Raw genomic sequence first — 139,172 nt, forward strand, 5'->3', positions numbered from 1 at the left:
AAAGGAAAGAAGAGATCCAAAGAAAGAAAGATCTGACCAAAGATATAAAGTCACGACCTTAGCAGCCGTTCAAAGAGATCAGAGCCAATGCCCATCTGCGATCGCTCACAAATGCCCACAATGTTCAGGACCTCACGGAGTTTGGAGATGCTGGAAATTCAAAAGTTCTTCTCTAAAAGATCGTCTTAAGACGGTGAAGCAACACGGTCTTTGCAGAGCCTGCCTTGAAGAAGGACACTGCGCCAAGTCGTGTACAAAGGGATTCAAGTGTAGAATCTCAGGATGCGGTAAGGAGCATCACTACTTGATTCACATCGAAGACAGCGAAGGAGATCGCGTGAAAGACAACAGCAATTCAACTCGGAAGAGCGTCGAAAGAAATGTACAAGTAAGAGAGGCGACATCAGGGAGTCAGGAAAGAACAAACTCAGTAAAGACAACTAGTCAGTCAACGCCTTCGACCGTCTGCCCAAATGCTATAGCAGTAGAGCCAAGTGATCCCGTCACAGTCAGCGCACTAGAAGTTTGCAGACCGAAAGTATGCTTCAAGGTTGTACCTGTCAAGGTCAGCACCCCTCAGAGTGACAAGCAGATCATCACATATGCATTCTTTGACAGTGGTTCGGACGCAACCCTCTGTATGGAGAGCTTAATAGACGAATTAGAGATCAAAACCAAGAGGCAAGCAAGATTTACGATGTCTACCGTCAATTCGCAGGAAAGGAAATGCGGATATGAAATAGACTTAAGAGTAGAATCTTTGGCTGGAGACGCACACTTCCGTTTAGAGAACGTACTGACCACGAGACATCTTCCTGTTCTGCCGAAGCATGTGGCGACCAATGAAGAAATAAAGAAATGGCCGCACCTTAAAGATCTTACCCTAAGAGAAATCGACAGAAGAAGGGTAACCATCCTCATCGGTAGCGACCGTCCAGATATTATAGAGAAAGAACTGGATAGAAGAGAAGGTGGTAAGGGAGAGCCTTTTGCGGTGAAAACCCCCTTCGGTTGGACTGTCTATGGACCTATAGTAGAATCTACAGAAAGTCAAGTGAATGTGAGTCTTACTAGCACCGAACACGAGAAGCTAAACCTTCAAATAGAACGCATGTATAACGACGAGTTCGGGAACTCTTATAATGACGCAGATGAAGGTATGTCCATCGAAGACCACAGAGCGAAAGATATTATGGACAAATCAGTAAAGTTAATTGACGGACATTATCAATTAAGACTTCCATTTCGTCAAGATCGCCCGATTCTTCCAGATAGCCGAGCGACCGCGGAAAGGAGATTAGAATGGTTGAAGAAAAGGATGCAGAAAGATGAAAAATTTAAAGAGAAGTACAATCAAGTCATGGAAAAGTACAAAAGTGAAGGTTCTTCGAGGGAAGTGCTGGAAGAGGAACTCCATAACCTGAAACCAGTATGGTACTTGCCTCACCATGCAGTTTGGCATCCGAGGAAACCAGAGGAACCGCGAGTAGTGTTCGATTGCGCCGCCAAGAGTGGAGGTACTTCGTTGAATGAACAGTTACTTCAAGGACAAGAGAATACAAGTCCGTTGATTGAAGTAATCCTAAGATTCAGAGTGAACGAAGTTGCTGTGGCAGCAGATATTAAGAGAATGTTTCATCAAGTCCACGTAGTGCCAGAGGACCGCGGCGCATTGTGTTACCTATGGTGGCCAAACGGAGATTTAACTAAAGAACCCAAAGTTCACCAAATGCTCGTACATATATTTGGTGCAACATCATCGCCGAGCATCGCTGGATATGCACTGAGAAGAACCGCAAAGGACAACGAGCACGACTTCATGCCAGCGACCATCGATGCTGTGTATAAAGATTTTTACGTTGACGACTTGTTGAAATCGTTTGCTGATGTTGATCGAGCTATACGAGTGAGCAAGCAGTTACAGACCTTGCTAGCTAGAGGAGGATTCAAGTTAACAAAGTGGATGTCCAGTCATCGCCAAGTTTTGTCAGAATTTCCAGTAGAGGAACGCGCACCAGCGATCAAGGACTTAGATTTAGCGTCAGAAAGTCTACCTGTAGATAGAGCCCTGGGAATCCACTGGGACGTAGAACAAGATACCTTTAACTTAGTTACGAGTAGCAAGGCACATCCGGAGAATCGAAAGGGCGTCCTGTCATCAGTTGCAACTGTTTATGATCCCCTCGGGTTTGCAAGCCCTCTTCTCCTACCTGGTAGAGAAATAAATCAAGAACTTTGCCATAGGAGATATGACTGGGACGAGAATCTCCCACCAGATATACTTGCCAGTTGGATAGAATGGAAAAAAGGACTTGCAAGTTTGAAAGATCTAAGTATTCCACGTTGCTTCAAACCAAAGAACTTTGGTACTGTAGTGAGGGCGGAGCTCCACCATTTTGCTGACGCTTCACAAGAACATGGTTACGGAACGGTTTCCTACCTGAGACTGATAAACGAAAGAGGTCAGATTCATTGTAGCTTTGTGATGGGAAAGTCTCGTGTTAGACCTTTGAAGAGCACAAGGACCGTACCCAAGCTGGAACTTACAGCCGCAACCCTGCTTGTTCAGATGAATAAGTTGATTGTCAGAGCGTTGCAAAGAAGACTCAGGATTGACAACGTCAGTTATTGGACAGATTCTATTATCGTTCTTAGATACATCTTCAACGAAGTGAGAAGATTTACCACCTTCGTCGCAAATCGTGTTGCCATTATTCGACAAGAATCGGTTCCAGAACAGTGGAAACACGTAAGATCCGAGCTTAATCCAGCTGATTATGCTTCAAGAGGGATCAAGGCAACAGAATCAAGAAAGCTGCAGATATGGAGACAAGGACCAGAGTTTTTGTGGACGGAAGAAGAAGAATGGCCTCCACAGCCACCAGAGATATCGGCAACATTGTCAGAAACGGATGAAGGAGTTAAGAAGGAGAAAGTGACAGTCGGAGCAACGACGCTGCAGAAGGACTTTTGGGACTCACTGTTTCGCAAGTACTCGACCTGGAACAGGCTAAGAAGAGCAGTTGCATGGCTCATCAGAGCTGTTCGTAAGTTGATTGAAGCTTGGCCGCGTAAAGCTGAGCGCGACAGCGCCAAGAGCTTGCGACCCAGTCAGGAGACCTTGTCAGTTTCGGAAGCTGAAACAGCGGAGAGAAGAATCGCGAGATTCATCCAGAAGGAGTCGTTCTTAAACACTCAAGACAGTGAAGTAGGAATCTTGAGCAAGGAAGTTAAAGAACGATTCATCCACCTGAAGCCAATTTTAGAAGACGGAGTGATTCGGGTAGGAGGGAGATTGGATCGTTCACATCTGTCCTATGATGCGAAGCATCCCATCATCTTGCCTGGAAAACATCCAGTAACAGAGCTGATAATACGTCATTATCACTATCGCAATGGTCACGTTGGAACCAATCAAGTATTAGCCGAGATACGACAACGTTTTTGGATAATAAGTGGAGTGTCGTCGGTTGGAAGAGTCTTACGCAAGTGCCACGAATGCAGGCGTCAGAATGCTAGGATGGGAGAACAGATTACAGCTCCACTACCTGAAGTGAGATCGTCTTCGGACGGACAAGAACTAGTCTATCCGTTTGCCGCAGTCGGCTTAGACTACTTTGGACCGCTGTACGTCAAAATTGGACCAAATACAAGATCCAAGAGAGATCCTGCCTTGAACAAGCGATACGGTTGCATATTCACGTGCCTAAGGTACAGAGCAGTCCACATCGAGGTGGCACAAGACTTATCTACTGATAGTTTTATCAATGCAGTGATACGTTTCGTTAGTAGACGTGGACCCCCAAGAATCATATACAGTGATAACGGCACTAATTTCAAGGGAGCAGAGTTAGACGTCATCAAAGCAATGAAGACGTGGAACCAAGATCGGATACAGAACGAGCTGAATCAAAGAGATGTACAGTGGAAGTTCAATCCTCCCGCAGCGAGTCACCAAGGTGGCGTTTGGGAACGTCTTATCCGATCAGTCAGAACAATTCTACACTCCATGTTAGGAGAGCGTCTTGTAAATAATGAAACGCTTCACACATTCTTAACAGAAGTAGAGAAGATCATGAATGACAGACCCATAACGAACGTCTCAAGTGATCCCCGAGATTTAGAGGCACTCACACCAAACCACATATTGCTACTCCGCAAGAACACATCCCTACCCCCAGACGAGATAAAGGATGTCGACAAATATAAAGCAAGATGGAAGCACGCCCACCTGTTAGCAAACGAGTTTTGGCAGCGATGGACAAAAGAATACCTGCCGATGCTGCAAGAGCGACAGAAATGGCTACGAGAAAAAGCTAATTTCAAGGTTGGCGACTTAGTCCTCTTAGCAGACAAGAATACCCCAAGAGGTCAATGGCCAAAGGCATTGATTCAACAGACAATGCCGGATAACGACGGAGTTGTAAGACAAGTGATCGTGAGGACGGCCGATGGAGAGTACCGCCGAGACGTGCGAAAGCTTTGTATGCTAGAAGAAGAATTATTGAAGACCAAGACTGAAGCCGAGGACCAAGCAAGAAGCAGTCCGCAGAAGAAAGAGTAGCCACAAAAGTGAACACGAAGGAATGAAAGCATTCAAGACTTGAACTGTTTATAATTAAGTTACAAGAGACGTTAAAAAGTGTTAAGTAATTTAGTAAATGATTGTGTTTAGATGGGCAGAAAAGACCCAGAATAGTCTTTGGCGGGGGAGCGTGTAAGATTAAGAATTTCCGCAGACTAGAGGCCCCGCAGGCGCCATAAATATTTAACATCAAGAATCAGTCGAGCGTGCATCATTAACTTGTAAGTAGTTTTCTTTTTTTTTCTTTTTCCTTTTTAATTTGCCCCTTTTTGTAAAGCTTATTAATTATAAGTTGTTTGTTGTAGCGAATCGTACAATCTTCCGTGTAATTGTCGAACAATTGTCAAGCTGGAGCTAATAAATACGTATGTTGGAGTCAATGTGTACGAAGGCTCGACTATTTATGTAGTTGGAGACTACAAATACAAATTTAAATAAGAAAGAAAATTCGCGGAGCATTTTGGAAGTGGTGGTAAATTGCACGCCATCATGCAAACGGCCTATTAAATTCTTTGTTTGAGTTGCATTAACATTCATATGTTTTCTCATCGGCGTAACACTTAAACAAAGAGATGATACTCTAACGAAAGACACAGAAATAAGAAAACATTGCACTAAAGAAGCCTATTTTGATGCCCAACGAAAAGCGCGACTTTACTTACAGCAACAATCCTTGTATGTCATGCTGGTGACTTTTTTTTCAGATGGCAACAAGTGCTTCACCCCACCCCCCTTGGGGATAACAGTCAAATGGATATTTTGGTTCAAACTCTTCCAAATGTAGCAGAGGTATGTCTACATAAAGACGTACTAAAGACGTACTAATTGACATGTTGTTGATATTTTTTGCACCGTATATTTTGACCCTGTTGACTGCCATCATGGCCGAATGCTACTTCTACAAACAATATTCCAGTTTCGAGTTCTCATTTGCTCAGGGCTAGCCTTGATTTTGTGTAGAATATTCATGTGTTTCAGTGATAAACGTTGAATTTCAAAGTCTTTGTATTGTTGAAGTGTGTATTCTTTACTTTACTGTTGGTATTTGTGAATAATCTGACGCTGAATGAGGGTAACCCTGAGTAAATGAGTCTGTAATCAAGGAACACATCTTTGATGTACAGATTTCAAAATGGTGAACGTAGATGAAGCTAATTGTTCATTTTAACTTTAAGTTTATAACAAATCCCTAAGGGCCAGCAGCCTTTGATAACCCTTATGGATGTAATAGATAACCAGTACTTTATCGTTTTATCTTAAAATATATTACAGCGATTTCTTGATCGATGTATCGAGACAGAAGGCAATTTATCTGATAAAGACTACAAGGTGGGTAAAAATCTTTTTTTTGTTCCGTCCGTCCGTCCGTCCGTCCGTCCGTCCGTCCGTCCGTCCGTCCGTCCGTCCGTCCGTCCGTCCATCCCATCCATCCATCCGTCCGTCCGTCCGTCCGTCCGTCCGTCCGTCCGTCCGTCCGTCCATCCCATCCATCCATCCATCCATCCGTCCGTCCGTCCGTCCGTCCATCCATCCATATCCATCCATCCATTCATCCATCCATTCATCCATCCATCCATCCATCCATCCGTTCTCATGTTGAGCACATTAAAAAGAAGATTGCATGTAACCTAAGCACGTTAAAGAAAATTAAGCCAATTTTAAGTAGGCCCTATCTAATCAAAATCTATAAGAACATAATTGAGCCTTACTTTAACTATTGCTGTTTAGTTTGGGACAGTATCGACGAAACTTTAACTAGCAAGTTACAAAAACTACAAAACCGTGCAGCCCGTATAATTACTGGCGCACCGTATTTAAGTGTACGAACGAGTCAAATTTTTAATGAACTCAAATGGATACCTTTAAATGAACAAAGACTGCAACGAAAGGCCATTATGATGTTCAAAATCGTCAATGATATCGTCCCATCTTATTTAAAAGATATGTTTTCCAGCCAGATTGGTACTCAATCTTACAACTTAAGGCGTTCTTCTAAAAATTTACAAATTCCAAAAGCCAGAACTGACTATTTCAGAAATAGTTTTGCTTTTACTGGAGCCTGGCTTTGGAATTCTCTGCCTCAGTCATTAAAAGAAGAACGATCCTTAAAAGTATTTAAAAAGAAAATAAAAAGCTATAGGTTTTGCACTGATGACAACTAATATTTAATCGTTTTAGTTCTACGAAATATATCTAATTAACCTATTATCTTATTTCAATTGTATATTTATTGTATCAGTGTAGCATTTGTATATTTTACATAATTATCATTTGTTAATATAGTTTTTACGGCCTCTAGGTAGAGCAACATTAAGTTTTTTATCTTGATATTGATAGAGTTACCGTGCTTAAATAAAGATTATTATTATTATTATTATCCATCCATCCATCCATCCATCCATCCATCCATCCACCCACCCACCCACCCACCCGTCCGTCCGTCCGTCCATTCCTAGTTCATCAAAAGCTTATGTAACAATAATAAGATGGTATTTTTACGCAGGTAACCTACGATCTTCGTCTCATCCAAGGAATGAGCCTCCCTGGAGGTTCGGAGAAAGGCTACTCTCTAAAATTCCTCAAGGTACTGCCACTTTTCTCTTTCTTTCCTCGATTTCTCGTACCAGCCAGCAAACCGCGAAGCGCAATAGACGGTTTGCAGGATAGTTCCATGTTACTACCACTATAAAAATGGCTGGCAATTGTTTTCTCTTTTTATTCGATTTTGGATTTCCTCATGAGAATAGTAAGACAATTGGTGCTAATTCACTAAATTAAAGAAAGTGCACAAGAGATTTTGGTATAGTGGCAATACATAGTATAACACAAGGAATCAAAATATGGCTGTTCTGTACTGACAAGCGACTGAATAGCCTCGTGGTCACATGGAAACATAAAAGCGTTTTCACATGAATGAAAGGCTAGTCCAGTCGTTAGTCAGTGCAGAACAATTGAAGTAGCGTGTTTCGTTCGAAATAATTATGTCGATTTGGCTCTACACGGGCATAGTTTAAAGGCTAAACTTTATTTGCACAAACCAGTCCAATACCACGAAAAAACAGGCTAGGGAAAGGGCCCGGTGAAACCTAAAATTCCCAAGCTAAAATTACAACTTATAAAGGGAAATGAAAGAAGGAAAACAGTACAAAAAACTCACCGAATTGACACCATGGTATACAAGTACGGCACACTACTTCAAGCACAGGTAAAACATATACCGCGCAAAGGATTGCGGGACATTTATGCAGAAAATGTAGAATAGAAACATAGGAACGCGGGAACTCCGGAATACCCTTGTTGAGGATTAGCCTAAACATCAATAGTTATTCAAATTGGTCGCCATATTTCGATTCCGTGTATAACGCAAATGACTCATTCAATAGCAACTTGTTGCGAGTGTTTCAGTTCTCTGTAGTCAGCGGTTTGCAAACACACAAACAAACAAACCAAAACAAATCCAATACCAAAAGCCTTTCAAAAATTAACTAGAATTCAAACCCACTCTCTTCCACTTTTTAATCTTCAGACAATGGCTGCATACAGGAGAGAGAACTGCCTTGGTCACCCTGTGTGCTACCTGCTGATGAGTCTTAAATGGTAACTATAGCGACCATTTCCATAGTAACCATTTTCAGTTGGTCACCACAGGTAGCCCAGTTCTATTATTTTTTATGTTCGTCTTTATTTCAGGCGTAAGTTCGGATGGTTCACGTTTATCGCAAATATCATCATTTACCTAATTTTCTTGCTGTCGATAACAACTATTGTGCTGCAAACCCAAACAATCTGTAAAGACAAAATCGGAAATACGAATTCTTCAGAAGAGAATGCTATGGAGGTGAGATTCATTAATCTACTTGTTGATAAATACACCTTTTTAGCTTAGATGCAACGTTGTCCCATTTCAGGCATAGTATCCATAGAGTATCATTACTTTGTTTAACGGTTGTACAACTCAAGCAAAGAATCTTATCAAAATCTAAAATCTATAAAATCTATCAGTTTTCTCTGTAATCACAGAGTGGGACAATCACGAACGGAACCCACAAATCCATGCTAGGTGAAAGCCCAAGATCGAATTGGAATTTAGAAGTTGGTTTTTGCGGGGGGAGGAAAACCGGAGAACCCGGAAAACCCTCGAAGCACAGGAGAGAACCAACAAACAAACTCAACTCACATACAACACCAAGCTCGTAGGGACTCGAACCCGGGTCGCATTGGTGAGAGGCGAGCACTCTCACCGCTACGCCACCCATGCTTCACAAGAGAATGACACGAGGTCTGAAATGAAAAAAACATTACACCCAAAGTGAAAAGGTCTATTAACGGTTCGCAAATTAGTTTCTTGGTGTCTAGTAAAACCTTTAAATGGTCTCCCTGTGGTACGATTGACGAGGGGGGACTAAGCGCGTCGGCGGACGGTAAACCAATAAATCAATCAATCAATCAATCAATCAATCACACCTGGGCGAGAACTCTTTTCATCCAATCACAATGTCTCTGTCACGGCACGTCACGCCCTACTGCGATCAGAACAAATTTATTCTAATTATGTATTTTATTTTTCATCATCAGACGAACCATGAATGGTGGACATGTGGACAAAACCAGAAGGTGATCAACATATTGGTTTAGAGAACTGAGGGGAAGGGGGAGGGGGGCTGTGCGCTTCAGAAACATTTAGAGGGGAAGCAACTGCATAAATGGACAAGCTCTTAGTTTCACATATCCCCCGGAGGGGAAGGGATGGAAAGGAAAGCTGAGTCACGAAAAAAGAGAAAAATCATCATCTCATCTCATCTCATCTCATCTTCTTTTCTTTTCTTTTCTTTTCTTTTCTTTTAATAGATAGATCTACATATATATTTAACTGCCAATGTATTTTCTACTGATGATTTTACCGTGTTTAAATTCAAAAAAAAACATGGGGAAGGGGCAAATTTGCAACACTCTTTCCCATCTCTTTACATAATGACCATTCCCAGAAGATATATGTTTTTAAATGTTTGTTTTACTGTATTTTCTTTTTTCAGTTTAAAGGCCTGATAATCCCCCAGTTCCTAGTGATCGCGCTTTCCTTTCTTCTCGTTACTAAGGAATTAGCACAAATCATCAAACTGGTATGTTGTAAGAAGCTCTAAGGTTCGGCGAAATTCGAAAACGGTATTTGGATATTCTCGACTAAATCCCCTATCAGAATTAAGATTATTTGATGTGTTGTTCTCTCCCTTGCCTTAAGAACATTCAACATGTGAGATGAGTGTGCTGTGGTGTAAACTGTAAACATAGAGGAACCTTAGGCCCCGTCCACACGTATCCGGAAATTTTCGTATCCGCAAATTATTTTTTGCGGATACGGGTTGCGTCCACACGTGTCCGGAAATTTTTGTATCCGTATCCGCAAATTTTACGAAAACGGATACTTGTGGACGGTGAAAACGATTCGAATAGGCTGCGTGTGGACGCAAACATTTTCGTATCCGCAAAAAATAACTTTAGTGTGTGTGAAGCGAAACTCACGGAAGAGCCTGTGTTACAGGGAGATTTGAATTTGAATACACTAGTTACTAGAAACTCGTTGTATGATTCCAGCGAAGAAAATACTTCGACGACATCACCAACTTCATTGAGTTACCCATCTACGCAGCAGCTCTATTTTACTTGATTCCAGTTTGCACGTGCAAGAAGATATTTCAGGTCGAGGCTGGAGCTTTGTGTTTGTTCCTGGCTTGGATCAACCTAGCTTTGTACATGAGAAGGTAAGATATTGGATGCCATTTCAAGTCAAACTCAAGCGTTATATTCATTGCCCCTATGGCTTCATTTTCATCGGCACCACAAACTAGGCAAAGGTAAGATATTGCATGCCATTTCAAGTCAAACTTAAACGTTATATACATTGCCCCTATGGCTTCATTTTCATCGGCACCACAAACTAGGCAAAGGTAAGATATTGGATGCCATTTCAAGTCAAACTCAAGTGTTATATTCATTGCCCCTATGGCTTCATTTTCATCGGCACCACAAACTAGGCAAAGGTAAGATATTGGATGTCATTTCAAGTCAAACTCAAGTGTTATATTCATTGCCCCTATGGCTTCATTTTCATCGGCACCACAAACTAGGCAAAGGTAAGATATTGGATGTCATTTCAAGTCAAACTCAAGTGTTATATACATTGCCCCTATGGCTTCATTTTCATCGGCACCACAAACTAGGCAAAGGTAAGATATTGGATGTCATTTCAAGTCAAACTCAAGTGTTATATTCATTGCCCCTATGGCTTCATTTTCATCGGCACCACAAACTAGGCAAAGGTAAGATATTGGATGTCATTTCAAGTCAAACTCAAGTGTTATATTCATTGCCCCTATGGCTTCATTTTCATCGGCACCACAAACTAGGCAAAGGTAAGATATTGGATGTCATTTCAAGCCAAACTCAAGTGTTATATTCATTGCCCCTATGGCTTCATTTTCATCGGCACCACAAACTAGGCAAAGGTAAGATATTGGATGACATTTTGAGTCAAACTCAAGCGTTATATTCATTGCCCCTATGGCTTCATTTTCATCGGCACCACAAACTAGGCAAAGGTAAGATATTGCATGCCATTTCAAGTCAAACTTAAACGTTATATACATTGTCCCTATGGCTTCATTTTCATCGGCACCACAAACTAGGCAAAGGTAAGATATTGGATGTGCATTTCAAGTCAAACTCAAGTGTTATATTCATTGCCCCTATGGCTTCATTTTCATCGGCACCACAAACTAGGCAAAGGTAAGATATTGGATGTCATTTCAAGTCAAACTCAAGTGTTATATTCATTGCCCCTATGGCTTCATTTTCATCGGCACCACAAACTAGGCAAAGGTAAGATATTGGATGACATTTTGAGTCAAACTCAAGTGTTATATACATTGCCCCTATGGCTTCATTTTCATCGGCACCACAAACTAGGCAAAGGTAAGATATTGGATGTCATTTTGAGTCAAACTCAAGCGTTATATTCATTGCCCCTATGGCTTCATTTTCATCGGCACCACAAACTAGGCAAAGGTAAGATATTGGATGTCATTTCAAGTCAAACTCAAGTGTTATATTCATTGCCCCTATGGCTTCATTTTCATCGGCACCACAAACTAGGCAAAGGTAAGATATTGGATGACATTTTGAGTCAAACTTAAACGTTATATACATTGCCCCTATGGCTTCATTTTCATCGGCACCACAAACTAGGCAAAAACAACTGAGACTTTAATGGGGATACAGAAAATCTTTCCAACTTCTCCCTCATATATAACTGTATCAAAGCTTTAAATATCTATTGTAGGATACATTGTAATTGGGGAAAACCTGTAGTAGATTCCTAGCCTCTCTTATTTGATCTCTATTATTCAGCGATACATTTTGTAGTCTCTTTTCTTTAACCCGCTAGCTATTGATAGCCTAAGAGTTGGCTATAAGTAAAATGAAATGAAATAAAATAAAATCTATAAAACGGAGCACTGATGGAGAGAGGAGGGAAAGTGCGCACGGAGTACGCCCCTTCGGCTATGCCATTGATAGCAGTTGAGCTTCATCTGTAGGACGATCTCTGAACGTTAGGCATATTACTTAACTTTGTATATCACTAGGTCAGCTGTGTATGGACGTTACGTAGTCATGGTACTTTCTATGTTGAAGACAGTTCTTGAGGTAAGATGTGTCTATAACAATGAAATTTCGCGTTTTAAGTGACTCTGTCTTGAAAGCTTAGTTTGTTTGGAATTAGCTCTTACAGCAATATCCGTGAATGCAATGCATCGTATAGGCTAGATTAATAGCGTTGCAGATAGAGCAAAAGATTAGCGTTGGGTAGAACATTATCCTGCCCAATCTCCATTAAGGTGGTTAATATGGATAAAATGCAAGTCATTAAATATATTATTCCTGAAAAAATATTATCTACTTATTTATAATTATTCCATAGACACGTATTACAATTTTTTTTGTAATTGAAAGTGTGAATTTTCACAGCTAAGGGGTCAAAAAAAAAAACACAGGAAAGCCAGGGCATAAAAACGAATTTCTTCAATATATCTCGCCAGGAAAGTAATATTTCTGGAATCAAATAATGTATACATAAACTTTATACAAGAAACAAACTTTTCGCTGCAGCCCTGATAGAAAAAACGAAGGTTTTATGGTGAGGCTATGTACATATTGCCGTCAGATGCGAAGTCAATACGACGCCTCAGCTCTATAGATGTATCGGGGGTATATTTGTCTAATTTACTGGTCCTACGTAACGTGAATAAGCCCTAACAATATTTCATGTACAATTTAGGTTGCAGTACTGTTCAGTTTATTCATTGTTGCATTTGGAATGGCCTTCTTCATATTGCTCGACAATATCCAAGTTGTAAGTATATCGTCTCAAGATGTCTCGCGGTTTAAAACAATACGCCCAAAAAACTACTTTATTTGTCGTCGAAGAGAAGGGTTTGATTACTCAGATCCTCCGTAGAAGTCGGTTTTTGCGGAGGGAGAAAAACCGGAGAACCCGAAAAAAACCCTTCGAGTACGGTCGTGACACCACAAGGGATCGGCTACTCCAGACAAATCACATTGCTCGAGAATTTACTCTACTTCCAATCAAATGCCCGAAACACGGCATAAACACGGAACGGACAGGGTCACGCCAAGGTCACGGCACTGTCAGACCAATCACATAGCGCGAGAAAAAAATCAGCCAATTAAAATTCTAGAAAACCCCACGGCACGGCACGCTTACGGCACTAAGCTTTTCACAGTCATACGAAAACTGCTCAATGTACAGAAATGAAAGGCACGATCCCAGCTTAGAGAGGCAGCACCTTCCTTTCTTAATACGCATGAGCTTAGAAGATACGAGCCTGCGCAGAAGTATATTTTAATTTTGTTCATGATGATTGCAGACTCAGTTTAAGTTTCATTACGTCAGAAATGATATATTTGTTTTATTTTTATAGTCTGCGTTTTCAACCGTCGGTAAATCTTTTGCCAAGACGTTTGTCATGACTCTGGGAGAAGTGTCCTATGACAGCACCTACAACCAAACCGAACTCAAACATAGCTTCCTCAACTATTTTATCTTTGTGATTTTCTGCTTCTTGATGCCTATCATCCTGATGAACATGTTGGTAAGGAAATGGTTATAAACTAGCAGAGGGAAAACAGGAAAAGGGAGTGGGGGCAGGGGAGAGAGGAGAAGGGGGCAGGGGATAGAGTAGAGTGGGCAGGGGTAGAGAGGAAGAGGCAGGGGATAGATAGAGAAAGGGCAGGAGAAAGAGGAGAAGGATGAGGTATAAGGGGAGAGTTGGAGAGGAGAAAGTGGGGAGGCGGAGAAAGAGGAGAAGGGAGGGGGTAGGGAAGAGAGGAGAAGGGAGAGGGATAAAGAATGGAGGGGCAAAGAAGAGGAGGAAGGGGTAGGGGAGAGAGAAGGGGGGGCAGAGAAAGGGAACGGAGGGTAGGGGAGAGGATGGCAGGGAAGGGAGGGTAGGGGAGTGAGGAGGGGGCAGGGGAAAGAGGAGAAATTCTTGACTAGGTAGCGCCTTCCTTCCGCTCTTGTATTCGTATGGTTTTATCAAGGATAACAGCTTCTGTGTCGCCTCTTCGTATAGACATTGATACTGACTTACCTCTGTATAACAGATTGGTTTAGCTGTTGGTGACATCGATAATATTCGTCAGCATGCAGTAGTGGAGCGTTATATCATGCAGGTAAGTATTTGAAACGCACTGACGTCATTGGTATCTATGGTTACCGTTTGCCGTCCAGTCCTGCCCCAAATATGACAAGGGCAAAGGGACTGGTATCTATGTTTATCGTTTGCCATCCACTCATGCACCAAATATGACAAGAACAAAGGGATTGGTATCTATGTTTACCGTTTGCTGTCGAGTCCCGCCCCAAACATGAGAAGGATAAAGGCAATGGGTGTTGCACAGGAGCTCTTAAGGTTTGTTAGGTTTTGCGGGGGGGGATAGGGGGGAAGGGGGGAGGGAGAAAGCAGAGGAAAGACCTAACGAATGTTACTCACATGTGATGCCGAGTACACGAATGGTACCTTAGACCTTTGATAGGTGAGAATCGAGTGCACTACTCCTACACCTCCCTTGATCGTTCTGTGATAATCCAGGGTATATTTTTGTCAAATAGTTATTAATTACAAATGACAATTTCTTGCAGATTGAACACCTGATAGAGTTGGAGGAGTCTCTCCCCATGTGGATTCTTCGTCGATTGAGGATTAAAGAACACGTGGAATACCCCAACCAACCTAAGGGACTCGTTACCAAGGTAACATGGAAGGGAGGGGAGGGGAGGGCAGACATTTAACCTTGTCTTCTGAAAATTTCAATGTTTTTGACTGCAAGGTTGAACATGATCATAATCTGTCTCTTAGATGTCTATCATCAGTTATTGATGGACCTACAACAGATCCCAGGAAGGTTTAAATAATATAGTGACACTATTTAACTGTTTGCTTTGCTTTGTAGCTTTGGGATGCTTTTTGTAGTCTTGGTATCCCTAAGGAGGACTCTTCAGATTACCACCACAGGATTCCCATGATGCTAACACAGATCAACGACAAGATTACCACTAACGAAAACAGGTTAGTAACCGGTATGTGACACCCTATATTGTGCTCACGTTGCTAGTGCATGCCGCTTCCAAGACCACTGGGTTTAGATAAACACTAACCTTCTAATTCGAGGCAGTGTGCTGAACGTAATGCTTTCAACTAATAATTGTTTAAATGAATAAATAAATAGATTAATAAACTAATAAATGAAGGAAGGAAGGAAGCAGGGAAAGAAGGAAGGAAGGAAGGAAGGGGGAAGGAAGGAAGGATGGAAGGAAGGAAGCAGGGAAGGAAGAAAGGAAGCAGGGAAGGAAGAGGGAAGGAAGAAAGGAAGCAGGGAAGGAAGGAAGGAAGGAAGGAAGCAGGGAAGGAAGGAAGGAAGGAAGAAAGGAAGGAAGGAAGGAAGGAAAGAAGGAAGGTATATGCATGAATGAATGAATGTATGAATGAATGAGTGAGTACATAAAATAAAATAAAAAACTGAAAAAGAACTTTAATGGCGGACCGTTATCACGTGATCATTTACAATGAATCAAATTCTCCTTCCACAATTGCTTGAATTAATCACGTGATTTCACTTGCACCATTTCTATAAAACTATAGAATATTGGATAAATAGTATTTTAATAACTAATTAAAATAGATGAAACTTTGTTTAGCAACTCAAGAAGAGAGTTTCTAAGCCTCTGAATCTTTTTTCTCCAGGATTAAAGAATTGAATAACGCTATCATAAGACAAAATCAAATCTTGCGAGACATTAACCGTCGTCTGACCGGAAGTACAGAAAGCACCGGAACTAGAATTATGAACTGGTTCTCTTCCGGTGTTGGAGATTGGAAAACTCCAAACTTCAGTAGTTGGTATCAGTATAAGTAGTAAAAGTCGTCTTGAAGTTCTTGAGCGCTTTCTTAAGGCTTTATAATATTTTAAATATATCTTAAGAGTGCGATAAAAAATATTTGCTACACAGCTCTAGTCTAGTCAAAGTCTAGTCTGTGGCGGGGCGAATGAATTAGGGACTAGGAGAGAAGGGAACCGAGGGGGGAGGGGGGGTGGGGAGGGAAAGGTAAAGCGCCCCCTTATTCCCCTCATCCTCATCTTCTTCGACGTCCTTTCTCCCTCAGACCTCAAACCATTCGTGCCACTACGGTTTCTAAAATTCATGCCATATTGAAAGCATTTATAAGTCTTTGTAGTATTTTACTAAACTATCCACATCGACTAGCATTTTATTCCTTGGCACTTATATAACCGCTTTACTTTAAAACTGTGGTAAACTCGTTCACTCGGGCACCTTTGAGTTGCGCAACTTGAAGATAAATGGTTCAGTTGAACTAAAACAACACTTATAAAACATAAAAAAGATAAAAAAAGAAAACTTTAACTCGTACTTAATTACTTTAAATTATAAAACGTAAGTAACACCAAATAAAATAACTTTTACATCGGAAATTAAAAATGAAGACCCAAAAATAAAAGATATATCGAGTCTTTATTGTGCGTTGCTAGAATTCCAGACAAGCGTTCTAGAGTTGCTATCCCAGCTAAAAAAGCAAATTTTGTTTATCAAATTAACAGCTCTTTGGTGTGCATTTCCAACTTATACGATCTCGATAACCATTCTTATGGGAAGCCATTTTAATGTTACGATAGGTCGTACCCTGTACACGCTGCAAGTCAGCCTGTACGTTTCCTCCTCATACGATTACCCTACGATAACCATCTTAATGGGAAGCCATTTCAATGTTACGGCGTCTTAACGTGTATATGCTGTAAGTCAGTACCGTATGTTTCCAACTCGTACGATAACCATTCTTATGGGAAGCCATTTCAGTGCCACGCTATGTCGTACCGTGTACGCGCTGCAAGTCAGTACCGTATCCCGCATACGATGATTCTTATGGGAAGCCATTTCAATGTTACGGCATTTCATACCGTGTAAGGCAGTTACTTACGTTACTCACTCTTACGATAACCATTTTTGTTAGGGTATGTCGTACAGTGTACTTGCTGAACTTAATAAAGTATGTTTCCCATTCATAAGATAATCATTCTTATGTGAAGCCCTTGTTTTATATGAGAATGTTACGGCATGTCATACCGTGTAAGTCAGTTACGTACGTTATACTCACTCTTACGATAATCATTCTTATGGGAAGCCATTTCAATGCTTTACGGTATGCCGTACCGTGTGCGTGCCGTGTTAGTACCGTATGTTTCCCATTCATAAGATAATCATTCTTATGGGAAGCCATTTCAATGTTACGGTATGCCGTGCCGTGTGCGTGCCGTGTTAGTACCGTATGTTTCCCATTTATAAGATAATCATTCTTATGGGAAGCCATTTCAATGTTACGGTATGTCGTACCGTGTACGTGCCGTGTTAGTACCGTATATTTCCCATTTATAAAATAATCATTCTTATGGGAAGCCATTTCAATGTTACTGTATGTCGTACCGTGTACGCGCCGTGTTAGTACCGTATGTTTCCCGCTCATACGATGAACCATTCATATAGAATGCCATGTTATGACATCTCGTACCGTGGACGTGCTGTCAGTCAGTACCGTCCGATTCCGAACCGCTCTCGGTATTTATTTCTACAAAAGAATTTGCACAAATAACGTAATTGCAAACAGATTAAGGTCATGTAGTGTCATTATTGTCTTGTTTTAATTTCCGTCGGTGAATTTAGTGGGTTTCCTGTGGTTTTACATTCCATTGTGTTCACGTGGGAACGCGAAATGCCGCCCAACAAACCTTTCTTTGGACGGAAACTTTTGTCTTGTACATATTCGATTTTAAGACAACAGTCGTCACGCAAAGCCAGTTAAATTTAAAATCATTGATGCTTTTCATACTCCTTAACCTCCAAGCCAAGTTGCCAACATTGTCTCTCGAGGCCCTTTCGAGCTGCAAGACCATAGACCCTCAAAACCACTCCAATTCTAATTCGCATGCAAGCACGGTTTATTTGTGGTTCCCATGTGTTTGTCACTTAAACTTTTCCTTTGGTTTTCCTCATCTTTAAACAATGAACACACATTCCAATCTCGGAAAATATGTCGCACTTTATTTTATGCTTTGGTATACACCAGTTTGTATTCAATGAATACCGCTGTTATAAATGACTCATTTTTTACAAGTTTAGTCTCGTTTATAAGTTAGTAAGCTAATTTATTAGAAGTTCGTGAGATTTGGAAACATTTGGTATTGTTCAACTTGCACATTCTTTACATGTTGACTTTTGTAAATGATTTGCTCTTAAACAAGGCTAAGCCTGTACCAATTTGCTGAATAAAAAAATACTATTGCATCTACTCCTAAAATTTAGCGTTAAGAAGGAAGTGAGAATCATGAAAGGTAAACAGCTATGTTCAACATGTGTCAAATAATTACCATGACAACCATCAATATGACACTCAATACCATTACCATAGCAACCATCCATCATAGTAACCAAAACAAGCCTTTTGTTGTTTCAATAAACAAGATGCATTGTGGTATAGCTTGAGTACAAACAGCACCATATATATAAGGCATGAGGGACAAAATATGTTTGAACCTAAGCTAGACCCCAATGCATCATGTTGGCTATTTCAAAAAAAGATCTACAGTAAGCCTAACCGCTACTATGGCAACCACATGAGGGCTGTATGGATGCTGCCATGGTTATCCTATACTACCATATATAGGCAACACGTCTATCACTATGACAACCACTAGCGAGCTCTTGTTCGTGAAAACATATTTAACAGATAGCTTAATGATAGTCTATTAACCATCATATCATTATTAAAACATACCATACTTTTTCAGTTTATCCACTTTTTTAAAAAATGGAAAAAAAAAAACATGGTTTTTTAAAAAACGTTTGCACATTGGGAAGCATTTGAAATCTTCCATACTTAGTATAATGCTTTTCCTACCTCCGACATATAACGAAAGAATCAGTACTTAAGGGAATGACACGCCATGGGGAAATATGAAACACTAATTCGATCAAGGTGAAACTATATAACTTTACAGAAGAGAAAAGTAAGCGAATCTGCATGCCCTTCTGGCTAAGGGTAAGTACAATGACCAAGATGAATCCCTAAAAGACAAAAGTGCCAAATAAGATGCACTTATTAGGCATCACTGCCAAGGTATTTTATTATACGCACATCTGAAACCCAAATAACGAAGCTAATGAGACTTCCAAAATGAATTGTTATCTTACTTAAAGTCTTCCACGTGTTGACCCTCAAGATGTTTCGTAAATCGGTGCCCATCAGAAGTATGGAAATTACCAACACGTCAATCATTACTCGATAACCAATCAAAAACAGCCCTAGGTGAATTACCCAGGGTTCTTCAGGGTCACGTTTCCTATTGTTTTGGGGCCAAATTTAAGCATGACCTTCAAGGTTTTTATCAAAATGACACGATATTAACGAAACGTTTCAATCAAGGCTTGATAAGTTGTCTAATATTGCCCCAGGGATTTGATTTGTGGGATGTATGAAAGAGGGTCATAGATCGTGATTTCGCTTGTCAAGAAAATGCAGAGCGTCAAGGAGAAGCGAAGATTATATAAAGGGAACGAGATACCATCTTCTTGGGTTTAACTTCTGAAGCAGATTAAAGGTTTTTTCTACACTTAAAATGCCTTCAATCATCCAAAGAGTTTTACATTCCACTTTAAGCTCGTACGGGCGTCACTTACAGGATCCATCATAAGCAACACTCATTCTACTCCACCGCAACGGCCATTATCCCATCTAAGGATAATTTAATTTTTCCCCTATACCTCTGTGGTATATTGAGTCATTCGGTTTTCCTTTGTGGGAGCCTCGCATGGGATTGCTTAGTCTAGGTGGGGATTAATTCCGTCCTCATTGCAGGAAGTCAACAAGGGTTTAAACCAGCTAAAAGTAGTTCTATCGTTGATTGACAATAAACTCTCGACTAAGTATCCTTTTTCTCACACTGACAAAAATTCGAATTCTTGGTATCTTTCCCTCTCCTTCTGTCGACGTCAGAAACGCATTTTGAATTCCTGGAAAGCATGTAACAGTAGTGACGTCGTTTCGTGCAGCGAGATTAAGTTCTCACTGAGATATATTTGGAAATAATTCGAATTGTTATTTCCCGTTCGCTAATGAAAGAAATATTCCGTTTGCAAGACCTCAAGTTGAGCATATCTTTTAACAGCTTGAAGCGAGTGCCTCACTCGAATTTCTTTGAGCCACTGAATAGAACTTTTGTCCCTTCCTAAAGCAATAATCATGTCTTGTATGAGATTATATTCAGCTCATTTCAAGGATTTATATGAACAACTGTTTTAATAACGATTCCGTTATGTGTTTTGTAATAACAATACCTAAGTACTTAAGTGATTGTTTATAAAGCTAGTCATTAAGTAGCGTTCAAATTTCTCCAGTTACGAAAACAATGGCTTATGGCTAATATATCTTAATAACCATTTGAAGTTGGATATCAGGGCGGTATATTGAATAACTTCTTAAGAAAAAAAATCCAATTTGATTGCGAAATTCATCTCGATATATTCTAGTACTCGAAGACTTGCAATACTAGTAAATCATTTTCATAAAAATTCAAGAATGATTTCAATACAAGAGGACTAACTAAGATTTTATTTCTATATGTTAAAAAAGTACTCGTATTAAAAGCGAGTAACTAAAAATAATAATAAACTAGAAGGTGATATCTTTATCGGAAATCGAAGCTCTACGAATGTTGTACAAATGTACATAAAGTATTTACTCAAACAATGGAGAAATCAAAAACAAGTTCACATGGTTATAGTCGCTCGTCGCGTGAAGAGTATGGTATTTCATGCTGTCTTTTTCCTTAAAGCCTGCCAACAATTCTCCAGCATGACCCCAGATATCTAATATCCCTAAAACCAGAATACGACGTCAAACAAGCACAATTTTTACATCTGGCAATCTTTAAGGTCCCGCCAGCTTTTGCACACTCGAGGGACCCGCGGACCGAGCTTATATAATCTGTATCATCATTGGTTCTCTTATTGACCGAAGTGGATTTGAAGTTCCGTTGTAATTCCTGTGAAGTCGCTCAACAGACGGTCTAACAAATAGCAGTGGGTGATTTAGACAGTAGTGATATATGCAAAACAGAAGTGTCAAAATTTGGTGGCACTCAGAAGTAAATTACTAAGGGTTTGCTTGTGACGATGGACGAGTCGATGTAGAAGCATTCTTATCTTGAAGCGAAGCACACGGTTTTTGACCAAGTTCCAACTAGCGAAGCGGGATTTTCCTTTTTCAAGGCGAAGACTGACTTATTGTATTAATCATTATCAAAAAGGAACCTATCTTAGAATTCTAGGCAAAAGACGTAAGGTAAGCAAGGCTTGCGTTAAATTTTGAAAGGTTTTCGGGGTTGTTTAGGGATCGTTTTGTGTTTATATTTACTCCTAAGAATTGGTGAACAGTCGCTGATCCCAAGTCCTATGAGAACGTAATTTGAAAATCTGTCACTTTGTGTTTGTGTTGTATGTTAGTATTTGTTTGTGGTCGCTGATTGCAATCCCAGATCAAGGCCGAGAATGTCACACTACTTCAGCAAGGCTAACACAACCGACGTTCAAACTACCTCTAAAATAGCACAAAAACTTCCAAATCATTGCATCCTTCAGATTCCATTCTATTGAATCAAGCGGATCAGAGCTAATTTAATTATATATTGAACAAAGTAATTAAATAATTTAAGTCATTAATTTTAGATAATAATTACCCAAAGCCAACCGCTTTGGACTCCTAATGACGTCACACTAAGCAATGCTCTCTTCTCGAATTCATTCTTATAGGAGTGTGGAAAAGAGCGGAGGATAGCCATGAATTAGGTGTCTGTTGTCCTTGCGATCGCTACCACCAGCAAGATGAAGGCCGTTTTAGGCAAAGTATACCTCGCTTTTGTCCTTCTATGCCTCTGGTCTGAAGGTAAGGAGATTTTGGAGAGTTTCGAGTTTGAATTTACGTTTTTTTAGCCCGTCTAAGGCCGTGTGTTTATCAAATGTATACGTATTCATGGTTATTGACTGAACGTGTGACACCAAAACAACAAAGATTTGGGACTCTTTTTCAATCTGTCGTGCTGTAGCGCTCTTCGCTTGTACATTTGAAAGTACTTGTATGCTCAAAGATGGAGGATTCGCAGTGAATCGACAAGCGCCTTAATGATTTTAGTGGAATTTCTGAGATTCACGGGTGGCATTTCAGATAAAGTGACTCGATGTCAAAAATCAATGTCACACTGTTGTATCAATATGTTCGAGTGATTTTTAGAGTTAGAGTTTTCATCTTTAATCAAATCCCACGCTTCTGTTAGAGGCTAGAGGTTTTTGTAGGTTCATCTAGAAATGTTGCGAGCACGTTTGACGGTGATTATGAAGACTCGTGGCCATCATGAGTATTACTTTATAGATCAAACGATTTCACTTATCGAAAATTTACCCTTTAAATTTGCAGTCGATGGCGGCAGAAGTAATAGGAAAAACGGAGGGAGACTGTAAGTATTCTAAGATGTACTGAATAACGTATTCATTAGATAGTTTTATGGTAAGAATGTGAGAATTATCCCTAATGAACAAAATCGACCATCATTGAAGCGATTTGCTGTAATTTAAAACCAATGTAGTCAATCGTTGTAAGCAATCTTGTAGCCTTCTTTTTACCACATTATCAAGCGTTTCTTCGCGTTTTCTTGTTGTTTTTGAATCTACGACATAGCCTAACCAAACGGGTAATATTTAATGGTACTGGAATGGCAAGGGTCGAACGCTAAATGTCAAGACTAACTAAGCATTCAACAACAAAATGTCGACCAAGTGGTTCAGTAAGAAAGCGAGCAGTTTTAATAACATCGCTTGTCACTCGGTTTTCGTTCTAAAGTCGAGGATGGACGCTTGGATAGATAGACTTCGCGCTAATGAGCATTTTTAAGGCCCTTCGCTTGTCACTGAGGGGAAGGCATTACATAAAATATGCCGCGTTTTAGGACATGTAGCTGGTCATTTGTTCAGATTGATGGATTGGAGATCGAGTTACTTTGCACTGTTTGTTGTTCTAGTAATATCGAGGGTTTATTTATAGCAGGTCGATCCGTGTGTTCTTTATTATGTGCTGGTTTTTAAGCTAACTTTTAAAGCTGGTTTAGCAGCTTTGTATTCTACGTAAGGGTTTATATCTACATTGCGTGGATGCAAACATCCTTTTCTAATTACGTACACACTGTACTATTTTCTCTCCCCCTTTATCCTGCACGCGCTTGACCTTCCTCGATGTTATTGGAATTCACTGACATGAAATTACGCCAAGGAGGCTAATAACTCAGCACATGCAGAGAAAAGGCTTGAAAATGACTCTCTTCTCAACTGAAATACATTAAACATCTGTTAGAAGTGTACCGTTAAGCAAGCAAACAGCTCATTTTTCACAAGACTTAAGTCAATATAAGTGAGAGCCCTTTAGACGGTCTTAATGAGCTTGGTCCTTTGTCTTTGGAGTCTTTTTCCTAAGGTATTCTCGCAATTACAAAGTAAACCGTTCAAAAACAACCAAAACACGAGATGAATAGGCGTTCTAGGGGGTGAAATCTCAACTTTGCCTGGGGACATTTCAATCTGCTTAAAATAAAGACACCCCTGTCAAATCTGATACGTCAGAGGGCCCTGCAATCGTTATTGGCAGAGCTTCTATAGTTGAAAACACACGTCGCCCTGGGCTAACCAACCTTCTACTTGTCTGGTTTTCTTTAATCATTCGCTTTTATTAATACTATCTTAAATACTGCAAGAATATTGAGGAATTTGGCCTTTTGGGGCATTTGTAGGGCTGTATCCCTCGAGATATGAGTTTGGGATTTCGAGCTAAAAGTGCATTTCTTATCTCTGCGTGCATACAAAATCTCATGTGTTCAATTAAGATGTTTAAAAACCTTATGATCCAATACGCGTGTAATAAAGACTGCTGTCGCCTGTGTTATCCTATTGTCCTGGCTTCATTTTCCCTTGTTGGGATGTCAGAACCGATTTGTTTTTAGTCGAAAATTGATTAAAAAAGTTTGGCATTGTTTTGTCTGAATGGATAGTAAATTGGTTGTGAAGCCAAGCTCTTCAAGTGAACATTCAAAGACACTGTTCAAAACCATGATGGCTCATTAATCCGATTCATTATTCCCGCCTGGTTGCATATCGAGATAACATCAAAGAACGCGCTCACAATGTTAATTATATAGAATTAAAAACAAAAAGCGCTGCTCCCAGATAGCCATAGCAATTAAATTTCGGCAGAATATTTTATACTCCATTCAATGAAGTCGCCATTAACTCAAATTTGTTCATCAAGTCAAAATGTTATCTACGGTGCCTCACTGGAGCCATAAAAAAATCTGAGTTTAATGGATTGAAATACTCTTTTGAGTCTTCAGATATTGTCACTATGATAATCATATTTTACTGTTTTTGCCTTGAACATCATCATTACCGTGTTTTCTGTCAACCAGGTTAAGGAGTATGGTCAGTGCAAATGTGATAACAAAAGTATTTCAAATACCGTTCCAATATGTCTAATTACGCTGGTTGTGTGCAGAAACACACGAATCATCTGCGATATACATCTTAGTGTTTTATGAGATTTTGGATAACTAAAAGAGAATTGAATCTAAGTGTTTTGGCGTCGAAATGTCTGCTTTTTTATGCTCCTCTTAAAACAGGGGTAAAACTAGCGCTCGCGTATTTTTCAGTGAATGTTTAGTAGTTTGGTGATCCTAAAAAGTATGTGGCTCTTAAATCTCCGCGGTACAAAGTGCATTATCCTCTTTTATTTATTTTTATAAGACTAAAACTATACATGTATGTAAAGGGCCCAAGACAAAATGGAAAAGGATAGAGAAAACGAAAAAAAAAATGGGCTTAATCCAAGAGACCCAAGTAAAGAAGGAAAGATTCGGGACATAGTACAACCACGTTTTCTATAAGTTGCGTGAAGCGATTTTTAGATTAGAATGTTGTATAGTTTGAATTAGGGAAGGATTCCAGCCATAACAATGTTATTTTAATGGAATATTAAATAGTGAATTGGGCCCGTTAGCTTAAATAAGAATCCGCCCAAACAAAGTTCTCTTAACTCTTGAGGCCTAACATCTAACGCGATAACTATTTACCGTATTAAATTGAGTATTTACAATAAAATATTTCCTAAAATTGCTGCCGATATATCGGGCTGCGAACAAATGTAAGTTATTCAGCTCGCTGCGTGAAACAACTTTAAACAACAATGCGGCTTGATGTTCTCTAACAGCAAGACGCCTAAACATAAAACCAAGCTCACTACAAGCTCCGCAACTTCTCAATCCTCGGGAACTCAGGGGTAAACCTCTGTCGCTCGTAGCGAGAAACGAGCGACAGAATTTTACCGCTGAGTTCCCGAGGATGCGACTTCTCCGAACATTACTGATTTTTACGGATCGACCGACAAAAAAGAATAATAATTAATACTCTCTCAAGGTTATTCTTTCTACGTCTGAAAAAAATCAAAAGTTATCCTTGAAGTTATGGTTTATTTCTCTGTATTTTTCAATAATTTTACAAAAAGAGGTTTAACCAAATGATAGAAACAGGAGAAAATACTCGAAATGACATGAAGTTCTAATAACCCAGGTATTTAGATTTACTTGACTCTTTGAGCTTACGGCTAAACAAACATTTTAATTGGTTTTCGATTGCTTCAATATTGACAAAGAAAATAAAATAAACTGTCTGAAAAGTGGTTTGAAAAACGAGGTCGCTGATAGACAATTTTATTGTAAATCTTGAGACAAACTAGAATTTAGAGTCAGCGAGAAATCGTGTAAATATTCTGTGCATTTTAGTGGCTTTTATAAGCCGAACACTTTATTGGCTTTCATAAGCCGAACACTTTGGTGGCTTTCACAGCTGAATTATAGATTTGAATTTCCATGGCTGTAGAATCGATTGACACTTTACAGGACTCCACAGACTGGAATATTACGTTTTTACTACTTTCCTTTTAGTCTACTTGAAGCGCGGGTTCAAGGTTTCAGACACTTCAATGGCTTTCATATAAATCAACATTTTATTGGCTTCCAGATATTTTCGTTATAAATCGACATTTACTTCGCTTCCCTTAGCATTTTCGCCAACATTTTATTGGCTTTCAAATAGCAACCCTTAGTTTTTATATCTCGGTTACATTTTTACACACATTCCTATACGATTCGATTAGAATTTTTTAATGGTCATTTGATGTACAAATAATCATTCCTGGGAGTACATTGAGGTATTAATTCTCTTTGGAATGTTTGATAATTGATGAGAGAATCGCTGGATTGTCTCTCGCAGAGAAAATCCTTATTTAGTCGGAAATCTCTCCCTATCCTCTTGAGTGTTTCCTTGCAAAATGTTAGCTTTTGCTATTCGAGAAAGAACACTCCCGAAAACCTGTCTTAGAACTGTTCTCAAAAATAGTTGATTTTTGTTCAAATTGTTATAATTAACAAATTCTACTAAATCCATCTGGAAAAGCTCTTGAAAATCAATTATTTCACGCTCCCAAGCGTGTCGATTCATGTTGTTTTTCAAAATTAAGTAATTGAACTAACTCTTTGATTTCTTCTTCTCGTTTTTCGTTAAAGATATTCGCTATTTTCCCCGATCGTATTTAGTAGCTTCCTTTCTACCAGATCAAAAAGTCAACAAAGTAATATTTTTCTCTTCCTCGTCTAAATATTGAAATGACCTTTTATTGCACAATCTTCTATCTAATCAGTTCTGTTTAGTGAAACTTTGCACTAAAATTTTACTTCCAAAAATCCTAGAAAACTTTCGTAAGACTATTAGAATATTAGTGGTAGCTTTTTATAGAATAAATTTATTGAAAACAACTTCATATATGGTTAAATTGATGTTTCTTCAACGAAAGACAATTTTATTTCCTAGCTTTCAGGCATGCTGATTAGCGTCCATCTTACAGCTTAGCTCGCGCAATTTTTATAAAGCAGTGAGATAAGATAGTGGTCGTTCAGCCAAGGGTTAGTCGTTTAGTACATAATCAGTTTTCTAGATGTCTTTCTTCCTATACCAAACTCTTTCCAAGGTAAATGGATTCCGGTCCTATTCTTCCCTAAATAAACAATCAATAATCAATATTTCTGTCAACTTGAATTACACAATTCTAAGTTGTTTACACTTCTCTTTCAACCCACGCAATAAGCACTCAAAGTTTATCGCACAGACCACTTCATTTGAGAGCCATCTTCGTTGCCAAAAGGTCTTGGAATCATTGACTTCTAGAAGTTAGTGAGGTTAACATTTGATGCCGTCGATTTTATCTCGCGGAATTATAAATATATCTCTTGTTTTATCGGTGTTTAAACTCTGTTGTATCAAAAAAGATATTAGAAAAAAGATTGCACTTCATAGGAGCCTAATCCCACTTCTGATATCGAGTGGCTCGCACGTCGCAGAGTCGTTCTGCATACCATCAAAGTTTCTCCGACAATTTTTTTTGTTTTTAAAGATTTATCATTGGAATTGCACTCCATCAAGAAACTGAAAGGTCGTCATTTGACTCAGTTTTGGGGGAAAAGTTTTGAAAAAATCCTTATTTTATGATGATGATTCTGCATGCTTAAACTGATCTCCATGCAAAGTCCTCTGCTCGCTCGCGTAGAAGTGCGAACTAGCAAATCACCATGGAATAAAACAATAGAATCAAAAGAACAAACTAAAAAGCTACTTCAACGTCGTTAGAAGTTCCTGAAGACGAAAAAATTGGAAAACTGAAATTGGCGTCGCGCCCACATTTCAACACGCTTAAGGAGGACCTCTACGAGAGCTACTATCGAAGCCGAAACATTAGCTCTCATATCATGCAAAATAGTTTCGAATTCCATCTGCTTTAGGACTGAAGAGTTAAAGAGACAGGAGAATTTCCCTGATTCTTTGTACAGTGCGCCCGTCTTTATCGGGTTCATCCTCAAGGAATCAAGTGTTAAAATGATAAACTTAAAAAACGGGATTGTCGCAATCTTAAGAATGATTATAGTTGATGGTCGAGGATTAAGTGCGGTTATCAGCGCTCTAAATATATATTGTTTGCCTTAAGACATTTTATTCCTGTAGTGTTGGTAGTTGTTCTTAGGGACGGATCATTTGATAATTGATGGGGGAGGGGTGGGGGGGGGGTGGGTTCAGGTTGTGTAAATCCTCACAATATCGAGCAAGCACTTCACTGCCAGAAAAATTTTGGAAAACTCTTCCTTTCAGTAAAGAAATATCGAGCAAGCACAAACAAAGTACATGCAGGGGTTACCAAATAATAAATCTCGTGAAGCATAAATTCTTGCAACTTCCCCCTCAATCATCTAAGGGTCCATCCCTTGAGCTGTAAGTCTGTGCGCGCGGAGCTTTGCTTTTCTAATTAGATCATGCAAGTTGGACACTCAGGACGTGGAAATCGCAAGCTATTTCTTTCATTCTTTCCTAAAACTACTGCCTATCTAAAATAAGAATTCTCCCTCTTGGATATTGTATATTTGAAATATAATTTACAAGATATATAAGGAAAAAGAAAAATATATAATGTATCGTGATGAGCTTGGGAATAGAAAGGAAAGTTTACAAAAAGTATGCAGTGTTGCCTTATCTTACAAGGCACACATTTGCAGACCATACGATGACACAAATGTCGGTGAATAGTAGAAATATGATAAGAAATTACCCTAATGATGCATGGTTTTCAGAGAGAACTCTGAAAGCGTCCCAGACACTTCGGTGTAATGGATTTTTTTTGCCCCACAACACTTTATTCTCGTCAAATCATTTGGCATGCTAGAGTCTTCCTTTAGAAATGCAATGGCATCGTGAACAGATAATATTAATAATATCTAGATTAATATAAGGTCATAGCTTGGAGAATTTCACAGATGATTTATTATAAAATCGCCAGGCCAGTTGTTGTGGTATGAATGTACTGATGCATGCTTAAAGTGTATTCTTGCAAACAGTATCACTACTTGTGGAGCATTCGTTTCCAAGGTGATTTAAGGTAGCGCAATACCCATTCCAGGAAATACGGTGGTTTTTAAGATAGACGTCTTTCTTAAAATCATATGCTCCAATTATAGCCATCATCAAATCTTATGGAGAATTCTAGCACGTTAACGCGATTTGATCTGCCACGGATCAAAAGCAAGGGCCATGCAGTCAACAAGCTCGGGGCCTGCCTGTAATGATATCGATTGTCGAGTCTTGTGTTTATCACAAAATAATCCGTCTCTGGAACTCGAGATCTGATTGTATTCGATAGATCGTTTTGTACATTTGGTGACATTGGCTGCTCAACAAGTCCTCCAGATATTATAGGTTGCTATCAATAGACTTCACTTTGGGTCATAGCTGCGTTTTTAATGGCTTCAAGGAGGTTGTTTTGATCTCTTGTTTTTTGGTTTCATGTCGTAGAAATAGTCATATTTTGACTTTACATATCCCTCAGTCAACCGCTTGTTTGCCCCCCAGTCAACTTCAAAACCTCAGGTGATTGATAGTTAGCAATACACCATGCCTGCCCTGACGTGACTCTAGTTTTATCTTTTCTCCTTTTTTAGGCGAGAAGGAGTATGCCAAGTATACCGGGGCTCCTTCTGCTCAGCTTATCTGGGCGGCCAGAAAGTATTTCTCAGAATAAATCAAGCTTGGGTTGAGTCAAGGATTAGCAGCATCTATGCTATGATATCAAGCTATGTCCAAGGCCGTTGCCAAAGATATGTCAAGCCCACTCTTTGTTACTATCATTTTCCGCCTTGCGATTCGTCCTCGAAGAAGCCGAAGCCAAGGAAGTTCTGTCAAGACGACTGTTCTGTGTTGCAGTATGATGTATGCCGGGCGGAATTCAAGATGGGAAAGCAGAACCAGTTTTCAAGTAGATATCTGCCCGATTGCAATACACTGCCTTCGCGGGGGCATCCTGATTACAAGAGCTGTGTAAGGGTAACCATGAAAGGTAAGGACGCATTTTTTTTTTTCGTTGAAAAGTAGATGCAATATAAGGTAGTTTACCTTTATTGGACCTCATTAGTTTTGATGAAATGCATGCTCATTTCAGACCACGTGTCATTCCCTAGAGTATCATATAAGAATCTTATTCTCAAGAGAATGACAGGTGGTCTGAAATGGGACAACAATCCACACAAGCTAAAGCTTTATTCATCGAACTTCATATTTATAATATTATTTACTATGAATAATTCCTTTGCAGAAATTCCTTTCAGTGCAACGCTTCAGAACATCACCATGTATGAAGGAAAATCAGTTACACTCAAATGCCGTCTCAACACCAAGAAATTCCCCTTTAATGTCACGTGGATGAAGGACGGAGCTCCTATTGGCTCGCGATACAAAACAAAAAAATTCCTCTGGGGATCCCGGTTGAAAATTCGACGTTCTCGTGCAAAGGATGCTGGGAAATTTGAATGCATTATTTCATCAATTTTGAAATCTGTTCGCGCGGCTGGTTGTCTGAAGATACTGGGTCGAGATCTGCCTTCTGGTAAGTTTAGAGAGTTCAGTAAGTCTATAAATTGCATGCATTAGTGCAGTGGATGTTAGTGGAAGCCGTCAGTAATTTGGTTTTTAAGAGCGCAAAGAATGCTCGTTGATTTTTGAACCGCAAAAAAATACTGGTAGTTCTTTGCAGCGCAAAGAATGCTGGTCGTCCTTAGGAGCGCAAGAATTGAACATTATACTAAAGAGAAATATTAATATATATGGTAGTTCCTGTGTGTTTTAAAACATTTCTGGTCGTTGAATCCGCAGCTAAGCCGCCAGGCAATGAAGTCATCCGACCAACACTCCCAAGAGAGAGAATTGAACATTCAAAGTGGTCCATAGGTAAGTTTACTTTAAAAGTACGGACATACGGTGCGACATTGCACGCAACAGAACTGGTGCAGCGTGTGTCTACCCCTGAAACTTGTTGCATGCAACAAATCTGAAGTTGAATCGCGCTCTACTCTTGCAACATTGCGAGCAACAAATTCCATCGTATGAACAGGGCTGCAACATATCTTAGCATATCAGGCTGACAAAAGCGATTTTGGGTGATTTTGTTGCAACGTGTGTCAACCCGATTCAAATTTGTTGCTTGCAATGTTGCGCACAATGTTTGCACCGTGTGTCTGTACCTTAACATAACCTGGTATGCAGCCAGATAGATTCAGTTAAATAATATATCGATGTTCTGTATTATTTCTTGTAGTCCCTACCAAGTTTAAAGTTACGAGGAAGAGAAAGTAAGTCAATAATTTTTACCGAATATTTATAAGTAATTTAAATATGCTTTATTTTATCTCTGGGGAAAAAACGATGACTTCAATGTGATCTTAGTTCCAACAGAAAAGAAGATTTATAAGTTAAAAAATGTTTTGCAAGATTGCGGCAAATTCTTAAAAAGAGACTATATTTCTGCAACCTAATATAAATTTTCTAATTTCGATGAGCCGGAGGCATTGTGGTTTGGTTTGGGTACAAACGACTCTACGTAAGGCAAACGTTTTTGTACCCAAGCTAGACCACAATGCACCATCATGTTTAAAGTTACCAGGAAGAAATGAAAAAAAAAAAAGTAATTTAAAAACAAAGTAAGTTTTTATACCCAAGCTAGACTACAATGCATCATGTTCGTTACCCCTAAAAAAGTCTATTGATCTCCCTGTTCTATTTGTTAAGGTACCCACGCTGCGAGCCCTACCGTGGCAAAGCCTGTGCTGAATACATCAGCGGTGACCTGCTCTATGCTGGCCATCGTCAGGACCAGAATGACATCGAGAAGGAATTTATATTCCCTTTGAAGCAAATCCTAGAATCTAATCTGAATCCACGATGCCGCAAGTACGGCATTCGGGCGCTTTGTTACCATGTGTTTAAATCGTGTGACCCGAAGATTGTCGATCTAAAGCCGAGGTTGTGTCGAGACGACTGCTTCGCTCTTTACGATGACGTTTGCGCGGCGGAACTTCTTGTGGCGAAAACGAGTGCTGGTATTAATGGTCTACTGCCGAATTGTTCAAGACTTCCTAAAGCTAACCACCCTGATCATAAGTTCTGTTCCTCGTTACAAATCAAAGGTAAGCTGGTTTTACTTCCATTCACAAAGTTTTTCTTTCTTTCTTGTTTTTTTTTTTTAATGTTTTTTTGTTGTTGTTGTTGTTGTTTTTTTTTAATGTTTTGTTTTGTTTTTGTTGTTGTTTTTTTGTTTTTTGTTTTTTTTGTTTTTTGTTTTTTTGTTTTTTGCTTTTTTGTTTGGCCTAATTTTCTTTGGAAACAAATTAGTTCAAAAAATTTTTTTATAAAGTTGCGCACTCGATGTAGATTATCATGTCTCATTCTAAAATAGAAAATCTTCACGCCGTTAGTGAAAAGGTCTTCCAAAACTTTCGCGAGCACAGATTGGCTTTCATTGGACGCAAACTGAACTTCTCGCGCCCGCCTTGCAAAACCTCCCACCCCTTATCCTAAACTTGATCTTTGATTTAAATTTAATATTTCAGAAAACACAGAGCACATTCCAGAATTCAACTCTGCATCTCTCGCTTCCATTGAAATTATTCGTCTCGAAAAGTCCAAAGGTCAGTAGTGTTATAGTATTGCTATTATATTATAATCAAAAGCTCTTCACTGATACGAAGTATGAAAAGCGTTTGCTTAATGAGCGTTTTTGTCTACTCATTAGTAAACCGCCTGTAGGTTACAATCGACGTTGTGCATTTAAACTGTCGTTACGTTCAAGCCATGTCCGGAAAGGGTTTTGGGGCCACGGCGAAAAATGTTAATATAGATAACCTTCTAGATGACCGCGTTAGTGCTATGACACTATTAGTGCTTGTGCCAGGATGTGTATACAACTAAGTTCGTAATAAATACTACTACGTTGGTCTACGTTTAGTTAGGCGGCTCAATAGCAGCGCGTACCACCCACGCCCCCCCCCCCCCCCCCCCCCGTGCTGCAAATCAAGTCTAGAAGATTTGATGATATATGATTTCATATAGCCCCCATTTCCATGTATATTTACAATGAAATATGAATGGCAAATGATTAATACGAGGTATAGGAACTGAGTATGGTCACTGCCAGGCTTTCTTTACGTCCTCATTGGTTCTTTTACGTCCCTCCAATATTGGTTAGTAATGTGAAACGTGTAGAGACGGGACAGCCTTGAAAGTGGTCATCCGAGCCTCTAAAAGCCTAACTACTTGTACTGATGTAATTACAGAGGCAGCACTTTCTCCTCAGTTATTTTAAGACCCTGAGTGTTTGTCAGGCCGCCGAGGCTTGAACCCTTGACCTCCCGCACAACAGTGGGTGGTATTGTACAGATTGTACGGTATTGAGTGTATTACGCGTTCTAATCTCTCTAAGTTTTGTATTTGCAGTTCAAAGATGTTACAACAGCACAGGCCACCATTACGTTGGTCGCCATAACACAACAAAGTCCGGCCAGCCATGCAAACGCTGGAAGCTTCATGATCCATTGTACAACTTTTCTCATAACTACTGCAGAAATCCTCGCAATCAAAGAGAAGCGCCATGGTGTTATGTCAATGACAACGAGTATGACCTGTGCGACTTGCCCAAATGTTCCGAAGTTTGTAAGTGTATAGAGAGTTATATGAAAATATATATTGAGTAATAGATCGTAATAATATGTCGAGTTCCAAATTACCGCTGTGTTCCTTGATTACAGACTCATTTACTCAGAGTTAGCCTTGAATCAGTGTCTAAATATTCACAAATACCAACGATGAAGTAAAGAATGCACAACTTCAACAATACAAAGACGGACCTTGACTGGAACACATGAATATTCTTCACAACCTCGAGTCTAACCCTGTGGAATAAAGTCTGTAATCAAGGAACACAGCAGAACCATTTTCCCCCCTCGTACAAAATATTATTACACAAGTAAATAATAATAATAATAATAATAATAATAATAATAATAATAATAATAACCACTTTTTTGGCCTTGCCATGGGTAACTCACAGATTGAATTGGAATTTAGCTAGGTGGGGCTTAACAAACGAGAACCCGGAGAACCCTTCGAAAAACCCTCGAATCAATCGATGTACATTATGTTTTTAAAAGAACGAATTTCTGAACTTCTTCCTTTCTAGCACTAAGTCGTCGACTACTCGTTAAACCATCTCCGCTGGTTCCTGTTGGACGCACCATCTACGTTATCTCCAGCATCATGGGCGTGCTGATCGTAGCTTTCGTATCGATCATTGTATATCTCAAAATTCAACACCGCAGGAACATTCTTCATAATAAAGACAATTCATCTTCGGGGTCCATATCCAAGAGTACACAAAGCACGGTACATCAGCCGAGCAGCGACTTCAAGCAGAGCTTGACAGACGTCAAATCGTGTTTCTTTAATGTCGTAAGTTCTATAGGTTTTCTTTATTATCAGCCCGGGGGGGGGGGGGAGAACCCCCGAAAATCCCCCCCCCCCCCCCATCTCTCTCTCTCTCTCTCTCTCGTATGGAGAAACGACTTCCGGGTCCAAAACGAAAATCAGTTCTCTAAAGAGTTTTTCTATTTATTCCCAAAATTTATTGTCCAAATTTCTAATTGTTTTAGGTGGAGTTTAAATCATTGAGTAACTTTTCTCTTCTTTTCGCCTTTCTGTTTAACCGTGTCACCACGCATTCTCCTTCTCTCGTTTTTAGATCGAGGAAGGAAACCAAGGAAAAGTGAAATTCATCGAAAGTTTAGGTGAAGGTGGTTTTGCTAAAGTTTGGAAAGCAATTTTGATCAACACAGAACAAGAAGAATCAGAAATTCGATTGACCGTCAAGCGACTGAAATCCAACGTCCCCGACCAAGTCGTCGAGAACTTCAGAAGCGAAACCAACCTACTCGCTGGTCTACAGGACTTAAACCTTCTCTGTCTAGTCGGAGTCTCCGCAAGCGATCCTCTGTTCATGGTCTTTGAATATTTTGACGATATGGATCTTCATCGTTATCTAAACTTGCACACTCCATCGGATTTGTCAGCCAATCCGGATGGAGATCCAGACGAAGTTCTCCTGTTGGACTTCGCTCTGCAAGTCGCGTCGGGGATGGATTACCTGGCTGAGAAAAACTTCATTCACAGAGACGTTGCCTGTAGAAACTGTTTCCTAACTATGGATAATATTGTCAAAATTTCAAACCTTGGAATCGGTAGTTATAGGTACCCCTCCGATTATTCTTGGGTTCACGGAAGCGCGCTTCTTCCGGTTCGGTGGATGGCACCGGAAGCGCTTAACTCGTTGCACTGTACACACGAGAGCGACGTTTGGTCTTACGGAGTGTTGTTATGGGAGATTTACAGCTATGGAAGTCAGCCTTATTCAGGTCAAAATAATCAAGAGGCTATTGAATGTATTAGAAGGATGAAATTGCTGCCATGTCCGGATGGCTGTCCCGCGAGAATTTACTCTTTGATGAAAGAGTGCTGGGAAGAGAATTCGTGTGACAGACCAGATTTCGCTGACATTTGCTCACGGCTACGATCTTGGGCGGGCGACTCGGTTGGTGAGAACCACTGATCAATGTGGCAGTCGGTGATATATTGTATCTGATGCTTTTCTCGATGTTAAGCATGTCAGACCTCGGCCTAGATATAAGGAAAAGTTGTTTTGTTTGCCAAAGAAAACTGGTCTACGAAAGACTAGATTTGAACGCTTTTTCCTCACGGCTAAAAACCTTGCCCGGAGAGATGGTCTTCAGCAGCTGATGGTATTGTATATGATACTTTTCTCGATGTTTAGCATATCAGATCTCGGCCAAGATATAAGGAACAGTTTTTTTGTGTTTTTTTTGGAAGAAAACTGGTCGAACGAAAGACTAGATTTGAACGCTTTTTCCTCACGCCTACAAAACTTGCCCGGAGAGTTTGTCTTTGGCAGTCGGTGATATATTGTATATAATGCCTTTCTCGAGCAAATCGCACCTCGGCCAAGATAAGATGGAAACGTGTTGGATGAATGGTCCAAGGTTGTACTACAACAAGAGTACAGCCCAAACCTATTGAAGAAACATATTATTTATGTATCACAATTTTTATCAGAGTATGCGAAGTTAATCCATAATGCCATATTATTGTCCATACCAAGAAATCATAGTCCTCTATAGAAATTAACAATGGACATGTTCATAAGCCTTGAAATCTACCAAGGCGACCATTATTGGATAGAGAGCATTTAACCTAGTTATTTACTTATATATAAATATTTTCACCTCCAGTGGTTACTATTGAGTGGAACGTTAAGAGGTGACTTCATGGACTTTCAGGAAGTTTACGTTGACTTTGGACTTGATCAGTATTATTGATACTGTCTGAGTGAAGTTCAATCAATGTTGGACTTATAGGCATCTCCTTAGTAAAGTCAAATCAACAGCTGGAATACGGCTAGAAATTCGTAGTTTGTGCATGATATGAAATCATTGCCGCCATCTTGGAGAAACTAGACAGAAATGTTTTTGGCACGTCATCCAACATGGCGGGTGGCTACATGTGAGGTCATTGCTGTCGTGGTTAATAATAGTATTTCTGGAGGTTCTTATATATCCTCCAACATGGTGGCTGTCTTTACTGCACTTCAAAAACAATTTCAACCGTCTTTCGAAATTGCGAGTGAACGTTTTTAAAACTTGGAAAAAAATGTTGAAAATATTTGTCCAATATACCGTTTTCTCAAGGTTGCGTGCGCGTTCAAATTTAAGGAACTTGACGGGCCACGATACCAGAACACGAGTATTATCATGAATTGTTATTATTTTTTTTCAATAAGAATTCATAAAATTGATTATTCTCCTCTTCAAATATGAAAATTCTTCTCAATTTTACTGAATTTTGCGTTTTTCAGTTTTGTGGCCCATTAAGTTGGATGCGCACGCAACCTTGAGAAAACGGTCTATGGAAATATGGTCCACTTTGTGTTACGGTTGGAGCTGATTTCTCATGAGTGAGAAAACCCTATCACTCCACTTATAGATGGCTTCCATTTTTGAGCACTCTGATTGGCTAGTCTGCCTTTTTGCAACTTTTTATTGGTTTAAAGTGAAAGCCACTAAAGTGCCAGAGGATAACACAACACGTACGTGATTGGCTAGTCTTAGTCTAGATTTTCGTCATTTGTGATTGGTCCAAAGCTAAAGCCACTTAATTGCCACAGTACCATACAATGTGATTGGCTAGACTAAATTTTCATAGCTTTTATCCATTAAAAGTGGAAACTCTCACTCATGCAAAATCTGCTCCGAACTCTAACTCTAACTTTCATACTACACATTGTACGAAATCGAATTTTTTTAAAATATATTTATTCAGTTAAGTGATGATAACCTCTGTGGAGGAATCAAAAAATTCTGTCGTAGAATACTAAATATCCAAAAAGTTGTATACATGGTTGCCATGGCAACTGAGTTGTCAATAACTCTAGCATAGGAAACTGGGTTTGTTTAACTATGAGGCGGGTACGGAGATGAATATTTAAAGAAAGCAAACCTTGTTTCCAGTTTCTTCTTACAAGCTTTCCGTGGTTCAAAAGAGAGAAGACACTGGGAATGAGGATGGTTCACGGAAAGAGTTTATGGGATTTTTAAGCAAAAGTTTCTTAGATGTATCCTCGAATCCTCTGCCAGCCCCAAAACTCATTAGAGTTGATTCTAAAGCTACTGGCCTTCTTTATCTTGGGCGTAATGTTCTTCAACTTCAGACCAGGTTTCATTATCTTATGACAAAAGGGTAAGTTAGATTCTTTGTTTGAGTCGTAGCCATATTCCGATGTGTCTTTTGATATACACTACATACACATTAAACAAAGAAATGATACTCTAGGGAATTAAACGTGGTCTACGATGGGAAAACATTGAGCCCATGGTACAATGAAGTGGTCAGCGGGTTTGAAGTTTATTTTGTGCTCAAGAATAGATCCCTTACACTACTGATTCCCGCGAGAAGTTGTTCTGGAGGACAAAACAATGGATGTTTGTTTTGTTTGTTTGTTTGTTTGTTGTTTTTTTTTTTTGATTTTGCAGAAAAGAAGGCAAATTGTTTTGTCCTCCCAGAACACTGAATTCCTCTACAAAATATATACAAAACATTAAGTAATAAGAAGTCTAGCTACAGATCTTTTGCTAGGCTATGAATTCCTTGACTGTAAATATATAAAAAACTGAAGTATAGCGGGGGAGGTGGTGAATAAATAAATATACATATATAAATAAAAATGCAGGAAATATTTACAGTACTATGTTTTAACATAATAAATCTAAAATAATAATTGATTATATGGATTCGGAATAACATTTGTTTTCAAAAAATGAGAATACAGTATGACCAAAAAAATCAAAATGACAAATTCCGTTGATGATCATGAAGACCTCTAATTTTGAATTTTCTATCAAGGTTCGATTCACAGACAAGATAGTCTTAAAAGTGTTCTACCGCAAATATTTAAAATACCTCGTATATATCTGCACCAAATTCTTGGAATCTTGTTTTAGTACTTCTTGCCACGCGCTAAGATGAGAAGTGAATCAAAACATGGCTTGGCTCTTGCATTTGTAGCACATCCAGCTTTGTGTTGTTGATAAATTAGCCTTGTCTATTCTGAATCGAGTCCATGTTAAAACTCCAAAAAGCTTGAACGACTACTATAAATACAACATGGACCAAACCCCCCCGCCCAAAAAGATAATTCTACTGCTCAGGGTATAAAACAAGTCAACAAAATAACAAGCACTGGAATTATTCCACATGGTGCTAAATTTACACGTCAGTAGGGTAATTATTGATGGATTTATGTCCAAAACATTGTGTCAAAATTATGTTTTTGTCTGAGAAGAACGACGGAATTTTGGAGAACGATTTTCGCATTTGTGGGAAACACGGTACGGACTCTACATGGTACGATATAGGATAACATTTATTATACGATGTAAAATATTTATGCTTAATATACAAAATAATATATCTATGTGAAGGTCGATTACCTGTGGGTTACCGGGATCAATCCTCGGTCCTCACCTAGTTCCCCTATATTTCAGTTCAACTATTCATACTACACGGAACATTACTGCTTAGAAACCTAAACTCCAATTCTGTTTGCAGATGAAAAATGACTTTTATTCTTTTCCGGTCCGGTATCCTAAAAAATCGTGCGTTTTGATTGGCTGTTTGAGTGGGCGGTATTTTGTAAGTATTTGCCCGCGCTCGCTGTCCGGTATCCTTTGCCGCTAAACAACAAAACAAAACGATTACAAAAACAAGTAAAAAAATGCAGGAAAAAAATAAATAAGTCATTTACCGTCCTATAGTCAGTCCGGATAGGGAAAAACTGTGCCCTCGGTCTTGATAACGGCTTCGGTCTGTATATTCAAGACCTCGGGCACAGTTTTCCCTATCCGGACCTCCTGGCCGGTAAATAACATATATATATATATATATCAATATAAAGTGGAGCGAATAAAGCTCTGCTGCCGATAAAGGCAAACAGTGAACTCGCGCTAGTATCCATGGCTCATAGCTACAAGCAACATCTAAATCAGGTCTGTCTTACTTCGTGATAACTTTGGCTATTTAAATATCTTTTAGTCTGTTAGGAAAGTTTTGCTTGCAACTGCCACTCCCGAACAAATTCATGTCATTTGTGAGGTCTGCCATAATCTATTGAAAGGAGTTCACGTTATTTCATTTTTTTACTGTCAAAAAGGAGAGATCTCATGCTCACGACATCAGAACGTTAGCTGACTCATCAGTGCCGGTGTCAATACAAAGAAAATGAATTTGGCCCAAAAGGGCGGCAGTTTTGTGGAAGATATTGCATCACCTTTGCTTGTGTTTTAAGTTTATTCGGTAAATAATACTGAAGGGCTAAAGAATCTCATTCTACCCTCTCATCCACACACTAGTGAGCACTATGAAGCGGCCGAGAAATTGTGTAGATGCATCAGACTGGAAAGACTGAGGTAGATGCATCAGACTCCGAGACATCGAGTATTTAAGAAGGAGCCTTTGAACAATGATAAAATTGAACAGATGGTACACAGTTTCCCAAAAGCACCGCCAGGGAGAACGCTCTAAATTTACTTTACGGCATCGCTGCTTCTAAGGACATTTATATTGGAGTTTGCATGGAGTAATGATTTTTCATCAACGAAGAATCCCAGTCACCATCATAAAGGAACTAATTGTTATCCGCTGCGTTTTCAAAATAAAATTTGTTCAAGTGATCCGAAACAGTCTCGAAAGAAAAAAAAAAAAAAAAAAAAAAAAAACGACAAAACAACAACAACAACAAAAAGACGTGAATGATTGTACTTGGGTAAACCTTTATTGTTGCATAATCAATCAGTAGTTTACATTTATCTATAGCATAAAATAAGGGAATTTCTTTGTCAAGTTTGCAAGCAAGCACACAAGCAGTCATTCAAGTAGCGGCAAGGCTTGTGATCAAAATCTGTATCCCCAAATATATATTTACTTTTTGTAAAGATAACAGGTGCGGCGCGTCTAGACTGCAATGCGACTTTTAAATTATATATTTTTTGATTAAGGCACCCCTTTAGAACTTCAGCGTGGTTCATTGTCCTCCCGGATAGCAACAGACGCCAAACGGTGGATGGCGACATGAAAACTCTGTATAATGAAAGCCTTTAGTTGGGCAGCTTCCTCGAAAAGCCCAAAGGTCGCCTTTGCGTTCAAGTCCATAACATTTACACCTCACAGCCCGGGGTTTCAAAGGTATTTCTATAAAGCGTAAAAAGTAACAAATAATTAACAAAATGGAACCAGAATATATGACAACTACAGGTCTATTCAACAATGAGATCCGAAGCCTGAATGCATGTACTTAGTCTCCTCCACAGCCGCTTTAAGTGTCTTCATGCAACAATTTCTCCTTTTAGTGGAAAAATTGTTGCGTGACGACACTGAAAGCGGCTGTGGGGGAGACTAGCATGAACTGGAAATATTTTTACATCAAAACATTTTTTTATAAAAGTAAAAGGGAAGACAAAGGCCTTATTCAACGTCAGGGTTCCTTCAGCTCGTAGCTGTACTCCTAGTGAGCTGACGGTGTGCGCTTTACCTCCCTCAGCTTTCCCCATCACTGCCATGTTTTAACAAGGATTAGAAATTAGTCGAAAAAGAAGTCGAGATCCCATGGATCGAACCGTTGACGTTAAGCTCCGAAGGCCGCACAAAACCCGACTGAGCCTTTTCTGCTCCTAAACTGAGTGTTGTTAACTTTGAAATATTCTAAAACCCAAATATTCCGACCAATCGTATTAACTCGTATTAAATTCATATTCAAAAATTTTTTTATGTATTTTGTTTCATACCATCGCGCAATTGTAATAGACATTTCCGATTTAGCGGCATAGGGAAAGTATATTCCGCATTCTATAATCCGACCGGAATAGCATAAATTAAAAAGAGCTATCATCATTTTATTCCAGAATTAACCAATAGAATTTTCAAAACTCCTTATCTTACTGTTTTCTCAGCTAGTACAATGTATTATTAAGTAAATAACAACTGCGTAAGAAAGTTTGTAACTATTGTTACTGACGTTACTCCTTCGTCTTACTACTATGGTCCTTAATAGTCAATCCTCTTACTACGAAGAACTAATGTCCCAAACGTCATATACTTATGAACTTTATTATACACCTGTTGTATTCAACGTACCAAAACAGTCACAACTGACTAGTAAGGGCTAGTAGTATCAACATATCTTGAGATTTGTTTACAGTATTAAGCTAGGAATTTTTCTGCTCTCACTAATATAAACATGTGTTACGCCAGTTTGTTTTACTTTTCCGAAAAGTATATCAAAAAGAACATATATAACATTACAGTGTTTTTAGAATTCTTTTCCTTCTATTAGCAAGAGCACCACAAGTTGCTATTACAAAGGGTTGAAATGGCCTCATGTGTCGAAAAATATCCGAGGTCGCTGAGTACATTTTCAGGAATCCAATGGCGTGCTCTACGCGGATACGAAGCGACCTTAGCGCTCTGTTGGCATTCTGTTGTCGTCTGTTGTAAGCAATACGACTTGGAGGGATAAGAGGTGGGGCGTTAGCGTATCCCCCATCAACTAGCAGCCTTGCTCGTCGTGGTAGATTCCTTCTTCTTCCATGGCCTATAGCAGGAAGTCGTCTGTATGACTCCGCATCGTTCATATGCCCCGGAAATCTGCAACACGTTTGTTTACTATGAATACGTGTAGTACTAAATTTTGCTTATGTTTGTGTTTGTTTATATATGCAGTAAAATAGCAGCTAGATCGAAATACTTAAGCACAACATGACAACGCTACTATATAGCAAACGTACCCAGCTACAAGGAGTACTACCAAACCATCTGCGTCAACAATTAGTTGTGTACTCATAAAATGGTACTTTTTGTCACCTCTATAAGTCAAGATTACAAACTCTTCTTCTACCTGTAGTTGGCACCCGAGGTGTGTGTCTTGGACTGGTAACTTCTATACCAATTCTTCGTACGATAGCATCAAAGGATTCTAGTGTTTCCCCGGTCATGTACCAAAAGATGTGTGGATGTCTTCGTGCTAAACAATAAACAACTCTGCCACTGTTACGATGGTTAAGCAGCTGATTGCCAAAAAGTCGGGCTAGGAGATTAGCTCCCGTTGGTGCCGTAGAGACAAGCGCAATGAGTGTGATGAGCAGGTTCCCTATTACATGCATAGGAAATAAAGGGACCAAACGTTGTGGTCTTTGAAGACTCAGTTTTATAGCTGCAAAGATAGACAGCAGGGTTACTAAGTAGTATAGGGGATGGGGGTTCCAGCGCAACGACCACCGGAGGATTACCCGTCTAAAGTACCCCCCTCGATTCGTACCGCGATTACCCGCATCCCGTGTTTATGTAAAATATGTTAGTCTATATATGGAGTGCGAAGATTGTAAGAGAACTTTTAAGAAAGAAGTGGACTTAAAGAAGCATTTGAAGATGAAGACGAAATGTATGAGCAGCTATGATTGTGGATGTGGTAAGAAGTTTGAGACTAAGGTTAAATTGTTTTGGCATTGTCAGGATTGTGAGTATGACTACGACGATCTGAAAAGGGTCTGGAATTAGGTATAAGATATTTCCTATTATATAGATGGAATCCCAAAGCAATTTCGAAACGGTGTCAATACCCGGTAACGGTGAGATTGACGTTAGGCAGTTTTGGCGTCAGTCAGAAAGGAAGGTCAAGAGAACGCTTCGAAAAGGCATAGAAGAATTAGGAGCCCTGAAAGCGAGTATAATGGTAGAAGTAAGTTTATCGAAAGATGAGGTAACGACGACAGCAATGCTGCGATCAAAGTCGTTAGTGATATTAGAGTCCACGAATCTGGATAGGTCACTCAGCGAAGCCTTAGAAGCAATAATGGAATCGCTGTCTAACTACACGAAAGAAGGATCAGGTTGGACAGTGGAGGAGGTAGAAGGTATGGAGGTTAGCATGGCAAGGTACGTGCCAATACGAGGAGGAAGTTACGTACCCCTGCCGGTGTGGGTAGAAAGGAAGAAGGCAATCGTTAACGTAAAGAATGACGACAACCGCTGCTTTATGTGGGCAATCAGGTCTGCACTGTATCCAGTAGATAAGGATCCATGTAGACCAAGCAAGTACCCAACAGACGATTTGGAGTGGGACGGCGTGGAATTTCCCATGCAGTTGATAGACATCCCCATATTTGAGGAAATAAACGATTTAGCAATTAACGTTTACGGAGTCAGAGACCAAACGATAGTACCACTAGTGTTGTCGAAGAGTAAAGGAGAACGAATACACCTCTTCTACCACGGCGGACATTATTCGTGGGTTAAACATATTAGCAGACTATTTTACAGACACACCAAACACAAAGGTAAGAAATACTTCTGTGATTGCTGCTTATTATCCTTTACCAGCGTTAAAGCTCTAAAGGATCACGACGAAATATGTCGCGGAGTCGAAGAAGTGGCGCAACGGATCCAGATGCCTACAGATAAGAACCTATCCTACTCAGACCATCAAAAGCAGATGCAGGTGCCTTACGTGATATATGCAGACTTTGAAGCGTTGATAACTAAGGAAGAGCAGAAAAGTGGTGCTACGAATAAGGTGGGATTACACGAGATCTGCTCCTTTGGTTACATAGTAGTCAGATCAGACGGTAAGGCCGACCCTCCTGTAATTTACCGAGGTAAGAACGCAGCTAATGAGTTTCTAGAAGCATTGCGAGAAGAGGAGGAAGAGATAAGAGAACAATTAAGACGTCCAAAGAAGATGGAATTTACCAAAGAGAACCAGGAGGCTTTTAACAAGGCAAAAAAATGCCACATTTGCCAACATACGCTTCTTCAGTTTGGAAGACGAGCCAAGAAAGCGTGGGATGAAGATGGAAAGTATTTAGGAGAAGCTCATTTTAAATGCGGGAAGTATGCTAAGAAGGGTGAGAAGCCGGGAAAGCCCTCCACGCATTGCATTCACTGCCACAAAGCATTTGTTGAGGATTTCTATGTGGATAAGGTTAGAGATCACTGCCACATCACGGGCAAATACAGAGGTGCGGCTCATTGGAAATGTAATATAAACTTCAAAGTAGATCCAGAAATGGAAATACCCGTATTCTTTCATAATTTAAGGGGTTACGACAGTCACTTACTCTTACAAGGAACGGACGGCTCCGAAGTAAAGTGCATACCCAACAACAAAGAAAGGTACATGTCCGTAACTGTGGGCAAGCTGAAGTTCTTAGACTCGCAGCAGTTCATGGCGGACTCCTTAGCAAACTTGGTTAAATACAACACGGAGTTCCCCATTTCCAGTCAATACGGCGCGGAAAGGAAAGGAGTCTACCCATACGAATACATGGACTCCTGGGATCGATTCAAAGAACCCCTACCACCCAAAGAGAGATTCTACAGCACCCTAAACGAGTCCGGTATAAAGGATGAGGAGTACCAGCATGCGTTAGATGTGTGGGAAAAGTACTCCTGTGAGAATATGGGAGAATACCACGACATCTACCTACGTTCAGACGTAGTGCTGCTCGCAGATGTTTTCCAAAGCTTTCGAAAGATGGCAATGGAATACTACGGGTTGGATCCAGCGAACTTCTACACGGCTCCTGGGCTTAGTTGGAGTGCGCTGCTAAAGAAGACAAACGCGCAACTGGATCTCCTAACGGAATACGACATGTACCGCTTTATGGAAGACGGTATCCGCGGCGGTGTTTGCGGACCCAGCAGACGTTACGCCCGCGCAAACAATCCCACGGTGGAGTACGACCCGGAGAAGCCAACCACATACATCTTCTACTTAGACGCAAACAACCTCTACGGTTGGGCAATGTCACAGTACTTACCTGTACGCGACTTCGAATGGGACAACATAAAGCCCATAGAGTTTTACCTAAATGTAGGTAAAGAAGACGACAAAGGTTACGTGCTGGAGGTGGACCTGGAATACCCAGAGCACTTACACGACGCACACAATGAGTTCCCATTAGCACCAGAAGCGATAGAGATACCATTTAAGCAGCTAAGTCCGCTGCAAAAGCAAATGTGCCCTGGTTACAAACCGTACAGGAAACTAACTATGAACCTGATGGATAAGAAGAAGTATGTGGTACATTACCGCAACCTGCAGTTCTACGTGCGACACGGAATGCGCGTAGAGAAGATCCACAGAGTCCTAAAATTCACGCAGGAACCCTGGATGCGCCCCTACATTGACTTTAACACACAAAAGCGTGCGCAGGCAAAGAATGACTTCGAAAAGAACCTGTTTAAACTAATGAACAATAGCGTATTTGGTAAGACAATGGAGAACATCCGCAAGCGCGTAAGCATAAAGATAGCCAGCACCAGAGAGGAAGCAGAAGCATACGTGTCACAGCCTGGATTCGTTAGATACGTAGAAATGTTAAACTTCTACGTGATTCACATGAAGAAAGCGAATCTATTCCTGAATAAACCCGTATACACGGGGTTTACAGTGTTAGACCTATCAAAGCTGCTCATGTATGAGTTTTACTACGACAAGCTAAAACCGAAATACGGTGATAAGTGCCGCCTCTTATACACCGACACCGATTCCTTGATACTAGAGGTGCAGACGGAAGACATTTACGAAGACTGTGTTCCCGACATCGATGAATACGACACCAGCGATTACCCACGCGATCACTTTCTTTACTCCCCTAAAAACAAGAAAGTAATCGGGAAAATGAAGGATGAGATGAAAGGAAAACCCATCGTGGAATACGTGGGCCTGAAACCAAAGATGTACAGCGTGCTAAAGTTAGACGGCGTAGAAAAGAAAGCTAAAGGCGTAAAAAAATACGTGGTTAAGAAGGACATTACGCACGAGTCCTACCTCAACGTATTACGAACACGCAAGGAACAGCGGCATAAGATGAACAGCCTGCGCAGCTATGGTCATCAGATACATAACGTCACGCAGGAGAAGGTGTCACTGTCTGCATTTGACGGTAAGCGATGGATGTGTGATGACGGAGTGCATACGATAGCATTCGGACATCACACGATAAGCAGTTCTTCTTTGACGAACCCACGCGTGGGACCATCATGAAGATAATACAAGATGGGCTGACCCTTCTTAGCTATCGCACTTCGGATCTGGTAAGTTTCCAAAGACCAATTAGGATCCGTAGCTCTTTTGGATCCTCCTTCTAATTCACCCGGTCCGTAGAGATATCGGACTGTGACATTACCTAATTTTTTTTCCTGGGGGAAGACCGCCCTCGAACTTCTGACGTAGGACTTGTGTTCCACGTGTTTCTTTTTTATGGCATCCTTGGGTTTCATTCCCGTAGCCCTGGCCGCCTCGTTGTTCAAAGCCGCGACGACCTGGGGAAGCCTCTGAGTCCATTCCCTGTTGCGTTTGGAGGGATCTTCCAGCTCTTTCCAATACTGGTACCCAAAGAGACGCTCGGCCAGGGTCTTATTGAATCTTTCGACGATGCTCTGACCCCTGTGGTACTCTGCTTCGGCTCTCCTAATCTTAGTGTCGTGGTCTTTCAGGGTCTTAGTAACCACGCCCATGAACTCTGTCCCCGCATCCACTTGCAGCAGATTAGGCCATTTCAAGACGCGCTTATAAATCCTACCTAGGGCTTCTGCGACTTCCCCAGAATCCTTGCTGGTTATGGGTTCGGCGTCCTTGTATCTGCTTGCGATATCGACTACGGTCAAAGCGTACCTATAGGTCTTTTTTCTCACCTTGTCATGCGGTAAGAAAAGCAAATCTGCCTGATGAACTTCATTGGGGGTATTTACGGTGAAGCTGGGCCTGGGAATGTACTTGGGCACGGGAAGATAAACCTGCCAGAGGGTTTGTTTTTTTAACCAGTTCTTAGCCGTTTCATCTGATACCCTGGCCGCGGTCGCGAGTTTCTTGATAGCTGACGCTCCTTTCCAATAGCCTTCCGGCCCATAGTAAATCCTTTTAAGTTTGTCCTCTACGCGGCCCATTATATGAATTCCAAAACAAGATTGATCTTACGTCCGTTAAAATCCACCGTCTTTCCGTCCACTTTAATGGTGATGTTTATGCTTTCTACCAAATTAGATAAGTCATAGCTCAAAGAAATGGGAGTGTATTCTACTGGGTCAAATGGATTACCTTTGGGTAGAAACTTGGACATAAGAGAAGACTTTTCTCCATTGTTGTAACTATGGACCAAGTCGCAATAGACTTCATAAGAGGATGCGACTTTCCATTTCACATCATATGTACTACCGCTATTTATCGTGGTACTAGTAAGGCCCAGGAGTTCTACCAATGAACTGTCCTTTAGATTGGCGCTCCCATTATTTTTCTTGAATGTCATTTCATGGGGTAATCCTGTGGTAAGAGTGTATCCATGCTTCGCTAGCTCCTTAGCCAGTGTTATTGGGGTGTAATGGGAATCTGGTATTTTTGGTTTGGTGCCGGAAGTCACGACGACAAAGCCATTAATTAAATTATACCAAGAATTGTACAAAGAGCAACTAACCAACCTTACCTTATGGGCTTTAATGGGGGGATTCAGATAAGTGGTAAAGTTATTCTTGTCGCTTTCCAAAAAGACGATCATTATATTCTAGGCACCAAAGGCGCCACTAGAGGCTAAGCGTAGCTTAGACTAAATACGCCAAAGCTACGCCTCCTGCCAGCCCTGCGACTCCTACAAAGACCAATTCATTGTCTTTTTGTTTCTTAGAAGGCTGGTAGTAATTCTTGAACTGAGGCTTTCTTAACCCCGTTAATGTCGCGGGGTGCGCCTGCGCATAAAGTTTAAAGGCGTAGTCCGTGTTTTCGAAGTTCTTATCCGCCTGCATCTTGTCTTGGTAGTTCTTGTCCAACCAATCCCGGTAGGCTTGTCTCTTCTTATTCCAAGCCGCCACGTCCCTTTGATATTTCTCCAGCGCTAAGTCGTGTCTCTTCCTTTCGGCGACTAAGTCTCCGCTTTTGTCGCCTCTAACTAATCTATCCAAATATTGACCACCATAATTAGCCCCTGTAAATGCTAAAGCTGCAATGACTCCACCTGCGACTAAGCTAACCATTATACATTAGGTAGGTACTTTTCCTTCCGTAGGTAATCCTTTACCATGATAGCCCCGCCAACGGCAGCGGTCATCTTAGCAAAATTAGCGAAGCTCTTGCTTGGGTCTTCAGTAAAGTCTTCTTTGAGCACTTTCTTACCTACCCAACCAATGCCCGCAACAATAGAAGTAATGATAGCTGCTTCTTCAACAGTTTTCAACAACGCGGTCGACATTATATTACAAAGCGAGAAGGTTATTATTCCATTTCAGGGATTTTGCTTTTTCTAACCTCCACAGGTGCGTGATATGTTGGGGCCTCCCACTTTACTTCTGGCTTCATATTCCGCCATTGTAAGTAAAAGCTGCCTGCTGCTATAGCAATTCCTAACGCGCCGATGACGTAGCCGGGATTCCAAAAGGATTCGCTTTCGTCCTCCACCTTTTCTTCTTTTTTGGCTTTATTCTTTCTGTTCATCTCCGCGAGCTTCTTTCCCGCGGCAACTCTGCCTGCAGATTTAGGCTTGGTAATCTTCTGCTCCTCCTGAGGTTGTTCTTCGGTGCCACTCATCTTATATCTAAGGACTTGAAGGACTTGATAATAACTTGGCGGCGACTTGACAATGACTTGACAATGACTTAATTAAGTACTTAAGATGACTTGACTAAGTACTTAAGGATGACTTAATTAAGTACTTAAGATGACTTGACTAAGTACTTAAGATGACTTGACTAAGTACTTAAGGACGACTTGACTAAGTACTTGAGAATGACTTAAGGACGACTTGACTAAGTACTTGAGGCGACTTGACAACGACTTGACTAAGTACTTGAGGCGACTTGATCAGGTACCTCAGCAAGTGCTGCCTGAAAGACCTTTTCGACTTCTCTGTCCTTCTTGAAGTCCTTCCAAGATGTTCCAAAGGAACCTAGTACCTCCTTCAAGTCGACATGCTGAGCTACGTGAAGTGCCGCAGAGGCGACTGCCATTAACTTACCGCACTTCAAAGACAACCACCCGCAGGTTATCTTAAGTTCTTGGGATATGACATAGTCCTCGCTTATGTCCTTCCGCAGTTGCTCCACGTCGTCTATGGGCAGTGCAAGTCCAAGCAATTTAGTCGCAAGTCGGATAGCGGAGTCTGCTACGGCGTCCGTGGTCTTACTTGCAAGGGCGGCCTCGTACCTCTTATGGAACTTCTTAACCTCCTCTTCTGACAACTTATTAACCTGCTCATGGGTGAGTTCCTTGCCTATCATTTCTTTACACTTCCCAGAAGACACAAGGATGTTAAGTTGTTCCTTGAGGTTACTTTCATCTAGCTGTGTGGGGACTTCATCTATGAGCTGCTCAATGTCCATATACATTAGGAATCATAGATTCCAACCGTGTAGGGAAACCTCAAAGAGAAGATCATCTTGGAATGTTGGTGCGTCTTTAAATGCCGCATGTATTCGTGCAGCTGTTCCTTGGATATCTCACCGCCGTAGTCGCTTAAGATGGTTTCCAGGTCAGACTTGCTCGGAGTATAAAATACTACGAGAGAGCCTATGTTTTCCCTAAAGGGCTTAGAGACGCTGGTAAGCTGCTGGGAAAGCAACCAAACGCTAATGTTGTCATGTCTGCCGCTGAAAGCGAGCTTCACTAATTCGGAGGTGCGCTTTTTTACGTCGTCCCCACAGGCAATGTCATCCAATATGAGTAAAGTCTGTGTATCTTTAGGGAATTGCTTGTGCCAGAACTTCAAATGGCTGGATAACTCGTTAGGATCTAAGATATCTACGAAGAAGTCGTCATCTTTCACTCCTATGCCTTCCCAGGTGCGGTTATTCACGTAGGTGGGGCATAATAGCACGATGTAGTCGAAGCGGTATCTAAAGGGTCCTAATAGCTGCTCCACGATGAACTGGGTCTTTCCGCAGCCGGTGGGTCCTACTATCAGAGCGTTACAAGGCATGTGATCTGGGTTCATATATAGATGGAACCAGTGGAAGCAGTAAGAAGGATTACCGCCGACGCAAAGGATAAAAGAGACACCATAGAAATGCAAAGGGAAGAGATAGACCGGTTAAAAGAGCGCGTACAGGAATTGTACGATGAAATGTGCGGTCTGAAGCGTGCAGAACGGTTTGGCGCGCTTTTGACAATGGCGGGCTGGGCTAAGGAGTCCATTAAGGACTTCATTCGATATCCCCCATAGATATATGGACTGCATTACGTGCGAACTACCTGCTGACTGCATCATCGTTACCCCTCCGACGCCTCGTAAGAAACACAGCTGCTGTCACTGTAATAAGGTATTCTCTGAAGAAGACTTCGTTGGACATTGGTGTCCCGCGGATACTAAAGCACAAAGGACTTTAGACGACGTTCGAGAAGAGTAAGAGGTCGCAAAGAAGATCTTACTAAGCCCCAGCAAGAGGAATTAGCATAGGTCTTTCTTTTTTATTGTTATTTTGTTAAATGCTGCAAAGAGGTCTCAAGTAAGGGTCTATTTTTTATTGTTATTTTGTTAAATCATCACGATCGAAGAATGGTTAACATGATTATCTTTTTGCTGGTTTCAACAATGAGAAAGAATGATACCTCATCTTTTAATGGGGGCTTAACAAAACAACAAGAAATAATAGACCCTATCCTAAAACCCTCTTTGCAGCATTTAACAATTTAACAATAAAAAATAAGACCTATATAATGAAGTGCATGCAATGTGATAGAACTTTCAGCTCCAAGCAACGATTACAATACCACCTTTCCAAGAAAGTCTGTCAAAAGACCATCAGCACTGTTTGCGGTGACTGCGGTAAGGAATTGTCCACTGTACAGACCCTACGATATCACCGCGAGCATAGAGTCTGCCTTAAAGGCCATTGCCACCGATGCGATGAACCCCTCTTTGAAGAGAACTGGCATAAATACCGCTGCCGGCGTTACCACCTCGAAGAAGTTGTCTGTGAAACCCACGGCGATTTAGCAGAGCGATGTTGCCCCCTTGAAACCAGCCGGGCGCTCACGCGACGTAAGAAGGAAATAGACCAAGATTTCGTATGCTTTGACGACTACGAAGGAGTAAAATGGGAGAACCGAGAACACTGGGACGGCATCTGCGATAAATGTGGTTGTCAACGCAGCGGTCAGCATATTTGGTGTTGCCTGTATGACGGTCCCAAGCCTTTAGACCATTACCTGGCGATACGAAAGGCTTGGAAAAATGAGAAAGATATATGATTCCTCAAATCACAGCATTCATAGGGGGAGCCTTGATTACCGTATCCGCTTACCAGATAACAGAAAAAATGAGGTCCGTCGTAGCAGACCAATACTTAACCGCCCATGAGGATGACTTCTAATCACACAGAGGATTAGCTTCCGGGCGACGTTCGATGTCAAACTTCCATCGACCGTTAACCTTACCATAGGTACGCAGGTGTGTATATTCTTCACCTTGCAGTACGTACCTTACACAGTCAGGTGCCCAAAGACTGTATTCTTGGCTGCCGTCTAAGAGGACCAACCTTAAACGGTTAATGTCCTCGAAGACGACGTAATTTTTTATTTCGTATGAAATGCCATGTAGCAAGTCGCGCCAGTGAGTTTGTTCAAGAATCATTATATCTATGAAATATCTTTTGGTGCGTGCTTAAGGTCTCATGCGATTTGAAAGCCTTAACACACCAAGGGCAAGGTATGCGAATGCCGTCGACGTAACGGTCGATTTCCCTGCAGATCAGATCGTAATCGTTGCTTACCATCGTTAAGTATCCATTCATTTCATATTGCGCCAATACCGCTTTTTGTTTGTCGGACAATACGCCGTTACCCTTTGGCGTCTTCAGTTCCAGACAGAACCCATTGTATTTCTTATGGGAGTTAAGAATTAGGATGTCGGGTTGACCTGCCTGGTAGCCCTTTTGCCAGCACTTTATCCTTTTACTGCTGGTATCTTGCAATTCCCCGAGTCCAGGTGCTAATATCAGCGTAGGGTAAAACCGGCGTATCTTATCGATGACCTTCTTCTGTAAGTCGAACTCAGTCTCGATTTTGATGATCAACTTATTTGGACTATCCAACGAGTATTTCCCCTTTTTCCTTAATGTAGGTAGAACGTCTTCAAAGACCCAATCTTGGAACGACTCTGCCGTTGGCAGTTTGGAGCTGAATATCAATTGATACAAACCAGCCTCCGTCACATACAGGGATTGCGGGTGTAAACCAGAAGGGAGGCGATTCACCTCCAACTCGTTAAGTCTCTTCTTATGCTTGTCCCGCACGTGGACTTTAATAGCATCTTTGGTGTCTGCATAACCTAATGCCTTTGCTACCTCCTTTGCTTTAAAGTACAGCTCATCGCCTTGCACTATGCATTGCAGTTTAGTTTCATTGTTTTCGAATACGCGGAGCATATTATACGTAAGGGATATTTTTTATCCTTTCGCGAGCCTAGTAGGCAACGCTCTTTAGCTGATTCATTTCTACGCTCAGTTGCGCGTCAGACACGACGAAGATATATGCGTTGATCTTAGTAGTGTCGCTGGCATGTTTGGTGCGCTTGATCTCCAACGTAATACCGTCCTGGGTATTTACCAGCCGCAATCCCTGTCCATGTAGGTCTTCGTCGTTCGTCGTGCGCATGTCGATCCACAGCGCGTACTTATCCTTAAAGAATTCCTTTGGGTCAATTTGGTCGCCAAACTTACGCGCGACTTCCCGGTACATATCCGTGGGCTTTATCCCTTGTGAGTAAACCTTATTAGGTACTCCGTTAATGCTAACGCCTACGTTAGTGATGTTAGGATTAAAGAATGCCTCAGAGTCACGCAATCCTGCCGTGTATGTCTTTGCGAACAGCAACATTATCCCTGTAAGGCTGCGTCTGGGTAGGTTAATGCTTTGGTTGATGACCTCTTCGACGTTGTTCGTGAAGCTAAAGGTCTTGTACATCACGACGTGATCGTAAAGGAAAGCCTTCCCGGCGCTATATTCCATGCCAGCGCTACGTGCTAAGTCTTCGCTGTATACCGTTTCATACTGCAGCTCTAAGTTAGTAACGGAGTATGGGTGGACGGCTGAGGAACTTACGTCCTTTCCCTGTAGGATGTTTGTAGTGTCTGCTAGGGTCACTTCGAACTGCAGCTCGCTTAGCTGCCTTGGGTAGTATGCACCGTGGTTCGTGATAACTTCGAAATCTAATGGAACGACATACTTAGTACCATAAGCCGTCTTTATTTCGTCTTCTCCTGAGGCGCTGTCGGTTGCGCTTCTTACTTTGCGTATGGCATCGCTTGCGATTCCCTGCTCTATCCTTTGCGCGCGGTCGAATGCAGTCAACCATAAGTCTTTGTACGTGGTATACAAATCGTATCTGTTTAAGTCCAAGAGGGATTCCCCGGCGAACTTTACGCGTATTTTGGAAACGAGGTTTCTACCCACGTTATTGACGACGTAACGCGCGTCTGCGGTATCTGGCTGTATTGCTAGGTTAAACCTTAGCGCCAGGGTACCAGGAACCAACACTAGGTTATCCGTTAGGCGGGGCACGCCTACGTACAGGGTTTCTCCAGGCTTTGCGCTAGAAGGTGTGAATGTAACCCGGTGAAAGGTGCGTTCTGCTTTCAGTCCGCCAACCTGCTTAGGTAATACGTTGGGGTTTAACTTTGAGCTTATCATATATAATGGAAGTAGAAGGAACAGACTTCGACCCCACCACTGAAGAAGGTCAAGTAGATATTAACGACGACGAATACGACGCATGGACTAAAGGCGCGGAAACCGACCCCCTGATATACGACGCAGCCTTAAGAGACACGTTTGGTAGTAGATGGAGGAGGGTCAAGGCCACATTAAATCGTATGTTCACACGAAAAAATCCATACAAAACCGTTCCAGAATTTTTGCAAATGGATTACGTAGTAGGCCCAGGCGGCGACATTCCTGAAGCCCCCGGCGCTGCATGGCTTAGCAGGGTTCAGGAGCAAATGGACGAATCCATGGAAGAAACCCCGGACGATTTTGATAGGATCAAGGAAGAATTCCCAAACTGGGATCCAAACAAAGTCCAAGTAATGTTTGACGCGGATAACGAATGGGGTAGGGAAGTCATAGTAGCAAGGTTAAATAGGTCTAATGCTCATCCATACGTCATCAGGGACATAAATGGTAAATACTACGCAGATAAAAATATTCCTTCAACCCTTAGAAAGGCATTAGGAGAGCCCAACTTACCCGAAAGAATGAGAGAAAATAGTGAGAATATTAATGAAGCCGTCGAAAGAGTTAAGACCACAATGCAGCGGCAACAAAAAGGCATCGAAGCGATAAGGGAAGTAGAAGAGCTAAAGCAAGCGATGGAGGAAAGGGAAGCAGATTACATGCGACAAAACCGACTACTCCTTGATGCTCAAAAAAGAAAACTTGACGATAAGAACCAAAGAATAATAGAAATGAGAGAACGAACAGACAATGCCCTACGCGAAAGAGACCAAACCCGACGCGCCTTCGAACTTGCCCTGCAAGACCTAGACATAAGCAAGGAAGAAGCTAAGAACTTACGAACTACCATAGCTGGTTCTTTGGCGGAGCGGCGGCAGTTGGTTGCCGAAATTAACACTAAGGAAGAACAAATCCGACAAAGAGATCAGGCCATCGAAGACCTGGAGGGGCAAATAGAGCGGCAGCGGGAAATAATCAATGACCCGACTCGCCCCAAAGAGGAAAGGGAGGCAGCTCAAAGAAAACTAGAAACCCTTCGGGCACACCTTGCGGAATTACAGGCGCAAACGGACAACCTGGAAAGAGAATTGGGACTTACCACCAAGGAAAAGGTAAAAAGAGCCCTTTTGAAGTATGGCGTTCCACTGGCATTTGCGGTCGCTATTAGCACCGTAGTAGGAGTTATCCTTAGCGCGCTTAAGGCTACAGGCGCGGGCGTAAAGAAATTAGGCAATGGACTAACGGACTTGGGAAAAAAGATGGCAGCCGGTCTTCCTGGACTGCTGGGTAGTGTTCTTAGCCTGGCGCTGAAGGCCGGCGGAGAACTATTGAAGTTTGTGGGGAATAACATTTGGATCTTGGTCGTCGCTATTGGAGTGGTACTCCTGAAGAAGATGAAGGGTTGATCTTATCCTTCTCATCGGGCGGTACCCTGCTTTGAGGATAATGAAAGACAGTATTAGCACCACCCTGGTAATTTGGGGCCAACGGCAACACACTCATGGTAGAAATGGGCTTATGACTCCAGGCTGCATTAGCAGGCCTGCGACCTATGCGATTTATCCCAAACTTGCCGTCATCAGAAGTGACTTGCAACTTAGCATATTTACAATTGGCTAGCATATGAAAAGTTACTGGCGTTAGGTCTTCAGCGGACCTAGTGTAGGGCTCCATCGAAAAATGGGTAACTTTCCTGGTGTTCGTTGAAGTTCGATAAGGAAGCAGGGGCTTATTATTCTCATCGATAAGCCTAAACCCCACATTCGCATGCGTATTTGCATTAATGCTAATAGTGCAAATGACCAATGCAGTGCCCCCAACCTCAACCCACAGTCCAACGTCATGCCAGGCGCCGTTGTCATATCCCTCTTCATCTAAGCGGTGGGTATAACGCGTTTCCCTCACGTATGGATTCATATATTTAAAGGCTCATTACCGTCAAAGTGCTGATGGTCATGTGGTTATAGACAGTATTCCTTTGATTTTCTATGCTATTTATGCAAACACTCCCGGTGTCATCTACTCTTATCTGCAGCTTTACCTTCCCGTGGCAATCAGCAACCATGTGGAAAGTCCAAACGGAAAGATTCTCAGAGCTATTCGTTGGCGGCTCTACTGAGAAATGCGTAGGCTCCCTGTTGTTTGTCTTCGCGCGCATGGGCTGTAATACTCCATTGTCGTCACAGAAACGAAATCCTACATTCGCACTGCTAACGGCCCCCAAAGAAATGCTGCATAATATCAATTTCTTTCCTGAGTAATTCAAATTCACGAACATGCCCGTGACATCAACCCAAGATGCCTGGGTGTATTTTTTCTCGCCTGTGTAAGTCGTATAAACACAATCTACTCCAGCTACGTAGGGGTTGTTCATCGCCATATATAATAGCTCAGACCAATGCTTGCAGCTGCTAGACCGGCTTTTAATAAGTTATGGTCATATTCCTCAGGTATCGCAGGTAGGACCTTCTTCGATGGTTTCTTAACTACGGGTAGCTTCGTTTCGTGTGACTTTTTTGACTTCTCCACGAAATGGGGGATGTTCCTAAGAGTGTCAGAGTTCACGTCGTTCACCCCAAACTTCATATCCTTAGTAGCTCGTTGAAGTTTGTTGTTGTATCCTACTACAGAACCAGTATTTATAGATAAATTACTGGGCATTAACCAACAACCCGGGGCTACTGCATAGTCCAACCTCGCCTTAGAATTTTGTATGGCTAGTTGGTAACGCTGTACGCCCTTGCTAATGTCGCCCTCCAAGATTGAACTTTCAAATAAGATCAAGGCTTCGGCTCGCGTTTCTTCTGCGGCGCCGGTATTTCCGATTATACTTGATCGGGTGTTTACCTGAGCTCCAAGGATAGAATACACGTAAGCTTCTATGCTGCGGTTTAAACGGGCAAGGCCGGCTTTGGTTAGTCCTTTACCTTCTGGGGGTATGAAATTAAGATATTGCTTTGTTTGCTCGTCGTTGGTAATTTTGATAATCAGTGGATTAGCCCCTGCATACTTACCGCCCTCGTCTTTGAACAAAGGTCCGTCTCTAACTTCCTTAGTGGTCTTAGCGTTTGGTTCAAAGAAGGTGCTACTGTCGTGAGTTTCTTCGTGATACCCAGTGTTCCATCGTAGCCGTAATGCATGAACTTCCTTATCACTTAGCTCGTGTCCACCAATCCCCCAATAAGCCCAAATGTGCCCCAAGCCATTGTTAGCACCGACAGTGCATCTAAAATCCTTCCCTACAACACCGAACTCCTTACAAAGTCTGTCATAAGCCGGCACGCTGTATTTATTATCTCTTGGATAAAACGTGGCATCTCCCGGCAGCGCAATAACACCCATTTCATGCAGTATTCTTCTAACCGTGAAGTGAAAATGAAACATAAATATTGAATTCTTCATCAAGCTTGCGCTTACCCCACAACCGCTGGTGGCACACCAAACCGCAAAGTTCAACTGCTGCGGCCAATAACGCATATTAGGAGCGCTTAACCATTCGTGGGCTTCTTTCGCCGTGGTATGAATAATGGGCACGTTTTTGAAGATATCTCGCACCTTTAACGGAAAGGAATGCTTGTTAGAGATCCGCATGTTCAGCGTTAGGTCCAAGCTTGGGTGTTCATTAAACGTAACCGCGGGTATCGGATAAGTACTGGTACCCAGCAATAATTCCTTTGACCAACCTTGTACCGGCTTATGCTGTACAGTAGGCGTGGGATGCTGTATGGTAGGTGTTGGATGCTTCAGCTGACCGTCTATTTGATTAACCAGCGTAGGCTTCAAATCCTCGTTGCTGTACATTCTGGAGCCGTTATAGTAAATCCCATCGGGTCTCCTTTCGAACTTACTAGGGTCTGCATGCGGAAACATCTTCCTAAAGGCCCTCCAGTTGGCATAATCCCTGTTGTCGTGATGTGGCTGCTCCTCAATATCATTCCCAAAAGCGTCGTACATTAGTATATATAATGGATGTTATACCATCAGCACCTAAGTTGTACCCAGATGTTCCCTATACTACGCCTAACGAACTAAACGCCGAAAACTTTCGTCTGAATAAAGCGAACTTAATCTTGGCTTACTTGGAAGGGCAGACAAAACACTATGAAAAAGTTAGAAAAAAGTACGTCAGAGCCCGTAGCACGCTACATAAGATTGCGATAACTTCAGGATCCATATCTGTTGTGTTAACGGGCTCCGGCGTTGCTACTTCGCTTACTGGACCGGGAATAATTGTTGGAGTTCCTTTGGCCGGCGTTGGGGCAGCCTGTGGTATTATTTCTGCTGTTGCTACGGGTATTATGAAACAGTTGTCAAGCAAAATATCCAAGCATGACACGACAATAGCTCTGTCAAGGGCTAAAGTAAATACGATCACTGACCTTGTCTCAAAGGCTTTGCGTGACAGAAAGATAGACGACGTAGAATTCTCGCTTATCTTAGCCGAAGAGGAAAAGTACGAGAAATTAAAGTCGGACATAAGGAATAAAAAAACAGTCGTAAAAGATCTTTCCGAAGAATCTCGCAAAAAGATCTACCAGGAGGCAAAAGAGGAGCTTCAAAGAAAGCTTGCTCAGTAAACATCTGCTTTGAAAAGAGCGTGACGGGATTTCGTTTACATATCGAACGACAGTCTGGAAATTACGCGTAATCTTATGCCATAAGATTTATACCATAATACACGGCATGACCTTATTTAGTAAATTATTACGTGTAATATAAATTATTTAGCGAATTATTACGCGTAATATAAATTATTTGCATGACCTTATTTGGCGAATTATTACACGTAATTTCTCATCTTATGCCATAAGATTCACTATCTTCTTGGAATCCATCCTAAGAGGGGGTGGTTGGGGTCGATTTTGTAAAATATTTCGTAAATTACGTCAGGGTAATAAGGAATATCCTTATCCAACCGACAAAACATCCACTCGGCTTTTGTCATATCAGAAACCTCGGGAATAGACTTACCGGTAATTTCAGACAAAAGATAGGGAATAGCTTTGTAATATTTCCCTAGTTTTAATTTTTTCAACGTTTTCCGTAGACTTTGTGGGGTTGGCTCTTCTAAGTGGTCTATGATTTTCTTCCTTACTTCATCGTCTAAATATACCGGTCGATAACCTTGGATATGACTCATCCAGTCCCTAAAGTATTTTATTCTTTTGTATGGCGTCTTCTTACGACCTCCGTTGGAATAATATTGTTCCCTGGTAGCACAAGGCACGGCATTACGAATATTTTTACCACATTCGTAACACTGTGCTGACGTGTCGTCTTCTATTTGCATTTTCTTACCACAACAAATATACTTATTTGGTGGTGGGGTAACAAACTTGGGTTTCAAGCACTTTACACAGAAATCATAAACAAACTCTTTACAATCTTCGCACTCCATATATAGATTAACATATTTGCGCTGTTGCCCCCAACCACACTTGGAGTGGGTTGTTTCCGTAGGTGGATTTTTGACACGGGTCTTGCCCGTGTTGAGATTGCGCTGGAACCCCCATTCCCTATACTACTTTACTACAATAAACATTGGGAAAGGTGGGACATCCATTGCTGACTGACGCAAACAGGTAGTGTATTAAACATATATGCAACTTTTTCGTTCGCAATCACGAAACCAAACAAAAATATTTAAAAAAAACATTACGACCAGTGCACGTGTGCACGTGCCTATGTATGCAAATTTTAGGGCTCTTTTCACTTTTCTTAATCCTGTGAGAAAGGCGCGATGGGCAACAACAAGCAAAGAAAACCAAGAAAAAACTACACTCAAGTCGAAGATACTCTTCTTCTTCAAGCTGTGCAAACATGTGGAAGAGAGTGAAAAAGCGTTTTGAGTTTTATGAGAAGGCATGTTGAGGTTTTGGGAGAAGCAGGTGATCAGTATTTGGCAGAAGGAAATTCCAACAAAGTGTTGCAGGAGCGATTAAGGAAGAGAGCTACTAAACTGCTTAACAACGCTCTTCCTTCAAGGTAAGAATGCTGTTGACCAAAGAAGAAAGGACTCTCAATAACGGTATTATATGGAGTGCGATGATTCTTTTATTTCCTGGTAGGAATGCCAGTGAAGCAAGTACGTCAAATAAAATAATTGATGAAGAATACTCGTCCGCATCCAGTGTGGAAGAAACTTGTAATAAAGATACTGAAGAAGTTGAAGACATTTGCAGAGCTATCAATGACCGCGAAACAAAGTATGTGTTACATGCAGAAAAGAACGAACCAAATGACGACCCTGCTGACATCCTTACACGAATCAAAAAAAAAACAAGAGAAAGCGAGAGGATGGAAGACAGGTAATTTATAAGCAGACAGAATTACTTTGAACGTTTCTCATACCTATTTTATAATAAAACCTCGTTAATTTTGCTATTATCCTTTAAGGAAAAGACCTCTCAATGAAAGCTCAAAGTCAAGTGAAAAGCTGAAGTCATCTAGGAACTCCCAGGTCACCAGAGAGAAAAAACTGGACAGCTTACTCGAAGCAATCCCCGCCGTTCTTGATGCGGCCCAAAGTGCTGCACGAGAGCACCAGAAAGCATTAAAAAGCTGGAGGGCAGTCCATGGTCTTGACGTGACAGATTTTTCGTCAGATGAAGACTAGCACCTTATAGGCTTTATGAGTTCTGTTCACGTTATTAATAAATAGACATTAAGCATCACGTTTTTTCTGGCCGGCATAAGTACGTTTTTGTTCTTTCCCTGTAATTTAACTAGTACCTTTTAGAAACCTTCTCAGCAAAGACAAAGGTTATTTCATTATTTATCTATTGCTTCTTGAAAAGCTTTTCAACTTTTTTTTTACTTTTTTTTCGTTTGCGTAGCACAAATGTTTGTCGAAAACACGAGATGTTTACTGAATCTCTCAAATATCTTGTTTTGTTCTGAATTTCAACGCATTGGTTATGTGCACAGCCTTTTCCACTGTAGAAGAACTAACAGAGAACTTGAATAAAATCCTGTTTTCCCCCGCAAAGGAGAGGGTACAGAGTTGGAAAGTAAGTGTTTACAGGCAGTGAGCAATCTCAGTAGGCATCCACATTTCAACTATATGTTAGCGATACGTACGTGTCCATGCAGAAGAAAAACTTCTCGAAAATAATAACCGTCGTGGTATTCTACATTATATGCTAGCATTCTTAGTCCTTTTATAAATTTAAGGGCGAGCATTTACATTAGTATATTATAAACGCAACTTTTTTATATAAATGCGTTTCAACGGGACGAGATCTTATTCTCGAGCACACTGCTCGTCAGTTACGCTAATAAAACAGGTAGTGTTAACGATATTAATTGTGCAATACCTTAAGTTAAATAAAACAGGTCTACTGAAAGCTGTTTCATTATTTTATTGAATTTTCTGGTCATAACGATGATTCTAGCCTTATTCCGCTGGTTTATGCTTATTCCGCTAGTATATGCCTATTCCGCTCATATGCCGCTAAATCGGAAATGTCTAATCCATTCTCCACATGTTTTCCGCTAAGACAATGAAAAAGAGTGCAAAGTACCAACACAGCCAGGAAGACAGTTTTCTCCATTTTCAGTTTGCCACACTGAGTTATCTGTTTTCTGTCCAAGAAATATACAAAAATAAATAAACTCTTCCTTTTAGATGCAAATATATAAAACATAATAATATGGATTCGGAATAACAATTGTTTTGAAAAACGAGAATATGACCCCAAAAAAAATCAAAATGACAATTTCCGTTAGAAAAATAATCATGAAGACCTCTAATTTTGAATTTTCTGTCAAGGTTCACAGACAAGATAGTCTTCAAAGCGTTCTACAGCAAAGAGATAAAATACCTCGTATATATCCGCAGTAAATTCTTGGAATCTTGTTTTAGTACTTCTTGCCACGCCTTAAGATGAGAAGTGAATCAAAACATGGCTTGGCTCTTGCATTTGTAGCACATCCAGCTTTGTGTTGTTGATAAATTAGCCTTGTCTATGGGGGGTAGGGGACAGTAGTGTTTTGTCACCCACGTGTTTATGTGGATTTAAGTATTGTTTAACTTATCAAAATTATTATGAAATCTTCTTAATGAACTGAGATTCTGGCTTACTATAGTAAAGTTTACTTATGAAATATTCTGAATCGAGTCCATGTTAAGACTTCAAAAAGCTTTGAACGACTACTATAAATACAACATGGACCAAATCTCTCCCCCCCCCCCCCTAAAATGATAATTCTACTGCTCTGGGTATAAAAAAAAAGTTAACAAATAACAAGCATTGGAATTATTCCACATGGTCGGTGCTCTATTTACCGTTGCACGTCAGTAGGGTAATTACTGATGGATTTATGTCGAAAACATTGTGTCATAATTATGTTTTTGTAGTAGCAGAAGAAGGACGGATTTTTTAGAACGACTTTCGTATCTGTAGTGGGAAACACGGAACGGACTGTACATGGTACGATATACGATAACATTTGCTTTACGATATAAAAGAGTTTTGCTTAATACAAAATATTCATATCTAGGGGAAGGTTCTTGATTAGCTGTGGGGTACCACACAGATCCATGCTCAGTCCTCTCTTATTCTATTCTATGCGTAATGAAACTTAAAACTTGATGCCACATGGACACATCTTCGGTTCTCTCCTATTTCTGCTATATATAAACGATCTACGTAACGTTACTGCTTATAAAACTCCACTTCAATTCTGTTTGTAGATGATACTTATATATCATTATCAAGTTGTACAAATAAAGCTGATGCTGAAAACCATGAACTGATAGAATCCATGAATGGCTCTTAGCTAACAAGCTAAATCTAAATGTGACTTAAACCAAGCTTACGTTCAGGTAATGCCCGCACTAAAAAAATTGCAGAAAATTAAAAAGAAATAAAAAAAATGGAGAAAAAACAACACATAGCGTTGCAGGCTAACGAGTGTCAATGGCCCGTTTGCCAGATGCTGCAGTCCTGTTTGGTTTGACAAATGGGTTGCCTGTGTCTTTTTTGGTGTCTCGCCGGTCGCATGCTGCACATGCGTGGTAGAACAAAAACAACAACGGGTTCCAAATTTTCCATCTTATAAACCAATATGTACGGAATACAGCGGAATTTTAGCATCTCTGGTACGTGAAATACTTCCAAAATAACCCTTACTTCACAATTTAACTCCTTAATAACTAATCTTTCCTCTAAAGGTAATCGGTATGATTTTTTCGACGAGCCGAACCCGCTGGATCTGTCGAAAGGTGAGTGAAATGATCGCTATACGTTGTGAAACTGGTGTGGCCATCAAACACCAATATTTTTATTTTTCTGTTTATTCTTTCTTTTTTGTCTTTGTGAAGCTGTAAAATATATCATATTGATTCTTTTGCTATGAAGCTATTTCTCTCGATTTTGATTATTTACAATGTTAAAACTAGAATTATAAATTTATATTTACATTGTAGACATTGCAAACATCCTACCATGAAAACTCCCGTTTTTCTCGAGAATTTTTCGATTTACGAATATTTATTATATCTTGATTTTTTAATAATTAGTTTATAGGTATTTTTTTGAATTTGTGAGCCGATTTTCTATAAGATAAAACATCGAATCAGCTGCATTATGCTCCAGGGGGCATTTGATATCATAAAAATATTTCATAGTATGGGATTCTTGGGGTGCAACCACATGACTCATAATCCCTCAAGATATAAATAACAATGAAACAGCCGCAACTGTTGGTTGGTCTAACAAGAGAAGCTAATTAGAAGGCTTTTTTATTGACTTATTATTAATTAACAAGGGGAGGGGTGAATGGATGGGGGTGGGAGGGGGGAATGGATGGGTTGGGAGGGGGGATGGATGAGGGTGGGAAGGGAATAGTTGGGGGTGGGAGGGGGAATGGATGGGGGTTGGAGGGTTGAATGGGTGGGGGTAAGAGGGGGGATGGATAGGGGTTGGAGGGGGAATGGATTAGGGTGGGAGGGGGAATGGATGGGGATTGGAGGGAGAATGGATGGGGGTGGGATGGAGCAGGTGGCAGTGGCAGCAAATAAAAATCTAACTTTACTATTCATAGCATTCACCAAAAGTATACGTAACCTACATTATTTATAGTTTTGATATTTTAATTTCATTTGACAGACCCAGCCGAGAATATGCATGAAGTACTGCAACAGATAACGAGTAAAGAAGATATGTCCACTACCAAGAGAATGGGATGTGTCAATAACTTTACTAAGGTAATTATGTGGATATTTAGACTTTCTTTGTATCTTAGGTCCAATGTTGAATTCAATAAAGTTGGTCACCTAAAAAGCTACTCAGCTGCCTTACACGGAATAAAAGGAAGTGAAACCAAACCAAATATTCAATTTATTTACATTTACCTTCAAGTGCAGCATGGTTTTGTTTCCTTTCTATCAATATTTACATTTGCTAAATTGATGGTTTTCACAGCCTCCATGTTGGACGAATTTAACAAAAGATTTGTCATTAGTATCTTTTGTCATATCATCCAACATGGCCACCGTGTCTTTTGTTATTACATTCTCTTGGGAATGATTGCAAACCAGCAATAAGGTTTTCTTTGTATAATTATGTAGCTTCAACATGATGTTCTACAACATTTGGATAGCCATCTGTCTTTCCACTCTTAGTGCCAACTTTGTAATTCTTTTGCTCTATCTCTTGAACAAGCAAAATCACTTGACAAATAAAGCTTTCTCCTTGGACTGTTGGCAGACACCATTTACATACCCAGAGACCCCAGCAATGAGATCATTGCAGGGTACATGTATGACCTCAGAGATTCTGGGTAGTTTGAGATATATCCAGGATTTGATATAATGGGACTCCAAAGTCAGTACTCTATTGTGTGTCTAAGGCAAATGTCAAATGTCAAACTTCACATGAGCTGACATCAAAGAAGACTGCCTTGTTATCCATTGTTTCAATTTGGTTCGGCTCATGTCAAGTTTGACGTTTGACCTGAGCTACATGTAATAGACAGGATTTGATATAATGGGACTCCAAAGTCAGTATTCCATTGTGTGTCTAAGGCAAATGTCAAACGTCGAACTTCACATGAGCTGACATCAAAGAAGACTGCCTTGTTATCCATTGTTTCAATTTGGTTTGGCTCATGTCAAGTTTGACGTTTGACCTGAGCCTAATAGACCTGGACTGCAGCATACATGTCAGAATGCAGATAAATTTAAAGGATGTAATAATAAGTTTCCAATTCTCATGAGGTTGATATTTTATTTTTATTTCAATACCCTCATACAGTCGAACCTCTATTAAGTGGCCCTCTATTTAGTGGTTACCCTTTATTAAGCAGTCACTTAATAATTTCCCGAAATTCGATTTTCAAACTGTATATACTGTAAACTTGACCTCTATTAAGCGGTCACCTGATGTTTCCCCAGGGGTGACCGCTTAATAGAGGTTCGACTGTAACTACAACAACACGTGGATGCTTTGGCATGCTGGTCTGTCAAGCACACATTTTGTATTGTCCCCCAAAATTGAGCTTCTTTGATGTCACATGCAAGGGGTCTATATAATGTTAGCATTGTTCATATATTTGTAATATCACTTGCAGCTGATTCAACATGTTGATGAAAAAGCCAATCTTGGATTTTCCTACGAAGACATTATCGTTTGGTAAGGACATTAAAATGTGTGTTTCTTCTTTTTCATCAAATTATTTTTTCACCATTCTATAGAGGCTTTGCACCATCACGGCAGCCATGACAGGAGGCATAACAATAGAGTCCTTTCCCCCTGGGAAATTGAGTTCTTTCTCATGTAAATCAGATCAGACCAGATTCTATTGTTCCTGCCTCCTGTCATGGCTGCCAATCACGTGATGCTGCAAAGCCTCTATAATATATTTTGTACTATATCCCAAAACATTAAAAATACAGCCAATCGTAAACAGGAATGTTGTCATATATTCTTTAGTATTCTATGGTTCTCTTCCTAGCCCACTGCAGTAAGTGTATTTTCAATGAATCAGAACAGAGTGGGATAAAAAAGTTATACAATATTTTATTGGCGCACCATTGGAAAATCTCTCTTTTATTATTCTAGCTTAAAAGTACCATTGACAATGAGTGCTAAAGAAGTAAGGGCTGCTGGTCTGAGGGCACTGCGTCATTTATTTACTGATGAATCAAAATTCTTAACCATGTTGAAACTCAGAATAGATCTGTTTGTCGTAAGGTAAGCAAGCATATTTTAAAATAGCCCTCGACATCTCAAGTTCTTTATGAAAGCTTTCTGAGTAAATATTTGTACCAACTCTACTAACATAAGCTTTTCTAAGATTGCCAAGATAGGGCATTCTAGTGTACCTTGGGTATAAACATTGTTTATACACTATATGCCTTACAGTATACAAGTATGGTGGTTTTCAAACCAAAGCTAGACCAGAATCCATCATGATTATTGAACTTAAAAAAAATCCTAGGTCAAGGTTCTTTAAAAAAATTTGACGTACAGCTTTGATACAGCCAAAGTTACATGTATCTTCAGAAGAGAACCACAAATTGGTTGACATTTTATTATAGTTACAATGGCTAGTATTGTCCTTATAAAATATGATTAATTAAATTATGGTAATACTTAAGCTGTTTTTTATCTTTCAAGGTCTATGGACAATAACCAAGCCTATGAAGTAGAACGTGTCCAAGCACTCCGGTTCATTCGCAAGGTATCTAATGTATGCTATAAATGTATATATACTATTTAATAACTATGAGAGAAAGTAGTCATACTAAAAAAAGTAAACTTTGTCTTGGTCTGAGTTAGGACTTCATATATTTATATATAAAAATATGATTGTATATTTATTATTACCTTACAGGTTGTAGCGATATGTCCAAGGTCCTGTCCTATGTCACTGGCAGCAACCCTGGTATCTACAGGTTCAGACGACACAGAAGAAGCTGATAGGCTTAAAAGAGCTTGTTTGGCTACTTTATGTGAATTAGGTAAGGGATAATTATAGTTACATAATAACATCTAATTATTACATGTTTATTAGATGGGGATGATGATGATTACAGTGAATGATATGATGCTGATGCTAATGATGATGCTAATGATGATGCTAATGATGATGCTGATGTTGATGATGGTGATGATGATAATGATAGTGATGGTGATGATTACCATGATGATCATAATGATCATGATGCTGCTGCTGCTGCTGCTGATGATGATGGTTATGGTGATGATTACAATGATGGTGGTCATAGTTGTGTGGTCATGAAAATGTTGATCTTATGATGGCAATGTTGATGGTGATGATGGCAATGTTGATGGTGATGATGGTGGTGATGATGGTGATGATGATGATATGATGATGATGATGATGGTGATGATAAAGATGGTGATAATGACAATAACAATAATGTTATTGGTTTTAGTGGTAGCTGTGATGATGGTGATGAAAATATGTTTGTGATGATGGTTGTGACGATGATGGAATGGAAAATGTAATTAAACTTGGAAATAGTAATAAATGATACTTATTCAATTGTCTCATGATTGAGGTTCATTTGTAGAAGGTGTTCATCAGGTGATGGTATAGACTGAATGGTGTGTTTGTGTCTCGTATCACCTGATGAACGCTAGCAGGTTGCAGTCAAAACGTCACGAGGTCCTTCTACAAATGACCCTCAATCATGAGAGAAATGAATAAGTATCATTTATTAATGATGTTGGTGATGCTGACAATGATGATGATGATGATGATATCTAATAATACACTAAGTCTTCTAATGCTGAATTTAAGACAAATATTTTTCCAGATACCATTGATATAACAGCATGATTTTCTTTACAGCTCTGAAGAACACACCATTAGTATCATTTGCTGGTGGTATTCAAGCTATTGCAAGGAATGTTCTGGATTGTCAGATGCCGAGGTTGAACGAGTCGTTAGTGGTTACCCTGTTGTATTTAGTGAATAATGCAAAAACAAGACCCTTTGTGCCAATAAATGTTGGGCTTGAGGTTTGTTTGTGATCATACTTACTTGTAACTGTCATAATGTTTCAAATGGCCACCATTTAATTAATTCTTTTTCCATATTTATTGTAGGCAATCTTGGCTCCATTTACAGATCTTCATTACAGACACAGCGCAGACACCCCAGAATCACAATTAAAGTATGAATTTGTTTCTAAAGATTCAGTCGAGAAATTAAATTAAAAAAGCTCATGAAGGATTCATAATTAGGAATGTAAATTATGTTTTATCCAACATTTTTTTCGGAAAAAAAATTTCAAAAAAAATTTGAGATCCGGGCGGGATTTGAACCAGTGACCTTGTGTTTGCTAGTTGAATGCTCTAACCACTGAGCTGGAAATCCTTGTGGTGACAGCTTGGTCTTGATGGTATTTGAATAATTAAAAAAAAAAAAAAAAAAAAAAAATTAGTAACAATAATTAATAATGGTATTTTAATCATTAATAATAATTAATTATTTTATATTAATTAAGATTTCTTTGGTGCAATTTGAATTTGTTTAGATTTAAGTTGTAAAATTCAATGTTGAGGGTTTGTACAATCATATGCCAGCACCTATAGAATCCTTTACTCTAGCCTAGGAAATTGAATTTTTTCACATATATGTAATAAGTGGTTGTATTGTTCCTGCCATCCTCAAGCCTAGCTTTAAAATATCCATGAAAAACCTTAAGCTTGTACAACTTTGTATATTAATTGTACACATTTTTTAGGGAAGACAAAGATGGCCGTCTGTTGGCCAGTAAGATGGCTCTGATTACTGTTTTCAGAACTTGGTCAGGTAAAAAAAGAAATAAGCTTAACGAGTTTATCGAACCCATTCCAGAATATGCTAATTTAAAAGTTAGTGCATACTTGCCTACATGTACCTCTCAAATTGAATTGAAGTTTAGATGGACAGTGGGTTTTTGTGGAGGGAGGAAAAGTAGAGGACCAAGAGAAAAATACTTGAATCGAGGAAGCTCTAGACCTAGTGAAACTCTACACATAATGTCAGGTACAGAAAACAAAACTGAAACAGCAGAGTTATGCTAATTTAAAAGTTAGTGCATACTTGCCTACATGTACCTCTCAAATTGAATTGAAGTTTAGATGGACAGTGGGTTTTTGTGGAGGGAGGAAAAGTAGAGGACCAAGAGAAAAATACTTGAATCGAGGAAGCTCTAGACCTAGTGAAACTCTACACATAATGTCAGATACAGAAAACAAACCTGAAACCGCAGAGTTGAGAGGCGAGTGCATTACTGCTACACCATCCTTAAATCCTCTTTACCCGTTTCTGCTGATCTATTCTCACAAAATTTTCAAAAAATTGTTGCGCGAGCTACAGTACCCCGGACGTGTATATACATGTAATTATATTACATACCTCTTTGGTATTCATAATCTCTATAATCCCTGGTCATTGAGGATTATTGCAATGAGAAGGAACATGTCAAGTTCTTAATATAATATACTCCACTGGCCTTAGTATTCTGCTCATTTCCTTTTCATCTTATGAGGAAAATACAAGAGGGCTGGTGGTACCTGGAGTGAGTACCTGGAGTGAGCTAGGAACCTTGGGAGGGAAAGGGTTACTCCTGAATTCATTGTTTTTAAATCACTGTTTTGTGTCTGTGACAGGGATCATCAGCTTCTGTAAACCTGATGGTAAAGGTTTGCAGTCCATGTTGGGCGTATTTTGTCTTCAAAATTCCGATGTTAGGGTATGTAACTTTTTTACTTTGATTTATGGAGATCTGTAGATTTATTTCTCGTGTATGTACATCTTGTAACCAGTGTAATTAAAAATTGTGGTACCATATTAAGTAAACAAAAGTGATGACAGCAGTGATGATGGCAATGGCAGCAGATACAGTAGCAACAATAACTGCACTGTACGGCTATTGACAACAGCAGCAGTGACAACATAATTAGGGAAACTTAATTCTTTCTCATGTAAATCACATTAGACCAGTTTCAATTGTTCCTGCCTCATGTCATGACTGCCATCACATGTTGGTGCAAAGCCTCTATATCAACAAAAGATAAACAACTTAAAAGTTTATTGAGTAGTTCCAAAAATTATCCATACCCCCCTCACGGAGGAATTTTTTAATACACCCCCCTACCCCCTGAAAATTCCAATTTTCTTCCATACAAACTGTGTATTTATCTGACCCCCCTACTCTTTGGAAATTCCATTCAATTCCTCTGTGGGGTGGGTATGGATGATTATTTTCTGGAACTACACATTTCACAATTGTTTTTATATTCCTCTTTTTTTTTTAACAGAAAGGAATCATGGATATTATATCACAGATCTTTAGGATCAAAGAACCAGAATGGACGGATGACTTTAATGTCGCTTTGTTAAGTGTTGGTGAGTAAACAAACTTTCAGTTTAAGGACTATTGCTGTACACTAAAAATTCTTAACTTGACGTCTAACTTGTCATTTTGTATGTTATCCAAGACCCATCACAAATGAAGGAATCTTGGAAACTTTCTGAGGGGTTCGTTGCACAGGAAGGGCTAGAACTGCTTCCAAGGGCTACAAGAGCAACAGCAAGGTTGGTACAATGCTGCAAATTGTGCATAAATGTACAATGTATACAGCTATTTTTTTAAAGGTTGATTATTAAGGTGGAAATATTGAAAGATGATCAGTGATTGACAGTTGCACAACCAAAAGAAACTTTGGGCATACACCTAAACATAAATAATTGAGGGGTTTTAAATGGGTTAATTTGTCGACTACAAACAACACTAAAATAATTAACTCTGTCAACAATAACCTCAGTCTGCATTAGTGACAAGAATAACAATAATAAATACCATCATTCCAGCTATTCTCCGATCTTGGAATGACTTACAGTTATCAACTATTGCCAGCTATCACTTATTGCCTATTGTCGTTTGCCTCTTCAACCTTTTTTGAAACTGCTGACTTTATATTATATAGGTAGAATGGGATACACATACTTAAGTATATTATCATTGATGTTATTTGTTACAATTATGTGAGCATTTTTGTCCTTTAGGACAAACCTTGTGAACAACTACACAGCTCTTGTATTATCAGCCTTCATGAATGCTGGACTGTTTGAGGTAAAAATAATAATAACTCTCTAAATCTAGTGTTACGAGATTCATAAGCAATTGCGGAACCCATACGCCAAATCAAAATATGCCGATATTTGAATATTAAGTAAATGTTTCCATTAATTTTAATTTATGTTTCCATTTGAACGCAAGGCTAGTCAGTTACAAGTCAGTGCAGAACAATAGTTATTCAAATTGGTCACTATACTTCAATTCGGTGTAAGACATTAGCAATTGTCAACAAAACATTCTAGAAAGTACAAACAACAAAGAAATTAACAGAAGGTTCTAGAAAGAAAGGAGTGTGTGACTTTTTACACTACTGTACCCAATTCTTCACATTAGATGTAACACTCATGTTTGCTTTTGAATAGAGCCTTGTAGAGGTGATAACATCATCAGACTGCTTCATCTCAGTCAGAGCAACAATATTGCTTGGAGAACTGTTGCATTTGGTAAGAAACTTTACTTAATTAATACTTTACTTAACTTAACTCTAATTTTCAATCAGTTATAAAAGTGAATTTTAATGCCACGAAATTAATTGTAATCTGGCCTACTGATGCATAGGGCTGGAATCAGTATTTGAAGAATACAGCTATAGAGGCATGCCTCCCCCACTCCCCACAATGGTCCAGGGTCTCTAAATTCGAAACCGGTAAAATCTGTCCAGATTTGCTAGTTTTCAATACTTTTCTACCGTCTATACATTTTGATTTTTTTTAATTTCAGGCCAATACTTTACTTCCCCCAGAATGCAGTAGTCACTCTCATTGTTTACCAACCCTTGTTAACACAGCCACATCATTTGAAGTCTCTGCTGCAGAGAGAGGGTAAGCATGAAGCTTTACAACTACTAGTATAATCAAGTCATTATGGAGTGCTATGAACTTCGTAGAACTTCATACAAGTGCTATTCTTTGGGTGGTACATTTTTTACTTCATTCTTAAAAATAAAGACTTTGGAATTCACCTTTTGGGCACAAGCCGTCACATATAATAAATTGTTTTGAATTGTGTTACGGTTACTTGGTTAATGTTAATTAGTTCTCTAAATACAAGTAAAAATTCATTTTTCTAGCTTGATTGAAGCTTTTCTTACTGCTGTTGAGTGAGCTAACTAAAGAAATCTACCTAAATTTCCTCTTTAAAGTCAGTGAATTTGTATGGGAATCTGAGAACAATGTCCAAACTTTTTGGTGACTGTAACACAATCCAAGCTAGCACTGAAAAGGTGAATTGAAAGAGGTGTTGAATCAGGAAAAGATCAAAGGCAGGAAAAGATCAAAAGAACAAGACTAATAGTTGTGTGTATCTCCTAATATTCACTTTCTGTCTCTTGTATGATCTTCAGCCGTGCAAGTGCTGCCGTCAATTGTTTAGATCGCCTGCATCAAATGAAGAAAAGAGGACCAGTACCCTGTAGTTTGTACCTTGACCAAATTGTTATGCAGGTATATTTTGCTGTATACTTACACATACACAAGCTTTACTCTATATGTTAGTGTCGAAGTTGGAGTAGAGAAAGCTTACTCCATATATGGTATGATCAATTCCATATTTGGATTGTGCAGAAAAGCTGCAAAGAAAAAGGCCATCGATTTATAACAAATTCGACATTAACATTTTTGAAGAAAAGAAAAGAAAAAAAAAGACAAGTAAAAAAGAAAAACTTTGGAAAACTGAGGAAGGATACGGGGACAATGCTAACTCGTGTGTCTGCCACGCAGACAACAGACACAGGGGAATACGACCCTAAATGTTTGATATGAGCTCTCTTAGTAAATAAAATGAAGAAATAATTGTATGTCTTAAAAACTAAGTGTACCTTGTTTTTGCAGGTGTTGTTCATTTCGTTTATTCATTTTTGGGGAATTCGCTGACGATGGCAAAGAATTCCCAAAAAGGGAACAAACAAAATGAAGAATTAATTGTTTAAATATTTCTGACTGTGAGATTGCTGTTCCATATCCTTGCACTTGTAAGGAATCATGATCATTGCATAATGACCAATAAATACTCAGTATTAGTTTCTTGCATTCCTTTTTAGACTCGTGCCCTAGAACCCAAGATAAAACTAGACAAGTTACAAAAAGATAGGTTATTACAGTGTATCAACAAGGTAACAGTGCACATCTCTTACCCATCAATAGACCTACATTAATAATAGACCAAGCTTGAGTAGTGTAATGTTTTCCCATTTCAGACCACATGTCATTCACTAGAGTATCATATCACTAGAGCTCCCAACCAATCAGAATGTGAGATTTATAATTAATAGTTATTTTATAATATCAGTGACTAATACTAAATTAATGGTTATTTGTAGCAAGATTTAGAGGAACCATATCTTGTGGCAATCAGAGATTCTCAGGTCAGATGAAGATATAGAGATTATCACATGTTGAGAGCTTGATATCTTTTTTATTCATGAGTTTCCATATTTTATCACAACCGAGTGAGTCTCCAAACAAGTAATCAAATATGTAGAACAAGTGAATAAAAAAGATATCAGGCTCTTAATTTGTTTATTACACATTTAGCGTCATTATGTCATTCCATACTGAAATATTTCCAGTTTACCGCAAATGTGTAATAAACCAGATAATATTGATAATGTTTAATTATAGTCAGTACTGTATTTACAGCTGTTGTCACAGTCGTAAAACCATTGCTCATTTCATTTCATTTACTCATAGGTGACAATGGAGAAGGACTTTAGGAACTGGGACTGGGATCTGATAGAAGCATCACTGCAGGTTTGTTTGATGATGATGATAATGATGATGATGATGAGATGATGCTGATCATGATGATGATACATAATGATGATGATGTTGGTGATGATGATGATGATGAATGTTGATGATGGTGATAGAGTGGTTGATGATGATGATGATAATGATCATGGTAACTTGTTGTTGTTATTGATAATGATGGTGATGTTGATGGTGATGACATGCTGTTGATGATGATAATGGTGATGAATATGACAATGATGATAATGAGTGAGTTCTGCAAAAACTCGCATAAAAATGATTCATTTATCAATGGTGTTAAAATTTCTGTTGTGCTACATTTTTGTAAAATAAATCCAATCTTAAATATATATATACATTTTTTAAAATTTTCCTCTAGTCTCCTTTCATGTCACTGAAGAGATTAGAAGAAATTTCCAATCAGAAGTTCATACGAAGTCTTCTAAACTTCTTCAAGCCTACATGTCAGCAATTTTGTACGGTCAAGTTATCAGACCCTCAATCCAAAGCCTTCTCTCGTGTTGGGCTTCTACTGATTGACTTTCTGCTGGACCCAGATGATGTCATGGTAAATGCGGAACTCCTGTCCTCCACATTGTATGCCAAACCTTGCTGTGATGTACCCTTTATTTGTATCGGAATTTGCAGGACCTTGAGTATAATTTGTTAGGAATAGGTATAAGTGATGTTTTGAAAGTTCTTGTAATTGCATGAGCCTTTTGATGAGAGAAATTGATTAAGAAATTTCAAAACGTTACAAGTGCCTATTTATTACGAATTCTAGAACAAGGTTGTGCGATTTTTCATCTATTAAATGGTACACATTTAGTATAGTTTGATTATTGTATTTCATAATATTTATCCCTGTTATCTATGTGGAAGCACCGGTGGTGTGCGCTGCTAATGCGCCGCCTCTCACCAATGCGGTCCGAGTTCGAGTCCTTCCGATCTTGATGTTGTATGTGAGTAGAGTTGTTTGCTGGTTCTCTCCTGTGCTTTGAGGGTTTTTCTCAGGGTTGTCCGGTTTTCCTCCCTCCACAAAAATCAACTTCTAAATTCTAATTTGATCTTTGGGCTTTCACTTAGTTTGGAGCCTAGCTCTGTTGTGATTGTCCCACACTGTGATATAACAGCTAAAGCTAGTAGATTTTTTAAAATGTATATGTTATGATGACCTAGTGCCGTGATATTCGATGGATGGTTGTTTTTCAGCTTGTTGGGTCTAATATACTCCAGGAACTGGTGCAGGAAATTGCAGAGTGTCTACAACAGGTAATATTTCACAAAATAGTAAAATAATAGCAATTATTGTTTATTATTGGTGAATGAATCATTGAATCATTACTACCATCATTAGTACCACATGTCTGAAAATCAGCTTGCTAAGCCATCTATCATGGATAAATAAAGTTGATTGATTGATTAGTTGGTTGATTGATTGACTGGTTGATTGATTGATTGGTTGATTGATTGATTGATTGGTTGATTGATTGATTGGTTGGTTGATTGATTGATTGGTTGATTGATTGATTGGTTGATTGATTGGTTGATTGATTGATTGATTGATTGGTTGGGGTGCAAGGAATAGACTTAAAATATCATGATAATGATGACAACAAAAATGTTACGATTATGATAATTATGATGACTGATAATAGTGATTTTTGATGCTGCTCTGATAATCATGGTTGTGATGAAGATATTGATTGGGATAATTGAAGTGTTGATTTCTGACAGCACTAATAATTATGATGATGATAACAGCAATGATTGCTGATGTTAAAGATTGATGGTGAATGACCTGTAAATAATGATGATCACAGTTGATGTTAATAATATTTAATGATGATGACAATGTTGGCAAGGATGACAGCAGTAATAATGATGACAATTACTGTATCTTTTATATTATTTTGTAGGTTTTATCTCCTAACGTGTCTAATGGTGTTCTCAGTGACAACAACCTTCATACTTATTTGAGCAGAGATTATTTCTTGTTTCTTGGTAAACTGTCAAGCTCAAAGGTGGGCTCTAAGCTGCTGGAGAAGACAGGAATCTTTCAATAGTAAGTCCTTCCCTCCTTCCCTCCTTCCCTCCTTCCCTCCTTCCCTCCTTCCCTCCCTTCAACCCTCCCATGCATCCCATCCCATTGATACTACCAAGCATCCATCCCAGTCATACAACCACCAATCAATCCCATCCATACTCTCATATACCATCCATCCAACCATCCAGGCATGCATGCATGCATCCATACAACAACATCCATCCATCCGTCTGTCCGTCCGTCCATCTATCCATCCCATCCATCTAACAGTGTCCATTCCAATTATCCATCCGACATTATTTATCCATCTGACAACATCCATTCATCATTCCAATTAACCATCCATCCCATCTATCCCATTCATTCATTCATCCATCCATCCCATCCACTGTTCAATCCATCCACTCAGCTTGTAATAATTGATGTGTTCGCTCATTATATGAACATTTTCATTCATTCTCATTTCAGTCTCCTTGACATTTCCTCCTCATCACACGAGAATCTTCTCAAGCTAATCGTATCAAGCCTGGATTACAGAGAGAGTGGAATCTCCAGGATCATTCTATCTAAGATACTAACTGCTTCAAATTTTGTAAGAATCTTTTTAACAATATTTTTAGTGATATACATCCATTTATCATGCAAAATGATGGTTCCATTTCAATTAGAATTTTTACAGCCATTTTCCTAATTATGTGACCAACGCAAGTAAGATTGCTTTGCTTTTAATTGACCTGGTAAATCTATGTTTCTGTTTGTAGCACTCAAGGTTATATGCTACCAGCCATATGCGAGTCTTATTAAGGTCTAAAATTGCTTTCTTCAATAACTGGGGTATGGAATTCCTTGTCACTCAAGTAAGTGTTAAAAATTGAGTTCATGAAATGTTCCTTGTTATATTCGATAGTTTTTGCCCTTCCTCTTTTCATTTTTGTGTGTATATATGTATAGGATTGTAATTATAATAGATTGTAGGAAAATATTTAACACTACTTGGTCTCATGGTCTAAGAGTCAATAGCCCATGAGGCTAAAGGCCAAAGGCCCAGCTATTGACTTGTAGAGCATGAGGGCAAGAAGTCTAATTGTTTTAGTAGAGAAATAACAATACACCATGATATGATTTTCTTCTTGTGTCATTTTGTAGCTGTATGACACAGATCCTCGTGTAGCGAGTGAGGCTGCCGATGTGCTGGATGAAGCTTGTGAAGACGAGGTATTCATAACTGTAGATTAAACTATCTTTCACTTGATTCCAATCAGCTGATAAAAGTTTTTTAATTCATTAAATCTGTTCAAACACTGACCACCATGTGAAGAAAGAATTCTATTGACGACTTGTGATTCAGCTGATGAACATTCCACACAAGACAGGAATAAATGAGGTCAAGTGTTAAAGAATCTCTGTTTTATTCTAACATCGATATATAGATCTTGTTAGACATTTTAGGGTGGATAAGGGTGGATATTTTGTTGAGCCAGCTGTTTTTGCCGATAGAGTGAAGACTAGAAAGGCTAGAAAAGGCTAGAAAATACTGAATGACTCCAATCATCATATTCCGCCATCCAGCTTCCAGTTACCTCACTCCTCTCTTTTCTGTAAATTGAAGGATTAGTAATGAAAGGATAACATGTTTACAGCCTTTATTTTGTATCCAAAGGCTAATCTCCAGTATCTTGTGCAACTTCGTCCTGTTCTCTTACATTTGGGAGATAGAGGTATTCGCCTCCTCACAAGGTATTGATACTCATTATCATTCACTTCGCTATGGACTGGAAGGAAGGGTAAAATAGGATGGGAGGGAATTGTAGAAGTAAAAAAAGGGAAGGGGAAAGGAAGGAAAATAAAATTGAAGGAAGGAGAGTGGCAAGTAAAGAAAAATGGAAGAAAGGGAAGGGAGTTAGAGGAAAGAAAAGGGATGGAGGAAGGAAAGAAGGGAAAGTATGAAAAAATGAAAAAGAGAAAATGGAATTATAAAACAGTAAAAGGGAGTAGAAAAAAGAGGAAGGAAAAAAAGAAATAGATGGATAAAAGGATCGTTCATTTTGTTGCTGGATGCGTTAATTTTGATTTTTTTTCTATTCATAGATTTGTGTCAGTAGAGCGAGGCTTTAGTTATCTAACATCTTTGGGTTATCTTGAAACTTTGCTGGATAGATGGCGACAGGTTTGTAAAATAAAAACTTGGTTGAAATTGTTCTATCAGTGTCTCAAACTGTTGTCATCGCCGCTGCCACCTCCACAGTCATCGATGATGGTAATGGTTGTGATGGTGATGATGGTGGAGAGGATGAGGATGATGGTAATGGTATTGGTAATGGTGATGATGATAATAGTGGTGAGAATGATCCTGATGGTGGTGGTGGTGGTGGTGATGATGTTGATGATGTTGATGGTTGTGATGGTGATGATGGTGGAGAGGATGAGAATGAATGATGATGGTGATGGTGATGATGCTAATTGTCGCGAGAATGATCCTGATGCTGATGATGGTGGTGATGATGATGATGATGTTGATGGTTGTGATGGTGATGATGGTGGAGAGGATGAGAATGAATGATGATGGTGATGGTGATGATGCTAATTGTCGCGAGAATGATCCTGATGCTGATGATGGTGGTGATGATGATGATGATGTTGATGATGGTAATGGTGATGATGGTAATGGCGATGACAAGGGCGGATCCAGCCAAACTTTTAGGGGGGGGGGGGGCTAATTGAGTTTCTTCCGTCAACACAACGGAAAACAATATAAAAAACATCGTTTTTTTCTGCTGAAGGGGGGGGCTTCAGCCCCCCTTTGCCCCCCCCCCTGGATCCGCCCTTGGATGATGGTAATGGTAATGGTGGTGAGAATGAACCTGATGCTAATGATGGTGGTGGTGGTGATGGTTGTGATGGTGGAGAGGATGAGGATGATGGTAATGGTAATGGTAATGGTGGTGAGAATGAACCTGATGCTAATGATGGTGGTGGTGGTGATGGTTGTGATGGTGGAGAGGATGAGGATGATGGTAATGGTAATGGTGGTGAGAATGAACCTGATGCTAATGATGGTGGTGGTGATGATGATGTTAATGTTGATGATGGTGTGGTGGTGGTGATGATGATAATGATGAAGAAGTTGATGATGTTGGGGATATTGATTGTGATTATGGCGATGATAGCGATGGTGATAATTATTATTATTATTTTCATCATCATTATTACTAATGTTGGTTACCCTCTTATTACAGCATTACAGACTGGAGTACGTTCGTTGGGTGGACGAGCTGTTAGCAGAGTCTTTGACCACCTACACCAAGCCAGTCAATGATGAAGGTTATGTTCGTCGATCAAGCAAAAGGTAGATATCCCCTAACATGAGTATGCGCCCTTACCTCCCAGTCCTCCTTGGGTGTTAAAGCTGGGTCAGACAAGAGAGGCTGTAAATAGGGTAAATAGAAACCAGAGCAGTAGTCGATGTAACCCACCCACCCCACCCAAACGATCTGTGTTTTGTGTCTACATCACACTAACGACTCTCCATGTCGGTCTCCATATCTTAATCAACAAGAAAAGGTAGATATCCCCTTTCTCCCATTCCAGTTCTCCTTGGCTGTTAAGGCTGGTTCAGGCCAAAGAGGGTGTAAATAGGGTTTTATTTCAAGTTTTCTGGTTTTCCTCCCTCCGCAAAAATCAACTTTTAGATTGCAATTCGATCATGAAACGAGGGCACAGGTTTGGTATCAACTGGCTATTAAGTGCTACCCCAGTTTAACAAGATCGATTTTTGTTTTTTCAAAAAAGCGACTGGTTTTGAAATCAGTTTATTGAGCTTTCTCGACTCAACTAGAGTCTTGATTTATCACAATGACTGCAGTCACGCTTATCTTGGATTTATAAACCGTTACATCATCATTACTGTTGTTTAACAGGGAGATGGTCAGGGATGTTTATCTACCTCCTCATCTGTATGGAGAGCTGGTACAGAAAAAAAATGGATTTAAAGTTCTGCAGAAAACGGTAATGGTGTTTGAGTTTAATGAGTTGAGTAGTTTTGTATATAGAGCAAGTGCATACATGTTACGTCATAACCACCATCATGGTTGACAATAACAAAGCATTCCTCATTAGCTTTTTTTGTTAGATCAACCAATATGGCGGCTGTTTTATTGTTTTTCATCTCTCAAGGGATTTTGAGTCACGTGGTTGCACATACTGTATACCGTGGAATATCCCATGAGGCACTTAAGAGTGAGCAGAACTAAAAGTATCCAAACTATTGACTGTGAAGATGATCTTGTTGTTCTTGATCTTGTTGATTATTCTAGAATGATATCGAGGAGTGCGTTGGGATTATCAGGGACTTGGAACCTGATTCCCGAGAGAACATCATTCAGATCAAGGCGGCTTTGTGGGCTCTGGTAAGGCACTGTGTATGACTGTGTATGTGGTAAGAAGGGAGAGAGGGAGGGAGAGAAGGAGGGAGGGAGAGAAGGAGGGAGAGAAGGAGGGAGAGAGCGAGCGAGGGAGAGAGAGAGGGAGGCAGAGAGGGAGGGAAAGAGGGAGGGAGAGAGGGAGGGAAAAAGGGAGGGAGAGAGGGAGGGAAAAAGGGAGGGAGAAAGAGAGAGAGAGAAAGGAATAGGGACTTGGAGCCACCTTTCTTCTAGGGACCCACCAATTAAAGGTCTATACTCAGTGTACCATTTGTTTGTTACCAGGGACACTGTGGATCTTCAAACTGGGGAATCACGTTACTCGTAGAAGAAGACGTTATTCCAGACATAGTGCGCATGGCAGAAGAATGCGACGATTTTGCTATCAGAGGGTGAGTAAGCGGATCATTAATCAACGTGTGTTGAACTAGCCATTGAACCAACTCTAGTGACCGTAGTACATATTTATCATTTCGCGTCACTTGGTGATACTATCACGTCACAATACTATCATGGCATAATGCATTCGTTCATGTGATACTGTGAGGACACGACACGGGGACTACGAATTCTTCGTTGCTCCGGGCTAGTCTCGATTTTGTATGGAATTATTTTGAATATTCATGTGTACTTTACTTTACCATTAGTATTTGTGGATATTTCGACAGCCTAACCCTGAGTAAATGAGTCCCTGCTGTATTTGACCACTTCGAAAACGATCATTTTGTGCGCACGGTATTTTATTGAGTTCTGCCTAACAACCACACACACACACACACTTTCTCTCTCTCTCCAGAACATGTTACTATGTCCTTGGTCTGGCCGCCAAGACCCGACAAGGTGCCGAGATCCTGACTGATCAAGAATGGGTCAGCATTCGACACATGGGGAATGAAGAATGGCCTGTAGTGGAATCCAAAGATTTAGAGATCCCTGCCATGGTGTTGGCCAGTCCTACACCATCGCCAACGTACTCCGCATTTCAACTTGGTAAGATCACCGAAGGCAGTGATAACGGTATTTATCTTGGTGAAGAGCCGAAGAAGACTGCTGATTCATCCTACGATGAACTAAGTGGAATATACATCGGTGAGGATAAGACAGCGAGTAAGAAAGTAGGCAAGGAGGAGAAGTCAGAGCCTGGTGGGATACTGGCACGTTGGTACGCGGATGCAGAGAGGCGCCGAAAAATCGCGACTCGCGAAAGTGGACTCTACGACGATGCGAGTGGAGTGTATATTGGGAACGAAAGAGCGCCTCAGAAATCATTACTCGATCAAGAGAATTTTGTCCCTGGTGGGATCATGGCAAAGCTGTACCAGGACGCTGGCCTTGGTAAGCCAAAAGATTCAAAACACAGGAGGAATCTTAGCGAGGGGAACTTTAGCTCCAGCACGGGGGTCTTGAATGAAGCTGGTAATGAAATGGATGCTAAAAGAAGGACTTACTCTAATGTGGACCACACTGAACCATTGAATGTGGAGTTCAGTGGAAGTGGTATGCCGAAGATACAGAGGCAAATGTCAGGAATAATGATGAAGCACGTTCATTCTTCGGTGAGTGTTAGTGTGGGAATTGCCCTATTTCACTATGACGTCACTGCTTGTTTATGTGGGGGATAGAATCGCCAAATCCAATAGGAAATTCAACAAACTTTGCTCCTAGCGAAACAGTTTAATCTAAAATGGCCTGGTTTTCAGATATAATACGAGTTAATATGTACTAAAAAATATTCTGAGAGTTTGCTGGCTATTCTACTTTTCTTCGTGGATTGATACGGGTTTTAGAACAATTTTCGGTGAATTTGCGTTGATTTGACCCCCTCCAACGACCATGATCGTTCGCGTTTAAACAATAGATTGATTTGATCTGACGTCATAGTGAAATAGGGCAATTGTCACGAGTTCATTTAGTAGCTATTCAATATATTCCAGCTTCCCACCCTTCCTTGCTTCCTTGCTTTCTTGCGCCCTTCCTTACTTTCCTTCATTTTGTAGAGCGCCACAAGCGAAGACTCCTTGGGCAACGACAACAGAGAAGCCAAAGAAGGAAGCGACTCAAACCTCGAGACTCGAAACAGATACGACAGCAGTTGTTCCGAGCTGACTGTCCCCATAGGTCATGGACGGACAGACAGTAACGTCAGTAGCATCAGCGAAAACAGCATCGACTACCAAGATACGTCATCCATGGACCCCAGCTACGGAAGTATCGGAGACTTTTACGAATCACCCAAGGCCGAAAACCGGTTTAAAACAAGGGCTATGGATGATCACCGGCTTATCAACCCGCCACCACTCAGGCTGACCGCACGCATGAGTAATGACTCTGTACACACCGAAGAAGGAAAGTTATCGCTTGATAACGACCCAAGACGTGCGATCCTCACCAGGCAGAGAAGCATCAGCATGACCGAGAAAAAACGCACGAAGTCGCCAACCCTTGCTCTCATAGCAGAAAACAGAAGCTCCAGTTTTCATGGAAGTACAGAGTTTAGTAAGATAACTTCGTCGAAGCGCTCTACAAGTGGCATGCAATCCTCAGAAAATTCCACAGGGATGGACGATGGGCTGAGTAGCACGAGTTCTAACAGTCTAGCTGAAGTGAAGATCCTGAGTGACAAGACTATTGTCTTTCGTACAGGGGTCGAAAAAGACAGGTCGCTGAGTTTTGATAGTGCGCAAGTAAGTGATCTCAGAAGGGATCGACTTCTTGTGAGCTCTCAAGTCAGCGAACCTGAGATGGAAAGCGGCTCTCTCAAAACGCGCAGTCGCACAAGTTCTTGCGAGAAGGCAGAACTTGCGCGTAGACTTGGACTGAAGAGTGGAGACATTTCGCAGAGGTCTTTTGGACGGTCCAGAAGTACAAGCAGCGGCTATGGATCCGAAATCTATCAACGCAAGAAAATCATTAATAAGAATAGCCTATTGGGTGATACTGAACATGTTACCGTCTCCGGGGACTCGAACAAGAATGCGCGCTCGCTCTCAGATGTTGGAAAGTACACGACTATGCGGGATGCTTCTGGATACGTGGCTCTTAGCACACTACGTCGACAATACAGCTTAAATAAAGAAGCACTGGCCCCTGCAAGCAGTTATAACCGACCTCTGTATACTGCAGGGTAAGAATAAAATTCAAAGTTATATTGTCATTCGCGTGGGATCCCTGTGGTTTTTGACGTTTTGAGCTTCTTTTGTCAAGGGGAAGGCTTCTAAGCTAAATAAAGATGGTGAACAATTTTAAATGTTTCTTCGCTGTAATATCTGCAAGTTTTGATTCCTATTTTGGACATTAAAAAAGTTTAGATGGCGGAAAAATCACCCAAAATTAAATATATGTTCACTTCCAAAAAAGGCAAGCTTACCAAATATGGATAGAGCGATGATGGTGGCCTTCCATCCCCCAACCTATGAGAATTGCCCAAAATTGAGATGAGACATGCACAAAATGACAAGCTTGCGCAATTCCGCAATTTGCCGTATCCACCGCTACAGTCGTTCAGTTGCCTGGTAAAAACCCCTTCCTGGACTCGCCTTTGAAGTTCCCATAAATCTTTTCAAAGCGTCTACAAAATAGCTTTCTTACGTTGTTTCGTTGTTCTAACGGAATTCAGTTAAAAATGACAGCATCGAGAATATGAGACTCACTTTTCCCATTTCTCCTGCTGGTTTTTCATTTCCTGTTTTTCTTATTCTATCTGCGCCGCGTGCTCCAATGCATCTATTAAAACTGTTGGCTTGCTACTATTTTCACTGCTACACGCTGATCGAGACATTAGTTGCGACAGGACAATTGGGCAATACACTTCCGTCAATGGAAATGATTGGTCGGCACCTTTATATTCTCTAATTGGCGGCAGTGTATTGCCCTATTTCCCTGTTGAGACTGTTGTAGCAGTGAAAAGAGTGGTTGAATGATGCGCTTAAATTTGGATATATACACACGATTGATTCTCGCACTTTATTTACCTTCTTATAGGCCAGCCGTAACAGATTCAACAGGTTTGACCGCACGAGAAAGTTTGAGTAGTTCTACAAGCAGTTACGAATTCAGACAACTCGCCAGTTCTATGGCTAGTTCATCTGTTGGTAGAGAGTTCTTGGGCTTGTGTCTCCCGTTGAATTTAAGCTCATTCTTTCAGGTATGTGTACTTCCTTAATACACTCCTTGGAATAGTTCTTCAGTAAGTCGGCTCAATTTGGAGGAAAGGACAATACAAATATTCTTCTAAGATTTCGAATGGCAGCGAAAAACGTACAGCTTGTTGGACGTATCGTGATGTGCCGTAACGCGGGGTTTTTCCCCCCTAATTTTATAACCATTTTCCTGCTTGTGTTTTTTTGTTTTTGTTTTTGTTTTTTTAAATAATAGTGGTTTAGTCCAGGTGTCACAGTCGTAGAGCAAGCTTGCAACTGCGGGACGTAACTTCGTGCGTGCATAATACCAGAATATATATATATATATTTCTTTCTTACTTCCTAGGTTGAGCAGTACGACTACCAGGGATCATGGGCGGATCATTTCATATCGGATCCCACAACAATAGGAGTCACAAACAACCCTGAAGAACCAGATGGAATCTCCGACGAACACGAGCCTTCGCGCTGTCTAGGGTGCATGTATTCAAAGCGCACTAAGTCAATGAGTGAGAGAAGAAGATCCATGGACTCCATGACTGATCCAGACAGGATCTCTTACAGGAGTGTGGCAGACGAAGACTTGTCTGGTGATAGTTCTTCTACTAGTTTTGCCAGTAGTGTGACCTACTTGGGGCAAGAGAACGAAGAAGAAGCAGGATCGAAGAACTTGGATGAGTCTTCGCCTAGAGGGAGAGTGCTTATTCGAAAGACGGTGCTGAGTCTTGTCGTAAAGCTGAGCAGCGCTGTTGGATCGAAGTCTCACCAGGAGGGGCTGTTGCAGTACGTAGGGATCATTATCATTATAACCATCATCATCATAATAAGCCTGAAGCGAGATGACGTTTTACCCCCGTCTCTGGACCATAATCCTTTTCACACTGCTTTTGTTCTTTAATTATGACTATTGTTCCTGCATTCTCTAAGGAATCAAAAATTTTAATATGAAAGAATTTAAAAAACTATTATGGTCTAGAGACGGGGGTAAAACGTCATCTCGCTTCAGGCTTATTAGCAAATACACCAGTTTCACATTCAATGCATACCGCTGTTTTTGAAGACTATAGACTCATTTGCAAAGGCTTAGCCTCGTTTATAAGTAAGCTATTCACAGATGCCATTAAAAGTCAGTGGGATTTCAAAACATTGGTATTGTTCAAGCTGCACATTCTTTACATTAAAGTTGACATTTGTAAATGATTTACCCTCAAGCATGGCTAAGCCTGTGCAGATGAGTCTTCAGTCTTAAAACACAGCGGTACTTACGGAATGAGAAAAGGGACTATTTCATTACTGAAATTTTCATAAACATGCGAAAAGTGTCTGCGAGCTGTTCGCTGAAATTTGTTTTTTCGCTGCCGCCAGTCAAAAATATGAAAGGTGCCGACTGAGTAGGTTTGATTGACGGCATCAAAAAACAAATTTCAGCGAACAGCTCGCAGACACAGAGTTCGCATGTTTATGAAAATTTCAGTACCTCCATGATCTTGATCATCATCACCATGTCGTACTGAATTTCACCTTTATTTTCTTTTAGGTTGAAAAGTCGTTTTCCTCACATCTTCCAAGATCTTTGCATGTTCTGTGAAGTAGTAGACTTAATGAGCGTCTACCAATTTCGTCTGTTTATACGAAGGTTCTTAATACACACTCTTTTTAACGATGTACTTTTTACTGAGGTGAGATATATATATATATGTAACTTGTTGTTTTTTTGCCATTAGACCGGGGCTACTCCCACTAACACGAACAATTTTCCGGAGAGGAAGTGTCCTTCCTCTCCGGCCCAATTACTCGTTCGTTATATGAACTGCCAATGCAAAAAGGGTCACAGGGAGTCCAAGAACAAGACAGTCACTTTATAGTCAGTATAGACCATTTTCGAGTTCCAAATTACTGCCGTGTGTTCCTTGATTACGGACAAACACTTTGAAAATCCATGGACTTGGAACACGTGAATATCGGGGCTAACCCCGAGCAAGAGAGAACTCGAAAACTGGAGTATCCCTGTCTTTCCATGGACGCCATTCCTATGATCTCTCTGTACTTATTTCTTTATTTATTTTCTTTAGATCCATGAACGTGCTGATGCTATTGCTTACGGCGGCGTAGCAGCGACGAGTGCATCTACTTGCTAGATAAAGGTCATTTGGTTAAAAAACCTCCTCGCTTAGCTAAAATAACTCTGTAAATGGTAGTCTCAAGCAAAAAGTCAAACTTAAAAAAGCTTGAGCATTTATTGCCAGAGACCAAGATTTTGACGTGAACTTACGTCATAACAAGAACTAGGCAAAGAGTAAAAAAATAGATATCTAGATGTTTCAGTTAGCTAAGAAGTTGCTTTGTACAAATGTTTCGTTGTAAATGCTGTAATTACTCCTAAAATGGTAAAGAACGAATGAATATAGTAAACTGATCAAACAAATAAAATAAAAATCTTTAATTATACAAAATATCAGGTTAAAAATTTATCCATGATTACTCTGGCTTCCTATAAGACATATTACTTGCGATCGTCTTGCATCGTCTTGCCAAGGTGTTGTAGGGGAAATCTATGCCCGAGTGAACATATCCATGCGTTTTTATAGATATAAAAGAAATGATAGCATCGATGAATATTTGAATTACAATTCACCGGCATCCACTCTTAAAGTTTCTGAGTTGTAAACAGCGAAATTAAGGAGTTTCTTGATTTTCTTCAAGCAGTCGAGTGGAGGGACCGTATGGTCCCAATACTTTTCCACATTACCCTCTCGATCAATCAAATACTTATTGAAGTTCCAAGTGGGGCTTCTCCTCGTCTGGCTCTCCAGAAACTTGTACAAGGGATGGGCCTGTTCTCCGATGACGTTGATCTTGGAGAACATTCGGAATTGGACTTTGTATTTCTTCCTTACAAAGCGATGTATGGCAGAGTTGCGGTTAGGTTCCTGGCTACCAAACTGGTTACAAGGGAAAGCAAGGATAACGAAATGGTCGACTGAGAATCTGGATTGAAGGTCAACGAGCTGTTTGTAGTGGAGGTCAGTGTAACCACACTCGCTGGCTACATTGACGATGAGAACGACCTGAAAAAAAAAAAAAAAAAAAAAAAAAAAAGTTAAGGAATTGGATATTCACTATCAATCAATTATTTTACACGTTGCGTTCCAGAAGCTATTTAAATCCCGTTTATAATACGGGCATACAGAGGAACCAGTCAGAAAACAAGTGTCCGTTTTTTCATGGGGAAACAAGTGGTGTTCCCAGACTTGGCATTATAAATGAGTGGAGTTTTTTTTTTTTAATCATATTTTTTAAAATTTTCTTCCATTATTTTACACGTTGCGTTCCAGAAGCCATTTAAATCCCGTTTATAATACGGGCATAAAGAGGAACCAGTCGGAAAACAAGTGTCCATTTTATCATAGGGAAACAAGTGGTGTTCCCAGACTCGGCATCATAAATGAGTGGAGTTTTTTTTATCTTTTTTTTTTTTCTCCGGGTTTCTCCAGTGTTCGGCACAAAACCTCACACACAGCTCTGACTTTGATCAGTCCAAAGGCTGTTTAAGGGTATAGCATGGATAAAATCTCCAGGGTCTTTAAGGCTGCCCGTATCAGCGGGTTATTTAATTAAAAGTAGTAGACGCATAGTCACTAGGACAAAAATTAGTGTGAGATTTGTCTGTTATCTGTTTGACCTGCTTTTATGTGAATAATTAATGTCACGCTGTACACTTATGAAAAAAACTGTATCTTTGAAAAAATCTGATATTTCTTATATGGAAGATTCTTTGCCAGTCGTTCTCAGATAAAGATTAGAAGTATGATTCAGTCAGTAATAAAAGAGGCTCCATTTGATACCCAGTGTGTGACATGCATCTTTGACCTTAATGTAGCTACGTGGCGATTCTCAAGATCACTATAAAATCCTATAGGAATTCTAGTATTTTACCTAATCGAAATTCCGCAGTAAACATGTAATGAAATATAGTAACTACATAGATCAAGGGTTTATTGTTTAGTTTGAGCTTACATGTAAATGCCTATTTGTTGAGTACATTGGAAGGGTTTCACATGTAATACTGACAGTGACTTACAGCACGTTGAACGGTACGGCATCCATAACACTGAAATGGCTTTTATTCTGTCTGCACGCTTTTGCGTTTGCCGTAGCTCTGAAATGGCTTTCCATTGTGCTGTTAATGTTTATAATGAAAACACCGCAAAAACTTTCTACGAAGTCGCCGTATTTTATTTTATTTTTCTAAAGGGAGGCTCGTTATCCGTGGACGGATAGATAAACCCGTGAAAAAGGTATTAGACTTATACATTTTATTAGACCAGAATTCCATTGTTGTCTTTCGTGTCTACACGTTGACCAATATTTTTTTATTTCACGGGTTAAATGCCTTCACTCTATTACAGCACATCTTAGAACAGACATCTAGCTAAAGCATACCTTGCCGCGAAAATGATCCCCCATTAGCACGTCCCTTCCATAGATATCCTTTGCAGTAATGTCGTAGAACTTCGAACATATGGAGAACTTGAAGTTTGCTAGAAAAAACAGGACAAGGGATAGAATTCCGGCAAATGATTTGCAGTCCTTCATCTTCGATCTTTTCACGGCGTTCAATCTGCACGACTTTAACCGGCCAGGAGATCCTATCGTACATAACTCCACAGGGATCCCATGACATTACTTTCTTAACTTAAAAATAAAAGACAAAGAAAATTAAATGAGCATTTTTAAAAGTTATTTTTTAATATGATGATCAGCTAGATTTTTCTTAATATACCAATAATATTCGTTGCAAATCATCTTTTTTCTGTCGGTTTGTTCTTCATAATTGGGCTACCTGTGGATTGCATGTTTATTTTCAATGTTTACCCGTAGCATAGCATAAGCCAATCAGAACATCCGTACTATACATCAACCAATCAGAATCGTCCTTATAACACAGACAGCTGTTGTAGCGCGTCTTTCGAATGCTGAATGAGAAAGCAAATTTTCCAAACTCAGCTAAATTTTTCTATAAAAAGCGATAAATTTTCACTTAAAAATGTCTCGTTTTAACTTCGAATCGGAGTTGGATGATCTCCTACGTCTTGATGCACCTATGGGTAAAGGACCAGTGCCAAGGTGGCAAAGAAAAGCGAATTCAGACCGCTCTCATTCACCGCTTCGTTCCTCACGGTTGAATACGAGTAGCAAAACTCCTTCGAAAACTCCAAAATCCAAGACTCCAAGGACCTCAAAAACACCCAAAACACCTTCCGAAGACAGATTCATCCCATGTAGAAGTAGTATGAACTTTGAGACCAACTACTACAAAATGGTTTCGACGGAGAGCGACGACCAAGAGAATGAAAGCCCTTCGAAGAAGGACTACAAGAAGAACGTCTCGGAAAATTTGAATGGAGGCGAAGCGAATGCTAGAATTCTTGCTTACAAAACTAAAGCACCTACTCCGAGAGAAGGTATAAAAGTAAAAAAAGCATTTATGTTCATGTCTTTATAATGTCGGCTACTTTAATTTGTCGGCTTGTCTATCTTTTCTTGTGCACATTTTCTTTGAAGAACTAAGCTATGGCGAAGCGCCTTCGGAACACCTTTGAGTCCGTTTACCGGTGTATAAATTACACGGCTTTGATTTGAGGGAAAAAAATAACTAATTGTTAATAAAGACTAAATGATGTATGCGAATATAACAAAGATTTACTATCGTTATTTTTTATAGGTCATATGAACGACCTTCGTGTGCTATACAGCCAGAGCAAGACGACATCTACGACCAAGAAGAAGAATGCTCGCCATATATCACAAGTCCCTGAGAGAATCTTGGACGCTCCAGACCTTCTCGATGATTATTGTACGATCTTCTTTTAAATCTTATTCAATATGTCAACGTCTTTGAACACTGCTGGGTGGGCTGTCTGTGTTTTCTGGGGCATTTGGAATCGTCAAAGACATATTTTAAAAGTTTTTTACTTCATCTATTCTTTATTTATAAAAACATTGGTACCTTTATGTTCACAAAATTTACATATGCCAATGAAAAGGTATTCTTCCTCTCCTCATCATTATCATTGTCATCTTTATCATAATCATCATCACCACCATCATCAAGTGTTATTCTAATATTATAAGTATGACAATATTTTTAGATCTCAACCTGTTGGACTGGAGTTGTAATAACCACCTCGCTGTTGCTCTCGGTGGATTCGTATATCTGTGGAATGCAGGTTCTGGTGATATTGTTCAACTCTGTCAGATGGATTCAACTGATGTCTATATTGGTTCTGTTTCCTGGATAAAAGAAGGGAACTTCCTGGCCGTGGGTGCCAGTGATGGAACTGTTCAGGTAAGCTTGAAGTAAACATAATTTTGAACCTATGATGAGGCTATTGGAGTAATGAAGTATTATGCTCCTGCATATATTATATATCAATGAGCAAGGATCATTGCAAGATATATGAATAAAGTATTGATGGGATATTATTAATTTATTTTTTATTATCTTTAGCTGTGGGATGTAGAGAAACAGAAAAGAGTTCGCAACATGACAGGTCATCCATCAAGAGTGGGTTCTCTCTCATGGAATTCATACATAGTTTCAAGGTGAACTTCCATTGCTCATGGCCTATTAATAGGCCCTTTGCAGTTAACAGTCACGTGTGTGTACTGGTGAGCAAAATTTTTATATTTATTTTAAATTGGCGATTCTTTTTAGCTACTTGTAAAGAACTGGATGAAACGGTGTGTAACCAGTGTGTCAAGAAATGCAGTTTTATTACAATCTCTCGAAACAGGTTGTAGACATTTTGTTTGCTCACCAGTATATTTCGCCCATTGGAATCAAGATGTTCATTCATTTGCTCTCAGTGCATTAATAATCAAGTGATTACTGAGCTGCAAAGGGCCTATTAGCAATAAATCCATAAATTATGATTTCCACAAGTATCAATTATACTAAATTTAGAAATGTTAGGCCTCTTTTTGTGAAATTCCATGTAAGTTTGAAGATTTGGTTCAGCACTCTTGCAAAGAATGCTTTCATGCTCATTTATATAAGTTAGCCCATTTTTGGAGTGCATGTTATTATAGCTGCCTTGTTAGTTGACAATAGCAAATCATTCCTCTTGTTAGATCAACCAGCATGGTGACTGTTTCATTGTTATTTATATCTCAAGAGTTTTGAGTCATGTGGTTGCATACCAAGAATACAAAGCAGAGTAAAAGTTCCAGTACCCCCACCCCCTCAAATTAATCCAAATGAATATAACATTGCTATATTTCATTCCTTAAAAATTTTGCTTAATTCAGTGGTTGCCGAAGTGGTGCAATTCACCATCATGATGTGCGTGTTGCTGAGCATCACATAGCCACTCTACAAAGACACACACAAGAAGTATGTGGTCTAAAGTGGTCACCAGATGGAAAACTACTAGCAAGTGGTGGTAACGACAATATCTTGAACATCTGGGATGCTAGTGTTAACACAAGTACTTTGAATGAAACTCCTCTGTTTTCATTATCTGATCATCAAGCCGCTGTCAAGGTTAGCGTTGTTTTTTTATGTACTGTGAAGCTGATTAAAAATTGAAACAGCTTCTTCGCTGTTCAGTAAGGCAGCAAAGTGAAAAAAGTGATGAAAAGCACTGAAGGAAACCCACTCAAGAAGTACAAAGAAAAGCACGAACCATAGACAGGTGGTCAAGTTAGATACCTTTAACTGAATAAAATACCACTTATTTTTTAGGCACTAGATTGGTGTCCATTCCAGCGTAATGTTCTAGCCAGTGGTGGAGGAACTGCCGATAGAAATATCAAATTCTGGAATGCCTCAACTGGTGTGTGCTTGAATAGTATTGACACCAAGTCTCAGGTTAGTATATAACAACAGGAGGTACAAGCATAGTAGCCTGCGTGGGGGCTCTAGGGGATTGTGACCATAAGAAAATTGTCTCACAATCCTTAAAGTAGTCTTTTAAAAAAAACTGTGTACTTGTTTGTGGGACAAAATGTTATTTTTACTGGGAAAACTGCTGCGATGGTGACTGGTTTGTTGTCTGAGTTGCAGCCATGAATTAGAGCAATCAAATAGTTCCTTGCTGATTGTTGTTACATTCATAATAGGTTGTTTTATCAACCATAAATTTAATAAATATGATCTGAGCTTTCGACCTACAGTACACATGCCATGGTTTGATCGCGTTTTTCTTTGTCAGTTATTCATTTCCCTGAGGATGGCCAAGTAGGCCAAAAGCTCCGATCATATTTATTAAATTTATGGTTGATAAAACAAACTATTATGAATTAGAGCAATGTTTACGAATCATTTCTCCAACATGATCAATGATAATAATGATAAAATACATATTATAAATGGTATATATCAGGTATGCTCCATCATATGGTCCAAAGAGTACAAAGAATTAATATCAAGCCATGGATATGCACAAAACCAGTTGATTATCTGGAAGTATCCAAGCATGACCAAAGTCACAGAACTAACTGGCCATTCCTGCCGAGTTCTCCATATGGCCATGAGCCCTGATGGCCAGACTGTCGTTTCTGCTGCAGCTGACGAAACTCTTCGTTTATGGAAGTGTTTTGCTACAGATCCACAAAAGAAGAAAACTAAATCATCATCGTCTATGACAAGTGCAATCATTAGGCAAGGAATTCGTTAATTGTGATTACATCACGAATAAATCAATAAAAAATTAAGGGTTACTGTTGGTTTTTTTATACCATGTACAAAGACATATAGTATACATATTTTATATATATTTGAGCATATTATAAATAAGACCAAAATTTCTAGTGTAAAATCATAGAAGCGTTAAAAAATTACCAAGAATGTAATTAGACTTCATGTCACTTTGTACTATGTTTTTAATAATTATTAAAAGGTCTAAATTACTTTTTTTGTAGTCTTCTGCAAGCACCTCTATGCGTAACTGTATTTACATTTTTTTGATTTCGCATTTCTAACAGTAAATATAGTAAGAAATATCCCTATGATGTGAATTTTTTAGGTTTTACAAAGACCATTAAACACGACATCCCACTTTATTACATGTAAGGGCCCTGACCAATGGCCCAACATTTGACCCAACATTTAGCCAACATTTGTAAGCAGAATGGTGGCAGGTTGTTGTGTTGTAAAAAAAACCAGCATGATAAATGTAGAGCCCAGCATTCATCCAACATTTTTCTATTACTGTTTTATAATATCAAATACTTCCAAAATCACAATAAAGCAACGCTCACATTACAATTTGGATAGCTACAAATAGTCAAATCATCAGAAAAAAATTGGGAAACTCATGTTGTGACCATTTGAAGCTCTCTTAAAACACTCATTAATAATTCATAAGCTTATGGTCCAATTGGAGCCACCATACACGTCACGTGCATGGACCTTTATACCCGATAAAGTCCTCTTCATTAGTATTCAAGTGATTTTATATAAAGACACGTGTCTTTATATAAAGACCATTCGAATACTGTGAGGATGACCTCATCAGAGATGAAATATGCATCCAAATTTAGATGAAGACTTAGAGCCTCATCAAGGTCATAGTCAACCCTAAAAATCTTTGACTAACGTGCCTATCTTTGCCTTGGCACGCAATATCCAACGTGTGGGAGCTTCTGATGAATCTGGTTGCGCATGCCCGTGACGTCAAATCTCTATCGAAGTATAATAATCCATGTTGGTGACGTGTATGGTGGCTCCAGTTGAACCAAAATCTTATAAATTGTTCATGAATGTCTTGAGCAGTTCAAAAAACTCGTAGATCGTGTTTTATCAGGCATAAAACACTCCTCGTTTTTTAAACACTACATAAAGGTCACGTGAGTTAACCATAATTCAAAATGTGATCGATCATTATCATTTTTGGTGGTGCTAACAGTTTAGTGATTTTGGTAGTAAAAGGGACATGTTTTTACAGTCCTTTTCAATAACACAAATGGAATCCTACAATTTGTGACTATGGAATGTCGTGTAATTATGATGATTCCTTGCATACTATTGAGAATGACTGTAATGTAGGTATCTATTTATCGAGTGTCCAGTGATTTTTCTCTTGCAATGACAGATTCTTCAAACTTTATCATTAGGGTGGTTCCTTTATGCCAATGTGCAGTTACTTTTGCTGGCTAAAACATCAAAAGAAATAAACACCTAATGAAAATCTTGTAGCTTCATATAAACAAAAAAGTGAGTCCAAAAACTAGAATCTCAAATCAGACCACAGGCAGCCAACCAGTATTGTTGTGGCTTGGTCCTGATAGTATTAAAATTCTACATTTCTAGATATTTTCAAAACTAGTAGGGCACCTTATTAGCCAATATATATATATATATTTGGGCAACTTGTGATATGACCATGGGATGATAACTTACAAAGTTACAGCCATGAAGTACAGCTTCCACAATGCCACCAATGAATGATGCGCAATTCAAACTGCCTATAATTAGCAAAAAAATATGAATTATCAAAATGGCCTAAATATGCACAAAAATTACTTAGTTTAATATTTATAAACACTACAGAAACTGCCTATTTCTATGTGCTTTGGCTTCAGTCAAGTCTGAGTAGTAAGCTTTAATATTGACAAAAGCCAAAACATTCCAAGGTCATGTAAGGTCAAGTAGAAAAATTCAACAACTCACCTTTGTCCTTGGGCACTGAGATAAATTTATTAACTAATGGCTCTTTTTCAATAATATAATCTAATATTTAGTTAAAGAACAAGTACATAAAAATTATATAGTGTATCAGGGCTAAAACTAATGGCCAGGGCCCAGGTTGTACGAAGCCTGGATAGTGCTATCTGGTGGATTTTTCAGTTATCATATTTCAAGTTTAATATATGGCGAAACTAATAAATAAATAAATAAATAATAAATCAATCAATCAATCAATCCAGTGGAAGACAATGCTGTTTTCCAATAAATTTATCCAATGGATAAGATTTATCCATCAGATAGTACTATCCAGGCTTTGTACAACCAGGCCCAGTCATAATTGGACAATGTCCTGCCAGAATTGGACCTAATTTAGAGCTAATTTGGCTCTAAAAATGGTGTGTTAATGAGACAAGCAGCTTAGACTGGCTGTACATTAGGATACATGTCCTATCATCATCGTTGGCTTGCTCTAACTTGTCAGCTTCTTTTCCAAACAAGGACTGGAGCAAAAAGAAATAATTTGATTAGAAAATTTAAAATGGAATATGTTATGTATGGGCAAGCTATAGATTTGGTATCCTTATATTTTGGGGTGAGGTGATGGCAGGTATCAGTGGTGGATGGCAGTGGTGCATGTGTTTGGGGCTAGAGGATTCGATATGTAGAGGGCATTTCATTTTTACAATTTCAAATTTATAGTGTGTTATTTTGATTCAAAATTTTCAGATCTTGATCATAAGTTTGAACCAAGGAAGGAAACTAAAAACTTATGGCTAGTGGGGAGGGGATAGGGGCAGTATTGCTTGTGTCACAGTTTTCTCTCAAATTGTTTCAAGATTTAATCTGTAGAAAATTAACAATAATTCATTGCTGAATTCATTTACCTTCCATAGTACAGACTTAATAAAGAGTAAGATGTTAAGGACTCTAACTTCTCTCTTCAACCCTTTCTCCCTCAAGACTAGAACATCAAGGATTCTTGTCCCGACGTGTTGTCCTAGCTCTGAAAGTCTATAAAAGTATTTGAAAGTGAATTGGATAATTGTATTAATGTGATCAAGTAATGAATTCTACGAGCTTACTTTGTTTGAAGTTCGGGGACAGTGTAAACTCTATTCTGACAATATTGAACCATTTCTGAGAAGAGCAACGCAAATGTACTGCAATTGATCTGGAATACGAAAAAAAAAGATAGTAAGTTCTAAATGAATTACTTATCTACTTAATAACGCTAAGTATACCTCATTTCTGCCTTTACTGAGAGGTCTGTCGAGGATATTAGCAGAACGACTTCTTCCTAATCGGGCCTCCATTTTGTTTTTTCCTTCAAGAGACACGACTTAACCACAGGAAGCCCACGCAACATCTCTCATTATTGTAACCATCTCGGTTGGCACTCGTTCACAAAGCTTTAAAAGGACGGCCGATGACATGGCACGGCCGATTAGTATGCATTTTTTCAAATGATTAGCATGTTTTGATTATCTAATTTCTAAAATAAGACAGGAAGACAGGAAGACTGAAAAAGAAAAAGAAAAGCCATGGGGAAATTGGATAAACTGTTAGAAAAAAAAAATGATCCGTCAAATTTAATGCGAGTGCAAAAAGTAAAAAATCTTTCTTTCAAACGGTGGCATTTGGACTTGAATTCACAACAAAAATTAAAAAACAAAAAACAAAAAACGATTCAATGGTGCCATACCCCCGAGACATCCGCAGAGCTGAGGCGGCGTATGGACTTCGGACCTGACGGCAATTAAATCCTTCTGCCCTTGGGTGTACGAATTACGCAAGAAAATGTTCTAGCCGAAGCATCAGGGGAGAGACCAGCCAGCCCCCAGACCATAACAGCTAATCCCTTGCATCTCTGCCACGCACGGAATCGGTTAAAAAAATGATGTTAAAAAGTCTAATCTTTCTGGTGCATTGTTTTCACGGCCTATTGTTATGCTGATTCCGTAGAACCGTGGCTCAGTGGAAAAAACTTGGGCATCGCAGATACCAAGTCAAGCCCGGCAGAGGGGAGTTAGTACTTAGATGGGTAACCTAAACATGATACCTACTCAAACGAAATTTTGATCGTAAATATTCTTTTTCGATGAAGTAAACTAACCGGCTATCATCCAACGAACATGGCTTGAACTTTTTCTAGAAAAATTCTTTAAATTGACTAGAATTTCTTTCAGAGAAACTAACAAAATTTAAAATTTGAAGGGCATTTAACTGATTTGCACCTGGAAGCTTGTCTATATTTATTTTTATTTTTATTTTTGTTTTGTTTTGCGTTGATTCAAATATAAATGCAGCTTTTCGATTACGAAAAAGGTCCTTTGAATGGATGTAAAGAGTTCTCAACCTCGTGGTCTCAACTTAGTTCACGTGCACATCCAGTGAAAGGACCTTTGAACTATCTTATCATTGTTGAACCATATATTCCTCCATTCATTGTCCATTAGGTTTCTTTTGAACTATTTTATTTTACATTTTGGTCTGCGCTGACCAAAACCACATATAAAACTTGGATTCAGAAAAAGCTTAAGAAGCGTTTGATGCTTATAAAATATTTCCTTTTCTTCTCTATCTAGATAAAAAGGACCGTAATTGACAAAGGGAATACAGTGGGTTTAGGAGTAGATTAGTAGCTTCAAATCAACTTCATGTGAACTTCATGCTAGCAAAATAATTATCATATCCTTGATTTGGTAAAGGGTAAAGAGGTAGGTCTAAAAGTGTAAAGTTAGGATCTTGTTAAGGCGTTTCTAATATGAATCAGAACAATGGGCTCCCTGTGGTATCTTCACCTTCGTCGCACCACAGGCAGTCCATACTTTTAAATAATAAACAATAAACGCACACCATAAATTAATATGTATATTTCAACACACATGAAAATCACTACTCACGTTTTCTGTTTTCACTTGAATAGCATTGATCGATTTGGGGATACGGTACAGAATCTCCATTCGTTTGGAATAAAGAAGTTATCTATTTACCCTTTGCTGTATCTATGGTAACTGTACGCCGCTCAATTTTCTTTTTTAGTAGTCTATAGGTTGTCATCTGAAACGAAGACAAGCGAGGAGTTTTCGAACGTCTTTTTCGATTTCTTGTTTGATAAAAAAGAAAAGAAATAAGAAAATAAGTGGAAGAAATTTGCATATTCTCGTCGAGTACCCTTTAACGTATCCTTCTCATAAAAGCCATAATTTTTCATTAATCTTTAAAAATAACTGCGTCAAAGTAATTTTTCTAGTAACGTTAGACTTTTGACGATGATTTCAAGTCGAAATATTAAAGTAAAAATTTTCTTTGTTCCGACACTCCACCTAGCAAAAGTCCGATCCAAGGAGTGAATCCAGATCCTGATTTTCCACAATTTTGGATTTTGAGGCAAAAAGTAACGAATTCTAAAAGAGCAAGAAAAATGGGGATCAATCGTGTAATTTGTTTTGTTTTGGTCGTAAAGGAAATGAAATTAATAGCACCAAAAGTATGGACCCGCACGCCACTTGTACGCCTATACAACGCACCCACCTCCCCAAGGTACAAGGTACTACAATTGGCCTTTCTGGGGCCAAAATTTAGCGCTTACTAGCACTGCTATGCAGATTGAAAGGTTGTTCTTTTTCCGCAAAACCAGACCAAACATACTAAAATCCAATGCGACTTCTGTTTTATCCGCGCTGTGACTTTGATTCGCAGGAGTATCGATAACTATGCTAAAGATTATCCAAACACGGTTTCTATATATTGTAAATGAATCAATCGTAAAATTTGGTTACTTTTTATTTGCGGCTCTATATCTAATCGTCGAATCGCACGATATCCCATTTAGCCAGGCTGTTGTCCTTACACTATGTTTTAAGAAAACGCAACTGCACGGTACGCGGTCTGTAACTATGGTAAATCCAGACTTACTTTCTATCCGTTTTGACAAGCTGAAAAGTGGAGCAAGGAAAAAAAAATTGCAAGCCTGTTGTATCGGATAAAAAGGATGTCCACTACTGGATTGGTCTGTAAAAAAAGCTTCAAAATGGCTTTAAATGTGAGGCCTTCAATGTACGGGTAAAGACTACTACATCCTGGGCGATGAGGGACTACATAAAATATACAGTAAATGTATGTAATTTGGGCTGTGAGGTAATCGTGGGATGCACTCTACTACACCCGGTGTAATCTTTTCCTCAAAACACACCATCCATTCACAAGCTAATTAATCCTTCACACGCTTCAGAATTACGCCTTCTGTCGATGTAATTTCTAAAATAAGCTTACTTTGGTGTCCTTTTGAGTGTTGTGATCTTTGTAAAACTAGCTACTCCGAGCTCCTTCACACGCTTCAGAGTGACGCCTTCTCCTGTCAAGGGTACCCCCCTCCCCCCAGCGGATTTGATTTGATTCAAAATATGCTAATAATTTGACAAAATACATCAGCCGTCTTTTTGAAGCGTTAAAAAAGTTTGAAAACTTTGATTTTCGGAGATTTTCTGTGCATTTTAAGAAGTTTCTTTTGTTTTCATTTCCGGGATTCCTGTGGTAAGGATTGGTCACCCTGTGGTTAAGCAAGATGGCGGACGAACGCAAGGAAAGAAGAACTGTTGTAGAGCGTTATTTTACTCGAGGTTACATGACAGGTAAGCCACTGAACAATACGAAAAGAATCAAGAACATTGATATATCTCATACGAAACTCCAACGGTCTTTATAAGCACCTCAGTGAAATATTTTCTGGTGAAATAAAGTTTTTAAAATTAGCGTTTCTTCATGCGCAAGCTTCATCCCTGTTTTCTTTATTTTTAGATATAAATGGAAACCCAGGAGAAGACCAATGTGTTCTGCTACATTCCAATAAGTAAGACATATATAATTCTTTTATTCTTTGGAGGTTTTTGCGTTGTTTTAAACTATTCTGTTATTTGAAAAAACTTTTTTTTTCTCCCTCCACTTCAGGATATGTGTTATTACCATTTCACCCCAACACCCAGCAGTCAAAAACGGGTCAAAAGTAACCGATATTAACTTCCAAGTCAGCCTCAAAGTCAACAGGCTTGATAGTAAAGCTGTTGGCAAGTCTAAGAAGGGAGCTCAATGGCTAATGCCTGATTCACCTCTCTGTGAAATTTCTTGTTCTGATGGAAAAAAATATATCTTGAATAGGTAGGACAAGACCTATCCTGCTAGCAGAGTCTCCCTCGAATCACCAACAAGGGAGACTCTGCTTGCAGGGAACACTAGACCATGTACCATTTAGTATTTAGAGGAGCACGGGGGTATTCCACTCATTTGGTAAAAAAATTGGTGTCTCATTCTGAAGCTAATGTAGGGTCAAAAGGATTGACCCTACCCAAAGTTTAATTTTAAAGTTTTGTAAGCCTTAAAATTATTTTTATTCCATGTCAGTCAACTTCCCTTGAAAGTCTTCTAATTTCAATTTTGTTTTTGCTAGTTGTATGAAAGGCAAACTTATTGAAATTAATGAAGAATTGATCATGAATCCTGGGATCATAAAGTCAAAGGTAAGATATCTGGTTGAGCTGCATTGTATTATGGACTGTTACATGCATTAAACTGTGCTTTTGCTGTGTATGTAATCTAAACAGGTAAAGCAATGAAACTTGGATAAAAAAAGCTCCATAAAAATCGACCCCTATTCAATCTGAGCTGCACTCCGTAGCCAGAAATGAGTCATATGGCAACTGCCTATGGTGCCTTTAAATGCCTTTGACTCAGCTATGTTGAGCCGCATCCTTCACAATTCAGCTATTCAGTAAGAGCTGCAAGAAAGGATGAATAGCTACTCCAAATAGTTTAGGAGACTATAATTTATTAAACCAGAGGGTAGGAAAGATGCATAACATTGGACAAATGACTTGAAAAGATGGTTGGAGGCATATTGCCAATTTTTTGGACAATGCAGGAGCATTACGAACCTTGAAGGCTGGGGGAAGGAATATAATTTCACCCTTCATCTCACCTTGGTAAGTTTTATTGTGAATAAATTGTTTTCTTTTCAACTATATTTGCAGCCAGAAACAGAAGGATACATTGCAGTAGTTCTGCCGAAATTGCAAGAAGTTACTCTTTATTTTGATAAACTACATACCCCAGAACAATATAACAAAATACTAGAAGAAAGAAAAATTGTGAGCAATGACACTGGTGAGTCGTTAAAATAGCTTGAATTCTTAGCTCTTGTATTTAGACAGTTTCATGTTTCCATAGCAACTCTTCATGGAAGAGTTAACACTGGGCAATAATTTCTCTCTCTCTCTCTCTCTCTCTCTCTCTCTCTCTCTCTCTCTCTCTCTCTCTCTCTCTAGTGGGGCAAAAGGTTCTCAGCTGGTTGTACTCAACTTCAACTTACCAACTTTTTGTGACAGGAGAATGAAGGCATATTTTGTTTCTTTTAAAGGAGAGGAATCTGATGAAGTAAAAATTACCTCAGAAGTCACATGAATAATGGACTGAAAGAAATAACATCAAATATGGTAAAAGATTTGTGCGGCCCTGTAGTTCTATTCAATCTGTACCGGTAGGTCATGCAATGACTTCATCAGCAACCAAGTCAGCATCTTGTCAGCTCAAATACATCAGCATAACTCAAAACAATGATGGGAAATACGAGTCTCAAGATGACAGCGCAAAAGTTTTTTTTTTTTTATTGTGTCGCGCCGCCATCTTCAAGGCTTTCGTTCTCATCAGGGAATAAAAAAGCTACAAAACACATCAAAATCTGCATGAAAAATTCTCGTTTTTTGTAGCTTTGAAAATTACCAATAAAATATCCGTTAAAAATAACGATTTTTATAATAGTATTGTTTTCGAAGATTCCTTTTGCTTCATGAGTTGTCCCCGAAAATATATTGGCCTCGTTTGCTTTATTTTTTGCTTTCAGTTAATTTTTAGACAATTGCTGAATATGCGGTGGCTTATTGAGCTCTTTCTGGTTAACAAGTAAGAGCCACTAGGGTCCCAGCCAGGCTCTGAGGTCGAGCTGGAGTGGAAACTACCAAAGCGCGCGCATTTTATTGACGCATTTGACGTCATAAACACTGCGTCAGTCGCCTCTGGTTTAGATCCGGCCGGCAACCACATAGCCGGGATGGTTTTGTGGCAGGCCATCAAAAGTCTTGAAATTCTCGACAAACCAGAATCGATATTCAATCGACGCTTGGCAGCCAATCCTTACTACCCATTCCAGAAGGACCACGAAAAGAGTAAGCTTATTTTTAATTCCTTTTTTTTAATTTCCGTTAGTTTTCTTCCGCGTGCGCGTCTTGCGAAAGTTCGACATTTCCGGATTTTTCAGCCCATGATTTTTTGAAAAAAATTGAAAAAATTATTGAAATCTAAACTTCTCTTTCTCATTGAACAACAACCTGAAATGATTTCGTTCAACTTAGGTGTTGCGTTTATGATTTACGCTAATTTCTTCGAAAAGTACGTTGTCTTTTGAACATGCACTTCGCTTTTTACTACAAATCCCCGAGGTATGCATTTTCTTGCGTTATTTTCGTATTTTTTGGTGATCTCTTCCACTTTTTTCTGGTAAGTTACTTGGCACATTTTTTTATCGTATCGTATGTGCTGATTTTCCATCTGATAAAATTACTGATTATTTTCTATTAATCTTCAGAGTTTGTCCTTCATTTGGATAGACGTAGGTATTACTATGGGGTTTTCATGGCGTTTGCCTGTGCGCTGATCGTCGCTGTTTGGTTGATGATAGATGAAGCAAACGTGAGTAAAACATATCAGTCATCTTACATTTCAGCTCTTGTTACCATCACTAAGGGGAATGTGTTATATAAACTCATGATCTGTACAGGTAGTGAGATTCGATTTAGAAAACTTCATTTTAAAACTCCAATGCGGTTAGAAAGAAGCACTTAGCGCCACTAAAAAAATACAACATTAATTATTTTCATATCCTTTTTTTTCACGTGAAAAATATTTGTTAGTTTTTTTTCTTTTTCTTTTTTTTTTCCCTTTTTTTTTTTTTTTTTTTTTTTTTACTTTTTTTTTTTTTCTTTTCTTTTCTTTTTCTTTTTTTTTTTTTCTTTTTTTTTTTTTTTGTTCTTTTCTTTTTATTATTATTATTATTTTTTTTTTGCCTTTTGTTTGTATTATATTCTAACCCTTTTCATTAACCCTTTCTCTGCAGCAATACTTATTGTTTCCCTTCCTGGTTGGCTTTATTTCCACATTATTTGCATTCGATAACAGAGGAGATCGTGTGTGCACCCTAGATCCTGCTACCAAGACCTACGCGGTAGCCATTGGAGAGCACACTTTAGAAGGAGGCGAGTACCGTAACGTGTACATAAGACTGAAGGCTCAGAAACATGGTAAGGAAGGAAACAAAACGATACAATAATTAGCATTGGCCAAAAAAAGCTTTGAGCGTCAAACGGTAGAACCATTTTATTGTGTTGGTGCTTTTTTCGACTGATGAGAACGAAAAAAAATCTTTTTTTATTCTATTTTATTCTTTTTTATTTTTTTCAATTCAATTCCCGAGAGGCGTGGGCATGCAACACCTCTACACACCGAATCGAAATATATATATGGCGACTATTTTGAATGACTGTCGTTCTGGACTGACTAGGCTAATGTTAACCTGAAAGCATAGAAGCGTTTTCTATGAGAGGCTAGTCTCATATATAGTTATTCGAATTAGGAATACAGCAACGGCGGAGATTTCCACACTCACGGACGCGAGTGGAGGAATTCCAGGACGATTGACAATCCCACGCGCCAATATATGGAGACCGTGTAAGGATTGTTGTTACTGTTTTAGGTGCGGGAGCTATGTACTACTATGTGATGTTCAACGGTTACCACGTGTCTGAACAGAAAATCACGTCATACTCCAAGAATGACAAGGTGAGTGTTTAGAGGGGAAAAAGTAATGATATTTTTAAATTAAAATTGACGTTGATAGTTTCTTCAACTGTTGTTAAATAATAGGATCCAAATGGATCCACTTTACTCCACTCTCCATCAGATCTCCAGTTTAAAATCATTTGAAATTTTATAGCCAATAGAGGCTTTGCAGCATCACGTGGTGGCAGCCATGACAGGAGGCAGGAACAATCAATTGAAACTGGTCTGAATTTGATTTACATGAGAAAGAATTCAGTCTACCAGTGGGGAAAAGACTCTATTGTTGTGCCTCCTGTCATGGCTGCCGTCACGTAATGGTGCAAAGCTTCTAAAGAGGCTTTGTAGCCATGACAGGAGGCAGCAACAATTTAACCTGGTCTAATTTGGTTTACATGAGAAAGAATTCAGTCTACCAGTGGGAAAAAGACTCTATTGCTGTGCCTCCTGTCATGGCTGCCGTCACGTAATGGTGCAAAGCTTCTAAAGAGGCTTTGTAGCCATGACAGGAGGCAGCAACAATTTAACCTGGTCTAATTTGGTTTACATGAGAAAGAATTCAGTCTACCAGTGGGTAAAAGACTCTATTGTTGTGCCTCGTGTCATGGCTGCCGTCACGTGATGGTGCACAGCTTCTATAGACCTTATTTGTCGTGATGCAATGTTTTTTCCAATAACAGACCACCTGTCATTCCCTAGAGTATCATTTCTTTGTTTAAAGGCTGCGACGAGAAGATACATGAATATGGATACAGCATAATCAAAGAATCTTACTCAAGGGAATGACATTTGGTCTGTAATGAAAAAACATTGCACCAAAAGGAATAGGTCTATTCAAGGTGGCTATGAAAAACTCATGGTGTTTTGTCTGAGTACATAAATTTGGCGTACTGTGATTGGTCAATAGATGTGTGTACCGTGACCGTGATGTGGGATAATATTTATCAATATATTAATCCAATTAGCGCAACTAACACCATGCTGCTTTTACGATATTTTATTGCAGAAGCTTCGTATTCTTGCTAAACGATTGGCTGAGAATCTAGATTTGAATTTTTTTGACGTCAAAGCCAGCTCAAGGGAACGTATCCTTATCTTGACTTTTTGCACAAGATACAACTATCCTTAAAGTGCAACAACGTGACCGAAAAATCCCTTGAGATATAAATAACAATGAAACATCCGCCATCTAGTTTATTTATATTCATCTTTAACTCAAATCATTTAGACATTATTCGCCATAGATCTGCTGAAGCAAGTCGTGCTGATAACAGAAGTGTTAACAACAGCCTTCCTGTCTAATTAACTCACTTTTCATCTTTATTGCATTTACAAATATTTCGGTGCTATTTTCATTCTAAACGTGCGACTTTCCTTCTACATTACCTTTCATTACTCTTTTTATCTGGTTTTACTGTTTTTCTCTTCTTGTTTAACCTGTTTCACTACTTTTCAAACCAATTGCTGACAAGTTACGACAAAAGAGTATCGATATTAAAATTTTCAAGAATTTCTGTGGTTTTCTCCTTCTTCAGTTCCTCTCGAGGATTACTAAAATTAGTGATTTCATATTCTCACCTTCCTTTGTGTTTTCCTAATATGACAATTTCATTTTAAGAGATTAGTTTCTGTAGCAAAGTACAACTATTTTTTTCCATTTGAAGTTTGACGTGTTTCATTCACCAACTTTATTTGGGACGTGATATATTTGGTGATGAATAACACACACTCCAGACTTCAAACACCCATCAAAAATACTAGTATCATCCCTTCCATATAAGGTACGTATTCTCAAAAATACAAAAATATTTATTTATTGATGTTACTATTTTGAGTTTAATTTCGTTACTTTTGACCTTGAGGACAAATTTGACCGGAAGTGCACGACCGGAAAGGCTGAAGTACAAGTGAACGATGACATCATCATTACAATGAATCTGAAATATAAATAAGATTAACTGAAAGCCGTTCAGTAGAAGAACATCAGCGCTGAAGCTTAACGACCAAAGAAAACGAGAACAAGAATGTATTTTGAAAATATTTATTTTATTTATACCCGGAAAATGCGAAGGTAAGGATAATATATTTTATAAAGGTTTAAAAAAAATTTTTTTTGTCTTTCTTTCTTTTTGTTATCATTTTTCGTTTATTATTATTGTTAATTTTTGTTATGACACTCAAGCAGATTTTCAGTAATGTTCTCGGCGACTATGAACTCATAGCAAAACAATTGCTATGCCCTGTGACTTTTTATATTAGTGCTTAACAAATTTTTAAAGTGCACCTAACCGATTCTACATAAAGTGAAAACTTGAACGATGAAATATTTCTTCATTTGAATGTTGCGTCTTTAAGGTTTGAAGGTTTCACAGTCAGTAATATATTGCAAGTATAAACCTTCATAACTTAAAGACGCAACATTCAAATGAAGAAATACTCCACCGTTCAACTATTCACTTTATGTAGAATCAATACTGAAAGTATTGTATCGATGGTTAGGTGCACTTTAACGAAATCAAAAGGTTGTTCATTTTCGACTTTATTTCGCACTAACAAAATAAAGAAAACAACTCCAATATTCAGTATCAGTCAATTTTTATCTTCCGAAGGAAAGCTCGTTTATTTTGCTACAAAATCCTTTGAATTTTTATGTGTGCTGACAATAGGACATTAAAGTAACATGTAATTTTATCGACGATCTGAAACAACCTCTCGGCAAGGCTATAAAATAGGAATAGACTACTTGGACGATACGGTGGTCATTTTGGATCGCGAGGCATTTTGGGGCGTCCAGGAGGCAAATATAGAGCTATATGAGGCTTTATGATATATATTTTTTCTTTATATCGCCTGTCAGTATTTCACCCAAACATATAGCAAGCATATCGATAAACTTTTCGTGACAAACACAAGAAAGTATGAATGATAAGCCATCTTTAGTTTTGACCCTTGACGCCCCAAAATGCCTTGCAATCCAAGATGACCGCTGTATCAGCGTCGAAGCAGTCCGTTTATTATTGTGACGCAGCAAAAATTGCGGAGATTTTTAATGCGTATTCTATTGTTTTAAAGTCTAAGTTACTTTCATTTTCAGAATGTCAATCACAGCGAAGCCATTTATTCATATATTCATATTTATTCATTTAATTGGCACGATGCCAGTGCATGGAACATTGAACACGACGAATGAAGTGCGCATGTTCAAGGGACTGCCATCAGGGACTGTGGGCTCATTGGGTCCAAGGACATTAACGATACGACACGATCTACCTGTAGGTGAAAACAGAACTACGCTTATTAATAACTGTGAATCAGTATTCTTTATAAGTTTTCTGAGAACTCGATAAACTCTTACACACACAAAGACTTTTTTAGCTTGGGCGATACGTTTACTACGTCAGACTACGTGCCATTCTCTTGAGAACTGATGAGATTAGTTCTTTATTTAAGTCTCGGCCACTTTAAGTTCTTGTCGAGCGTTGTCGGAAAAGAAAAAAATAGATTCTCAAGTGAATGATGACACGTGTTTTGAAAAAAGAAAAACATAACGACGAAGACAATAATTTATTACGCCCAAATGACAAGTCACAGTCTTTTGGTAATATTTGTACTTTTTGAACTCAAACTCAACTTTGGACTGCAAACGATAGTTGACATTGTTTGATTTGTTGTTGTTTTTTGTTGTTGTTTTTCTCTTGGTGCTCCGGTTTTTCTCCGGGTACTCTGGTTTCCCTCCGTATCTCGTAAAGAGTCAGTGTAGTGGTAGTGGGTTTGGAGCAAACCTCAAGGAAGAGCCTCTTACTAGGAGTGATGGTTGTAAATATGAACTTATCTTTTATGTCTTTACTTATGTTTTTTACTCTTTCTTTATTTCAGGGAAAGGTAGTGTTCACTAATGGCTCTGTGTTTTCTATCGAAGCTAATATTACCGTTATCGATAGCATAAACGCAAGCCAAATACAAACGAACTACAAAATAGCACCAGACAACCATTCCATCGTGCTTGAAGTGGTGAGTAATTCATTTTATAAAATAACTGTTATAAATCTCGCGCTCTGATTGGCTGGGAGTGCGTGCTTTATGAGAGCATACAGCACGCGCGCGCACTTTCAGTTGTATTTTATAAAAGAAATAAAGAACTTGCTTTCTTGCTGTGTGGAGTTATAAAGCACTTGGGGATTGTCAGAACATTCAAGAAGTGACGCGTCGTGCTTCTCCTAACACTCCTCTCGTGTTCTGACAACTTCGCGTGCTTTATAAATGCACACAGCACGCGCGCGCCTTTTCTATTTTTTCATTTCTTTTCGAAATCAACCAGCCTGACAATGCAATATTTATGTTTTAAATTTTCAACATCTTTCATTCTTTTATCCCTATGTGTAGTACAAGTTGGAATCCCCTGATACCTTTCAAAATCCACCCAAAGATCAAATGCTGCTAATAGTAGCGACATCTGTTTCTGGTTTTATTATAATTTGTATCCTCGTGTCTCTTGTGCTGTACTTCTGCTGGTGGAAAAAGAAAACAAGCACTATGTTACTGAATGAAGATTTTAAAGACAGCCAATTGAAAAAAGGTATATCGCTGCCTGCTATTGTTTGGGCATTACAGCCATGTACAGGAGATGGTGATGGTTAAAAATGATGATAAATGATAACATTTGACAATGATAATGAATAGGGTGGCTTATGGCTATAGACCCCTTTAGATTTGGCGTAATGTTTTGCCTATTTCAGACCACGTGTCATTCCCTAGAGAATCATTTCTTTGTTTAACGGTTTCGCATGATAAGACTAGAATATGGACACAAATCAAATAAAGAATCGAAATTTTAAGACAATGACACGTGGTCTGAAATGGGAAATGAATGGATGCTGAAGATGATAATGACGATGCATGATGATGATTAAAAATGAAAAAGAAAGCAGATGATTGAGCATAGTGATAAAATGATGATGATAATTAATGATAGTGGCAGTAGTGATGGTGATCCCTGATGATAACGATTGATGATCATGAAGATCGTTTATCTTTAACTTTAACCGATGATGATGATTATAAGACTAAAGGATAATCACGGCCATACTAACTCGATAATTCTATCTTTTCCCAGCAGCGATTCCCAGAACCTTTTCACAAAAGCGTCGCTTGTATGATGCCAGTTCAAACCACAGCACCTTGCACATCACGCTTGTGGTCGTCATAGGAACGATCTGTGTTGCGCATGCGCAGTTGTACTTGGTTACAGTGGACCTCGTGATAACAGTCCCTGAAGGGTTTCTCGAACCTGACTCGAGGATATTCTTCAACGAGGATAACAAAAATCAAATTGATACTCTACAATATAAAAACGACTCTATTCTCGTATTTGGTAAGAGAAAAATGATAATGGGGTTCTTGTTTAGCGCATTTCACATTGTCTCAATGCGCTTTACATTTGTGAGCGGTGGAGGACTTTACGGGCTGCATATTAAGGCGTTATTAGCAGCCGTGCAGCTTACAATCATGAGTGATTTGTTAGTACATTAGTGTTATGCCTCCAAATTGGGATGGGCTGTTGAACTGAATGAATGAATGTCAAAAGCTCAGTGCTGTAAGTGTGCCGTGACCGTGATGTTTTCTAGAATTTTAATTGGCTGATTCTTTTTTTATTTTTTGCGCAATGCGATTGGTCTGGCAGTGTCGTGACCTTGGCGTGACCGTGTTATGCCGTGTTCCGGGTATTTGATTGGATGAAGAGTAAATTCTAAAGCAATGTAATTGGTAAGGCGTATCCCATACCGTGTGACGACAGAGCTATACAAAACTACTATGAGGTATCGTAGATTCTTACTAACATAGCTTCCATGTTTAAGGATTGAGAATGTGTAACACACCTGGCGTGCGCTGCTAAAATAGATTTCGTATGACTCAATACCGTGACGTCGAAATACGACACAGAACACTGCGAACAAAATTACTGCATATCCAATCAAAATGCTCGGACACAGTACTGCCAAGGTCACCGCACGACACGTCCGTATATTTGAGTTTTTCGTAATCAACGGCTGCAATAGCAGCCATGACATGAGGCAGGACCAATGTTATCTGGTCTAGTCTGATTTACATGGAAAAGAATAACTTTCCCAGGGGAAGAAGAATCTGCTGTTGTACCTCCTCTCATGGCTGCCATCACATGATGGTGCAAAGCCTGTATATAACTCGCGGTTTGTCATGACGTTTTCAGATGTAGAGAATGCATCACCAGCCCCAAAAGATATGTGTATCCTCTTGAATGCGAAGTGTCACACGGGCACGTGTGATTCCCTGACGGGACTATGTGTGTGTCCACGTGGGAAGAAGATGATTCAAAGTGGCGGAGGGAAACCCACATGTGTTTTTGGTAAGTGCATGATGGGATATTTTGAGTGGATATCATTGACCTTAGCGCAAGTTCTGACTAAGGTTCTTGCAATATTAATATCTTCTTTTTTCTGTGTAACCAGAATGTACTCAGCCATGTCCGTCTGGGACCTACGAGTTTTCTCCCTGTAACCAAACCCACCCTGCTGTCTGCAAAGGTAAGCAACCAGAACCAAGCTAATAAAAATATAAATTAAACTGGTTTTCGTTTGGCAACCAAAAACTACTTCGTCGCAACGGCAAATCGTACGATTCGCATGCACGTGTGATTGATAAGCACTGTAAATACTAACAACATTGTTTTTGTAGCTTGTAGACCACCGTGTAGTTTCAAAGAATTTGAATCGACTGCTTGTGCGGGAAACACCGACAGGAATTGCACTGGTAAGTGAACTTGAATGTCTTTTATAAAACTCATGAATAATTCATGACGAAAACACAATAGAAATCATTGTCCGTGGAGGAGGTTGTATATCTGATACAAAATCGTCCTGATTTGCATAAACTTTAACTCCAATTTTCTTAGCCAAATTCAATTTTATCTTTAAAATTATAGTAGAACATGAATGTATACACCTAGACGTTTCATAAGTAATATGCAATATTCGTGTCCGTGTTGTATCAGATATACAATCACTTGCCTTCGGCTCGTGGTTGTATATCTGATACAACATGGCCACTCATATTGTATATATTACTTACACTGACGATTAGTGTTTATGCAGGTAAACTACAATCGCATGGAAATAACCATTTTTTGTTCACGGTTTTTTTTTTTGTTGCTTGTTTGTCTTCAGCTATCTCTCTGTTACCCCGGATTAAAGTCTCTTCTAATGTTATTTACGAAGACTTATCCAAGGTTAGTATCCACGAATTCATCATTATGAATTCCTGTATTTCCAATCTCTAGCAGTTAGTAAAGAGTGGAAATAATGCATATATCTGTGGCTCCTCATCTCACCTTATCCTCATCATATCTCCTCCTCATCTCACCTTATCCTCATCATATCTTCTCTTCATCCCACCTCCTCCTCATCCCACCTCCTCCTCATCCCACTTCCTCCTCATCCCACCTCCTCCTCATCATAGCGCCTCCTCATCCCACCTCCTCCTCATCCCACCTCCTCCTCGTCCCACCTCCTCCTCATCCCACCCCATCTTATCCCACCGTCATCCCCCTCTCAAGTGACATTGACTCTCGAAACTCACAGATTGACTAGTCTCATTTACTCAGTAAAGGTTTTTAATTCTTGTGTTATTAGGTTGAGAGTGATACTACGGTCGACCAACTCATTTCCAATCACTCCGCGCAATACAACATCTGGCTCAACCGATCCAGCGGTGTTGCGCTCAAAGTAAGAATCGTCAATGCTGACTTCAGCACTACGTATCGCCAAGTAGACCATCCAAACAATGACAATGACATGCTCCCCTCTAAAGACAAAACCATTAAAACATTAGTCCAGGATAATTTCTCTAAAGCTCCAGTTCCTGACTATTACAAAGTTCAAATCGAAGAGTACCAAAATCTAGATGTTGTTAAAGAAGATCATAGTAAAATCTGTCCTAACTACACTAGAGAAGGAGTTCACTCATTCAAGCCAACGCAAGGGAGAGATCTTTACTGTACTGGGGTGAATAATTCAATGGTTGAGATTTTCGGTAATCGCATTTCCAGTCATTTATCTTGGAAAGAGGAGAAGGAGAGAGATTGCTATATCAACAAGATAAAATGCGGTGAATGCAGGGATAATTGTTCGAAAGGGGCCTTTAAGATCCCTGAATGCGACATCAAGAAGGATAAAAAAAACGCGAACTTTGGAGAGCATTTTTCGTACTGCTTCGATTGTTGTTTCGTTAGATGTACTTGCCCAAGTTGTGTTTGCGGAAAATACGAAAGAAACTGTGTCCGAGAACAGCTCACATGTGTTCGAGTAAAGCAGTATAAATTATCACTTGAACCCACGTTCCCCTCGGGCGGGAACTTTAGCTGTCATGTGGAGGCGTCACGTGGTCCTGAAATTGCCATAGAAACATCTTTGTGGCGTCATGGCAATCGAGTCTACGCATTAACAACCAACAGTTATAACCTTACTAAACAATCAACAAGACAAACTATCCATGACTTTGGCTATATGACAGTTCGCCATCCACCAATCCTGCAAAGCATGCCTGGGAAAAATATCTTGGTCAGTGGTAACGTTCACAAGAAGAAGTTTAATGTTGGTGTGTTTTTTAATGAGGATGATGTCACTAATACGGTTGCTATGGGTGCGGAAAGAACCAAGATTCATATTCAGCCAAGAGTGCCTTTTGGGATAAATAGTAAGACATGGCCCAAAAGAAATTGCAACGATAAAAGTAGCATTAACTTAGTTGTTGTTAAAGATCAACCAAGACATACAAACTTCAAAAAGCTTGAAAATCTCACAGCAGAGATTGATCGACAAGGCAAAGACTTGCTTTATAAAATTTATGATAACAAACTGACGCGGAAGTTAAGTTTTGAAGTCTCTCAAAATCGTTCAATTCTGCGTAACATTTTCCCCAAGACTGCTATCGTCAATGATCGCACGCTGGTCGGAGACCTCTACAGAAACCGAACCTTCTGGACGCTTCGGTTTACCGGTCGCATAAAGGAGTGTCCAGGGGCGTTCAATGTCAGAATCTATGACCAAGATATGCCGAACGTGGAAGTGTATAATTATGATATAGGTAAGTAACGTGCTCGCACATTTTCTATTTTGTCAATACAATAGGATACCATGAGGCGCGAAAGAGCTGTTTCATTGGAGCGGGCGGCGGCGGGAAGGAGGCTAGACTACCTCCAAAGCAATGCTTACTGATTAATACTTTGCGTAGTCTCACTTCTTAGGGGAATAAGCGTAGACTTTGCTTTTCCAAGTATTTTCTCGTCTGTTGTTTTGATATTGATTTAGCGTTTTTCATTCCCTGACAGCTGTGACACGAATGGACTGCAAGTTCTTGTTGGAATTCCACTTGCCTTCTGGTGGTGACACAAACCTTATCGACAAACAGTTCCTCATCAAGTTTACCGATTCGTACAAGAAAATTCAACTCGCTCTAGTCAGCCCACGGTACGTTCCAAACTTCAACATCCGAATCCTCGAAAATAAACCAGATATAAACCACATTCTGAAGGTTCTACTTCCGGCTGTCTATGCGCTAGGAGTAGCTCTTGTATTACTCCTTTGTCTTCTTGTGTTTGGCTACAAGACGAGGCCAAAAGACAAGATGCACCGCGACCGTGACAGCAAGCTTCATTTTCGACATATTCTTTTTGTAGTTTGGTTCGTTGGAATGCGATTTATCAAAAGCTTCCTATTGACCTTTTCGTTATTTTTCATTCTCTTATCCACCATCCACCACAGTAATATTAACACTCTTCGTCGCTACCCTGAATTTCGGGACCAAAGGCAACGGATCGATAAAGACCTCATGTCGATTATAGATCAGCATAAGGTACAAGAGATCAACCGGCAGCTTGGTCTCCTCAACGAAGGAAAGAAAACTTGCGACAAGAAGCTTAGAGAAGCTGATGCTCTGATAGACGCGTATTTTGATGAAATGAGAAGAAGGTTAATGGAGGACATGAAACAAAAATCTGTCATCTACGCGGCTTATAAAAACATGGAAAAAAAGGTGAAGTCGGCAAAGAAACAGTTCGACAATAAGAGGGAAGATTTCAATCGAGCTTTGAGAACGGCGACAAACGAGATTAACTATAGGATTCAGAGCTTGCGAGGAAAAATTGAGAGTAACTTCTGGCTCGGTGCTGCAAAAGTTATGCATAGTTTTGTCCAATCTGCAGCGAATTTGTTTGGGCATAGAATCGAACCGTTCATGAACTGGGTTGATCTAGACGTTAGTTTTCCTTCTATTAGCTTCAGCCTCGGGTCCTTCGATGTCTACTTCGATGATTTTGCTACAAAATTCAAGAAACCTGATTTGGGACTTTCTTTGAAATTCAATGCTAGCAGGTGGCAAGGTAGTTTCCCAACTCCTGACCTGTCTCTAAATTTAAAAGAGTTACGACTACCACCGCTGAATATTTCTAGTCCAGTGTCTAATAGAAGAGTCAAGGAACTTCTAGCACTTGACTGGATTGTCGCTTTATTGCGAAGTGGAGTTTTGGCGGGAATTTTGTTGGCGCTTGATGTCACGTGGTTTGTGTACCGTCACAGCAGGACTTACCAGTCAGCGGTTGTTCTCTTGCACGGTTTTCCTGTTGTTTATGAGTTGAAAGACGTGAAGAAAGAGAAAGAAAAACTCCTGAAAAAGGCTTCAATCGACGATCTAAGTAATTACGGTACACTCCGTAGTGAAACTGAGATGAGCCAAGCGTCAAGTGAAAATAGCGAGAATTCATCAAAAATTACAAGATATAAAAACAAGCTACATAAGTACAAACAAGACGAGGTACAAAAATCCCAAGAAAGTTTGAATCGAATAAATGAAAGTAAAATAAACCTGGATGAAGAGGAGGAGAAACAAGAAGACATAGCTGATGGCTACCATGACAACGAAGTATCAGTTTCAAGCAAAATGCCCAAATATGGTATGATGGTTATTGACTACCTCAATGGGTGGTTATTCTTCGTCTATGGAATACTGAAAAAGATCAATTACGAGGTAAGCCACATTGTATATAGAGCAAATTCCGTATGACGTGGCGTGCGGTGTAATGCGAGCAGAGGTGGATGATGTTCCTATTTCATTCCTTCTCCTTTCCCTTTTTTTTTTTTTTTTCATATTTCTTTTTATTGTTCTTAATCCTAGGTCACAAAGACAAACTTAGTCCCTTTAGCCGTATTGGGTGTCATGGGTCTTCTGTTAATCTACGTTGTCATAGTAACGGCCAAATACACGCTGACAGTCGACACGCTTGATGAAGTTGGATACTTTGATATCAAGATGGCGCCAATATTGGTTACTAGAAAAATAGTCAACACTCGTATAACTTCCAGTGCTTTTATGATCAACCAAATACAAATACCGTATTACCAAAACAGGTATGTCAAATCGTTCTTTCTTTTTTTTTTAAGGTAGATTTTGAGTTCTGCAAACATTTTGCATTCTGGTCTACCTTGGGGGAAAATAACACCATACAATGAATCATCAACAAAATATATATGTTCCTCGTTTTCCCTTGGAATTTATGTTTTAAAATCTCCCGCAAAGGGTTTGTGTTAGTAGTAAAAAGAATATATATATATATATTCTTTTCTTACAGAGTCAATGCGAGAATCGCATTTGCCAAGAAGAAAGCTGCTTTCTTCAAAGGTTTTCAGTGTACAACCGCTGATCTGCATAACAAGGAGTACTGCTTCTGGGTTGACGGGCAGTGTGATGGGGTTAAGAGCTACACTGATGATTTCCTTAAGAATTTAACACGACTAGAATGTCATGTTCCTTCTGTTATTCCACGAAGGTAGGTCAAGTACATCGAAAGGGAAAAGTCTTTTGCATTCACTTCTCAAGATCATCTCGAATGCGAGGCAAAAATAGAATTAAAAAGAAAATGGCACAACCCGCTTATGACGATGCGTACGAAACCCGTCAGTGACCATCGTTGAGAGGAAGCTTAGCAGCACACACCTTCTTGGGGCATTGGGGCGTGGTGTTGGGGCGTTTCTTTCTTTCGTCTTATTTCCTTAAGGGCCACCTGAGAGGCTATATTGGACTACTTCGACGATACGGCGTCCATCTTGCCAGGTGGCAAAACAAAAGAAAGATGGAGGAAATAGGACTATATATATATAGTTTCGTGTGTTTGTATTTCTCTTATAGGTATAGGGGATCTATGTGGTGTAATAATTAATCTTTTGTTGTATTCTCTTGTGGTTAGCTGCTAATATCAATCGACGTCATTACCGCAACAAAGTTTTATTTGCCCCCTGGACGCCTCATAAAGCCTTGCAATCCAAGATGGCCGCCGTATCGTCAAAGTAATCCATTGATGGAAATACAAATAACCCGGCTAACTTTTGGGGTTTTTTTCGCACAGGTTCACAAAGTTTGACCGGTTCATCTACAAACAACAGCTCAAGAAAGGATACCAGCCGTTCGTGACTGCCACACGAGGATTAATCCTTAACACCTTTTACACGGCTCTCATAATTTTGGGAATTTTCGTATTTGTTAAGCTTTTGGGTTTACTCGTATTTCTTGTTCTACGGCGGCTTGACTTGATCCGTACCGTCAAGAACTACAAATTGGCTGAGAACCTTGGTCATGAGGAGACCCAGGAAGACGAGATAGATGGAAAACTGAAGAAGACTGGTGATTCGATAGGGCGACTGAAGGTCCCGGATGTAATTGTGAAAACTTGTGGACCAACACGTGGTCGACCTGGATGGCATTTGGAGTATAGGCCAGATAAGGCAGCTGAACTCATCTCAAAGAAAAGAGAGATGAAAGCAAGAAACGATGGAGAATCTATATAAAGGTGTGTAAATTATGATATTGGGCTTCCTGTGGCACAGAAGAGTCAGTACCTTGTTACCAAAGGTGCTGCAGTGGCACGTGTGTTTATATGATGACCTTTGTCCCCCCGAGTGGTAACGATCCGCCATTTTTAGCCACTTAGCCCATGGGCTATTATGTACGTGTGTTTCTTGTCACGGGCCTTTTTGAAGGCAGGTGTATATATTGTATATTTTATCTTAGATTTATACTTATATTAGCATTTATATTTAACTTTTACATCTTATTGTAATTTGTATTTGTCAATGCTTCTGAAAAGCCCTGTAAAGGGATGAGGTAATAAAGTATGTATGTATGTATGTAAGAGGGAGAGGATGTTGAAAATGGGAAACGCCACTTCGGGAAACGCCACCCTTTCGTTCATATTTCCATACTATGACAAAGAAATGCAAAGCTTCATTTTGAAAGTCTGCCTCCGACAGCCTATGAGTAAGCTGTATTGACCTAACTATACTTTAATCTATGGCAATCTAAACGTTTTGTATACAAGCTAGTTATTAAAATTCTGAAGCCATTTTTCAGCTCTTTGATGATTCGTAAACAAAAAAGGATAAACCATTTTGTGAAAAACAAGGTTCATTGTGTTCATTCACTTGAAGGTATTTTGTAAATGGAACTATAACAGACGCCATTTATGTTTAGTTTTAAAAGTAATATCTCACGTAGTGACCCACCTTTTCATTTTTCTGAAGTTAATGTCTAGACCTTCATTGTCGGCTAAATCGTTTTTTTACAGAAGTGCACAACCATTCCAGGCAACACTTATGCCACTAAACTCACTTAGTTTTGAAGTGATATCTCACGTAGTGACCCAGCTTTTCATCTCTTTGAAGTTGACTTCGAGACCTTTGTTATCGGCAAATGCCTTTAGCCAGCTGTTAACACTTTAGGTTACTTCTAAATGGAAGAACAATAGATGACACCAAACTCATTTAGTTTTTAAAGTGATTTCTCACGTAGTGACTCACCCAGACTCCAGCTTGAATTTGACTTCAAGACCTTCATTATCGACAAATCCCTTTTCCTAATGGAGCTCACGACTCATCCAGGTATTACTTTAGGCCACTTAAAATCTTGGTTGTAATAGTGATATCTCAATTAGTGCCTCAACTTTTAATCTCTTTGAAGTTGACTTCAAGACCCTCATTGTCGCATGCTTTTTTTGGTTTTGTCAAGAGAATAATAGGACTACAAGGCCGAGAGCCATACAGTAGCAGGATTTAAGAGGCGCTCAGGTTATACCTAAGTATGTGAGTATAGTATAAAACACTCAATTAATAAACCGAGCCTGGGCACCTCGTATATTTCTTTATCAAACCCTCTTCATTTATGTGTCTTTGATTGCCATGTAAAATGGCCATACATCCTGTCATTTTTTGGGTTGAGGGCCAGACGACCCAAGTTTATCATTTCTCAGTAGATGTCAAGTATCACCTCTAAATTAAGCTATTTGTATTTAGTGGAAAGCAACTGTAAAAGAAGAATATAGTTTATTTTATGTTATAATTGTAGCGAGCTAGTGAACCACTTGCAAAAATGTACATGTGTAGTGACTTCACTTGAGATTCTGAAGGATGGAATATCCCCTTCCACTCAGATGGGGTCCTGATTATAAAGCGCCCACACGGGTTGTGACCCGAAAACCTATTATCTAGAGAGACAGGGTGTGGCGAGGTATGCAATCAGAGCGTATGCTTTTTAATTTGGTTTGGCTTGAAATATATGAAAAACCTTCAAATTTTTATCGAACCCTGAAACAACCTCTGGGCTGATCAAAGTCCGGGTACGACTAACTCACAGCGCGAACCCTGAAACAACCTCTGGGCTGATCAAAGTCAGGGCATGGCTAACTCACAGATGGGACCCTGAAACAACATCAGGGCGCATCTAAGTCAGTGCATGGTTAACCCACAAATGGATTTTATTTTAGATTTTTGAGGGAGGAAAATGGGAGAACTTTAAGAAAAACTTTCGAATTAAGGGATATCACGTGTGATTATTTGCCATAAATAAGTCCATAAATCGAACTCGAAACGCCGCCACGATCGAGATGGCAATAAAAATGAATGTCTTCAAAAGTCTGCAAGAAAATGAATGTCTTCAAAAGTCTGCAAGAATACATCAAAGTCCACTTTCCTTGCAACTGGTTGTCTGTGGATAAAAAATGGTGTTGGCTTTTATCGATCAAAAGTGTGTAACCAGCCACTTCAAGCTTTATTCACGAGACACATGCACACGTGTGGGGTCTAGTGCTTTATTCCCATTATTTTACTCTTCAAACACTAATTGAGTTTGTCGTTTATCTTTGCCTGGCCCTATCTGTGCCACATCTTTTAGGACTTTAAAGTCTCCTTATGGCTGGTTATTGATTAGACTTTGAATTGAAACTCGCCAATTAGTCTGTCAAGCTGTGTTATTCAAAATAAATACGTTTACCATAATAGACAACTATTATGTTAGTATTTACAGGCGTTTGTTATAAGTGTAGCCTGTGTCAACAAGGAAAAGGAAAACATTTTCCCCATCAATTTTTATGGCGTGTGATGAATGATGTTCATAAGAGTGCCAGTGAAAACTGAGGAAGGCACTCGCTAGGTTGTGCAATCATTTCCCCAGGTGCCGGGGGGGGAGCTGATCCTTATCTATTTCTAATTGAAAATCTAGGAAGAAATCGATTTTGTCAGGTCTACTTTTTGTCTTCCTAAACTAGGGTCTTAAATCAAAGCAGGAGGACATTTCTTTCCAAAAACACGTCGAGGCCAGCCAGGATATGAATTTCTTAGCGCTTCACCCTTGACAGATTATACCCCTGCCCCCTCCCCCTGGATTCCACTTTGCACAATACGATACAACAAATATTGACATAACGAAGAAGCACTCGGATGATTTTGACACGTTCTGTTTTATATAAACCCATTCTCCTGCAATAAAGTAAACTTAAAGGTAAAGCCATTGACCTTGAATAACCAATCTTGCCTCATTTTCTTAAAAACAAATGAGGCGTAACGAGTAATCATTATTTAGTGTTTGCGTGAGCTGCTTTGTGTGAAAACAAACGAGGACTTCTCTTGTAGCGCGCAGCAACCGGCGCCTGAGCAAGGGATGTTTGGAGCAGAATTTCACAACTTGAGAAGACTTAACTTCAAAATGAATATTAAGTTTGGTATTTCAAATATAGATGACAAAGAAGGATCCGGACGGCGGAGATCTCGTTCTGTGTCAATAAATGGCACGCGTTCCACGTCTCCTACAGTTTCTCCTGAAAATGCCAGTGAAAGAAACTCGAACGATGAAGTATTCTTCACCGCGGATGCTGAAATCAACAGTGATGTATCTGAAAGACATAAAAAGGAAGGACGTAGTGTTTCGGTTCCAGTCTTAATAATGCCAGCACCAGAATTTTTACGCTTACAGAAACTGGATTTTGAAAGCTTTAAAGTTCATGTCGATAGCTCGAGTTATCCAGTCTGGAAGACTTACCATCAACAGAGCTTGTGTTCTACAGAACTCTAGAATTGTAAGAAGGCGTTTGCTTTGGCTAACAGCAAATATAAGGAGTTCGCTTCAAAGACTTCACACGTATTAAGGAGAACTAAGCGAATTACGATGTCTAGCATCAAAGCAAGGAGACTAGCCACCTTTGTAGGTTAATATTCTACAGTATTACAAACGTGTACGGCTCTAAGAACTATTTTCCCTCTCTCTTATTAAGGCAGAAGGAGAGGAGGAGGATAAGAACCTTTGCAAAAAGTAGAACTCTGAATCTGTCTTCTTACAGACATTAAGGGTACTGCTTAAAATGTTTTACGTGAAGATTTGGATAACATTGCTCAATGGCTTCCTGGGCAAACCGTCCTGACAGACCAAAATAATACCAAGTCAATACTGTCGACTTAAAACTCTATCAAGTTTGCTTTGCACTTTGCTGTAACAATTACTTTTTTGTTTGCTTGTTTTTGTCGTATACTTGAGTTGTAATTCATTAAGTAAACAAAACTTAAAAGCAAACATACCAAAATTTATTATTAATCAATTACTTAGATTTGTACTTTGTACTTTCTGGACACTTCTGTTAACGTAATAGCATTATTATTAACAGCTCATAAAAATTATATAAATGACTATGGCAATTTGTGTTAAATAACAAAGGCATGTTTGACGTGAATAAACATAGTTACATGGGATTAGCAACGAGTACTTCAGATCTTTACATCTGATAATACCATAAACTTAACTTTTGACGAACCGGCGACTGAAAGAATCTCTAGGCTGATCTAAGTCAGGGTATGGATAACTCACAGATCCAACCCTGAAACAATGTCTGGCCTGATCTAAGTCCAGACTTCGCTAACCCACGGATCAAACCCTGAAACAACCTCTAGACCAAAGTGCAGGGCACGCGACTATCTCGCAGATCGAATTAGAATTTAGCTTGTTGGTTTTCCTTAACCACTTAAAGAAACAAATTAAGATATTTGCTATGGTAACATGGTATGTTTGAGATTGAAAGTCCAGAAAAATTTTGGAAGCAAATTTAAGTAACTATTTATTATCGCGAATCATTTCACACGGCAATTCTTGGAATACATGCAACTTATCACTACGATGGCAAAGTTTTGAGAGATTTTTCTTTGTGAGCAAAAAATATTCTTTCATAAATCTCAGTACGAATGGTTAAAAAATCCAACCGTTGATCTGTAATCTTTAGTCGGGGTATTTATAATCACAGTAGTAATAGTTCAGTAATAATCCACTTATCATTGTTCGAAAAACAAAAGAAAATTGATCCTTTGTATTATGCTTCGTTAGCTTCGTTGTATAACTTGCGTTTTAAAAAAAAATGCATAAAATATTTGTGTGTTCATCCTGAGAAGAGGGTAGCAGGGTAGCAAACTGGTCAAGCCTGTGACCGAAGAAAATTCAAAACTTTCATTTCACATCGGTTTTGGGCTTTGTACGCTTTTCCAGGAAATATTTAAAGTAGTTATATGGATCCTGTCACGTATCTTCTCCAGACAATCCAGGTCACGCTCAGAGGTCACGTTGACAATCCTCAAAACTGTTATGTAACGATGTACACAAGTGTGCAGTGAAATCAACATGCTGCATGAAACAGCGTTTCCCACAAATTATTCTCATTGTTTTAACAGAGAAAAAGTATTCTAATATTCTTTAGGTAATTTCAGTGACTCTTCCAATACCATCTATGAAGCTACGGTCAAATAAAATATATTCGTGTTATGCAATGCATTCCTTTAAGAAACAAACGTGCCTCTGAGGGGGAGAAGGTATATGTCAATATTTTTTCCAATGTAGGGGAGGGGTGAGGAAACAGGCTCGCGTATCGTGCCTTTGCGCACTTTGAGCACATCGTTTTATTTAATAAAGATGAAGTGTTAAAACAGGAATGCATTTTCTAAATTTCCTAGATTGAGCTCAGTCAATCCTGAGATGAATGCATGAAACAACCTCTGGGCTGATTAAAGTCAGTTCACGTTCAACTCACAGACTGAACCCTGAAATAAACAACCTATGGACTGATCTCCCGGGGGGTATTACCACCCCAACTTGGTTCGGGGTGTGCCGCCAGGATCTCAAGATCCTAACCTTATCCCAGACCTAAAATTTTGATTTTACATACCCTACCCAGACTAAAACTAAGAGTTGAACCCTGGAGCCAAAGAACCTCTGGGCTGATCAAAGTCAGCGAGCCTAACTCACAGATTGAATATGGAATTTAGTGTTTCAGTAAGTTCGTTATTTATTTCTTGTATTCTATAAATATCCAAACTTGATTAAGGTAATTAAAGAGTATTCCAGCTAGAACATAGACATATTAATTTCAAGTCGCTGATAGACATGCATGGTCTTCTCACTTTCTTCAGTATTCAAAAATAAAGCACTAGGACTCTCACACGGAAAGCTTTTTTCTATTTTTTGCTATTCTAATTTTGGTAATTCAAACAGATGGTCCATGGCCAGACTTCACTGACACGCCCTGATAGCTAGTCGTGGAAAAATGAGTCCCGCTATGCAGACAGTTGTTTGACAGGGCATCTTTTCACAGGCCCAAGAGCTTTTTATCAAAAAAAAAAAAAAAAAAAAAAAAAAATTGGGAGGGAAAGTATTATGGCATGCTTTCCTAGTTCTTGCATCGTGCTACTCAATTCCATATATTAACATATACTAGATAACCTATATAAAAAAGAATCCCGCTATGCAGACAGTTTTTTGACAGGGCATCTTTTCACAGGCCCAAGAGCTTTTTATCCCAAAAAAAAAAAAAATTGGGAGGGAAAGCATTGTGGCATGCTTTCCTAGTTCTTGCATCGTGCTACTCAATTCCATATATTAACATATACTAGATAACCTATATAAAAAAGAATCCCGCTACGCAGACAGTTGTTTGATATGACATCTTTTCGCAAGACAAGAGTATTTTCAAAAAAGAATCCCGCTCTGATCCAGACAGTTTTTTGATAGAGCACCTCTCTTATTCCCAAGAGTATTTTTGCAGATAGAAAATTTTGCGCAAAACCAACTTCGCAAATTCTAGAGGTATTTTCAATCATTGTCGTGCTCATCTTGAAGTAAAGGGCACGTGATCAAGAGCTCGTTCCTAGATATTTTTAACGAATTATACTCTCCCCGACCTATTCTTAGATTGCGCGTTACGTCATCGCGGCCATGTTGGTGCCATTTAACAAAATATTACATTATATATCCGTCAAAACTGAACCGTGTTGAGGTTCTCAAAGATGTTCAGCAAATCTTATGTTTTAACAAAGGCCCGGCAAATGACCACATTATATGATTTAACTGAAGATCGTACCTTTTGCCTCTATAAATGAAAATTAATCAATAGTCATCCCAGTTTTTCATAATGGGGTACCAATGCGAATGGTTCCTTTATATGGGTGTTCTGCAAGCCCTACATTTTTCCAAAGGTCTGTTTTCCTTCGGCCTAACTTTCATGGTCGATAGATATGTTAAAAGCCCAAGAAACACCCTCAAATGTGTTCCGTACAGGGCCCAGTTGTTCAAAGCCCGATAAGTGCTAATCCTGGGTTAACTCTAATAAGACCTATAGAGTTAATCCTGGATTAGCGCCAATCCAGCTTTGAACAACCCGGCCCTGGGCCTTTTCTACAGGTGCTGAGTCAGTCCAGTGTTTCAACAAGGGCCCCGAAAGGACCATATATCTGTTTACTCAAGAAGTCTTTTGTACTTTTGTTCTTGACTTTCATGCATGCATGGTCAATAGATAGGCTGTATTAATCTTATTTTTAACGACCCCTTAAGGACTAATAAATCCCATGCTAAGGACATCAAATATTTCGATGAGATGCTATTTGTACGGACAGCAAGGACCGGAATTGTTATCAAGGGCCAATTTTTATCTCACCTACGAACTTGATCAGTTGAAGAACTAATAAATATTGAACTGGAAAAGTCTAGACATATGAGATATTCTCCAAGCTTTTGATAAAAACTGTTTATTATCAATGTCATTTTTTCTCTTTTTTATATTGAGCGCACTTTATCATTATCTGAGTAGTTACGTCGACTGCACATATCGGTTGTGAGACACGGTTTTCTAATTTTTCCTGACTTTTGAGAATCAATGGTTATGTAGCAGCAATGGAATCGATTCTGGGGTCTTCGGTTCGATTTTTGGACTCGGTATTAACGTGCGAGTAGGTTTCTCCCTTGATTCGAGGGTTTGCCTCGTTTTTGTTGTTTTTTGTTTTTTGTTTTTTGTTTTTGTTTGTTTGTTTGTTGTTGTTGTTTTCTGTTTTGTTTTGTTTTGTTTTGTTTTGTTTTTTTCATGGGTTGTCCGGTTTTTCTCCCTTCACAAAACCTAACGAGCTATGAGCTAGCAATCTCCTCACTTTTAAAATCCCAGAAGTTGTTTCTGCAGGGTTCAATTGATGAGCTATAGGCATAAAAGGCCAGACTACCAGCCCAGAGTTTGTTTCAGGGGGTTCCGGATGAGCTAGCCATACCCTGATTTAGTCCAGCCCAGAGGTTGTTTCAGGGTTCAAATGATGAGTTAGCCATGCCATGACTTAGACCAGACCAGAGGTTGTTTCAGGGTTCAAATGATGAGTTAGCCATACCCTGATCTAGACCAGCCCAGAGGTTGTTTCAGAGTTCCACATTATTGACGGCTTTCTTCCATAAGCGTTATTGATCGATATGTATTGAAGTGGTTTTGAGTGCAAAGGCGTACTGACGTATGCCGTAACCAACCGTAGAAACCACCTATCTAATGGCTCTTATTTTTCTTTCTCATAAGCGTTCTTCATCATGTAATTAGGACTAGTTTTAAGTACATATACGTCTGAAGGCATAGTGAATAAGTATCGCTCATAATTATCGCTTAAACATTTTTTCCTAGAACTGAATTCGATCTATAAATTACAACAGAAAGCCGTTTCCAGACAAGCGATGAAAAATTACGCAGCATTAAATAAACAGCCATCAGTTATCTCAAAAGCATTATCTGTTTGTGGTTTTCATTATCTTTATTTCATTTATCTTTTATGGCATAGTATCCTTTAACATTCTTCACCACAATACTAGACCTTGTTCGTTCAGATACAAAACTGTCTAGACAAGGATGGCCTCTTAAAACCCAACTTAATTATTTTGCTGTCTTATTGAGCTCTCGTACGTTCTAAGCTGACGAAAAGAAACCCGATAGAATGTAAAAATACTTTCAAACAGGTTTTCAAAACAAATGGAATCACATTACGAGTAAGAAGAAAAGCATGGTTGGAAATACCGACGTTAAAACAACGCGCCAGAAAAACTAAATAACTAGGCGGTAAATTAACAGCGAACATAAGAAAAGTCGTTTAGTATACTAAAAATGGAAAATATTTGTAAAACATAGCACATATAAGAACGGAAAAAAGCAACGAGAAAGGAAGAAAAAGCGCTTTGAAAAAAAAACAACAAAAACAAACACAAAAATACGTAAACTATTTGAAATAAAAGTCGGTAACAGCTTTGCGGCAAAATAATTGGAAACACACAAATGTAACAAGCAAAAATGATTTTTAAGTATAGTATTGCAAAAACACTAAATACACTAAAAATGTCTTAAAAGACTAGGCGAGCTTCAAGGTGACATAAAACTCTGATAAAGAGGATTATTACATATTAAAGACTTGGTTTGGTCATTAGACAGACATTTGGGAGCCAGTACACTGTAAAATAATACGCTATAAATATTTGATCAACACCCAAAGTGTTGTGGTAAATGGTTACTGCATAGACAACGGATTGAGGTTTCTTTATTCTGAATGTAGGAATAGAATACAGACTTTCTGGGGACAAAATTGTAGTGTAGAATTCCTAAACGATTACGTTATACTCTGCTTTATGTACGTCTGTTTTTGAGGTTTTCTAATTGTGTGGAAATATAGAAATACAGTTGTCAAAATATTTTCAAACGGTTTACAGATAATACGATTACTGGGGAAAAAATCATTGTAAAACAAGTAAATTGTTGGTGGATTATAATTTTCTCTTTCCTATTTTTCTTTTGATTGTTTACTTTGTCCTCGTTTCTTGCCGGCGCCTTCTGTCTTTCTTTCTAATTTCTTTAATGATTTTCTCTTTTCTTTCCTATCTCTGCTTTCCTTTTGTTTCATTATTCTTTCGCGTTACCATCGTTATCTTGAGGACCTTGATTTGTTAGGTCTCTCCCTTGACACAAGGGTTTTTCTCCAAGTTCTCTGGTTTTCCTCCCTCAACAAAACTTAACACCCTTGCCCTTACTCTGACTTTAATCAGCCCAGAGGTTTGTTTCAGAGTTCTATCCGTGAGTTAGCTGGCTTGCCCTGACTTTGAACAGCCCAGAGGCTGTTTCAAGGCTCGATCGACTGTGAGTTAGCCGTGCCCTGCCTTTGTTCAGCCTAGTAGAAGTTGTTTCAGGCGGTTTGATCTGTGAGTTATTCGTGCCATGACTTAGATCAGCCCAGAGGCTGTTTCAGGGTTCGATCTCGGTGAGTTAGCCATACCCTGATTTAGATCAGCCCAGAGGTTTTTTCTGTGTGTAAGTCATGCCCTGCCTTTCATCAGCCCAGTATTGCTCTAGGTTTCAATCTGTGAGTTAGCCATGCCATAATATAGGCAAGCAAAACACTGTATGTTATACAGTTTATTGTGTTGCGTGTTTCCTAAGTAAAAAAAAAAAATACAAACACGTGCACAGACAGAAAACAAAGGTCCTTTTACGCACGCAATAGCTCATAAGCCTTCCAGGTATTTCTGTTTCATGCCACATACAAAGGCGGTCCTTAAAAGAAACCAGCCAAAAACAATAAACAGTACTACTGATCACGTGATATTAAAATCACATCACGTGATATGTCCAATGCCTTTAAATCAAGATTTACAACTTGAACACTTTAAACTCAAAAGGCAGTGAATGAAATTTCACAATTCATGCCTCTCTAGGAATCTCCGTTATCAGCGCCGGATATCAGCATCTTTAATTATGCTTCTAATATTATGTTTTAAGGGCCTTGAATATAGATATTGATCGATGAAAATGTGCTAACCAAGGGTGATCTATTCTTTGTCTTGTGTTTATGCTCGTGTAAACAAGGAACAAAAACATCCTGATAACGTCAAGACCTCCCGGGGTGAAGAGATTGTAACTGTCACATATCTGTATTACGCACGATAGGTGAAGCCGTGCGATCTTGCATTTTCTCTTCTCTTCTGTTCTCTTCTGTTCTCTTCTGTTCTCTTCTGTTCTCTTCTGTTCTCTTCTGTTCTCTTCTGTTCTCTTCTGTTCTCTTCTGTTCTCTTCTGTTCTCTTCTGTTCTCTTCTGTTCTCTTCTCTTCTGTTCTCTTCTGTTCTCTTCTGTTCTCTTCTCTTCTGTTCTCTTCTGTTCTCTTCTGTTCTCTTCTGTTCTCTTCTCTTCTGTTCTCTTCTGTTCTCTTCTGTTCTCTTCTCTTCTCTTCTCTTCTCTTCTCTTCTCTTCTGTTCTCTTCTGTTCTCTTCTGTTCTCTTCTGTTCTGTTCTGTTCTCTTCTGTTCTGTTCTGTTCTCTTCTGTTCTCTTCTGTTCTGTTCTGTTCTCTTCTGTTCTCTTCTCTTCTCCTCTCTTCTGTTCTCTTCTCTTATAAAGGGATTTTTCCTAACGGCTTGAAACTTGCGAAAGTTACGCCAATTCATAAAGCTAATGACAAAGATGATTTGAATAATTACCGTCCCATTTCGGTCTTACCTACTATTGCTAAGATTTTCGAGAGAATAGTTTTTAACCAGTTATATGAGTATCTAAACTCAAATAATTTACTTTCTCAAAAGCAGTCGGGATTTAGACCGCTTCATTCGACTACTACTGCACTCCTAGAAGCCACAACGGAGTGGCTTACCAATATGGATGAAGGTAAATTGAACTGTGTCACTTTCCTAGATTTTAAAAAAGCTTTTGACACAGTAAATCACTCCATACTTCTCCACAAATTATACTATTATGGGATTGCAGAAGAGTCGATAAAGTGGTTCAAATCTTACCTCACAGATCGTAGTCAGAGATGCTACATAAACCATACCTTATCTAGCTCTAGAACACTCGATTGCGGCATCCCTCAAGGCTCAATCCTTGGGCCATTATTATTTATTATTTACATAAACGATCTGCCAAATAGTGTCAAATTTTCAAATGCTAGAATGTATGCTGATGACACAAGTCTCACCACTTGTGGCACATCACAAAAGACTCTATTTGACGAGGTGAACGCTGATATTTCCAATATTCATAACTGGTTGAAAGCTAACAAACTTAGCTTAAATTCAGCTAAAACAGAGCACATGTTTATTGCTTCTGACGATAAATTGAAAAAAATTACCTCCGAACCACACATATATTTAAATAGCAAACCAATTACTAGAGTCTCTACAGCAAAAACTCTGGGTGTTGTGATTGACGAACGGGTGTCTTGGGTTGCTCATATTGATTACATTTGTAAAAAAATATCCTCTGGATTGAGTGGCATAAGACGAGTCCGCGATTACATCCCCTTGGAGACAGCTATTACCATATATGAGGCTCTCGTTTTACCTTGGTTTGACTATTGTGACGTGGTATGGGATAATTTACCAGTAACGTCTGCTGAAAGATTGCAAAAAATGCAAAATAGAGCTGCAAGAATAATAACAAAAAGCAGCTACGATGTCAGATCTAGTGATATTTTAACTTCTTTAGGCTGGAAAAGCTTACAAAGAAGAAGAAAGGAGCATAAGCAATAATGATGTTTAAGACTTTAAATGCACTTGCACCAAAATCTGTAAGGGAACTCTTTTATTTTCAAGAAATACATACGATTTCGTGGTAGGGAGAAGTGCTTAAAGTTACCGAAACCCAGCACTGAGTTTTTTAAAAAGATGCTCTCTCTTATGACGGTGCAAAAGTGTTGAACTCGTTACCCCCAAAGTGTCAGACTGTCCAATAATTTAAATCTTTTAAGAGGAATCTTTCGTCTGTTGGTCCTTAACCACTTAATTACTATAATATTTTTGGGGGGGTGATGAGAATGTATTTCATAAATCTGTCTATATATTCTTAACGTTATTATTAATTTTTTATATATATTACCTATGAACTTCGGTTTTCATGAAAACCAATTTTGCTACATTGATGAAATCCCGAGATAAATAAAAGACATCTCTCTCCTCTCTCTTCTATCTTATCTTTTCTCTTGTGTTCTGTATGGTATAGTATGTTTCTATATACTATTTGTTATGGAGTAGTAGTAGTGTCTTTCTGTCTGTTTGTATATTTCGAGTTGGAGTAGGCGGGCGAGGGGGGCGAGGAGGAGGGTGGGGGGAGGGGCGAGGTGCGAGGGAGGGGAGGGAGGGAGAGGGGAGAGGCTGAGGGGAGAGGAGGGCGGGGGAGGAGGGGAGGGGAGAGGAGAGAGGCGGGGAGAGGAGGGAGGGAGGAGAGGAGGGGCTAGAGGGTGAGGGAGGGAGGCGGGAGGGATCGGAGAGGAGGGAGAGGAGCGGAGGGAGGAGAGGAGGGAGAGGAGAGGAGGGGAGGCGGGAGGGGGGAGGTGAGTAGGAGAGGGAGAGTCGCGGTTTATGCTCTTCTCTTCTAGGATGTTTTTCTCTTCTCTTATTCTTCTCTTCTAGTCTCTTATTCTCTTCTTTCTCCCACTTCCATTTTTTCTTTTTCCCCTTTCTTTGTTTCTTTGATCTTTTCCCGTTATTATTTTTTTTCTTTCTTTTCTTACATTTTTTGGTACACCAAGTATCGAATCAAGAAGCATCCAATCACAGCTCAGAGATTTAAAACCCATTTTACAGACTTCAGACGGAGGAAGCTCTATTTTAAATCATGATTCAGTAACCCTGACTTTTTAGCTTTTTATAGAAAATTATCTCTCACTGCTGGCCTTAGTACCTTAATGTGCTTGAACCACACCACGTGAATTAGAATTCAATACTTTTCATTAAAGTCGATAAATAGAATGTTGTCAAGTGTGTCTGCAGGGAACGGAAGGTTTTGACGTAACGGAAATTAAATTCCAGGTTTAGAAATAAAGTACGTGGCTAGCCGCTCCAATGTACGCTTCTAAACTTCAAAAGCGCTTCCTTCTTTTGCTTTAAACACAAAACGTTTGATGCTAAAATATATTTATAGATTTAGATGTATCTAAAATCTAATTTACGCTAGAGTAACTCGAGATTAATTCTCTGATCCACAATCAGTGTGTATAATGGTTGACAGCTTGTTCGTTCCTGTTGTCATGATACCCTACAAATGATGACGTTTTCGCGACACGGAACATTTAATGTGTTAACAAAAAGTGCACTAATGCAAATAATTTTTTTTTTTCGATTTCCTGTTGTTTTTTTTTACTATCAATTAATGTGCCACAACCATGTCGATTTTCTTCCTTGTACGTACTTTACGCAATTAGAGAATAAAAAGAGACAAAAAGGATGGTATTTTTTTGAGTTGGATATAATAAAAGAGTATAATGTTAGAGTATAATAAGCTTGCGGATAAAGAAAAGAGTATAATGTTAGAGTATAATAAGCTTGCGGATAAAGAAAGTAGCAAAGGCTAAAGACAAAGCCTTTTTTTACAGTTCAGTGCTCTAGTATGTATGTGTTGTCAGTCTGGATGTGAGGGACATTATGAAAGAAAAAGGATGGATGGAAGAGAAATAAAACAAAGGATTGCAAGAAAGAAAGAAAGGAAGACGAGAGAGTGAAAGAAAGAAAGAAAGAAAGAAAGAAGGAACTGAAAGAAAGAAATATAAAGTTAAAAAGAGCTAAGAGATTAGTTGAGCTAGCTAAGATAACAGGTTTATCCAGCTTAGCCAACGGGTTTATCCCCCATCTTCAGATAAAACAGCTTCGTCCAAGTAAACTCATCCTATCTATGAATGTCAAGAGCAAAACTAAAGCTTACGTATTTTGCAGATAAGATAGATTTAGGTTAATTAACTCGATCCTTTTACAATGGAATGAATAGACCTCCTCGGCTCGAGCGTAATGTTGTCCCTTTTCAGACCACGTGTCATTCCCTTGAGAATAATATTCCCTTGTTTGAATTGTATCCATATTCATGTTATTCTCATGTGCAACCGAGTTCAAACCTTAAACAAAGAAATGATACTCTAGGGAATGACACGTGGTCTGAAATGGGAAAACATTACGTCAGAGCCGAGGAGGTCTATTTCTCCACTCAACTGATTGACTTATCTGCAGTATACTATGTCGCACCGCTTCAAGTGATTATTTTTCTTGCGAGCTTTATTCCCGAAAATATTCGTTATTAGAAATTTCGACGACGAAGTTTGTCAAAATAAAAGTCAGAGTTGTCATGACTACGAAAAGAATTAAAATATATTCAAAAGGGGGAAAAAAGCAAATTGTTATTTGATGGAAGGATGAGTATTGAAAGGAGCAACTTCAACAAAATTGTTGTCAGTAGTTAGTTTACAAAATATATAATATACGGAATACCTTATCGATGATCTACTAGTCTATCGGTTGTGCCCTGTCATGTTAGACGCTATTGAGAAGGATTTCGATTAAATATACAAAGTTTTTAATTTGGAAAGAAAATTGAAAAAATTTAGCTTGCTAATGCTGTGTCTTTGTTTGTTTTAATGGCTAAAAAGCAAATCATATATCACTATTTCTTGTACATTTTGAGATACATATTGTAATGACATTTATAATGTCGTTAAATGTTGCTGTTTTGTTTTGTTTTGTTTGTTTGTTTTTTTTGTCTTTTTGTTGCTGTTGTTGTTGTTGTTTTTTTGTTTGTTTTGTTTTGTTTTGTTTTGTTTGTTTGTTTGTTTTTTTGTCTTGCTTTGTTTTTTGTTTTGCTTAAAAGTGGGACATTTTCTTTTGTATTCATTCGGAGATGAGTATAAGACATGCATTATCCATAAAGTTACTTCACACTACGTTATAGATTGAGAGCTATTCGTGATAACAGCCAATCCTCTACAGTTCTCAGTTATTAATTATCATTAACAAACGCTTAACGCGACCAAGATTTGATTAAGTAGAAAACTGAAGGCTTGTCTGAAAATGCAATAAATCTCACATGGGAGATGGCGTCTGCTATTTGAATCTTTCATACGGTAAACACAAATGACAAAATATAAAATCAATATACATTAAAAATGTTAAGACCTTGAGGTGTGTTGTCCGGGAAGATTTGACAGCGTGTCTGTCGAAGTTGTTAACAGGAGGCGAAAACATTAGTTGTTGTACCAAGTTCACTTAAAGATAAACTGAACGGACTGGAATTATAATGTCAGCTTTTTCAAAAGAAAAGAAAATATACTTATCTTAGGAAAACCAATTTCTGAATATCGGTAACGTTGTCTGTCTGTCGGTTGATTCATAAGACAAGAGGGATCTCTCAGTACCGTTTTTAATATACTATCAAGCTATTTGAGTTGGTAAATGGATAAAATGGCATGGGTAACTTAATGAGTGGATGGATGGATGGATGGATGGATGGATGGATGGATGGATGGATGGTGGATGGATGGGATGGATGGATGGGATGGATGGATGGATGGATGGATGGATGGATGGATGCGCAAGGATGGATGGATGGATGCATTAGCTGAAAAGGACGGATGGGATAGACATATGAATGATATCTAGATATATGGATGGAATGGAATGGAATGGATGCCTGAAAAACATCAATTCCTTTGGTTGGTTCACTAGTTGGTTCCGATGGATGAGATCGATGAATGGATAAATGAATAGATGAAATAATGGGAATAGGATGCTTGGATGAATCAAAAACTAAAAAGCGTAGGCGAAATAGCCTCACCTAGACATACATTTTTTCATCTTATCATCTTTCCTACTCATACCGGTAAAGCACCCTTAGTCCTAAGCAGCAAAAAACACTTGACATACCAATTGTACACCAGATATCATCAACATAAATTAAGACGGAAAGACGACAACAAATTCAGATGAAGATTAACATTATGAATTTCGATAGTTCGAGAAGTTACACTCGACAAAAATCCGCCATTGTTGTCAGCTAGATCTTCACAAAGAACAGAAATAGATGCGCCGTAGATAATTGAAGTTGAAACAAATTGCAAGAATTCCTGGTTTTGACAGCTATTTATTTTATTCGTTGAAGCAGAGATTCAAGAGTTATCTATAGAAGTCTGTTCTCGAGATTTCATTCCTGTAAACTTAACTTTCCTCCTTTGATATGAACACAGAATTCTATTGCCCGAGGAGTGAGGTGTAATCGTTGTTTATAGTTATAAAACAGATAGCAAGGCCAACATAGAAATCAATGAGTCATTTTATCAAAAAACTCTATCACGATAAACAAACATTCTTTCTAGAATCTCAAATTAATTGAAATATCCACTTTCTTTTCAAATTCTCATGAGTATAATAAAAATATCCAGTGTCAGTGAATTAAAACTTGATCGAAAACAAAGACCACGGCAGGGAAGTACTCGCATTTATGATGTATTCTTTATTATTATTTTTTTCAATTTCAATAATGGAGAGGAACCTGTGGTTTTATTGATGAACGAAACATTGTTTATGATCAGGTTATATTAAGTTCCATGTAAGCGGCCTTAGAAACACCTCATGAAATTATAACTATCGTTCCCTAAGGAGATATAACATTAACCAAGTGCTTTAGAAAACACGTATATTTTATACATTTATGAATTTTATCAATGCACTCTTTGATGGTGCTCACATATTCTTTTGTCTGTTGTGTGTTTTATAAGATGTTTTTTTCTGAGTCGCTGAAATTATTTCCCTCGAGGCGAACAACAGTGAGAATTCTTTTCTTATCGCTTCTTCACTCAGTTTCTGATGTATTGTATTCTGATGTATTCTGATGTATCTTTGAGATACGACTTTTTCGCTGAAAAAATGGTCATTTGGTTCGAGCGTGACAACATCCATTTCTGATATCCCTGTGGATAATGTACAAGTGTAAACATGTATTAGAAATCATTAACTACTACAAAGATGTTAATCGTGGTTGCTTGGAAATGTTTGCTGTCTTTGTCGCTTTGGACTAATGAACATATGCACGATTTTATGGAATTTGAGAAAAAAAATTAAAATAAGGTTAACTGAATGAAATTGTTAAATAACTGAAAGCCAAAAGCTAAATTATAGCGATTTAATTTGTCGCACTAACCGACAGCTTGTCTCACATCTCTTTCTTTCTCTCTCTCATGTCCTTTTCCTCTTTTCTCCTTACTCTCTTTTCCCTTTTCTTTCTCTTTCCCTTTATCTCTTTCATTTCTCCCTCTTACAACCTTTCGCCATTTTTCGACATCATGTGTGTATACATATATCTGTATACACTATTCACAACACATGTCCCCATTATGGTATATCATATGAGATATATTTTCCTTTGTATACGCGCGAATACAATTGACAACGTGATTGACCTATCTCTCTCGCCTTTCAAGTTTTGTGGTTCGCCATAATCATATGTTTATTTTTCAAACGACCACGGGTAATTTTCCTCCCTCCTTCGACCCTAAAAAATAAATAAATAAATAAAATAAAAATAAAAAACGCACACAAACCAAGTTGAGGAGGAGTATTTATTTCAGTGCTTGAGTCCGCTTGCTAAGTATAGTACGTGACGATGTTCACAACACTCACTTCCAGTTCTTATTACGTCTGTTTTGACCGTCTTTCCTCCATCGTATCAAAGAGACCCGTCAAGACGTTCGTAATTAATTTTCTCCCTTTAATAGCAACTTATCAACATCGACATAATGTTCAGTTCATAAGAGGTATATGTTTTCAGACTTCAGAATACTAGATCCTGATTCCTATTTTACCTAGAAAATATACGGAATAAAAACTATCCTATGTTCGTGTCCTGAGGCAATTCAACTCATAAGTATATTCAGATCATTCTCATCCTCATCCATGTGGAAAGAACTTAAGGAGAATAAGATTTTGTGCCAAAATGCCTCATCAATTTGTAAGGTTGATATTTTGGAAACGAAAGGTCGTGCAATATCGTTCGAAGTCAATGATTTAGCAAGTTCACGCATTCAATATATGGGGTTTTATAACTTCAAATCAAATCAATTTTATTTCATTTGTGATGAAATAACACTCTCGGTCCTTTCCCGGAAAAACTTCGGGGGAAAATATACACTCAAGCGTCACTCAAGCTTTGATAAATATATTAGATTTAGCGCGAGGATTGCATGAAAATTTAGAAATCTTCAGTAAAAGATACTTCTTCAAAAGTATTGCTTACTTGCGCTCGGCAAATGCTCAAGGGAAATCATCGAAGCGCTCGCCTAATACTTTTCCGTAATTCCCTTCGAAAATCTTTTTTCATGAAAGCATATATGACGAAATTCGGCGTTGAATTCAGATATCGCAGCAAGAGAAATACATAGAAAGACGTGCTAGTTATTTCACAGTATGGTGAGATGAAACACGTTAAATGATATTGCATTGCGCTATTACACAGGAGGAATATGCCGACAATCGTCCCTACGGTCACAAGCGCGCCGTTTTTGTTCCCGCTTTGAGCCATTCTTTTTCTCGACGGATTATTTGACGCAATTTGTTTCTTTTCTTTTCTAATTTTCTTTTTGTGTCTCCTCGCTATACATAATATCCTGGCGTAGGAATATATCATGAAAAAACTTGGTTAAAAATGCGAAAATAGCCATGTAGATGATGAGGTTTACGAAGTAGGCCTCGTCACTTGCATTCTGAACGTCGAGCACGAGATAGGGAATTTCCAGTATTATTGTAACTCCCCAGGCAAGGACTATAAATAAGAGTGCTTTGGAAGGGTTCATGAAGTTCTCGTACTTAAACGGGTGAACAACTGCCAAATAACGATCCAGAGTGAGCAATGAAAGATTTGTCACCGAAGCGTCGAGAAAGATATTCATAAAAAACCCTAAAATAACCCAATGAAGTTCTCGTTCGCTCTCGTGCGGATGTGAACGCGTAGAGCATATTCAAGGGGAAGTTGATAGCCCCCACACAGAAGTCTGCTAGCGCCATAGACATGACAAACCAGTTCGGAGAAGCTTGCTCGCGTAGAACTTGTCTTGCGGATATGAGATAAATAACGAATCCATTGCCAAAGATCGTTACAAGAGCGATTACGCTGCGCACAATCCAATACCAAGGCTGTCTCGAGAGGAGCGGAGATTCAAAGCCTGGCATCATCGGCATGCTGGCGTTCCCTTGTGCGTGTTGGAGAGTCGCGTTGTCCTCATGCACCTCCATCGTTCTTCGTTGGCCAGATCTTCCGTCTGAGTTCCAGTCTACCCTGTGAGTGATATATATACAAATATACTCATTTATGAAACTACAGATGCATCGGTCGCGAGAGCAACCGGCTGTCGGCTGTCAACCCCCATTTAATCACTATAGTGACGCGATCTCGTCAATATTTTTTGCGTTCCTAAGTGTAAAGACCCTCAAAAAATTACCCCTAAGTGAAATTACATCAGAATTCTTTGTCTTTGCGTGAATATTCTAAAAGCTATCGAAAATATTTAAGTAAAAGTTTTTCCTAAAAAAAAAACGTTTGAGGTAATGGAATTTTAGGTCTGACTTACCGTTAATGGCGAGATTTCTGTTACAGTTAATTTAGAGTAACGATCACCGTGTTTACAGATGATCTGTGTCCTTCTTAATGGACTATCTCTCGTTCTATCTGCGGTGTTGGGATTTCGGTTATCCTGTGTTCACGATACGACAGCGTTTTTCTCGTAGAACGCTGATCTATCTTCTTTGATCGTGAGTACACGTGGAAATATGGACACTGAATTGAGTGACTCGATTCACGCTTGACTAGAGCTGTCGTGGCTTCTCATGCACAAGATTGAAGACTATCTCTCAAAACCCGGAAAGCGATTTCTAAACCAGAATGTGTTCAGCATAGATGAACTGTAAGCCTTTTTAATCTCTCTCAGTGCAGGTGACGACCTACGGTATTTTCGATTCGCTCCGTTTTAAGTCTCTCACTGTGAATGAAGCAATTCTCTTTGGTGGGTGACCTTGAGTTAAATTTCCAAATTGCTGTGTTACTGAAAGCAGCTGTTTTGTTCCGTTCAATTCACGGTGTTTTCTTTGGACGTTCCATTTCTGCTGCTACACTAGAAGTGATCAAACGTATCATTAGCTAATGCACATCTTTCTTTATCACTGGGGATTATTTTAAACCTAGAAATCAAGGAATCTCAAGTGTAATCAACTAATCTCTTTCAAAAACATGGACTGCCCTCTTTTCAGTTTCCCTGCTGCTAATTTGCCGACGATTGACGCAGTTATACGCACTTACAAATAGGTGATTGGGTTGAGATACTAAATTTAAAATAGAGCGCCAAGCTGGGAACATTAGGGTCTCGAATTAGAGCAGGACCATTCTTGGTTAATACGAGTGGACCCCCTTCTTTGAAACACTCTCCTTGTGGCACTAACGATCCCAGTACGACACCTTGTTTGGCCCCCCGCGGTTAAAAAGGAAACGTATTAATTGGAAAGAACCTTCTGGTTGGCTGAGGAACGAAATGAGAGTGGTGTCATGGTGATTTCCTAGACATCACGCGGACGCACTATTTGCTCAGACTTTCCTAATACATCCTGGAATCTCTTCCGTGTGTCCATGAAGACAAGGTTGTGAGATAAGAGAAGAGAGAGTGAGCTTCAATTAAAGCGGAACCAGAATGATTTCCTTTCTTCAGAGTTAACCCTACTTCCACCACAAACGACCTTGAACAGAACTGACAAAGTACAATTTTGTATTAGCTTAATCTTGCTGGACTTTTCTCTTCGAACTGAGCTGATCAAACAGCCCATTAATCCCTTTCACCCCTCCCCCAATACCAATACTTTAAATGATATTCCTGTGGTAGAAATCCTCAGTGAGTGCACACGAACGTCATCTTCACTGATTGACGAGTCCTGGCTGATCTGATATGCTTGCCCCAAGAGTAATCTCTCCCGTTCTCAGTGGCGCAGTGACGCAAGCCACTCGTCAGACCACCGGTCGGTTCTGTTCTCGTACTCATACTACTCTCTGTGTGTTAACTGGTTGTGTCACTTGTTCCCCATGTGTTGTCTGTGTTTCCCCATGTCTTGTTGTTCTGTTCATCG

At 39.3% G+C, this 139,172-nt stretch overlaps 12 protein-coding genes and 1 pseudogene across 16 annotated transcripts in view; 9 read left to right on the forward strand and 4 right to left on the reverse strand.

Moving 5' to 3' along the window:
• LOC116288749 (uncharacterized) overlaps positions 1 to 4,969 on the forward strand; it is a 7,249-nt gene extending 2,280 nt beyond the window's left edge. The window contains exons 1-2 of one of the 2 annotated variants that reach the window (XR_016119856.1): positions 1 to 4,806; positions 4,891 to 4,969. The exon at positions 1 to 4,806 is cut by the window's left edge and continues 2,274 nt beyond it. Coding sequence is in view for 1 of the 2 variants with exons in the window: in XM_089030379.1 (XP_088886505.1) it covers positions 1 to 4,564 (4,564 nt within the window). In the remaining variant the exon portion in view is untranslated. The other variant, XM_089030379.1, reaches the window with a different exon arrangement.
• The window catches only part of LOC116300674 (transient receptor potential cation channel subfamily A member 1), a 33,070-nt gene extending 16,376 nt beyond the window's left edge, over positions 1 to 16,694 (forward strand). For both annotated transcript variants that reach the window (XM_031709585.2, XM_031709586.2), the window contains 15 exons: positions 5,290 to 5,374; positions 5,858 to 5,914; positions 7,089 to 7,169; positions 8,112 to 8,182; positions 8,276 to 8,423; positions 9,161 to 9,199; positions 9,619 to 9,705; positions 10,178 to 10,344; positions 12,226 to 12,286; positions 12,918 to 12,992; positions 13,582 to 13,752; positions 14,264 to 14,332; positions 14,802 to 14,912; positions 15,113 to 15,228; positions 15,904 to 16,694. In XM_031709585.2, coding sequence (XP_031565445.2) covers positions 5,290 to 5,374; positions 5,858 to 5,914; positions 7,089 to 7,169; positions 8,112 to 8,182; positions 8,276 to 8,423; positions 9,161 to 9,199; positions 9,619 to 9,705; positions 10,178 to 10,344; positions 12,226 to 12,286; positions 12,918 to 12,992; positions 13,582 to 13,752; positions 14,264 to 14,332; positions 14,802 to 14,912; positions 15,113 to 15,228; positions 15,904 to 16,075 — 1,510 coding nt within the window. In that variant the 3' untranslated portion in view covers positions 16,076 to 16,694. The remainder of the gene's footprint in view (positions 1 to 5,289; positions 5,375 to 5,857; positions 5,915 to 7,088; positions 7,170 to 8,111; positions 8,183 to 8,275; positions 8,424 to 9,160; positions 9,200 to 9,618; positions 9,706 to 10,177; positions 10,345 to 12,225; positions 12,287 to 12,917; positions 12,993 to 13,581; positions 13,753 to 14,263; positions 14,333 to 14,801; positions 14,913 to 15,112; positions 15,229 to 15,903) is intronic.
• Positions 16,695 to 21,155: 4,461 nt separating this feature from the next.
• LOC116300645 (tyrosine-protein kinase transmembrane receptor Ror) lies at positions 21,156 to 38,547 on the forward strand. The gene is made up of 12 exons (XM_089030266.1): positions 21,156 to 21,570; positions 22,038 to 22,170; positions 22,699 to 22,738; positions 29,858 to 30,252; positions 30,508 to 30,798; positions 31,065 to 31,139; positions 31,507 to 31,540; positions 31,977 to 32,374; positions 32,798 to 32,875; positions 33,681 to 33,896; positions 34,423 to 34,691; positions 34,981 to 38,547. The coding sequence occupies exons 2-12, from the start codon at positions 22,110 to 22,112 to the stop codon at positions 35,842 to 35,844; spliced, it is 2,721 nt and encodes a 906-aa protein (XP_088886392.1). The 5' UTR covers positions 21,156 to 21,570; positions 22,038 to 22,109; the 3' UTR covers positions 35,845 to 38,547.
• A 3,117-nt stretch (positions 38,548 to 41,664) lies between these two features.
• Positions 41,665 to 44,147, reverse strand: LOC148910902 (uncharacterized). Its single transcript, XM_089030268.1, has 2 exons — positions 42,644 to 44,147; positions 41,665 to 42,503 (listed from the first exon to the last, which is right to left on the reverse strand). The coding sequence occupies exons 1-2, from the start codon at positions 42,697 to 42,699 to the stop codon at positions 42,158 to 42,160; spliced, it is 402 nt and encodes a 133-aa protein (XP_088886394.1). The 5' UTR covers positions 42,700 to 44,147; the 3' UTR covers positions 41,665 to 42,157.
• Positions 44,148 to 60,116: 15,969 nt separating this feature from the next.
• Positions 60,117 to 61,916, forward strand: LOC148910903 (uncharacterized). Its single transcript, XM_089030267.1, has 3 exons — positions 60,117 to 60,555; positions 60,639 to 60,878; positions 60,967 to 61,916. The coding sequence occupies exons 1-3, from the start codon at positions 60,425 to 60,427 to the stop codon at positions 61,184 to 61,186; spliced, it is 591 nt and encodes a 196-aa protein (XP_088886393.1). The 5' UTR covers positions 60,117 to 60,424; the 3' UTR covers positions 61,187 to 61,916.
• A 1,679-nt stretch (positions 61,917 to 63,595) lies between these two features.
• LOC116300646 (rapamycin-insensitive companion of mTOR) lies at positions 63,596 to 87,448 on the forward strand. The gene is made up of 38 exons (XM_089030451.1): positions 63,596 to 63,673; positions 63,746 to 63,796; positions 64,683 to 64,780; positions 66,145 to 66,206; positions 66,636 to 66,767; positions 67,194 to 67,257; positions 67,411 to 67,537; positions 68,395 to 68,564; positions 68,652 to 68,719; positions 69,293 to 69,360; positions 70,203 to 70,285; positions 70,854 to 70,941; positions 71,034 to 71,130; positions 71,602 to 71,668; positions 72,037 to 72,117; positions 72,395 to 72,495; positions 73,017 to 73,116; positions 73,713 to 73,784; positions 73,992 to 74,036; positions 74,362 to 74,421; positions 74,801 to 74,989; positions 75,634 to 75,693; positions 76,341 to 76,486; positions 76,937 to 77,060; positions 77,230 to 77,325; positions 77,615 to 77,683; positions 78,129 to 78,205; positions 78,557 to 78,635; positions 79,705 to 79,814; positions 80,386 to 80,473; positions 80,782 to 80,874; positions 81,172 to 81,278; positions 81,683 to 82,442; positions 82,884 to 84,010; positions 84,868 to 85,030; positions 85,372 to 85,808; positions 86,563 to 86,704; positions 87,098 to 87,448. Exons 1-38 carry the CDS (start codon positions 63,640 to 63,642, stop codon positions 87,161 to 87,163), a joined length of 5,601 nt encoding a protein of 1,866 aa, XP_088886577.1. The 5' UTR covers positions 63,596 to 63,639; the 3' UTR covers positions 87,164 to 87,448.
• A 2-nt stretch (positions 87,449 to 87,450) lies between these two features.
• Positions 87,451 to 89,695, reverse strand: LOC116300664 (uncharacterized). Its single transcript, XM_031709575.2, has 2 exons — positions 89,469 to 89,695; positions 87,451 to 88,093 (listed from the first exon to the last, which is right to left on the reverse strand). The coding sequence occupies exons 1-2, from the start codon at positions 89,619 to 89,621 to the stop codon at positions 87,650 to 87,652; spliced, it is 597 nt and encodes a 198-aa protein (XP_031565435.1). The 5' UTR covers positions 89,622 to 89,695; the 3' UTR covers positions 87,451 to 87,649.
• A 317-nt stretch (positions 89,696 to 90,012) lies between these two features.
• Positions 90,013 to 93,938, forward strand: LOC116300684 (cell division cycle protein 20 homolog). The gene is made up of 7 exons (XM_031709594.2): positions 90,013 to 90,490; positions 90,751 to 90,882; positions 91,178 to 91,374; positions 91,537 to 91,631; positions 92,337 to 92,571; positions 92,773 to 92,898; positions 93,413 to 93,938. Exons 1-7 carry the CDS (start codon positions 90,073 to 90,075, stop codon positions 93,704 to 93,706), a joined length of 1,497 nt encoding a protein of 498 aa, XP_031565454.2. The 5' UTR covers positions 90,013 to 90,072; the 3' UTR covers positions 93,707 to 93,938.
• On the reverse strand, positions 93,894 to 97,052 carry LOC116300667 (trafficking protein particle complex subunit 5-like). Its single transcript, XM_031709578.2, has 7 exons — positions 96,960 to 97,052; positions 96,801 to 96,889; positions 96,603 to 96,729; positions 96,161 to 96,218; positions 95,701 to 95,760; positions 95,431 to 95,495; positions 93,894 to 95,183 (listed from the first exon to the last, which is right to left on the reverse strand). Exons 1-7 carry the CDS (start codon positions 97,029 to 97,031, stop codon positions 95,085 to 95,087), a joined length of 570 nt encoding a protein of 189 aa, XP_031565438.1. The 5' UTR covers positions 97,032 to 97,052; the 3' UTR covers positions 93,894 to 95,084.
• Positions 97,053 to 100,280: 3,228 nt separating this feature from the next.
• LOC116300651 (protein Abitram) lies at positions 100,281 to 102,521 on the forward strand. The gene is made up of 6 exons (XM_031709556.2): positions 100,281 to 100,352; positions 100,519 to 100,570; positions 100,669 to 100,875; positions 101,165 to 101,234; positions 101,745 to 101,877; positions 102,131 to 102,521. Exons 1-6 carry the CDS (start codon positions 100,286 to 100,288, stop codon positions 102,172 to 102,174), a joined length of 573 nt encoding a protein of 190 aa, XP_031565416.2. The 5' UTR covers positions 100,281 to 100,285; the 3' UTR covers positions 102,175 to 102,521.
• A 128-nt stretch (positions 102,522 to 102,649) lies between these two features.
• Positions 102,650 to 106,113, forward strand: LOC148910904 (cation channel sperm-associated auxiliary subunit theta-like). The gene is made up of 6 exons (XM_089030374.1): positions 102,650 to 102,935; positions 103,355 to 103,458; positions 103,883 to 104,066; positions 104,519 to 104,604; positions 105,608 to 105,686; positions 105,830 to 106,113. Exons 1-6 carry the CDS (start codon positions 102,821 to 102,823, stop codon positions 105,901 to 105,903), a joined length of 642 nt encoding a protein of 213 aa, XP_088886500.1. The 5' UTR covers positions 102,650 to 102,820; the 3' UTR covers positions 105,904 to 106,113.
• A 126-nt stretch (positions 106,114 to 106,239) lies between these two features.
• LOC116300650 (uncharacterized) lies at positions 106,240 to 121,694 on the forward strand. Of its 2 annotated transcripts, XM_031709553.2 has the most exons (15): positions 106,240 to 106,382; positions 106,464 to 106,672; positions 107,696 to 107,873; positions 108,478 to 108,612; positions 108,985 to 109,177; positions 109,715 to 109,972; positions 110,828 to 110,983; positions 111,087 to 111,161; positions 111,313 to 111,387; positions 111,801 to 111,862; positions 112,266 to 113,718; positions 113,963 to 115,656; positions 115,804 to 116,036; positions 116,258 to 116,455; positions 117,032 to 121,694. In XM_031709553.2, the coding sequence occupies exons 2-15, from the start codon at positions 106,626 to 106,628 to the stop codon at positions 117,468 to 117,470; spliced, it is 5,196 nt and encodes a 1,731-aa protein (XP_031565413.2). In that variant the 5' UTR covers positions 106,240 to 106,382; positions 106,464 to 106,625; the 3' UTR covers positions 117,471 to 121,694. The 2 variants fall into 2 exon arrangements, with proteins under 2 accessions (XP_031565413.2, XP_031565415.2); XM_031709555.2 differs by having other exon boundaries at positions 106,240 to 106,672; positions 109,718 to 109,972.
• A 13,920-nt stretch (positions 121,695 to 135,614) lies between these two features.
• On the reverse strand, positions 135,615 to 138,457 carry LOC148910905 (trace amine-associated receptor 1-like; annotated as a pseudogene). The gene is made up of 3 exons (XR_016119902.1): positions 138,358 to 138,457; positions 137,633 to 138,172; positions 135,615 to 137,340 (listed from the first exon to the last, which is right to left on the reverse strand). The product of XR_016119902.1 is annotated as a trace amine-associated receptor 1-like (transcript).
• Positions 138,458 to 139,172: the final 715 nt, after the last annotated feature.

Source organism: Actinia tenebrosa, unplaced genomic scaffold (genome assembly GCF_029948245.1).
Source record: "Actinia tenebrosa isolate PJP-AT-01 unplaced genomic scaffold, QUT_ActTen_1.0 PGA_scaffold15__27_contigs__length_11533743, whole genome shotgun sequence".
Taxonomy (NCBI): Eukaryota; Metazoa; Cnidaria; class Anthozoa; order Actiniaria; family Actiniidae; genus Actinia; species Actinia tenebrosa.

Bases quoted from the DNA above. Each gene is read 5' to 3' on its own strand.
- LOC116300684 (XM_031709594.2), top strand. From the start codon at position 90,073: ATGTCTCGTTTTAACTTCGAATCGGAGTTGGATGATCTCCTACGTCTT. The intron at 91,375-91,536 runs GTAAGCTTGAAG...TATTATCTTTAG, and splicing joins CCAGTGATGGAACTGTTCAG to CTGTGGGATGTAGAGAAACA. The intron at 92,899-93,412 runs GTTAGTATATAA...GGTATATATCAG, and splicing joins GTATTGACACCAAGTCTCAG to GTATGCTCCATCATATGGTC.
- LOC148910904 (XM_089030374.1), top strand. From the start codon at position 102,821: ATGGTTTTGTGGCAGGCCATCAAAAGTCTTGAAATTCTCGACAAACCA. The intron at 104,067-104,518 runs GTAAGGAAGGAA...TTACTGTTTTAG, and splicing joins ACTGAAGGCTCAGAAACATG to GTGCGGGAGCTATGTACTAC. The intron at 104,605-105,607 runs GTGAGTGTTTAG...ATTTTATTGCAG, and splicing joins CATACTCCAAGAATGACAAG to AAGCTTCGTATTCTTGCTAA.
- LOC148910902 (XM_089030268.1), bottom strand. From the start codon at position 42,699: ATGAGTACACAACTAATTGTTGACGCAGATGGTTTGGTAGTACTCCTT. The intron at 42,504-42,643 runs GTACGTTTGCTA...AACGTGTTGCAG, and splicing joins GTAGTACTCCTTGTAGCTGG to ATTTCCGGGGCATATGAACG.
- LOC148910903 (XM_089030267.1), top strand. From the start codon at position 60,425: ATGAGAAGGCATGTTGAGGTTTTGGGAGAAGCAGGTGATCAGTATTTG. The intron at 60,556-60,638 runs GTAAGAATGCTG...ATTTCCTGGTAG, and splicing joins AACAACGCTCTTCCTTCAAG to GAATGCCAGTGAAGCAAGTA. The intron at 60,879-60,966 runs GTAATTTATAAG...TTATCCTTTAAG, and splicing joins AGCGAGAGGATGGAAGACAG to GAAAAGACCTCTCAATGAAA.
- LOC116300646 (XM_089030451.1), top strand. From the start codon at position 63,640: ATGTACGGAATACAGCGGAATTTTAGCATCTCTG. The intron at 71,669-72,036 runs GTAAAAATAATA...GCTTTTGAATAG, and splicing joins TGAATGCTGGACTGTTTGAG to AGCCTTGTAGAGGTGATAAC. The intron at 73,117-73,712 runs GTATATTTTGCT...ATTCCTTTTTAG, and splicing joins TTGACCAAATTGTTATGCAG to ACTCGTGCCCTAGAACCCAA.
- LOC116300667 (XM_031709578.2), bottom strand. From the start codon at position 97,031: ATGGAGGCCCGATTAGGAAGAAGTCGTTCTGCTAATATCCTCGACAGA. The intron at 95,496-95,700 runs GTGAGTTGTTGA...TGCTAATTATAG, and splicing joins CTCAGTGCCCAAGGACAAAG to GCAGTTTGAATTGCGCATCA. The intron at 95,184-95,430 runs GTAAGTTATCAT...TTGATGTTTTAG, and splicing joins TACTTCATGGCTGTAACTTT to CCAGCAAAAGTAACTGCACA.
- LOC116300645 (XM_089030266.1), top strand. From the start codon at position 22,110: ATGAAGGCCGTTTTAGGCAAAGTATACCTCGCTTTTGTCCTTCTATGC. The intron at 22,171-22,698 runs GTAAGGAGATTT...TTAAATTTGCAG, and splicing joins TCTATGCCTCTGGTCTGAAG to TCGATGGCGGCAGAAGTAAT. The intron at 31,140-31,506 runs GTAAGTTTACTT...TATTTCTTGTAG, and splicing joins ACATTCAAAGTGGTCCATAG to TCCCTACCAAGTTTAAAGTT.
- LOC116300650 (XM_031709553.2), top strand. From the start codon at position 106,626: ATGTATTTTGAAAATATTTATTTTATTTATACCCGGAAAATGCGAAG. The intron at 108,613-108,984 runs GTGAGTAATTCA...CCCTATGTGTAG, and splicing joins ATTCCATCGTGCTTGAAGTG to TACAAGTTGGAATCCCCTGA. The intron at 109,178-109,714 runs GTATATCGCTGC...ATCTTTTCCCAG, and splicing joins AGACAGCCAATTGAAAAAAG to CAGCGATTCCCAGAACCTTT.
- LOC116300664 (XM_031709575.2), bottom strand. From the start codon at position 89,621: ATGAAGGACTGCAAATCATTTGCCGGAATTCTATCCCTTGTCCTGTTT. The intron at 88,094-89,468 runs GTATGCTTTAGC...TTTTTTTTTCAG, and splicing joins GGGATCATTTTCGCGGCAAG to GTCGTTCTCATCGTCAATGT.
- LOC116300651 (XM_031709556.2), top strand. From the start codon at position 100,286: ATGGCGGACGAACGCAAGGAAAGAAGAACTGTTGTAGAGCGTTATTTT. The intron at 100,353-100,518 runs GTAAGCCACTGA...CTTTATTTTTAG, and splicing joins TACTCGAGGTTACATGACAG to ATATAAATGGAAACCCAGGA. The intron at 101,235-101,744 runs GTAAGATATCTG...CTATATTTGCAG, and splicing joins CTGGGATCATAAAGTCAAAG to CCAGAAACAGAAGGATACAT.